Consider the following 123,115-nt stretch of genomic DNA (forward strand, 5'->3'; position numbering starts at 1 on the left):
TCCTGCCCACCTCCAGACTGTGTCCTCCTGCCCACCTCCAGACCGTGTCCTCCTGCCCACCTCCAGACCGTGTCCTCCTGCCCACCTCCCACATCCTCCAATACAGCAGTGGCCATACCCACAATGACAAAGGAGCACGATCCTTGAGCACGCACTGAGCTTGGCGTTAGGAGACAGTGAACCCCACTCAAGTTCTGCCACAGAAATGCGATGTGACGTGGGCAGCTCACTTAATCTTTAGTTCTTCCTCAGTAAAATGGAAGTGTTCATATTTGCCCTGACTTCCTTATATTGCTGATGAGAGGATTATATTTAAAAAACAAAACAAATTAAAAATCATGAGAACAAAGTAAAATATTTAAAGGTTGATTTTCAGGATAAAAATGAAGTAGTTAAAAGCAGGGACAGTGGCAGGGGATATAGGGGACCAAATATATATGATGACGAGAAGACAGTTGACTCTGGATGGTGGGCACACAATGCAATATATAGATCATGTGTCATGGAGATGTACACCTGAAATCTACATGATCCTATTAACAATGTCACCCCCTTAAATTTAATAATAAAAACTGTCAAAAAATAAAAGGCAATAGGCTAGATATACACATGGCAACGCCATTGAATTTTAAAAACACGGCCCTGAATAGAATGGGCTGTACAACATCATACTGTTCAAGTAAATCAAAAATATATGCTCACAAAACAATCATAGGTATTTTTCAAAGACTCAACATTAAACAAATCAGAAGAGTGACAGAACTAATGAATGGGGGTAAACTGACTGAATGAATGTTGTATAGACCCATGGTGATAATATGACATGAGCTGAGGAGTAGATTAATTTAACCCTGTGCACCTGAAATTCAAGAGGAAAAACGTTTGTTGTTACTCTCAGCTTTGTGGACTATGAACAATACACTTTCTTCTGCGATGTATGTGGCCTTTCATTTATTCCTTCATTCAATCAACATTTGTTAAACATCTATAACAGGCCAAACTGTGCCGGGTACTAGGATTACAGAGCTTTAAAAAACAGGTCCTGTCCTCACCCCACTTTGTTTACAGACAAGAAAACAAATGATTCCAGTGCTCCAGTGCAGTGTGATAGTGTCTGATAAAGGTGATGAAACAAGGGAACCCAGGGGAGAGGGCCCCACCCAGCCTGGGCCAAGGGAGGGGATAGGGCAGCAGAGGCTGGAGGAGGGGAGCGTGAGCTGTGCTGGAAGGGGCTGTCTGTCAACCTGGTGAGGAGGGCGGGGAGAGAGGTTTCAGGTGTAGGAGACAGTGAGTTCAGTGGCATTGAGACTTATAGAAGAGAGGAGCTCAGGGCCCTCTAGTGTAGACTGAACAAAGGCGGGGCCGTGGAGAGCTAAGATCAGAGATGCAGGCAGGACCCTGCTCTGAAGGGCCTTTGAGATCAGGATCAGGAGTCCGGATTTTCCCTAAACACGTGGGAGCAGATGTGGCTTTACACAGGAGAGCATCACACCCAGACCTGCAGTTTTAATAACTACCCTGGACAGGATGGAAAGACTGGCTATAGACGGAAGGCTGAGGGGAGGGAGACCAGTCAGGAGGCTGTAAGAGCACTGGGGCCTGAACTAAGGCAGTTGCCATGGGAATGTAGAGAAGAGCCCCAGGGCATGAGACAGTGGGAGGAAGAATCCAGGATTATGTTGATTGGTGGAGTACAGAAGGGATGAGAGATGCTCAGAAATCATGTTCCACATTTTTTGTCAGAAACCAAGGGAACTGACTATACCATTCTCCAGAGCAGAAAATCCAGGAGGAGGGACAGGCTTGGGCAAAACAATAGACTAGGTCTTGGATAGAGTTTAAGGTACAGAAGGTTATTGTGCACCTCAGTGCCTTACCACATGGGCCGCTCTCCATAGGGCTGCTTGAGTGTCCTCACATCATGGCAGCCAACTTTCCACAAGGTGGGCAGTATAAGAAAGAATATGGTAGAGCCCTGGCCGGTTGGCTCAGTGGTAGAGCGTTGGCCTGGCGTGCAGGAGTCCTGGGTTCAATTCCTGGCCAGGGCACACAGGAGAGGCACCCATCTGCTTCTCCACCCCTCCCCCTCTCCTTCCTCTCTGTCTCTCTCTTCCCCTCCCGCAGCCAGGGCTCCATTGGAGCGAAGTTGGCCCGGGTGCTGAGGATGGCTCTGTGGTCTCTGCTTCAGGCGCTAGAATGGCTCTGGTTGCAACAGAGCAACGCCCTAGATGGGCAGAGCATCGCTCCCTGGTGAGCATGCCGGGTGGATCCTGGTCAGGTGCATGCAGGAGTCTGTCTGACTGCCTCCCTGTTTCCAACTTCAGAAAAATACAAAAAAAAAAAAAAAAAGAAAGAAAGAATATGGTACAAGTCATATTATCTTTTATGACTGTTTAAAAACATAAATCAAGATGCTTTTTTTAATGTGCAGATAAATCACATAAATTAGAAATTAAAGAAAACGTTTTTGTTTTTACTGCAAGACAGAATTTTATCTCTATATCTTCACAGAATGTAAAATTAAAACAACAACAAAACAATCTTAAAGCTACATGACAGAGAAGAGGACAAACAGACCTCACTCAGAAGCTTCAGAAGTCACACTCCGTCATTTCAGGTAGATCCTATGGGTTACTCAGGTCAGCCCTATTCAATGTGGGAGGTGGCCACACAAAAGACAAATTACCAGGAGACAAGGCTCACTGGAGGCCATCTTAGGGGCTGCCATACAAGTATTCAAAAAGTAGAAACTTGACTAATAACGCAAAGCTCATCATTAACATTCTCATAAGTACACCATTAGGCCAGCAGCATAGCAGAAAAGCCCTGTTCAATAACGCTAGCCAACTAGAAGCCAAAATCATGTCTTCAGGAACCCCACTCTCTGAAGATCTCTGATGGTCTGACTTACCCATGGATAAGGCTTAGGGAATCTAGGGGAATAGTAGAGATGTTTGTCTTTTGCTTCTGTTAATGATATTTTCCTTTGCAACTGAGCATTTGGTAAATGTTGAGTTGCAGGGAGCTCAAGCGATGCTATGTGACAAGTACATAAAGTTCAGCTCCTCCCTGCTACCAATTAAGGGCAGATCCACATTCTTTAACGGGCTGAGCTCAGGATGGGCTCACATGTCACCTGTGTAAGTTTTGAAGCCTGGCTAGGACACATGCTTGGCTGGAAGGAGAGCCTGCTGCGTGTGATGCCTGTTCTGGATGCAGACAGCCCTGGCATTTAGGGCATTCTAAGTTTAAGTCACACTCCTCCTCCTTGACCGAGAGCAGAAAAATGATTCATTCCCTCTTTTAAAGTTCTGTTGGCCCTGGCTGGTTGGCTCAGTGGTAGAGCACCAACCCAGCGTGTGGAAGTCCCGGGTTCAATTCTCAGTCAGGGCACACAGGAGAAGCAGCCATCTGCTTCTCCACCCCTCCCCCTTCTCTCTTTCCCTCTCTTCCCCTCCCTCAGCCATTGCTAAAACAGTTTGAGCAAGTAGACCTGGGCACTGAGGATGGCTCCATAGCCTCGCCTCAGTTGCTGAGCAACGGAGCAGCGACCCCAGATGGGCAGAGCATCACCCAGCAAACGGTTTGCTGGGTGGTTCCCAAGTGGGGTGCATGCAGGAGAGTCTGTCTTTCTGCCTCCCCACCTCTCACTTAATAAAAATAAATAAATAGAAAGTTCTATTGATCCTCAAAGTTCAGCTCAAAACCTCCTTATCCATCAAGCATCCTTCTTCCCTCCACACCTGCCCTTCCACCTCTTCCGGACCCTGCCCTGCTCCCCTGGCCAACCTTCCAGACTCACATGGAATTAACCAAGGCTGAGGAGGGAGGGTGGGTGCAAGGTGGGGTTAACAGGGTGCACGGAAGTGGACGTGCTGCCCAACTCCACCATCTCTTTCACATACAGGACACGCCTCCTCCGGGTGCCGACCGGTCAGCGGTACCTTCCCAGACCTCAGGTCTGTTCACAAAAAGTCCTCGTCACTTACGTCTCCATGAACAGTATCCTCCTGGGGCACAGAGACTGCCACCAAGGATATCCACAACTTTTTGTGTTTATTCAGGCATTTTTCTTTTCCTGAGGAAAAGAAAGACCATCGTTTTCATCAGATTCTCAAGACCCAAAGAATCCTTGTCAGAGAACGTAAATTGCAGGCCAGATGTGGCCCTCTGAGGTTACTGGTTTGGACCACATAGCGGGGGTTTCTTGGGAGAGGGGGAATGGCAACATTTAAAAGTGAGAGGATTTTACACAAAAATAGATTTCTAGCTTAAAAAAAAAAAACACAACTGGAAGATGAGGCTACCAGAGCCCACATTCCCTGGTAGCAAGAACTGGCTAGATGGGAGCAGCAAATGGCCTTTAGATGGGGCACAGACTCCCCCCAGTCCCCACCAGTAATGTGACCAGTCGTCCTCCTTTAGGGAGGACAGTCCTTCTTTTGTAAGTTCTGTCCTCCCTCGAAAAGTGTCCTCCTGCATGTCCTCCTTTTTGATATTAGAAGACTAATCTGTAAATGTCCGTATTCAGTTGAGGCAGAGTCAATGCATTGTGTGTGACGTGACATATTTGTATCTAAATGAGTACTTTTTCTTACAATTATTATTAAAAATGAATAGGCATGTAAGCATAATTACAATATAAAATATTACAAATGTTTTTATTATGCATTTATCATATTATAGTGTATTATTGTTGTGATGAATAAAATGTTTCTTTTATTTATAATATTGTTTTCTTCCATTTATTTTTGTCCTCCTCTTCATTGTAAAAATGTTGGTCACCTTACCACCAGACCTATTTCTTTTTTTTATTTTTGCATTTTTCTGAAGCTGGAAACAGGGAGAGACAGTCAGACAGACTCCCGCATGCGCCCGACCAGGATCCACCCAGCACGCCCACCAGGGGCGAGGCTCTGCCCACCAGGAGGCAATGCTCTGCCCCTCCAGGGCGTCACCATGTTGCGACCAGAGCCACTCCAGCGCCTGAGGCAGAGGCCACAGAGCCATCCCCAGCGCCCGGGCCATCTTTGCTCCAATGGAGCCTTGGCTGCGGGAGGGGAAGAGAGAGACAGAGAGGAAGGCGCGGCAGAGGGGTGGAGAAGCAAATGGGCGCTTCTCCTGTGTGCCCTGGCCGGGAATTGCACCCGGGTCCTCCGCACGCTAGGCCGACGCTCTACCGCTGAGCCAACCGGCCAGGGCAGACCCATTTCTTTTTGATGGTTTTGACTACTTGACCCAGTTGAAGTCCTTTGTTTTAAATCTTGAAAAATGGGTAATGTTCCTCTCCCAGCAGTTGGTTTTGACTGGCTTCAGGTCACTGGCTCACCACTTCAGATAACTCCACTCTCTCGTACTGAGCGTATCCTCATGCAAACTCTGGTCTGCTGATAGCTCTTCTTCTCAAAGCTGGCGTTTCCTTTCCCAGGGAGGGACCTACCCAAGCAGAGGCCTTTGCCTCACTCTGCCCCCCACTTCTGATTGGCGGACGGTGGAATCCAGGCGGAGCCTACCCTCATTCCTTTTCCTCCCTTCCCTGTGCAAGTGTGGGTTTCCCTTGGTTTTTTCAGACTGGATGGGCCCCGTTCCCTGGTGGTCAGGATGTTAGCAACCCCATATGCTTAGATATAAGAATTTTCATCTACAACGAAGGGGATACTTTGTTCTCCATTGGTCTACACGTTGTATCGTTTCTCTTTAAACCGTGGATTCAGGAATCACACTGCTCTTCCTTACCAGCTGCGTGACTATGGGCAAGTCACTTACTCTTTCCTGCCTCAGTTTCCCAGTCTGTAGTAAGAGGGTGATAAGACCAGTGTCACCCTCATCGAGTTGTCATAAAGAATAAAACGAGATACTCCAGTTTTAAATGCCTACTTAGTCTAATGTCCAGGACATACTAGGAATTCAATAACTGTAATTTAGTATACTTTCTGAGCTCAGTAATTTAAAAATTAAACCACACATTGTAGGGGTCAATAAATATTGGCAAAATGAGTGAATTATTGAATTCACAGATAAAAGAAAAAACAAGGAAACCAGAAACAAAATAGAGATTTTCTCTGGTTGGGGTCTAATCTCTCTACTCTCCCCTACCTCCTTCTGATGGTCTATGACAGGGGTCCCCAAACTTTTTACACAGGGGGCCAGTTCACTGTCCCTCAGACCGTTGGAGGGCCAGACTATAAAAAAAAACTATGAACAAATCCCTATGCACACTGCACATATCTTATTTTAAAGTAAGAAAACAAAACGGGAACAAATACAATATTTAAAATGAAGAACAAGTAAATTTAAATCAACAAACTGACCAGTATTTCAATGGGAACTATGGGCCTGCTTTTGGCTAATGAGATGGTCAATGTGCTCCTCTCACTGACCACCAATGAAAGAGGTGCCTCTTACGGAAGTGTGGCGGGGGCCGGATAAATGGCCTCAGGGGGCCGCAGTTTGGGGACCCCTGGTCTATGAGGTGACTCCAGGAAACCCCAGGGCCCTACCCCCAGGGGTCCTCCAAGCATAGTTAAACTACAATCCCAGCCTCCACTGACCTATATGGGAGCCAGACACTGAGAGACGCTCTAGATTCCTCTCTCTCTCCCTCACACCCCACCCCAGCAGGCCCAGGTCCTGCTGGCTGTCCTTCCTAAATCTCTCCCCATCTCTCTCCTTTTCCCGACCTCATTGCTACTTCCCTTGCCTTCGTGAATTTTTTTTCTTTCATCCAGTAATTCACTCCTTTAGCCAATCTTTATTGATACCTACTATGTGCTGGGCACTGAGCTAGATAGTACGAATAGAGCAGTGAGCAAAACAGATACATTCTTGCCCTCGAGGAACTTCCATTCTACTGGAAGAAGACAGAAAATAGGTAAGTAACACACACTGTATGGTTTATAAAAATAAATAGAACGTGAAAGTGGGACAGGGAGTCACAGTGGGGAAATTGTTTTAAATAAAGTGACTAATAAGTCTTCATTGAAAAGGAGACTTTAAGCAAAGGCTTAAAGGAGATGCAGGAGTGAACCATGTTAACATCTGGAGGAAGACCATTCCAGAAAGAGGAAAGAGAAACTGCAAAGGTCCTGAGGTCAGTATAACACACATGTTCAAGAATCAGCCAGCAGGTCCATGTGGCCACACCAGGAAAGATGGGTGGGAGGTGAGTCACAGAGACAGCCATTCAGTCTGGGGGAGCCTGGTGGGTCATTGTAATGGTTTTGGTCTTTACTCTGAGTGCAATGGGGAGCCTTACCTGAGACCACCCCATTTTCACCTGCATTGCTGCAATTGCCTCCTATCTGGTTTCCCTGACCTCAGTCTGCACCCTGCCTGCCCCTACCCGTCAGTGCTGCAGGAGTCAGACTTCTAGGACATATCACTCCCATTCTCAACACCTTCAACAGGTCCCCACTGTTGCCAGAAAATGTCAATTTCCCTGTTGAGGCTTGAAAACTTTGTGGTTTGAGCTTAGAACCCCCTCTGATCTTTCTAGAGCCACTATCCTAGGCACACGCCTGGCCCTCAATAATTGGGAATAGATTCTAATTCCCTGTGTGGGCCCCCACCTCACCCTTCCTTTGTTCCAGCTGCTCCCTGTGCATGCAGTATTCCCTCCCCTTCTCTCCTGATCGCTCAGCACCTCCCCAAACATCCCTGAGGTGGGGAGAACAACCATGCTGGCCAGAGGCTCCCCTCTGTGTGTCGCTATTGCGAGTTTCCCTCTTTCCTCCGCCTTGTCCATTCATTCATCTGTCTGCCCTGAGTTTCCCTCTCTCCTCCTCCTTGTCCGTTCATTCATCTGTCTACCCTGAGTTTCCCTCTTTCCTCCGCCTTGTCCATTCATTCATCTGTCTGCCTTGAGTTTCCCTCTCTCCTCCTCCTGTCCGTTCATTCATCTGTCTGCCCTGAGTTTCCCTCTCTCCTCCTCCTTGTCCGTTCATTCATCCGTCTACCCTGAGTTTCCATCTCTCCTCCTCCTGTCCGTTCATTCATCCGTCTGCCCTGAGTTTCCCTCTCTCCTCCTCCTTGTCTGTTCATTCATCCGTCTACCTTGAGTTTCCCTCTCTCCTCCTCCTTGTCCGTTCATTCATCTGTCTACCCTGAGTTTCCATCTCTCCTCCTCCTTGTCTGTTCATTCATCCGTCTACCCTGAGTTTCCCTCTCTCCTCCTCCTTGTCCATTCATTCATCTGTCTGCCCTGAGTTTCCCTCTCTCCTCCTCCTGTCCGTTCATTCATCTGCCCTGAGTTTCCCTCTCTCCTCCTCCCGTCCGTTCATTCATCTGTCTGCCCTAGGGAGCCCTTTGAAGGCCTACAGCGCCTCTCTCATCTCAGTATCTCAAGTGCTCTGCATGATTCCTTGCATGTAACAGCAGCTCAATTAAATTTTAGTTTAAAAATAATGCTCTCTTTCTTACCCTCTTCGAATCCAGCCCATTAAGCTAGAATTAATCTTTCCTCTGCTCTTAAGCACTGCCTTGCGTTTGATTTTTAGCAGTTATCACAGCGTGACCTTTATTGGTTATGTGTGTACACGTGTTATAGCCCCTCCTGGTTATCAAGTAGCTGACTGGGAATGTTAGAATTAATTTTTATAACCACACTCCACCCTCCTCCCCACGGCACCAGGCATGCATGATGCCTCTCACAGGGACTCTAATAAAACCCAGGGTCCGGGCTTTGGGATGAGGCTGGCATTTGCATCTTGGCTTCCTGACTTGTGTGGCCTTGACTAGCCATTTTAGCTTTAAGCTTTTTTCTCATTTTTTTTGGAAAATGGGCATGGCAATGGTGATGCCTATTGATAGGCCTATCGAAGGAGTTAAATGAGCGGGGTTTTCCATTGATAAATGGCTCAGCGAAGGCCAGGCCGCTGTCAGCATCAGAGCCACGGTGGAGCATTTCTCAAAGGTGCAAAGTGCTGTCCCTCTGAAAGGAGAAACATGTTCAGAGGGTCACCAAACACACGCATGCAAAATCACTGACCTCAAATACATTTTATTTTTACAAAAGGGGCAAACACTTTTGTAAAACTTATCATAAAATGGAGTCAAAATTCGAGAAATTCTTGAAGAACCTGCAGAGGCTAAGACAGACAGACCCCAGTATGAGGACCCTCTGTTTGCTAAGCTGACTTGGGGTGAAGCAAAGGCAGAGGAAGGCGGGAGGCCGCAGCCACGGCCACCGTGGGCAGTGAGGGTTCCTTCCAGGGCACATTCTTTGTGGTGGAGCCTTTTGTTCTCCCGATGGAGGTGGGATTAGGGAGGAGAAGCCGCAAGGCCAGTGGTTTGTCCCTGGCGAAGCTCGCCTGGAGCTGGGCCAGCTTGTGGGTGTGAGCCACCTCCCACCAGGGCCCTGGACAAGGCTGAGAGTAGACAGACTGTGGGCAGCGGCGGAAAGGTCAGTGAAAACAATGTGACAGGAATTCTGTATCTCTAAAAACGGGAAAATTACCAAGGCAAGCAGAGAAGAATCTCAGCAACAAAATATTATATAAAGAGGGTCCCGATCCCCTTCCTTCCCTGTCCCTCTCCTCCCCAGCCCCAGACTCTCCCCAGCAGAAGCCAGTTCCTGGGAGTCACGCTGGCCACAGACCCAGAGTGGAAAGGTCTAGAGATTTTCCAACTTGCAGTTCAAAGAGATCTGTCCCCATCAGCATATGGCCGCTTCTCCCACATAGACAGGCGGAGGCCTCGGTAGTAAACAGACCAACCGCTCGCCATTCTCCCTCCTAGAAACAAGTCTGACCATGACAGCAAGGGGCAAACTCACTCGGCGACTGCAAACAGAGATCACTGACATTGGGAATGAACCTGCCCAGGGCGGCGCATCTCTGAAGCTCTGTTTCCTCACTGGAGACCCTCTGTTAAAGCCAGCAAGCCTGGAAGGTTCTTTTCCTCCCACTTGGAGACTCTGCATGAAGCCAAGCCTAAGCCAAGCATGAAGCCAAGCCTAGCGCCCTAAGATGGTCCCAGCGGCAACTTTGCAGGGACATAAGTTGCCCTTGACCTACAGCAACCAAGGGTGAAACAGCTCCTTGGGGCTCCCCCTTTCCCAGGCTATCAGGACACCTATAACAGCGCTGGTGGAGGCAGAAAACACTGGGACCAGTCACCCAGGAAAGAATTTTTGGAACAGTGGGAAAACTAATTCTGTCTAAATCGCTGTGCCACAATGGGAACTTAAAAGAAACTTGCTCACCCTGGCCAGTTGGCTCAGTGGTAGAGCGTTGGCCTGGCGTGCAGGAGTCCCAGGTTCTATTCCCAGCCAGGACACACAGGAGAGGCACCCATCTGCTTCTCTACCCATCCCCCTCTCCTTCCTCTCTGTCTCTCTCTTCCTCTCCCGCAGCCAAGGCTCCATTGGAGCAAAGTTGGCCCGGGCGCTGAGGATGGCTCTATGGTCTCTGCCTCTGGCGCTAGAATGGCTCTGGTTGCAACAGAGCGATGCCCCAGATGAGCAGAGCATCGCCCCCTGGTGGGCATGCCGGGTGGATCCCGGTCAGGCACATGCGGAAGTCTGTCGGACTGCCTCCCCGTTTCCAACTTCAGAAAAATACAACAACAACAACAAAAAAAAAAAGATAGAAAGAAAGAAAGGAAGAAAGAAACTTGCTCAATGACCCATGGAGCCCAAGGACCCTAGCAAGGCTCCCTTTTCTTCTACCTCTCCTTCAACCCTGCCTCATTCCTCTCTCCCTTCCCCCTATGAATTGGATCAGTTTTCCTGAGAGTGATGTGGTGATGGATGACAAAAGTCTGACTAAGCCTGACTTCCAGGAATCTATCCCCAGACAATAAGAGATTGAGTGAATAATGGTATTTATGTCCAGTGGAATATCAATATATGGGGGAAATACATAGTTCATGCGATACTGGGAATTTTTTAAAAGCATTTTCCAAAACATTATTTCAGCATATTTCCAATGATGTCAAGACAGAGCAAAACAAAAATATGCATGATGGTCGTGGCTGGATGGTTCAGTGGGTAAAGAAAGCATTGACCAGGCACACCAGACATTACGGGTTTAATCCCTGGTCAGAGCATGCATGAGAAGCGATCAATGAGTGCACTACTAAATGGAACTAAGGGAAACGAGTTGATGCTTCTCTCTCTCTCTCCCTTCCTCCCCACCTCTCTCTCTGTCTCTCTCAAAAAACAAGGAAAAAATTAAATGCACAAAGAAAGAACTTGAAAGATGTGTTGTGTGGTGAGTACATGAATAATTTTTTTCTTCCTCTTTGTACTTCTCAGATTTTCCACAATTAGCTTGCATTATTTTTTTATACAGGGCATAAAAAAGCAGTACATGCTTCATCGTTCTAAAAGACAGACACATAATTCTACCCGATGCACATACTCATGGAGCCAACCTACCACTTCGCTCCCTGAGCAAAGTCAGCCTTGAAAAGGGCAGAAGAACACAGGTGCCCTTTGGAGAGAGCCACTGGCGGGCGGGCTACAGCATCGGCAGGGCTGAGTGCAAAACGAAAATGGGGGGGCCTTTTTCAAAAATTAAAAATTTTATGACAGCAGCAGCAGAGCATTAAGCCCCTGACACTCGGTGCGCGGGCGAGGGTCTGCAGATAGGCACACGCCCGGGGCAGCTGACAGGAGGCCCCACTGCCTCCTCACCTGTTACTGTACCAATTTTCATTCTTTATGAGCTCAGCTTCTCAGCTGTCACCGTCTGGAACAGCAGCATACTTTAGCATATATATATGCAAGTCAGAAGCTGGCCAAGATTACTTAAACCCGGGGTCATCACCTCCTTCCTTTTTTAAGATAAAAAAATGCTTATTTATTCTATTTTAAGCATATCAGAAAGATGCCAAGCCATCTTTCCCCCTGAGATTAATAACAGTCCCTACTGGGAACAGACGTGAGTGTTTTTTAAAGCAATTTCCGATGATTTTTCTCTACAGAATCATCAAGAACCCTGACTTTATAGGGTATTGTGGCCTTTTCCTGGTCCAAGCCCCCCCCCCTTTTTTGCCAGTCACATCTTTTGGGGAGCAGAGAGGAAATGCACTAACAAATTCACTACAGAGCAGTATTCATTCCACATGTCTCACTCAGAGGTTTTAATACCGGAAGTCACAGTAAATCACCCTTGAGCTGAGATCACGTGAGTCTAACAAGGCACAGGGAACAGCATCGCGGCTAATGACCAAGCGAGGCGAGGTTGGACGAAGCACGTTGTTCCCCCTTGTCTAGGGAAGCAAGCTCATTAACTAACCCTTGGATCAAATTATGTGCAAAGCAAATCTCTCCCTTTGCAACCAGTTGCAGCAGCTGCCGCCACAGAAATGCAAACAAATCAGATTCAAACCGCAGCAGACACCTGCCTGCACCCAGGCAGCTGAAAAACGGAGGCCGAGTTGCTCTGGGAGAGATGTAAAAACTGAACTTCTTCCTCGAACTTCTCCAGGAGACTTCGCCTGAGGCCTGGGCAGGAGTGGGGCAGGGCAGGGCCCAGCTTTACCCCTCGCCCCAACACCCCTCTCATTCCTCAAATGCAGCTTGTGCAGCAAACCCTTTGAACCTCTTCCCTCTTGACTTTCTTTTCTATCTTGCTGAAAAAATAAAACAAAGTCTGAATGTTGCAAAATATAGTGAGGGGCGTCTAGTTCCACTCCTCTAACACTTGCATCCTCTGTAAAGCTCCACTCTACGTTCATGCAGCCTTTGCTTAACCACCTCCAGAAACAGGGAGCTCACTACCACCAAAGGTCTGCCATTCCTTTTTCTCAGCGCTCTCCCTCTTTGTGAAACTTACTCTACTGAGTCTCGTTCTACACCGGGGGGGCCAGGTCTAACAAGTATCATCCCTTCCCGTCATGCTGACCTTCCTGATACTTAAAGACAGTGCTACCACTTCGTAGAATGTCTTCAATCTCCCTCCTTGGAGAATGACCACTTCCTCCCTGGAATTCTCACTTGTCCTAGGAAACGCATGCCTGTTTTAGCATCCCCCACCCTCAACCACCTCCCAGCCACCCCGCCCCAGCTGAGTTGTCCACTCCTAAGACACAGAAGTCATCACTGTGTCCTCCTCAACCCCCCACGCAAAGCCTGGCTCTCATTAAATATCTGTTGGTGATCTCAGTAGGTTTGAGGCTTGAGACCATGCCATTCGTGTGGTGTTCAGCAGGTGGGGAGGGCTCCGCAGACGGCGCTGCTGTTTGTCATTTCTGTGCAGTGACAGGACCAGAGGTCGGTGCCCTGCAGAAGCCACAGCCCAAGGTGAAGGTGATTCACGGGTGTATCCGGTGAGTCTAGGCTCCAGGAGATGCAAGGTTGGCAACGAGGCCCTGTACCCAGGAGACTTAAAGACAAGCACCCTTCCTGGTTCCACACTCAGGAGAGTAGCAGCTGCTCCCGAGAGGACTTAGACTGTAAAACAGCATGGTGTCTGAGGCCCCCGCCTCCCAGACTCATGGAGAACATCCTCGGACGGAGAGGGCAAGCCTGGACCGTGAGGACTCTTCTTTTTCCCTTTGTTCCCCACTGAAAGGGGAATAGCGTTGCCTGTTCATTCATCTCTTTATCCTCCAAGTCCACAAGCTGTAAAGACAGGTCAATGTCTGTCTTAGTCACAGTTGTGAATAAGCTCATACCACATAGTAAATTTTACCTCATCAATACTCATTAAATCTTTAATGACTCAATTGTCTGTCCCAATTGGCCTGGACATTAAAGTGTTCCTGCAGATGCTGCCTCTCACAGGGCTCCATTCAGACTTCAGCGCCTCTCAGGGGCCTTCCCCAGCTCAGACCCGTGCATCACCCCTGATTTTCCTCCTGCCCCATGAACAAGGTGGTGGGACTGGCTCGACACTGTCGTGCTATTTTGACCTTGCAGCCCAAACACCGCCTTTGGCTTTATATTTCCTGCCTACTGTTAACCACTTAACAGTATTTGGATTCCAAAATGGGCCTGACCAGGCGGTAACACAGTGGATAGAGCGTCGGACTGGGATGCATAGGACCCAGGTTCGAGACCCTGAGATTGCCAGCTTGAGCACAGGCTCATCTGGCTTGAACAAAAAGCTCACTAGCTTGGACCCAAGGCCGCTGGCTTGAGCAAGGGGTTACTTGGTCAGCTGAAGGCCCGTGGTCAAGGCACATATGAGAAAGTAATCAATGAACAACTAAGGTGTCACAATGAAAAACTGATGATTGATGCTTCTCATCTCTCTCCGTTCCTGTCTGTCTGTCCCTATCTATCCCTCTGACTCTCTCTCTGTCCCTGTAAAAAAACAACAAAGACAAAAAAATGGGGCCCAGGTAGGACAGACTTCACATCCCCTGTTGAGTCTGGGATATCTACAAATTCCTTTTGGTTGCAATAATAGACCCTTCTGATTATGACTCATCTGTACAGCATCCTTTTGATCCTGCTTGCCAGACAGGCTCATGACCTGTCCCAGGCCTTAATGGCCCAAAACCCAGCGCAGACAAAGACACTCTATGCTAAGTAGTAAATGAGTCACGGGGGCAGCTGGCATTTGTGTGGCTTCACGATTTACAAAACACTTTCACATTCATTATCTCCTTTACTCATCACACCATCCCTGTGAGATGAGGAAACAGATCACATGGGCAGAAAAAGCCTAAATTCCAACTTGAACCTCAGCTCTCTGTTCCATGCCCTTCTGCTACACGGCCCTCGGCGAGCAGGTAAGCCAGGCTGGTCCTTTCCAGATCACTGATCAACACAGGACGGGGCAAAAGTAGGTTTATAACTGTTCACGTGGGAAAATAATACAATAATTAATAAATAATAATGCAAGAATAAACTTTTGTTTCCCATACTTACAACTGTAAACCTACTTTTGCCCCACTCTGTAAGAATGTTGAGCTGCTTCACTTGCCCTCATTAAAAACCCACAGAATCGGCCCTGGTTGGTTGGCTCAGCGGTAGAGCGTCGGCCTGGAGTGCAGGAGTCCCGGGTTTGATTCCCGGCCAGGGCACACAGGAGAAGCGCCCATCTGCTTCTCCACCCCTCCCCCTCTCCTTCCTCTCTGTCTCTCTCTTCCCCTCCCGCAGCCAAGGCTCCAATGGAGCAAAGTTTGCCCAGGCGCTGAGGATGGCTCTGTGGCCTCTGCCTCAGGCACTAGAATGGCTCTGATTGTGGCAGAGCGACCGACCCCCCAAGATGGCAGAGCACCGCCCCCTGGTGGGCATGCCGGGTGGATCCTGGTCGGGCACATGCGGGAGTCTGTCTGACTGCCTCCCCATTTCCAACTTCAGGAAAAAAAAACAACAACCCACAGAACCGCCTGGCCTCTAAAACGCTCGCATGACTTGAGTGGGCCAGACCGATGACAGTAAGTTCTCTTCCTGCTTAAACAGGCTGTGCTCCTGGTCTGTGACTACTCTGCCCCACTCCACACTCTTTGTGACACCAATAAAGGCACCTGGCAGATGTGCCAACTTGAAATCTTTCAAAACCCTTTCCGTCTTGTTCTGTCCAGCCTAGCATGGACAGTTGATTAGAAACAGTGATGTAGATGTCTCAGAGTGCAGCCGGTGGCTCCAGGGAGTACTGACGGGTGACAGTGTGAAAGGGGAGAGGAGACGGAGACACAGGAAGTAGAAGAGCATAATGACCACGCTCTTCACAGCATAATGGGCTCTGACGGTGTCACAGGGAGCAGCGCAGCACAGTGATTGATGCTGATAATTCTGAGTCCTCAAGAGAGCTTAAATCATAGCAGTGTCGCTACAAGCTGCTCACTCGACTCATCTGCAAAGTATCTGCTGGACACCCAGTATGCACCCGACTCTGTCTGGATCCAGGGACAGGAAGATTGAGGGCATGGTCCTGGCCCTCAAAAGGCTCTCTGGACTTCAGTTTTCTTCAACCGTAAAATGAGGAGCCAAATTGAATGGCTCCCAAAATTGCTTCCCAAAAGACACTAAAAGCTTTACACACTGGGACACGAACCTCGTCGATCCCGGGAGTAGCAATCCAGGTAACATAATCCTGTTTTACAAATGAGCAAACTGAGGCTCAGAGGGGTCAGCATCTGGCTCAAGGTCACACAGTTATGAGAAGCAGGGCCAGACACTCAGCCATGGAAACAGAAAGGTCTTCTTACCCCCACCTGGGGGCTCTTTCCACACTGTCTTCCCTCCTCCAAAAGGATGATCAGAGAAGATGCAGAAAGCTCAGGCGTTTGACAACTGCGAAGATTTACAGGTCTGGAACACAGCATTCGGCGGCCACAGAACAAAAGTCACGTGTGGTTGGACAGTGATAGATATCTCTAAGACCAGATGCAACCAAAATGGCATTGAAGGAAGGCTCTATCAAAATCAACAGCAAGGTAAGTCCAAAAAGTCAACAGTGAAGGCGCCTAGCGACACATGCTGAACAACTGAAATATCTCGGAGGGAAAATGAGGTTGAGGAAAAAGGCAGCTTGGGAGCAGTATGTTAAGAAAGAAAGAAAGGAAAGAAAGAAAGGAAAGAAAGAAGGGAGGGAAGGAGAGAGGGAAGAAGGAAGAGAGGAAGGGAGGGAGGGAGGGAGGGAGGGAGGGAGGGAGGGAGGGAAGAAGGAAGAGAGGAAGGGAGGGAGGGAGGGAGGGAGGGAGGGAGGGAGGGAGGGAGAAAGAAGGCCAAGAACCGAACACACACACATTGCTGGTGGAGTTGGTTCAGGCACAGAGAAAGGGCGGCTGCATGCACATACCTCTCTTCCCCCTGTGGCTGTAACTGACAATGGGGAGAGCCGTGGGAAAAACGGGCACCATATTTTCCTCCAGAACATGTACAAATCGATAGGAAAGGCAGCTGGAGAACCACTGGATGGAGACAGATGGGTTATAACTCCAGAGATGGCCACTGCCACAGTGTCCACGATGAGACATCGAGAGCCACAGGCCTGGGAATGAGCATTGATTGAACACCTAGACAGCTTATAAACCTGGCTCATCACTCACAGTGAGGACTCAGGAAACTGATCCACCCAGGATGGCACGGCTAGCAAGTGGTGGAGCAAGGATTTGAACTCGGCCTGAGGTCGGGGCTCCAGTCTTCCCACTCTTCCATACGACTGGCCCCTGTCCTTACGAGTTCTGTGGCCTGAGACAAATCCTTTTAATCTCTATAACCCTCAGGTGCCTGAGACCTGCCTCGCTCGTGGGCTTGTATATACCAAAGGAGATAAAGAGCGCCAGCACCTGGCTATCTGAAAAGACTTCTGCAAGCATGATGATGTTAATAAGAGTAACAATAGTATTTATGGAGCATCTACAGTGTGCCAGGCACTGAGCTGGCACTGACCTGACTGCTTTACAGAATCACTTAATTTAATTTGCATAAGTCAGTGAAACTGGTACTATTACCCACATTTTACAAATGAGGAAACTGAGGCTCACACAGGTGAAATAACTTGCTAGCAAGTGGCAGGATTGGGGCGAGGACGTGTTTAACTGCTCCGAAACTCTCGCTATGAACCGGGTGCTGAACAACAAAGGTCCTCCCACTACTTTCTGCAGTTTTATTGCTTTCCTCTCCTGCGGCCACAGGACTTAGAGATGCCTAGTCCTAGTTTGAGTCATTCCTGTAGATGGTGGGGCGAGAAATCATCACTGTGCGAATGCCAGTACATTCTGTCAATGAAAGGAGAATGCTTTCAGTTTTTATCTGTAGTTTTTCTTTGTCCAACTAAATGGAAAAATGCCACCAAGAGCACTTGCTGTTTGCTGGTGACATGCCACCCCTAAGAGAGGTCCTGAGTTAGAAGACAAATAACATCCAGAAGTCCCGGGGTTCACAGCCTACTTGGGGGCATGAATGCAAGTATTTATCAAGCCCCATGTATGAGGCAGGCTCTGTGCTAGGCCCTGGGAACAGAAAGATGAGCCAGATACAACACACTGAGATACAGGCTCCAACTGGGATGTGCCCAGGGTAAATCGGGCCACGGGAAAGACACCTGCCCCTGGTGGGTGGGCAGGGAGATGGTTAGAAAAGACTCCCAGAGGAAGTAGGCTCTCAAAGAGACATACTGTTGTCTCCACTGCTGAAGAGTTTGTATATATCATCTCTAATTCTCACAGCAACAGTCTTATTGGGCAGATATTATTTCCACTTTATATTCAGGAATAAGGGATCATAGCAGTGAGTGGCAGAGCCAGACTCTGATCCCAGGGCCTCTGACTCCAAACTTGCCAGACTCTAAAGTCTGTGCTCTTTCTAACATGTCAGGTTGCCTCTGAGAACAACATGCCACCAGCTCTGATAGAGGAAGGAACAACATACCAGGAAGAAACAGAACAGGAAAAGGGAAGGACCAGGCCATCTAGAGGGTGTCACTGAGGCAGTAAGACTTGAGTGAGCCGTGGTTGAATGATTCAGAACAGGCCTGCATGGGCTCTGTCATTATTCTAGTGAATCCTCTGAGTGATGAGCAGGAAGAAACACTCTTTAAGGGGTCAAGGTCATCTGCCCAGCATTTCAAGGGGTGGGTGACTTTTTGGTGAAAATGAGGAGTCGTCTTTGGGTTGCAGGAAACAGAAAGCCACTCAGACTAACATGAGCAAAAGAAAAAAGAAAAAGAAAAAAAAAGCATTGACCAGTGGTGGCGGTGGACAGAGCTTCGGCCCGGGAGGCTGAGGTTCCAGGTTTGAAACCCCAAGGTTGCTGGTTTGCATGCGGGCTCATCCAGCTTGAGCACAGGGTTGCTGGCTTGAGCGTGGGATCCTAGACTTGACCCCATGGTCACTGGCTTGCAGCCCAAGGTCACTGACTTGAGCAAGGGGTCACTGGCACAGCGGGAGCCCCCCAATCAAGGCACATATGAGAAAGCAATCAATGAACAACTAAAGTGATGCAACTATAAGTTGATGCTTCTCAACTCTCCCTTCCTGTGTGTGTGTCTCTCTCTTGCTTAAAAAAAAATCAAACAAGAGAGGAATAACAACAGAGGGTTGAACTGTGCAGGTCCACTTACATGCAGATTTTAAAAAAATTAATACCTGTACAGTAAGTCCCCAAGTTACAAACATCCAACTTGTGTACAACTTGTACTGACGAACGGAGCGCCATAAGGGCTATTGGTCATCAACTGCAGTTGGACATCAGAGAACATGATACCATAGAGTTACTCAACTCCCATGGCAAAGAACTAACCAATGAAGACCTTATGGAACTAGAACAGTAGATAATAGCATTCAGGAAAGGAAACAGGGACCTAAGGAACTCCAGATCTGAAAAAGTTTTCTACAGAAGAGTCAGCTGATGCTTTTCATCTCACTGAAGCAGGAATGGCAAAGTTAGACGAGCAAGGTTCTGACACAGAGAGGTTCACCAGAGTTTACCATACAGTTACTGAGGGTCTGAGATGCTACAAGACCATTTATAATGAGAGAAAAAAAACCTCTGTACTAACCTCCCCTGATGCTACTTCAGGAAACTGACTCCAGCAGCAGAACCAAAGCCTGGCTCTCTAACACCAGTCCCATCCTCTCCAGCAAGTCCATCATCTTCTGCAGCATCCAAGGTTGTTTAAGGTTGTATTTAAAAATGTTTAAGTATTTATATGCACAGAAAGGTAAAAATAAATACTGCATTAAGACAAATATCTGTCTAAGTTGCATTTAATAGGTAAATGTATCTATCTGTTCCAACTTACGTACAAATTCAACTTAAGAACAAACCTACAGAACCTATCTCGTTCATAACCCGGGGAATGCCTATTCTGTTTACGATCCATGGTTGAGAATCAGATTGTTGGCCTGACCTGTGGTGGCGCAGTGGATAAAGCGTTGACCTGGAAACGCTGAGATCACCGGTTCGAAACCCTGGGCTTGCCTGGTCAAGGCACATATGGGAATTGATGCTTCTAGCTCCTCCCCCTTCTCTCTCTCTGTCTCTCTCTCTCTACTTCTCTCTCTCTCTCCTCTCTAAAAATGGATAAAAAAAAAAAAAGAGAATCAGATTGTTGGAGGGCCAACTGTATGCATTGACATACACCATTTTATGTAGGCGACTTGAGCATCTGCAGATTTCGGTATGGATGGAGGTCCCGTGAGTACTGGGGAGCAATCTAAGTTTTGGAGAAATCAAAAGTTATACGCATATCTTTTGGGCTGGTCTGCACGAGGGTGGGGGTTGAGGGGTTCAGCACCCCTAACCCCCATGTTGTTCAAGGGTCAACTATATTTAAGCATTCAGGCATTTAGTAGAACACTAAGACTAGAAATGCCCTGTGACCACAGGAGGAATGGCTAGAGACAGGACATGTACACCAGCCAGGACGAGCTGCCCTGTCCTGCCCGCTTCTGCTTCTGCTTCTGTCGGATGTCCGCCCTTTCCCTGCCTTCTTTCTCTCACTGCCTCTCACGAGCAGGGCACTTCCCGCTTTCTCGGATCCAATAGTTCTGGTTTGCAGTTCTAAGTCTCAGGAGAGAGAATCCGATCTGTTCCCCTAGGGCCAGCCAGCTATGGCCTGGGAGTGAGGGTGGCCGTTCTCAGAGAAGGCGGAGACTGGGCTGCACAGACCCCCAGAGCCCAGGCCGGAGTGTTCTGGAGAGCTAGCCAACTCTAGATACTGTCAGAGCCCAGGCTCTGGAGGGAGGGTGCCGAGAGGTCTTCGTTTCTACTTTCTCACTCTGCCCTTTAATACGTTGGCTTTCACATTTATAATTCTTCTGTGGAGTTATTAAATCCATAAATAAAGATTTAATCTTTTAAGCTCTGCACTGTGAAAGCAGAAGTTAAAAGAGCAGGCAGAGGGGTGCTTACCAGCCCTGGTGGCTGGGGTCACAGAGGAGGAAGCTTCCAGGTGCTGGGGCGGAGCGGCCGGCAGAGGCTGCTGCTGCTGTTAGGGGCTCTGGGCAGAGGGCCAGCCCCTGCCCTCTGGCTGAGGAACCAGAAAACCCCTCCTGGGCCAGAGGCCACACTGCCGGGACAGCCACAGGCAGCCTGGACAGCGGGTCCTAAGGAGAACTGTCCTGCAGGCTGGGAGACAGCATACCAGGGGAGTCTCAACAGTTCTTAAACTGAGCACGTCCCGACTTAAACCGGGTAGAGAAATGAGGAACAGAGCAAGGGGGGCTCCCAGGAGCCTCGGGGAAGGTTCGCCTACTTAAGGAAAGGGATTACGAAGGGACTGAAATACCAGAGGCTGAGGGAGGAAGAGGGAGAGGGCTCAGAACCCGATCCCAGGGGAAGCACTGAGAGCTGAATCAACAACTTCATTCCTTACATCTCTGCCCACTTCCCCCTAGCCATCTGCGGCTCAGACGGCACTGGCTCCGGTTCCGCATTGAAAGTGACAAGACAGACACTTTGATGTCTCTGGCAGGAGACACTGAGACCAGCACCAGGGATCAGAGCATCTTGAGAATGAAGAGGAGAGCTTAGAAGTTGGGACAGGAAACTCTGGGGCCAGAGCAGGGGTCAGGGAGCCCTCTGAACCCTGCCTGCCTTGTGGTGAGGAGGCTACATCTGGACCGGAGATCTGGAGGAAGGCGGTCCCCACAGCAGCGGCCCCTCGGGCCTCCTGCTGCTGTCCCTGCGTCCCCATCCCTGGCTGTGACCACCTTGGGGCCAGGTGCTGGAGGCACATGTGGGACTTCTCTTTGGGCCTCTGCTTTCCATTGCCTTTTGTTCAACCCAGACCAGGGGCCATTGCCTGTTTCTGTCCAGTGACGGGGGAGGGAGCGTCTGAGGAGAGGCGGTGGCCAGTTTAGGGTGACTGGGTTCAGCTACCGAGGCTCTCTTCTCAAGCAGCAGATAATTTAATTTAATGAATTTGGACAGTTCACTGGATCTGCCCACACAGTTCCACTCACCTTCCAAAATGCTTCCAAAATAGCACCGGCTTTTGTACGGGAGCCAAAAAAGAAAAGAAGGGGAAACAAAAACAAAAAAAAGCAAAAGAAATAAATGACAAGGCCCCAGAGATCTCTGCCCTTTCAGAAAAGTCTGAGTGAACTTTTCCAAAGAAATTTTAATCCCAAGGTGGGGGGGAATCAGCCCTTCTCACTGAGGAATCAGGAAAGAGCCATGAGCCATGCCACAAGCCAGGTGCGCGGCAGAGGGGCCGGTTTTTATACTCACACTGATGACAGTGACAGAGTCCTGGAGCTCTTCTCTCCTCAGGGTCGTCAAAAAGCCACTCCTGATGCTTGGTGCTGTGTCAAGATAACTCTACCCTCTGGCGGCTTCCGACCGGAGACTGACGGGTGGAGTCACACCAGGAGGGAGGGACTCCCGCCAGGTGCGCGCACGCATGCGCACACGCACGCGCACGCACAGTCAGTGCTGCGTGGCCGCCCTGCTCACAGCCTGGATCCCTCTCTCCAGGCTCCATGGAGAACACCCTCCCCTCCTCACACCCCTCCCGGCCTCCACACTGGAGCCATATGTTCTATAGGCAGACCCCCTCTGGGCTGACGGGTGATGGTTACTGGTGCCAGCCCCACATTAGGAGAGAACTAAATGAGAGAGAGCCCCCACCCCCTGAGGTTCCTGCGGCCTTTTTGTCCCCCCTCCTCACCATTCTACGTGGGGAGCAGCTCTGTCTGAGGACAGGAGAGAAGGAAGACAAAGGGGGCTCACGGGGGCCCTGGCTGATCCACCCCATCCTGGGGGGAGGACAGGTACACTGTAGGGAGAAGACCATGATCCTTTTCCCTGCCCCCTTGGGATAAATCACTCCCAGGGCAGCCTGAAGTCAACTTCCCCATAAAACCAGGGGGTCTGGTCCATCAGTCAGTCTGGCTCCCCAGTGCTAGACACGTGACGGGGATATAGCTGAGCTGGGCCTTGTCCAGAGCTTAGCAGGTTCCTAGAGACTGGAGTCTAAAACCTAGGGTTTCCCCATCCTGTTCCCACCCTGCCCCAGATGGTCTCTGGCCATTGCAGACCAGAGGCCAGGGTACCAGGAAGAAAGGGTTAAGTTTCCAGGATTCCTGGACAGACTTCTGCCAGGTTCCAGACCCAGGGTGGGGAGGTGGGGGTGATGAGGGTGGAGACAGGGAATGTGTTGAGAAACTGGTAGGACTAACATCCGAGACATGGTCACTGCCCCTCCACCCAAACCGCAGACGCTGTGGCAGCAGGAAAATCAGAGGTTCAGACCAAGTCAAAATTGTGCAACCCTGGAGACCAGCTCAATGCTGGCGAGGCAGTGGGGCCGGGGGTCGGGGGCAGAGTCCACTCAAGAGGTAAGACTTCAAGTTCTTACTGAAAACACATGCGTTCAGGGCTCTGGCTCCCGCACCAGACTTCAGTGCAATGAAAATCCATTTTCTGGTTCAAAACCTCTAAGAATTGGAATTGGAAGCTCTGCTTTGGCAGTGTCGTGGCCAGAGGCATGGTGCCACCGGTGGTTCTGGGAGGGCTGCTGAGGGTGAGGTGGGTATGGAGGTCTTTGCCCAACCTCCGAAAGTAGAGGATTCTGCTACCTCCCCTCAGTCAAATCCGCAACTGGAGAAGTTCCTTCTCCTCAGCCAGGGAACCCAGCCAAGTCCTTAATGTAGCTGAAGGAGTGGAGATGGGGTGGAGGAGGAACAGAGAGGGTCATGGGGTGAAATATGATCTGAGGGCTGCCGCGAACAAACACAGGCGAGGAGGACCAGTGCTTTTCCTTTTAATGCAAAATGTTTCAGTACAAAATGAGGTGGAGAAAGTCCCATTCTTTGGGGCACTTGACAGTCTCCTCCTAGTCCTCTCTCCTCCAACTCACAGTGAGGCAAGAAATACTCTGTTGCCTCTCAGTGGGGTTGCCCCCTACGAGAGTCAGAGCTCGGAGTCTGGGTGGTGTTTGGCCTGAAATTTGTTGATGTGGGGCAGGAGAGCAGAGTGGACCCTTAGGGTTTTCGTTCTTTTAGCCCTGAGGATCCCTCAAGATCCAGTCCCATACGAAATGAACAGGCCATGAGAACTTGGCTTCCATTGGCCAAAAATATGAGATTTGAACTACAGCTTGCCCACATTTGGAGAATGAGGAACGGGAAATTTAGTGGGGATATAAGTGTATGGAGATGAGAGAGTCGTAACACAAGCGAGCTCCTCAAACTTCTTCCTCTTTGTTCCTCATCTCCAGCTTATAGACAACCTGGTAGCCATCATCCCAGGCATAAAGCTGGCGCTCTCGGGGATTATAGCGGAGGCTGGCGTGGGCACCATATCGGCGAGGGAAGTAAGGGAGGGCAGCCCTTTCGGGGGTCAGCGTGCCACTGGCATCAAAGGAGCACTGGATACGGGCCCGACTGGCAGGGCGAGTGTTATAGACGACGTATAGGGTCCCACAGATGACAAAGGCAGCCTCGGCATTCTCTCTGGGACATGGCGTGTCCCACTGCTGCTCTGTGTCCAGTGTCTGTGGGTCTAACTTGGCTAAACACAAGTGCCTGTCATCTTCCCGGGTGGCATAGACGGCCCAAAGACCCTCCTCATCAGCTGCCAGGTCAATGTATGTGTCTGACGTCAGCCCATATGGGGGGATCAGACCCTCTGCAGGGAATACTGAGCTGTCCACCACTGTTCGGTTCGCCAGGTGGAATTTGATGAGCTGCAAAGTGTTCTCCAACTCACCACCCCCTCCAGGTCCCCCAGGAGGCCTCCGGGCATAATAAAGAAAGCCACCATATACCAGCTGCCCTGTGCCTACCCAGGGGAAGGGGACCCGTATTCGGGAAGCTTTCCGGGCAGCCATGGCAAGGGTGAAGTCGCGCAGCCTTGGGAAGACAAAGGCTGTGTCATTCTGTGTCCCGTCTAACACGTAGATCTTCTCTGTTGGTCCCAGTGGATCCTTGGTCCACAGCCCAGCTGGGCCCCCGAACCGCTTCAGGATCTTCATGGATCTCACCTGTGAGATCGTGTAGCCGCAGTCTGGTGGGGAAGGAGAAAAGCAGAGGCCAAGGGAGTACAGGCAAGAGTTAGACGCCCAGTGCAGGCACCCCGACTCCCAGGTGGGCCATTTGGAGGACAGTAGGCATTTGCCTCCACTCATATGGAGGACTAGAAAAAAGGGCCCTCCAGAAACTCTCCTTAATGGAGCTATCATTACAGAGTTGCCCTAAAAAAGATTCCAGAAGACAGTGTCAAAGAGGACTGGGACAAGGAGAAGAAAGGGAACAGTGGGGACAGTTCCGTGTTCCCAGCAAGGCTCTGGTTCCTCCACGCGGCTGGCCGACGAGGAAGAACCCAGGTTCTCAGAGTTAGGGGCCCGCTCTCAGACCGCTTACCTGTTACCATATCGTACTTCTCGTTTCTTCTGCCCTTGCCTTTGGTCCCAGAGCCTCCGGTCACCTTGTCATCAACTTCCTCACAGGCTGGAGCTGGGTTCTGGGTCTCCAGGTAGTCAACCTCCCGCTCCAGACGGTCCACTCTCCCCGCGATGGTGTCAGCCTCGGTCCTGAGGGCTTCCCGCTCCTTCTCGGCCACCTCCAGCAGTGGCAGCATCTTGTTCTTGAAGTCCCGTAGCTCGACAGCATGCCGACTGCTCTGGTCCTGACACTGGGCCAGCCGTTCCTGAAGGGACGGGGTGGGGGCAGGGCTGTAAGGTTATAATTCCCAGGCTAGAGAGAGGCCCAACCAGGGAGTCAGGAATGGGGAAAACACACTCGGCCAGGCAGCAGACTCCCCTTCAACCCCATAGAAAGGAAACCAGATGTTCAGAGACACTAAATGTGCAGAGGGCCTGGCTCAGATCCCCCCAGGCCCCTGGCCGCTCTGCCTGGCCTCCAGCCTTCTTCTCTGTGGCAGGGCCACTGAGTCATTGAACCCCCAGGGGGTCTAAGTGTGTGGGGTGGGGAGGGGTCTCTGCTCCATTACACAGTTCTCCTGGATTAAGATGCTACAGTCTCCAAAGTGTTAGAAAGGCAGAGAGTTCTCTGGGAACTTCTAACTTGAGCAGAACCACTGGCCCGTCCTGAGACGTATCCCCACAATCCTAGCTCCTTGCCACGGTCCGTCTGTTCTGTCTCATCCCAGGGGTAAAACTCGGAGGTCTCAGCTGCTCTGTGTATGTGGGGGAAGAGGAAGCCTTAGAACTTTGAGAGTCTTCTCATTAAATGCTGGGGCTTTCTATAGGTTCTTACAGAGCCCCGTCTTGTCCTCACCTGATGCCTGACAAAAGGTGAGTGCGGGGGCCCTGCCAGGTGGGGCTGGAAGGAAAAGGAGTCGCTCACCTCTAAGGCAACCAGCCGGCGCTCCATGTACTCCACAAGGTGCTGCTGCTGTCCTTGAAGGGGTCCCGACCACGACCACAGGAGCAAGATGAGGAAAGGAGTCCGGGGTCCCATGGCAGCGGGAGAGCGGGCCGGAGCAGGGGCGTGCAGCCGGGTGCAGCGGCCTCTTCCCCGGGAGCCGCGAGTTAGCTTGAGAGGCGGGATGGGGGCGGGGCCTCTTCTTTCGGGATCCCTGGGTCTCTCTCACTACTCTGGAATGCTTTCAGGCCCTCCACAACCCCCACCCCCCTTTCTGCCAGGACTGATCAAACACAGATGGCCCCACTGCAGAGCAGCCAGAAGCCTTAACCACCTCCCGCCCAGGCTGCAGGCTCCCCAGGCGCGGGGCAGGAGATGGAAACCCTTGGGCAGAGCCTTCTTTCTGGGCAGTCACCCAGAAGGAGCTAGCTGGGGGAGGCTTCAGAGAGCATTCAGTAAACTCTATTCCCATATTATATAGAAGGCTTCCAGCGCTGATTTATGAAACAACGTTCATCAATCCTTCCCTTTCCCAGCAATAACAGCACGGGTTGTTCTCTGCCTTGTTCAGTGGAAGCTGGAAACAGGGGAGAGGAGGTTGGAGGGGAAGAGGGGGGGGGGAATGGCCACAGAGGTCACCGGTAATCCTTCTACTACAGCTCACTGGCGCCACCTAGTGCTACACAGCAGGTATCACCTCGGGATTAATAGGGAAACCAAGGTTTAGATTTGAACTTCATGTGGAATTTTCCACAAAGCAAGCGAAGCAGGCTGAATTTATAGGGGTTTCATCATTAAAATGCAGATTTTTCCACAGGCCACCCAACCACTTTACGGCGTTATCCTAATCTGTCTCTAATTTAGCCTGAAGAAGAGAATATAATTGAGATGAAAGCTATTTGCAAAACAAAACAAAAACAAGTCATTGAGAAGTCATTAATTTAACTGGAAGCATGATTGACAGCAGAGCCTTTCTTTTTTCCTTTTTTTTTTTTAAGATTTTATTTATTGATTTTACAGAAAGGAGAGATGGCAAGGATTCAACTCACAATTGCTTCACTTTTGTTCAACGGTTGCTTGTCATATGAGCCCTGACTGGGCAAGGCCATGGTTTTGAACCAGTAACCCCCGCGTTCCAGGTCAGTGTTTCACTCCCTGCGTCACCACAGGTCAGGCACAGCAGAGCCTTTCTATGTGGCTTTCCTTTGCTTGAAAGCTTCTGGGTATATTCTCTTAGCTGAGGATTATTCAGCAAGTTCATACTATTTTTACATTTATTTATTCAGGAGAAACATCTGAAAAATATGTACGTGCAGTCTAAATCAACACACACGTATTCTGACTTCCCTACTAATGGGAAAGGACTATTGATCATTTCTTTTGGTTATGGTCCAGGAGGGTGTTTTCTAAATATTTCCCATTTCTATATCCCAGCTATGACTGCAGGAGCCCCAAGTGAATTAATGGCCACTATAGGGTTAACTTGGCCTGAACAGCATGTGTCAAAGGCAGTTGAATAAATGTAAATAATGGTAGTGCTTCTTCGGAGACCTGTTGTGATTACTCTACACGGGTCTCTTCTTTATCCAGAGGAATTTTACTCACTTTAGAATCAGGAGAAAGCTGATCAGAAGTGCTCCTTCTCTAAAAAGGACTTTGCTTCTAACAGTGCTGCTTGAACAGAGGGAAAAATAGCATCTTCTTGTGGGGTTCTTAATTTTATTGCTACTTTAGATGGTAGGTGGAACATTCTAGGAAACAGTTTAATTAGGTTGTGTCAGAAGCTTCTGCCTCTTGGGAAGGGCCAGATCCAGATGACCTTAAGGCCCTGGACTCCATTCTTGAGAACTATTCCCAACCAATGCCTGTTCATTCCTGTTGTGGGGGTTTGTATGAAAGATGAGTTTGTCTTTAATATGTAATTTGTCTACTGATTTTCAAATGTATTTAGGTACTCCAAAGATGCCGTCTGGTGATCCCCTTTGTACCCCTTTAACAAAAGTCAAGAACAGCCACATGAATCAGAAAATTTACCCATTTTATTGACGCATCGCAGTTGCTCTACATTTTACCATATTATGTAGAAAATACTGAAAATACAAGCTACTTTGTAAAACCAAAGACAAACATTGAATCCAAAGATAAACTATGTTTTACACAATGGACCCTTTTCCCGTAGTTAGTATTAAATTTTAAATATCTATTTATTTTGTTAAAATGATTATTTTACATACTCCCTAAGTACATCTGCATTACAAACATAGCTCAGTAATTCTCGGAAACTGTTTCTAGAAGCTTGTTGTAAAAGGAAGCACACAACCAGAAAAAGGAGAAAGCAAAAAAAGTTTAAATCGCACACAATAACTAGCATATCAAATACATTTAATAAAGTTGGAATTCCATCGCAATATCAAGGATTCAAAGCAGAAATACTAACATTACATATAATGTACATACAATGTACTGCTACATGTAGTGAGATTATTTTTCAAGCTGAATCAAAACTACACGTTATATAAAGTTTAGCAACAAACAACCATGTAGACATGCTGCACCATCCATCAGTTAAAACAAAATCAAAACAGGAAGTAGGCTCGGGCCAGTCCTGTCACTGAGAGGCAATTTCATTTCCTAACTTAAAACCATCCTAACCAGTAGGGTTTTGCATAAACAACGCTGAGTAAAACACACTGGTGCTTGCCTGGCTCAGGGCAGTCAAGCTTAGCCCCTCTCGTGGGAGATGATGGTGGCTAGCTCTGCAGGAAATGGGAGTTTCTGTTCTTGGGGCTGGTATTGTAGCTGAACACTGACATGGGATCACCTCTTGGAAGCTCTTAAAAACTCTGGGGTGATCAAGTGTCCTGGGGAGCCTAGAGCCACTGTACTTAACCCTTACCCACTTTCTCTCTCGCCCTCAAGGGGAGACGCTAGAAATGCAACTCCCGAGGGGACTTAACGCCTTAGCCTGGTCTGAGGCCAGGTCACTATGACCCGGCCGGCCCGCTGCTAAGATCCAGGGCTTCCTCCCATCCTGTCAGGGCCAGAGAAGGCAAGCCCCAGGGACAGAATATCTAAAGCCACACTGAGCACATACACATTCAGCAGACGCAGGTGGGTTTTTATCTCAGTAAATCATATAGATTAAGACTGAAAATCGCTAAAAATCCTTAAAGCCACAAAATGCTAGTAAGGTGATTTAGGTGATAATATAAGATCTTGGCATCTAAATGGTATTTACCTACTGGACTGGGGGCAGGAGTGAAGTATTTTGTTTTGTTTTTTCCTTCATCTTGTTTTGTACAAAAACAATTCCTATTCCTTTGAGAGGAAGGAAAGCTGAGGAACAAAAAAGTGTTTCCGTTAGAAACTAGATCTGCAGATCTGCCTCTGAGCAAGAAAATCAGAATGTGCTTGGCAAAAAGGAGGCACAAAGACCACACACGCTGACCAGAACACTGCACCACACTAGTGACAGAAACTATACTAACTGCTAGGGTGTCCTGACCAATAGAGCGCTGACAACACAACTCAATTTAATTTAAAAGTACAAAGAAAATGCCAACACGTTCGGGCAGGCTGTCCTGACTATCTGCCCCATCCTGGAAGCCCTTCCTCCTTACAATGAAGAGACTCTGAACTCGCTGATGGCTTCGGCGTTGGGCCCCATGCAGAGCCTGCAGACCAGGCTCCATGAAATCTCCCATCTCCACCCTGCACCTCCCTGACACCATCTCTACAAAGCACCAGTCCTAGACTTATCGCTCAGATATGTCCTTTTCGATTCAGATGGCACACTTCTGTACACAGAGTGACCTTCTTCCCCAGAATCTGTTATGGGCAGAACATCCCCACCCCCAGTACCCTCTATCTGACCCAGATCCATGTCTGAGCTGAGAGTACAAGGACAATTCACAGTTTGAAGGGCTCCCAAAATACACAAGTTATTAAAAAGAAACCTCAAAGCCCAATGACTTAACAGGCTTTGGCTCCTTCTTAATATTCTTCACCAGCTAAGAAACCTTCCTGTGAGTTCCCTGCCACCAGCGGCATCACCAAAGCTTGTAGTATGGGGACATGGGAAGCAATACAACAGGCTCTTTGGTATAAACACATCTGTTATGTTATTTTCAACAAGCAAATATTTTACTAGGAATGTCAACTATTTGCTGGAAGGACTGCCACATGGGAAAACGGGGGGAAAATCTCATTCTCAAAGTGATTGCACATACTTTTTTAAAAAAAGAAAACAATGCATATTAAATACTGGCTTGACTCCTCTCTCCCGCTTCCCGGACACTCTCGGAAGCAGGGCAGCAATGCACAGTGAGAGAGCCACGTGGGGAACGCTCTGTGGGAACGCGGCCGAGATGCCCGAAGGGAAAGAAAGGGGCAGAGATGGCGGGAAGGGAGAAAAGCTGCTGTTTTTATTTTTCAGTGTTGGCAGGGAAACTGAGGACAATGCATTTACACAACACAGCTACTATCCTGTTCTGATAAATCCCAGTGAACAGCTTAGGGTCCACGGGGGCTTGCTGGTCCATCCTAAGGCAAGCTCACTGTAAACGCTATAACCACTACATTATCATATAAGGCACTACAATAAGGGGAGGAGGAGAGAGGGAAGGAAGAGACACACTGAACAACTCCTCACCAGACACACCTGTGCAAAACAAGTCCAAGGGTCTCCTCTCCTTGCAGGCAATGCCCCTGCTCATTCAGCACTACAGTAATATGCTCTAATATAATTGTAATTAGTTCACATACATTCCAACAAGTATCAGTTCATTTTGGTTTAAATACAATGGAGACACCAATTCCATCTCCGGGGTAACACTGGAGGATCAGATACGCACTAAATACACAATTCAAGTGTAATCACTACACATTTGATTACAAATAACATCTTGAGTTAGCAGGAAAAATTGCTTGTTATATTTTTCTAAACAATATGTACATATTTAATTATGCAAAATATTAAAACACCACCATTACAAAACTTCTAAAATATTTTTAAATTCAGTAATAAATTTTTAAAATATTTTCTGCAATTCCTACATGCACTTATTGTATAAGTCTTAATAAGAGAGCATTCAGTTTGCTGCTGGCATACAAAGGAAGCTACTTTAAAGTATAAAAGCTATACACAATGTTCTTATCTGGTTTCAGGTTCCTTAGCTTTCTCCCCAAATAAATCACAGAGAACAGAAGGGAGAGATGAGGCAAGGAGAAAGAGAGGTGTATTATTGAAAATTCATACTAATCTTTAGGCAAAGCTCATCAATGCCAGTATCACATAATACAAAGAGATTTTGCATATAATAAAACCACCACCACCATACAATAATAACCACCTTAATGGCTTTTCCATAATATAATTTAAGCTGAATCAGAGAAGAACTTTTTAAAAAATAATTTTAAAAGAATGCATGGTGCTTCATTTAAAAAGACTACCTGGGGTTTTGCATTTCCACGGCAGATACGGATTCTTGCTCTAAGTTACTAGCAAATGGTGAGCTGCCTTTTTAACGCTACTTTGTAATAAACACAGGAGCAACTGAGAGCATCCCAAAAGTATTACAGAGTAGTACGTAATCAGTTTGCAAAAATACAAATTGCCCATTAAGTATAATGTGACATGAAAACAAGACTACAACACATAAGTTTAAATATCTCACAAACAAAACTAAAATTTTAAGGAGAAATGCCTGATAGTAAAAGGACTTGTGAGACCTACTCTTAAAATAGGCAATTACATCTTGGTTTTTAAACAAGCAAAAAGTAGTGATTTTTCTTTTCCCACTTACTACTATATTTCTAGTCCTGGTATCAGAATTTTTCCTCTGACCAGCAATTACAACAAAACAAAATTAAATAAAGAGGGGTTTCATTTGTTTCTAAAAGCATTTATAGAAATAAAGTCAGAGAGAAAATATTTCAAAGGGTAACTTCAAAATGATAGTTCTTCCTTGGTAACTGCAGAAGATGGGCATCGGAACTCTTCCACATACCAACACTGCTCACAGAAATAAAGAATGAAAATAGGGTACACTTTGGGAGACTACGGCAGTGCAGTCAACACAGACCGGTCCCCAGGGAAGAGCCTCTGCTTCAGCGGCCCCTGCAGAGCAAGTTGCTGGCTAAGGAGTTGCAAGAGAGAGAAGGGCAGAGCTCATCACAGCGCATTATGAAGAACTCAGGGCCGCTGGGCGGCCACGAACCCTCTCTCATGCTCACCAACTACAAGTAGGAATACTGGCTGATCTTGGTGGGACTCAGTGGGTATCCAGTGTAAATTGCTGAGCCTCGGGACGACCCAATGTAGGACTGGGTGGCAAACTGGTGTTGGTACTGAGCAGGGGCCACATTGGCAGAGGTGAGGAGGCTGGGCCCGACACTGACAGGGACCTGGTGCACCAGAGTGCTCGGGTGGGTGGTGTAGGCTGCCGCGTGCCTCGAGGAGCCCTGGGGGGAGAAGAGGTGGGCGATGGAGCTGGTGGAGCCCAGTGCAGTAGCAGAGGTGGGGGCAGCGTACGTATACAGGTGAGGCTGGCTTGGCAAGTGGGCGGGGGCCGGGGCCAGGTGTGGGTGCCCCGTCGAGTGGAGCGGGCTGCCATGCTGGAAAGCGTAGGGGGCTTGGGAGAGCGGGGCCACGAATGCCTGCTGCCTGCGGGGGGCAGGGTTGCTGCTTCTCTCCTGCGAGGTTGGAGCTGACGATGACTGCTGGTTCTAGAAGGAGGAAGAAGGGAGTAAGGAATCTTGCAGTCCCTCTGGTTTAGGCACCAAAGGCCAAGCGGAGAGCTGAGGTTCTAACTTACACTACTTCTGGGCTGTTGCAGCAAGGGTCTCCCAGACGGGCAATGCGGCCACAAGTCAGCCGTCCCGCCCTCTGCCCCTCGGCGGAGCAGATCCTAACCCAGCCCAGACAGCAGCAATGGGCTCTCAGCCCACAGAGGAAAGGGGTGAACGCCGAGTTCAGCGGGTTACCCACTCGCGCAAGTTAGTAACTGGCGACTCAACTCACCCTATTCTGGCATCAGTGAATCTGAGTGTTTCCTAACCTTTCATTCTTGGCAATGTTTTCTTTTGTTCTCCTCTAATTTCTTCACAGCCCTCTTGACTGTGGAGCCTAAAACACATGCACTAACTCTGACTTACATTTGCACTCCTCAGACTCGCACATGCACGCACGCACACTTTCACCCTCCTGGTACACTTTCTCACTACTGGCAGACACCACACAACACCAGAATTTGAGCTGAGGGAAAGGTGAACACACGCAGAATAGTGACCCTCCCCACCTCATCACAGAATCAGACGGAAGGAAAAACCCTAAATCCCAGACTCACACAACATACAGGACTGGAGCTGGTTGACCAAGTGGCCAGAAAGTTTTTCCCTGTCCCTTGCTTCCTGTAAACAGTGTGAGGCTCAGGATATGATCTGGGAGGGAAAGGAAGAGAATCTAGTCTCAAAGCATGTGGTGGTGTAGACCCAGATGCAGACGCAGACGCAGACGCAGACTCAAGCATCTTAGGCTCTTTCTGCATTCCAGACAGTCCTCTCATCTTCCAGGACAGATTAGGTCTGATAGAAAACCTGGGTGTTCATCCTGAACACACGTGCACAGGGATGAAGAGACAGCACATGCGGACCTGACGTCGGCCACAGAACACCACACTGTCCGGCACACAGGGGCTTCACGTGGCTTTATTGAGCGGTCCAGCCAGAAGCAGGCTTCTCCAGAGAGGAGCAGTAGCGGAGCCCTGAACAGAAGCCAGCAGCTCCTGGCGCTTACCTGGCTGAGGTTGAGCGGCTGTGCGGCGCTGGTCCCCCCGCGCTGCGCTCGATACCCCGTCGGGGTGATACAGCATCCAGAGGACTGCCCGCTCACCGAGGCCACTGGCTTGGTCTTACTGCTCAGGAGACCTAAAAGGGCCAGGCCTTCGTTAGCTGTGAGCAGACATCTGCTCAGAAGCACTGGGCTAAACTTTAGATGGCGTCACACAGTATAATCAGTCCCCGTTTGCATGTGGTTTGCAGGAGTTAAGGTTTCAGGTGTAGCTTACTTCCTGAATCACATTTAAACCAAAACATGAACTATAGTCCTCATTTCTTTTCTGTCTTGCTACAAAGCCCGTAAAGCATCTTCAACATGTTCACTTCGGTAAATGTTATCTAATCTTCTACAATGTGCAAGGTACTGGAAATACACACACAAGTAAGGCAACAGTTCCTACCCCCAAGGAGCCTCAGTTTATGTAGGAAGGAATTAAACAAGTGTAGAGATGACAACTTGAAGCTGAGTACGAGACTGGTCATACCTAGGACATTAAGTATCAACAGGGCTTAAAGGAAGACAAAATTATATCTTGCTGGGCATTCACTGTCTTCAAATTCTAAGACACTATAGAGCAAGATCAGTTATCAAAATTTTGTGCCCTTCTGTGCTCCCGCTAGGAAAACTGGAGCATGTACTCCGTGACTTGGGGAACAGCCCCTATTGTGTGGAGCCAGCAGTGGACAAAGCTCCTAATCTTCCTGCTCAGCGGCCTGGCATCACCAAGTACTGCCTTGTCTGCAATGGCCAGCTGTCTACACTTAATACAACACCCTCAGGTGAGAACCCTGTTTGTGTCTCTGGCAGTGACATTATTCACAGGAAAACACTACTTCATACAAGTATGGCAGAGACAGCTATACTGACATTAAAATTCCTACTCCCCTTGTTTGGCATGTAAGTTCCCACTGGAAAGCAGCTGCCTAGGCAAGAACTAGTCTCCTGGGGCCCCTTGCCTCTGGGTGGGGCCACGCGATTAGTTTTTACTATTTCCAGGGTTAAAGAGGTTAAGAAATGTGTGTGCCTCCTCCAAACTTTCTTTCTTCTGACCAGATGCCGAGAAGGCCATCCCTAACTCACTGCAGGCCTCCCAACCAGCAACTCTTGTACTGAAGTCACGTGAGTAAGAAGTAAACTTCCGTCGTTCAAGTCAGGGAACTCTGGGGCTTCGTTCTGCAGTGAGCATCACCCAGTAACAGAACCAAAGAGCCCAAGCCCAGCACCCAATAGAGCAATAAAGGTGGAGGGAATTAGGTGGATAATAAAACCCATGAAGCATCACTGCTGTGACAGTGGCAGAGAAAGGGTCTAAAGTATGTATTGTTTCCAAAAATGTTTGCAGTCACTTTGAATGTTGGTTCCTGTCCACTCTGGATTGTCAAAATCAAATCACCTGTGGCAAAAAAAATTGCTTGCTAATTCTCCCTGCCATATAACATATGTCTTAACAACCTTCTCCCATCAACAGTGAGTGTTATTTCTGAGATTAAAATTTCATTTTTATACTAATCCATGCAAAATAAACATAGGAAGATAAACGGATGGTCAACGATAACTTCTCAACACAAGGAACTAATTTCTGAGTTAAGTAATCTTTAAGAAAATCTATGTCACTGTTCTCCACCATCAGCCTAAGGAAATGATAGCAATGCCTTCAGGATACACATATCAAGGGAGACTCCACCTCCAGCTGCACCCACACTCACCCGAGGCCTGGGTTGCCACAGTGCAGTCACCAAGCTGAGTCTTCAGTGGAGGCACAATGATGGTGCGGGTGCCAGTGCCGTCCCCCACGCCTCTGCCGGGCCCCTCCACAAGGGGCCCACTGTTGCCCCGGAGAGCACTCAGGGTGTCTGTGGAGTATGGGCTGCTCAAGGAGGAGTCTGAGTCGGGAGAGTCATTGACGGTGACGTAACTGATGACGTTAGACCTTGCCTTCAGGCCAGAGCTGAGGAGAATAAAACATAGGAGAACTCAACCCCCCATTTAGCAGTGTCACTTTGATAGTCTCTGGCCCTCCCATGGTAAGGATGATAATGACAACGACAGTGACAATCACAGTAGTAATAACAATTACAGCAGCAAACTTCTGCATGCTTATTATGCATCAGGTACTGTTCTTACACTCTACATACATCTCACTGAAGCCTTAGAACTCTCCTAGGAAGCAGGTACTCTCCCTAGTTTGCAGATGAGAAAACTGAGGCGTAGGAAGACCAAGAAATTTGACCAACGGCACACAGTGATAGGACAGAATTCAGACCCAAGACAGAATGACTTCATACCTCTAACAACTCTTCCATGCTGCCTCTTAGCCATTCCCATTCCCATTCCCAGTTATTTCAAGAGTAGTCCTCAAACACCACTTTTTTTCCACATTACTCTGATAGACTAAATGGTTCCTTATTATATGTAATCCAATTTCTCACCATACATTTTTTTAAGTCCCTTCACAAACTGATCCCACCTTACTAACTTCAGTCTTCCTGACTTTCTTAGCAGACTTGGCTCCAGTCAAAGTAATCCTGCTGGTTACATAACTTCTTGCCTCTACTAGGACATTTTTCCTCACTGGAAAGTTTACTTTTTCTCTTCTCCAAATCAGTTCAAGGACCACTTTCAAAACTTGGTTTTGAGTCTAATTACCATTTGTAAATACCACTCTGTAATTGCAAATACCACTTTGTAAATAGCCCTTTTGCAGTAAGTAGTTCATGCTAAAATTACTATTTCAAGTTCCCTTAAATTTCATTTAATATATGTGTGTGTGACTTTCATGTGTGAATCCTCAGGTAAAAGTAGGCTTATTCCCTCTTCTATGTCTAACACCCAAAGCCCAATGAAGGACACAACCCCAGACAGCAAAGGCAACCGACTATAGTATGTTCACAGAGAGACTGGTGTGTAGCACAGTCCTTAAATGTAGCCACTCTTAGTTAACTACCCGGTTAAGGACTTGGATTAAGCTGCTGGGTTAATAGAAAATAATCTAATTCTTAAATTCATGACCTTTCAGACCATACAGCAGAGGAGGAAAAGGAAGGTAGCCTTATTTAAATGTCTACCTCTTCCGCCTGACCAGGCATGGCGCAGTGGATGGAGCGTCGGACTGGGATGTGGAGGACCCAGGTTCGAGACCCTGAGGTCGCCAGCTTGAGTGCGGGCTCATATGGTTAGAGCAAAAGCTCACGAGCTTGGACCCAGGGTCACTGGCTCGAGCAGGGGGTTGCTAGGTCTGCTGAGGGCCCGCGGTCAAGGCACATATGAAAGAGCAGTCAATGAACAACTAAGGTGTCGCAATGCGCAACGAAAAACTAATGATTGATGCTTCTCATCTCTCTCTGTTCCTGTCTGTCTGTCCCTGTCTATCCCTCTCTCTGTCTCTGTAAAAAAAAAAAAAATGTCTACCTCTTCCAAAGAGGCCTTTTCAGAGTAAAAAATTACACACATTTTAAATAATCTTGTATCTACTGACTTGTTCCATGCAACTGCTGCTCATACGCCTCTGTCACAGAACTGCCTGCAGTACCACATGCACTCCAAACCAGCACAGCCTGACAGCTTAATACACACATTCTATCTGGTATGTCTGAAAGATGGATTTAACTCATGAACTTGGAAAATGTTACAAAAACATGACAAGGCTCAGTGGTGGAAACCTGAGGGTTTTGGTTCACTCACCCAAAGTCATGCCTCTGAAATGCTTCTTTTTAACCCTTCCTCTCACGCGCAAGCTAGGCCACTTGCCTGAAGCCAAGAGTCTAAGGCCAAAGGGAGCAGCCACCAAGCCAGTGACCATTCACCCATCTTACCTACTAGGCTTGTACTTGTTGTCCTCTTCCTCATCAGTGTCACTGCGGATAGTGATGACACTCACAGGAGGGCTGGGGGTATCTGGAATGATGATTGGCTGATGCTGATCTTGGACAGGGACCAGGGAATTATAGGAAGATGTGGTACGGAGGGGACTGCTCCCAACCAGAGAATAGACTTGAGAAGGAAGAACATCCAGAGACGACCTGTAGGAAAAGGTCATAGGAAAGACCATTCAGACTATACAGTGTGTCTGTCAAGTCATGGTGCACTTTTGACCGGTCACAGGAAAGCAACAAAAGACGAAAGAAATGTGAAATCTGCACCAAATAAAAGGAAAACCCTCCCAGTTTCTGTAGGATGATGTAGCAGCATGTGCGCATGCACAGATGATGACATAACACCATGTATACAGCGGAGCAGCCCACGGCCATGCCAGTCGAGATGTGGACGGTACAGAGGAAAGTTCAGTGTGTTCTATGATTCGCTAAATTCGAATCCGTGACCAAAGTGCAACGTGAATATCGGCACATTTATAACGAAGCGCCACCACATAGGAATAACATTACTCAGTGGGATAAGCAGTTGAAGGAAACCGGCAGTTTGGTGGAGAAACCCCGTTCTGATAGGCCATCAGTCAGTGACGAGTCTGTAGAGGCTATACGGGATAGCTACCTAAGGAGCCCTAAAAAATCTGTGCATGAGGCCCTGGCCGGTTGGCTCAGTGGTAGAGTGTCGGCCTGGCGTGCGGGGGACCCGGGTTCGATTCCCGGCCAGGGCACATAGGAGAAGCGCCCATTTGCTTCTCCACCTCCCCCCTCCTTCCTCTCTGTCTCTCTCTTCCCCTCCCGCAGCCAAGGCTCCATTGGAGCAAAGATGGCCCGGGCGCTGGGGATGGCTCCTTGGCCACTGCCCCAGGCGCTAGAGTGGCTCTGGTCGCGGCAGAGCGACACCCCAGAGGGGCAGAGCATCGCCCCCTGGTGGGCAGAGCGTGGCCCCTGGTGGGCGTGCCGGGTGGATCCCGGTTGGGCACATGTGGGAGTCTGTCTGTCTCTCCCCATTTCCAGCTTCAGAAAAATACAAAAAAAAAAAAAAAAAAAATCTGTGTATGAGCCCACATTGAACTGCACTGAATAGGTATGAAACTGAGAGAGTTTTCCTTTTATTTGGTGCAGATTTCACATTTCTATCGTCTTTTGTTGCTTTCCTGTGACCGGTCAAAAGTGTACCATGACTCTATGGACACACTGTACATCTTTTCCCCCAAACTCTCTCCACTTGGCTCTCTGATTTCTTTTTACCTCGTCATTAAGCCAATATACTTAATTATAAAAGTTCCAATAAAAAATTAACCACTCTAGCCATGGTTTCCAGGGATAAGAACACTAAAATACAACATAAATCTAATTTTTGTATGCCCTTCACCCTACTATTGACTTTCACTCTGTAAAGTGGGCAGAAAAATAAAAACTTTTGAGGATAAAGAGGGCCAGGAGTTCAAAGGGGCAGCAGAGAGAGAGGACCAGCACAGCCAGGACGCACCTGGAGTGCATGCCCAGATGAAGGGGTGGCTCCTCCTCAGCTTGGCGGCCACCTGCTGCCTCATACCAAAGTGTCCCTACCGCACTCTCAATGCCGGGCCGGGGACAGCGCTCTCGATCTGGCCTAGCTCTACCCCTCAGTTCTAACGAGACTTACTTAGAAGAGACTGCAGCAGACTGCTTATTCTTCTTTGAAGGCAGGGAACTGGACTGCTGTTGTCTGACAACGTGGGCAACACCAACATTCAGGGGCTGGGCAGTGGCCAGTGTCACGTGGCTGGTGAGCAGGGACGGCGGCTGCATGACTGTGCTGTACTGGCTGCCGTGCGAGTGGGCGTTCCTGTAGCCATGGGGAGAGGCGGGAGTGAGTGCCTAGAACGCTGGCAAAGCAGGGCCAAGTAGCTAATAACAGCAATTCAGACAACCCAAGAGAGCTGCATTTGATTTGTTACATAACATGTGGGTGACAAGGCTTTAGCTGTTCACTGTATGGTTTCTAACTGCGTAAGACTTTCTTATAATCCAAAGTAAAAATTCCTGAGCTTAGAACCTATTATTTTCCTGCATTCAAAGTCTGACTAGAACTCCACCTCCTAGCCCAGTATGGGTCCTTTTCTTTAAAGATTGCGGACAGAAATAAATCTCTCCTTTCCTTTAGTTTCTCCCCAGTCTCACCAAATCACCACGTGCCCCACCCCAAGGCAGCTGCCCTCGCAAATCTCCCAGAGAGGAGCCCTCAGCACTCGCCTCCAGTCTGTGAGCTGCTGGCCGCTGCCCATGGCCTCTGGAATCACCGCGGTGGGCTGGACAGAGTTGTGCAGAGCTACCCCCGGCAACTGTTGCCAAGTCGAAGGCAGGAGAATTTGCTGGGTCCCTCCAGGCCAAGCCTGCTGTAAGGAAACACACAGAGAAAGATCCAGACTTGACTCAACTCTTGGCTTTACTTCTGTTTTTGAGATGAAAGAAAAATTCACATCTTAAGAGAAGATGCTTGTAGATTGTTAACTTGCAGAGATTAAAAAAGAAAGGTCGGACGGGCTCAAGGTTACAAGTCTTACGATCAGGGAGACAGAACACCTGCTTTCTCTTGGCCCCTCCACACCTGACCGCAGGGGTGTTAAGCCACCTCCACAACTGACCACGAGGGTACTGAAGAAGAGGTCCCTGTGGCTAAGAGATCCTGTTATACTACAGAGCAGAGGAATCTGACTGTTCAGTGGTAAGCTCTGGTTAAATGCTGGAGTGTCATTTTTGCAAAGATTTAAAGAATTTTGCTAGAGCCTGACCAGGTGGTGGCACAGTGGACAGAGGGTCGGACTGGGATGCAGAGGACCCAGGTTCAAAACCCCAAGGTCGCCAGCTTGAGCACAAACTATTCTGGTTTGAGCAAGGCTCACCAGCTTGAGCCCAAGGTTGCTGGCTTGGGCAAGGGGTCACTCGGTCTGCTGTAGCTCCCCGGTCAAGGCACATATGAGAAAGCAATCAATGAACAACTAAGGTGCTGCAACAAAGGATTGATGCTTCTCACTTCTCTCCCTTCCTGACTGTCTCTCTCTGTCACCAAAAAAAAAAAAAAAAAAAAAAAATTCCCTAGAAAGAGTTAAGACAGCACCCTTGAGGTTAAAACTAGGAATTTAAATTTTGAGCATCAATCAGATAAGACATCAGGTCAATTCAGCTCCTAAGACAAAGGGGAGAATTGTTCCTTTTTAAAAGGGCAGTACTTGGAAAATAGAGCCAGATGTGGATGACTGAAGGCCAAAATCCTTTGGCAAACAAGCTTTGTGCCAGCAAGAGAAAGCTAACTTCATCCTTTATAGCCACTTAATAGTACTTTATAATAAGTCAAATATTTAAGAATATGGTACAGAGAGCACTGCACTTTGTTTTTAATAGTTACCTAAAACATATTGTTTTATGTATCGTTTGTAGAAATAGATTTTACGATAAAACTAATCACTATAAGAAAACACATCACATCACTTCTAGTTTTTCACAAGCCATGTCACTTGCAATGGACGGCAACAAATATATTTCTGTACTTCTTACAGAAATTCTGGCATTTTCTAAAAAAACATGAACAGATTTGAAAGTTTCCTTTTTAAACTTGAAGTCTACAGTACAATCACCTACAGTGCTTGGGTACATATGGTTCTGTTTCTTGAATTTCAAACTGCAAGGCCATCAGACACTGTTTTAAAAATATTTCTGCAAGTAACAGATCCACTTGTTACAAATACTGGGTCCAAACAAGAAGCCTTGAAGGCAGAGAAACGGCAAACATGTCTGCTACCAAATGCAGAGTTTAAAATAAAACAAAACAAAACAAAAAAGTAAAAGAAGTATATGTTAAGTCACACCATGCGTCTTTCCATAAGCCAACACCTGCACAAGACAAAGCATGTAGTTTAATACAGAGCAAAAAATAACATTCCAATGCGAAGCAGATATCTGGCGTTCCAAGCGACGAAACTGTTTTGACAGAGGAAAAACAAAAATATGCAAAGCTTAGCAAATGGCTAGTGCAAACTTAGGGGAAGCAGCACAGGAGGAGTGTTAACTAACATTCCCAACCTCAAACCATAGGTGAGCAATCAAGCCCAGCGGCTTGGATCAACTGAGTTGGAAATCTATTTGACTTCCTTGCACTCGGGTTTTATGCTTACAGTATCATTAATCTGGAGGTGATAAAGACTGAAACCAAACTGAAAACCAAACAAATTCCAACAACCAAAATATGTTTCTGGAAGTGTTTTCACTCACAAGTCCTTGAGAAACAACAAAGAAATGGAAAGCCTCTTTGAAGGACGTAGGACAGTCAAGACTCAATAGTCTGAGTTAAGTTTTTAAGTGCTTGCCTAATTTTAAATTTCAAATAATAAAATGCTGGATGTCCACTAAACAATTCTAACTCCCCCAACTAAACCAAACACATCCAAAAATCACTCTTCAAGTTAGAAACCCTGAAACACATCTCACAGTCCTGCTGCTTTGTTTTTCTATCTCTAAGCCCAGTACTACATTGCCTGCTGTATTTAATAACTTTGCCCCAGAATTTTTAGTAACAAATATTGTTTTTGCTTACAATTTTTCATGCATATTTTCACCTTTGGATAAATACCTATTTGTAAAACAATTTCTTCATAAACTGCTAAAAATGAGTTCACCTTTAATTTCAATCAACAAATACTATCTAAAGAGAACATCTTTAAATGGAAGATACAAGTGGCCACTTGATCATGAGTGGCAAATAGAGTTATCGTCAAGTATTCACAGATAAAAACGTTAAAATCAACTGATGGAGAAACAAGAGCATCTTAAATATTTCTACATCACAAAAGGTTTAAAGCTTAAAACAGGAAATAAAGAAGGCAGCTAACTTGCCAAGGAGTTGAAACTTGGGCCACTCAGTGTCTGCAGCAGAGCCAGACCAGAGGCCGTTTCTTTCATTCTCAAGGATCAGAGGGTAAAAGGGCAGAAAACAGATCCAGTGTTGAAACCATCTGAGACTACATCAAGGGCTTTTATCACAGTAGGCTGGCAACGAAGAGTCAAGGGACCCGGCTTGCACAGAGAGAGCCCCACTGAACATCAGTCAAATGTGCCGCCGCGGTGTTGGGGAGGAAACAGCGAGACACTGAAGATGTAGCAAGAACACAGCCACAACATGGCACATGCTTCCATGCCCTCTGCAAAAACTAAGTTGAAAATAGTTTTTTGAAACATGAGAAAACCAGAAGAAAACAGAACACAAACAAACAGGAAAAAACAAAAAAAGAAAGAAACCAAAAGAACTCTGTTAGTAACACAATCAAGTGAGGGAATTACCAGTACAGCAGCGGTCTGTTCAACCAGCGCCGGCCGGCCGGCTGCGCAGCTCAGGGTAAAGGGCACCGCGTACTGCGGCGTGATGGTGGCTACTTGAGGGTGGAGAGTTGCTACCATTAGTGGTGTACAGCTTCCCTGAAACGTAGATCAGGCAGGTGAGTGACACACACACGGAGGCAGGTTATCAGGACTCAGAGGGTTCTCATTCCCCCCAGGTCATAACCAACAATGCCCAGGAACTCCCAGCACCTCATATGCACGTACTAAACACAACCTTTCCCTTCAACTCCGCATGGCACTGGCCACTAGTTCCAATGTCAATGGCATGGCCTAAAGCTAAAAAGTATAGGAATCCTTCTTGGGCCAGATTCAGAGGGCCAGTTCTACAAAACTCAGTTCACAAAGGCATGTAGTAAGAATTCCAACTCAAAAATTAGAGGTCTGGGGTTTGAAATTTCCCATGTGTCATGGGCCATAAACATTTACACAAAGAATGGAAAGTGTAGTATTTGTTGCTTGTGTCAATATTTTATTATTTTCTTGACTTTCTTAGTCATATGTTCCATGGCAGGTATATTCAAAGCTTTTTACGGGCCAGTTAAATGCAAGGACTACAGAGGCACCTTGATATGACCCAGCCTCTCAAACATGATGAAATTCTGAAAGGGGACACTAAGGGACAAAAGGGGGAATCTTTTATTTTTAGAATCAAACTGTTGTTACATGTGTCCTATACCTCTAAAAGTGCCAATGGAGACCATTAACTTCATCTCACAAAATTAGAGTAAATTCACTTAAAAGACAACTTCCCAAAGTCTGGCTACTTGTCCCTACAATTTAAGACACTGGCAGAGCTGGAAAGAGTACATCATTCTATTACAGATGTTCTACTGTAAGTCCACTGAATCATGACCAAGAAAGCTCTTACACTCAAAGCAAATACCATTTTCTAAGACAAAATATCTGACTCCCAACAGCGCGTAAGCGACACTGAGGACCCCGGTGGCGCTGGTTTTACCTGCGTGAGAACCCCCGACTGGATCTGCAGTGGCTGGGCGGCGGGCGCCTGGGGCACGATGGGCACAGCGTTATCCATCCTCACAGGGAATCCAGAGTGCTTCGCTGTTGCTTGTAGTCCAGCTGCAGACAACGTCACAGTTAAGCTGCTTCGCTAGGTCTGGGAGTATCGTGCATTTGTTTGTTTGTTTGTTTGTGGGGGAGCATTTGTTATTAGCTTTTCTGTTCAAATAATCTATTGCTTAGGTTTTAGTTCTAGATACCTAAGACAAAGTAGCTTCACAGAAGTTTTGGGAGTTGAGAAAATGTGGTCCCTTTAGGTAGGATTAATGTAAAGATGTCTGATACAGGAGGGCTAATTTAAGGGAATTCTGAATTTTTTATCCTATAATACTTAAAAGGCGAAAGATTTATACGATATATGAAGAGAAACAAGAGTATATCCTTAAAATACAACACCCAACCCATTCCCATTAACCAACAGAATAGGCAAAAATAAACAAATATTCACTTAGTAAAATACATCCAACTTTTAATCCACTAGAAGGGAAGTAAGTGGGGTTTTTTAATGTAATCTATTTAAAAAAGACTTAAATATAACTATAACTTTGGGTTAAATTAGGTAAGAAAATATTATAAAAAGCTCAATAATTTATCAAGTAACTGACCCTTTTGTTTAGAATAGTTTATGGGGATGTTTTACCCGCTTCTAAAAAGTACCACCTAGTTCGCAAGTTAATCAAATGTGTTTTCTTTAACAAATATGTGAACTAAGTTTTCTTAGGATAAACATATTTTTTAAGTAAACAAGTTGGTTTACAAAAATACATTTTTCTACTTATTTTAGATATCTACTCTTGTCACTGATAGATTTCCAATAAGGCTCTCTTGCAGCCTGGACAGCTAGGAAAATCAGGAACTTCGTGCAGCCTTTAAAACAGTGGCCATGTCTCATTTATCTTTTATTCTTTTGCTCTGGGCACCATGCTGAATAAATGTTTCCTACAAATAGGAGTATCTCATTCTGGGGGAAAGAGGGGCTCATGATAGCTCTCCCTTTGCCAAGAATCAAGAGAACCTTCACAACTCTCTTTTATACCTACCCTCTGAAACCTGTCTACACAGAGAATTTAAGTTTCTATTAGGCCTCAAACTCATTAATGCCTTCAGTTTTGCATGGAATACCAGTATTTTAATAAGATACTCCATCGGTGATATTTTCTTCAAGTTCACCAACTAATTTCTCTCACTATTACTATGGAGGTATCAAATGGGCATAACTCATAGACACCAATACTATTGTTTATAGCAAGCTGTCTTTCAAGTTTTCCTTCCAGTGATCTACAAGTAATTTAGTAACAAACTGTCATAGAAGAAAACATAAACACAATGTACCAACTAAGAGAGATAAAATCATAATTAAATTTTTTTAAAGTGCTGCTTATATATAAAAATAAAAGGTAACAAATCCAGATATACAGAATTCAAAATTTACTAGTCATTCTTCCTAAGGCAATGCTATCTAGTAAAAAAGCTGAGCAACATTAAAATTCTTGCCTATATTCCCAAGACACACACGGCCAACTACAAAACAGCGCTATTGTAATAGCCTCCTACAAATTAGTGAAAGGAAGGAGGCAACACTCACGAGGACACATTCACTATAGAAGCTCATCAATGTGTCCCAGGATGATGAAGTACATCGGGACAAAACTGCAGAACAATAGTTTCCACTGAGCAAAACGTGTATTATTTTAGCCACCTAGAATAGTACCGAAAGTGGTATTTACAGAACTGACCTACAAATGTGACTGGAAGTATTACTGCAGTAATTTAGGCTAAGCCACAGCAGCCACGCTAGTTTCAGGCTGCTGCAAATGGAAACAGAAATTAACAAAAGGCAACACCACTTTTGGAAGGTTCTTCCCTGAACTAAGAAGGATTAAAATTTTATTTTTTGTTTTTGTCGAAGACAGTCTTTTAAATTAAAAAAAAAATGGAAACTTGACAAAAAAAGTAAAACTGTCTAATTTCTGGGGGTCTATTGCTCCTCCAAGTTTAGGCATTCTGTAAAAGAGCAGATGGGGAAAGACAAGCACGCCTGCTGGGCAGCAACCAGCATGTGGCTCTGCTGGCGAACCAACTGGCCACTCTTTACAGCTACAGGAGTTTGAATGCTGAGAGGTCACACAGAATAATACTCCAAAATACCTAAGCTATGAACCCTTCTACCAGGCTTCAAACTGTGGTTCTAGTACTAACTAGTGAGAAAGAATTGGGCAGATGAGGAGGTCTTGATTAATGTTCACATCTATAAACTGAGCATAATGACACTACCCACTTCCTAGGGTCGTCTGTGAGGATGAATTAGTAGCTGTAAAAGCATAGAACACTGCTGGCATGTAATAATACACATCAGCTTTCACCATTACCTTCATGTAAAAACTCCCTTTCATTTGGAGATTTTAAAATTTGTTCTACCTAGCTCCTCAGGTGATTTAAGACTTCCTAAACAGGCATTTTCCAAAGCTTATACTTATCTAATTACAGCAAAAGGGGTTATACTGCTTTAGCCCTGGTCCCCTTCAGCTTACATTTTGTTGTTAAAGGCTAAAAAGTTCTTACATCGCATCTCTGAAATACCTCTGAGAAGAAGCAAAGAACTTGGGAGTCCCAAACTGTTCCAATGAAACTTACTCTGGAAAAGGTGAGGGGGTGGGGAGGTGGCTACTTGCTAAGTTCAGTAGTAGAATCACCCAACATACAAGGACCCAAAGGACAGAGTCACTATCAAGAAGCAGACGCAGTAAAGCACTCGGTAAGTTAGACTAAGTTTGGATTTACGGGTTTGGCATCTGCTCCTCCGCTTTCTCTGCGGGCTCTCCCCGGTTTACATCACTACTGCTCTCCTGCACTCCCGGGGGTCTCTCAGTCTCCCCTAGCCCCTCCTTTCCTTCTGCTTGCTCCAACTCTGTCAGAAACCAAACAAACAAAAGGCACAGTCAATATGTAACTGAAGTAAAAAGGTAAAAATGCTATCTACTTCTATGGAAAGTGCTATGAGAAGCCTGAACCCTGATTTATTCCCACCAGGGAACCGACACTGACTTTCTAACAGGAAAGTCACAAGTGTGTGTCGTCACAAAATATCCTTAAAAAAACTCAATCTTTTTTTTAAATGGCTCACCAGATCAATAAGCAAACATTTCCCATATTTCAGGGGAAAAGAAAAGGGAACTGAACACACTAAATTATAGAATAATGGGAAATGAGAAAGGATGGGAATTTTATGATTGTGAAAATTATAATTCGTATTGTAACACGTGGGGTCAGAGCCACCTTCAGCTGCTCTGTTCCTCTGCAGATAGCAGTTTGTAGGGACAAAGATTCGTAAGCGGAAGCAATAAATCCATATGCCTTCCCCACAAAAGTGCCTCAGCTTGTAGAAGTAGAGTTTTTCAGTGCAATAAATAATAATCTTTATTTCTAAATGTAACTTAAGAGGTTTCCACATTTTGTACATGGTTTTTATACTTTATAATGAAATTACCTTTTATTTGGAACACTATAATTTCATTTCATAATGGGATGATATAGGAAATAAGACTCAATATACAGCAACTCTGTTTATAACAAATTTCTTCTAGATTATACATTCTGCATATTGAGATACAGGGTTATACAAGATATATGACATTGATAAATGGTATCCATGGGCAAGAAAACCGAAATCAGGCAGTTCAAATAAGGAAACTTTCACTGAACTGCTACAATGTGTCAAGTTAAAAATAAGGTGCTGTAAATCTACTTTGTTAATTTCAGTTATCTTCATAATCAGAGACAGAGTTTAAACTTGTCAAAGAGCAAAACTAATAAGGATCTGCTTAGGCAGGCAGGTCTGACATAATACCATGCGGTACAGGAGTTTCCCCACTTACTTTGAAAAGCGGGTGGACACACTATAAATGTTTGTTGGAACGGATCTGTCTGAGTGCAAATCTGGGTGGTTCCAGGCTGCAAGGACACGCCCTGCTGGGCCACTCCAGGCACTGGTGCAGCAGATGACGGGTACAAAGCCGACTGGTAGTTCAGCAGGGAGACATCTGAGTTTGCCAGAGAAAGGGTAGCAGCTGCGGCAGTAGAACTGGAAGCTAAAACACTGGCCTACAAACAAAAGGGTTATGGTTGTATACTGGTCTAGAGATAACAAACATCTTCATATACACAGAACCTATCCAGAAACACTTAGAACAAAGTTTTAAAATGCAATGCTGTATTTGAAATAAATCTCTGCTTAAGACATTTTCCCAGTCTCTAAATTTAAGGTGTATTATAAGGTTGAACAAGAAAACAATAAAAAATTATCCTGTATTGGTGTGGCTGTACAAACCCCTATTTCTTCCTTCTGTGTAAAAAGTGGCTAGATGTGAGATCCCACCAAATCTCACTTACAAAGCAGACCTAGGTAAGAACTCAGGAAGTTTACAGCTTCAGAAACAATAACATAGTGGTTTAGCAAACAAATGTAAAACCACTCTTAAAATTAATTATTGTAAATACCCAATCAAACTCCCAGAAACAGAAAGTAGACTGGTGGGTGCTCGGGGGAGGGAAAGGAGAAGAGGTGAGGGTGGCTGAAGCGCACAAACTTCCACTCATTACATGAGTAAGTTCTGGGAATCTAATGTACAGCATATAAAAAAAAGTATTCGAAACACCCTTCAATACACGTAAATCCTTTGACCGGAGTCACTTGGCAAAGGTCAGCAGAACTACCAGCAGTAAGTAGTGTAATTGCCAGGCTCCATGTATTTGACAATGCTTAGGCTGCTGGCCTGGACTAGGCCACTGTATTTAATTCTGGTCAGCACATGACAGGTAGGTATTATCAGTCTGCCCTGTCTAGCATCACTTTTGCCAAGTAGAAAATTCTTAAGCAACAAGACCACCAAAACCAAGACTGCTTTCTTTACCTCACCCTGTATTCTTACTAGTTTCTATCCCACTTAAGTCTGAGTTTCCAAAATCATTTACGGAATACCTGATTGTGCACTGTATTAAGCTGGTTGCTGAAGCTCATGGTTAGATTTGTGCTTGTATTTGGGGCAACATGCGTAGTGAAGGGGCTCTTGATCTGGCTCACTGTATCATACATGTGAACCCTCCGCTTGCAGATCTCCATGTTCTGAAAACAAGACTTCACACTGAAAAAAGAGATTGAAAGACTCACTGAAATGAACTGAGATTTAAACAGATAGAAAATACTTAATATGAGTACAAATCAACATATCCCCCCACTCTGAATATTCTCAGATCAAATAAATTGAGTTTTTATAACCATAGAGAAAAAAATACATATCTGATTTTTAATTTTCTAACTTTTCAATGCCAAATACGTAAGCACCAAAGCTGCTGCTCATGTGCTAGCCATCTGTCCGTGAGATGATGATGCAGCAGAGGGCAGCATCATGACAAAATGCCCCACACCGGGCCATACTCACTGATTGCTGTGTGGGAAATCCAGAAGGTGAGTCATTGTCACAAACTGATGGTTAAGAGTTTTCAGAGGAGTAATTCTCTTATCTGCATCAATTGTTAGCATTTTTTTTAACAGATCAATGTATTCTCTTCGATCCGCTTTCTCTGCCAACATGTCTGTTCCTTCTAAGTCTGTGGACATATTCACCTTCCAAGGAAAATGTAGAAATTGTACACTTCATTACTTAACTGTTAACACTGTCACTAAATATCTGCTTTCTCTCCAAACTGTATATATAGTGCTCTAGGGAAAAACCTGAGGAAATTACACTGCTCACAAAAATTAGGGGATATTTTAAAATGAGTATGAAGGGATTAAAAAAAAGGCATTTGATTTTTTTTATTAAACAGGAACATCAGAAAAGCAAACGACAAGTCAAAGAAAGTTGTTTTATTATGCAAATGAGATGCAAAACCAACTTTTATTTCATTGGTGAAAATGCACTGTACAAAAGGCTTGTTTTAAGTATCTGCACGTTCCCTGGTCCCCTAAATTTTGTGAGCAGTGTATTTTTATTACAGTCTAACCATTTCCACAGGTGGCATATGCTAATTAAAATCTTCAATTTGGTGGAATATGTTGGTAGAATAAAGTTAAATAAAAATTTCTGTTCATTCAAATTCTCAAACAAGTTAAGCAAAAATGACTATTATTACCTAAAGATGTTTCTATTGTTAAAAAGATTGAATGATATAAGTATAAAGTGTTTAAACAGAGTTTGTGACATAATAAGTACTCAATAAATGTTAGCTCCTATATCAGTATTTAGTAGAGCAAATGGACAAGAAAACTTTCATAAATAATATATCAAAATACTGACATGCAACAAACCATTTTAACAAATGCAAGGAAGAAATACATAAAAATATCCTTTGTTGGGATTCAAATGTTCTTTTAATACATGGCAGGATATCAATGCATTTTTTTCTGTAAGAAATGAAAGCTTATACCAGAAGATAACAGATCAACTCTGCCTTGAACGTAAGCAACAGAAGTGTACCTCTGAATAAACAGCTACAGAAGTGTCTGGCTTTCTGGAAGTTGCTATACGCACCTGAGCCATGTCATCTAAACAATTAAAAATGTACTTTCGAGCTTCTTTTGATTTGATTCCAGTCTCCAATTCATGTTCTTCAGGTGTCTGTAAAAAATGTAGATTTTTTTAAAAATTCCATTTTTACATTATTTTCACATTTTATTCTATTAAAAGCCAGAATACAAAGGAAAAAGTGTTGTCACCTTGCCAACCAGAGATGGCAAGCATGAAGGTAATTTACAACTAGAAAATCTTGCAGTGGAGAGCTGTGACCTTGATATGCAGCCCCTTCAACAGGGACAAAATAAATGTGCAAACGATGATGTGGCACAGTCCTGAAGAGATCAGACAAGAGGGGACAATACCATTCTTCCCTTAAAGCAGGGGTCCCCAAACTACGGCCCGCGGGCCGCATGCGGCCCCCTGAGGCCATTTATCCGGCCCCCACTGCACTTTTGGAAGGGGCACCTCTTTCATTGGTGGTCAGTGAGAGGAGCATAGTTCCCATTGAAATACTGGTCAGTTTGTTGATTTAAATTTACTTGTTCTTTATTTTAAATATTGTATTTGTTCCCGTTTTGTTTTTTTACTTTAAAATAAGATATGTGCAGTGTGCTTAGGGATTTGTTCATAGTTTTTTTTTATAGTATGGCCCTCCAACAGTCTGAGGGACAGTGAACTGGCCCCCTGTGTAAAAAGTTTGGGGACCCCTGCCTTAAAGCAACATAGCTGTTCTACATACATTTCCCCAGCAGAGAAAGGCTGCTTTTTTATTTTTTTAGATTTTATTTACTCATTTTTGGAGAAAGAGGAGAGAGAAAGGAGGGAGAGGGAGGAGCAGAGAGCATCAACTCCCATATGTGCCTTGACCAGGCAAGCCCAGATTTCGAACTTGTGACTTAAATGTTCTAGTTCCAGGTTGACACTTTATCCACTGCGCCAGCACAGGCCAAGCCAAAAAAGATTTCTAATTCCTTCATATCTTTGAAATTGATGGGTACTGCCATTTTATGAAACATTTTAGCCTTTTCGCTGAGTATCTCATTGATTTTAATTAGTATTTCCTAGATGTCTAATAATATTTAGTGCAGTCTCGTGTATCCATTAGCCATTTTTAAAGGGTCTATTTAAAGAGTTTTGCAGTTTCTGTAAAAAGCTGTCTGATTCCTGATTCCTTCCCATTGATTTGTAGTTATTTTCTTTAGGATAATCCTCCATGATCAATATATTGGGGAATATCTAGATGTGGCTTGCATTTTTAAAAATTTCTTAATGTTGTTTTAATAAACAGAAGTTCTTAATTTAAAAAAGAAAATTATGCTGTTTTGTCATATTTATTGACTTCCCCCCAAAAAAGTCATTAAATTAATTTAGTTTTTTATATGACTGAATGGTGAGCACTCCTCTCCAAATTCCTTTCTTAGCTGCTGATTCAAATATTCAAACTAAGCTCGGCCAAATGAACTGGCATTTAAAGTTTTGTTTTTTAATTAAGATCAAATGGGTATACCAAAATAATTACCTCCTGCAAACACTTCCCCCAGCCCTTTTCCCTCTTCTACCTCAAGAATAAACTTTGATAACCAATCAGAAGAAAAAAGAAATGATGGAATCTTTAAAAGAAAAAAGGGAAGAATACACTCTGAGTGTGAAGCTGGCGGTGAGAAGCGCAGGCACAGGCGGTACAGCAGGGAGACTGACCTTGAGCCTCCACAGCGGGTACCCCAAGTTCGGGTCTCTATTGAAAAACCTGGTGGTTTTTGTCCCAGCACTAAGAAGATATTCAGCCGGCAGACCTTGTGTTTGTGAAATGTAACGAATCTGAAACATAAAAACATTGATTTGGAATGAAAAGGAAAATTATTTAAAACTCTTACACTAAAATATTAGCTCTAAGCAAAAAAGAAAGCTACTGCAAAGAAATGAACACGTTGATAAATACAAATAAAATTTATCTATAAAGACATATATAAGCTAACCCACTCAAGATCATTCCCAAACATCTGTTCAGTAGCTTCCTTATCGCTGTATTAGTAATTTATAAGGAAGCTTCAGTTTTGAAAATGTGTGTAATCAATCTCTACTGCTTTTTTGGTAGATTTCTAATACAAAGTTCAGAAAACTTTAGGACATTTCTAGGACAGAACAGAATGGTTTTCAACCAACTCTATGTCATGAATTACCAAGGATTTTTTGGTTTGTTTTTTTTGATACATTATCAAATTAAAACGATTAGGAAAATTTTCTACAAATCTCTTTCTTCCTTGGCTACTCCCCCTCTTGGTCAATTGCCCCTATTCTAAATTGTCACAGAGCTTCTCTCTCATACCATAAATCAAGCACTGAATTTAGCTTCTCTATCAGCAGAGGACAGGTACTGTGTGCATCCATTCCACATTTATTGAATGCCTACGATGAACTAGGCCAGCAGCAGTTCGCAATTGTGGTCTTGGGACCTCTTGGAGTCCAACCCCAAAACCTTTCCAAGGGGTCTGTGAAATAAAAACTATTTTCATAAAAATACTAAGAATTTATTTGCCTCTTCATTCTCTTCTCATAAGTGTACATTAAAAACTTCCAGGGTGACATGTGACATCACTGCTCTAATGGCTAATGAAATGTATACTTGTATATGTCTGTTTTATGGATTTCCTAATTTAATACTTCTGGTTGTTTCCACAATTCTCCCAAACCAGGAAAGCAAAAAAAGAGGCAATTTGCTTCTCTTCCTACTACTAAGAGCAATACAGGAGGCAATTTTTTTTTACCACCCCACCTTCATATATGAATGGCTATACTTAAAAGATAAAATTAGAAACTTAAAAGGAAATAAATGTTACTTTAGACCTAGCCCCGCTCAAAATCATTATATATAATGAACAAATACTAATTCATTATATATTTTTATAGATAAGCTATATAAATAGACCTTTTTAGGATCCTCAGCAATTTTTTGAGTATAAAGCGCAGGTCTGCCAGTTATGACCTCCAGGCCAAATCTATTTTTAAAATCACCACTGCCTGGCATTGTAAGTACTTCCTGAAAGAATGAATGAATATAGGCTATATATAGTTATGTTTCAAATATAAATACTGGATAGAGGACTAGATACTGTATTTCATTCATCAAATGTACGATACCACTGACTGAAAGATGCACCACTTTTCTGTATCTATTCTATCTACCATGAGACAATTTTAGACAACAGCAGGAATTACTCCAAACCGTAAGAGCTACATAACTGAAAACAAACACAGCATTAACAAAACAGAAAACTTTTTTTTTTTTTTTACAGAGACAGTGAATCAGAAAGAGGGATAGACAGGGACAGACAGATAGGAACAGAGAGAGATGAGAAGCATCAATCATTAGTTTTTCATTGCGCGTTGCAACACCTTAGTTGTTCATTGCTTTCTCATATGTGCCTTGACCGCGGGCCTTCAGCAGACCGAGTAACCCCTTGCTGGAACCAGTGACCTAGGGTTCAAGCTGGTGGGCTTTTGCTCAAACCAGATGAGCCCGCACTCAAGCTGGCAAGCTCGGGGTCTCAAACCTGGGTCCTCTGCATCCCAGTCCTACGCTCTATCCACTGCGCCACCGCCTGGTCAGGCAAAAACTATTTTTTAATGTGGATAAAAACAGTTTAAATGTGAACTTCTTTTGCATAAAAAAGGTAAAATATTTTAAGAATCTAGAATAAAATCTGTAAAATAAAATGCATTTAAAATGATAGTATATTGGCCCTGACCGGTTGGCTCAGTGGTAGAACGTTGGCCTGGCGTGCGGAAGTCCCGGGTTCGATTCCTGGCCAGGGCACACAGGAGAAGCGCCCATCTGCTTCTCTACCACTCCCCCTCTCCTTCCTCTCTGTCTCTCTCTTCCCCTCCAGCAGCCAAGGCTCCATTGGAGCAAAGATGGCCTGGGCGCTGGGGATGGCTCCATGGCCTCTGCCTCAGGCGCTAGACTGGCTCTGGTCGCAACAGAGCGACACCCCGGATGGGCAGAGCATCGCCCCCTGGTGGGCGTACCGGGTGGATCCCGGTCGGGCGCATGCGGGAGTCTGTCTGACTGCCTCCCCGTTCCAGCTTCAGAAAAATACAAAAAAATATAAAATGATAGTATATTTATTAACATAGAAAGATATATCTTACAATATAATAAATAGAAAAGTATTATAAATTAAATATAATTTTACTTATTTTTTTAAATTACTATATTTTACTGGTTCTAAGAGACATGGTTTTTCACATTTATATCTTTGAAACCAGGATTTGTGTAACAACTGATAGCTATCATTGTTTAATTTGCAGCATTTTTTTCTTAGAGGTACAGAAAAATGGTACATACATATTTCAATCAGTGGTGTGTAGATTTGATGAGTGAAATACAGTATCTAGGCTCCTCTATATCCAGTATTTATATTTGGAGCATAACTATATATAAACTATATTCATTCATTCTCTCAGTATTTATTGCGCCAGGCAGTGGTGATTTTAAATATGGATACAGTTCCTGCTCTCATAGACCTTGCAGTATAGTGAGGGAGATGAACACTGAATGCATAATTTAAATCAGAATGGATAGGATTCCATAAAAATATATAGAAAAGGAATCTGACCCAGACTGGGACCAGTGAGGAAAAGCTCCTTGAGGAAGTGACAGCTGAGCTGATAAATGAGTGGACGTTGATTAGATGAAATGAATGGCTGGTGGAGAGGCTCCAGACTATGAGAACAAAACGTGCAAGGGCGCCTGCTGGACAGAAGCAGTGCTGACATGATGCCAACAGGGCTAAAGTAGGAAAAGAAGAAATGGTGTAAGATCAATCAAGACAGAAAGGCAGGAAGGGGCGGGACAACCCAGGTAGGGGCTTAGAGGTCATACCAAGGATTCAGCCCAAAAGTGATGGAAGACCAGTGAAGAACAAGGCAGTGACATGATCAAATTTGTGTTTTGATAAAAAGCATTCTGAAAAAAAGACTGGAAGAAGACTAGAGTAGATAAAGGGAGATCTAGCCCAGGTTCAGGAAGAAGAAAGCCTAGACTAGAAAGTGACAATGGAAAAAAATAAGTATAAGGTCTACCGGTAAGTTCTGTCCGTTTCTATCACAAGTTTCGACCCATAAGCACATGTTTATTTGGCAAATGTGTGCCTCTCTATTTTTATCACTTAATGTATACATACTGACGTAGCAAATTAAAACAAAGTTGATTCACGTTAGTTTTATGTGTGAAGCGATAGCGTACCCATGGCTACTGATAAAGTTCATTTATGCCACTGTAATTTTTACGAATTTCAACAAGGAAGAAGTGCTACAGAAGCATGTCTGTTGTACCCACGATATTCCCCGGACTTAGCACCCTCCCACTATCACTTGTTTTTGTCCTTACAAAATTTTTTGAAGGGCAAAAAATTCAAAAATGAAGAAGATATCAAACAAGCACTGGTTCAATTTTTCGCATCAAAAGATAAAACATTTTTCAAAAATGGGATATACAAATTACCCTCACGCTGGCAAGAAATCATTAATAATAATGGCAATTATATTATTTAATAAAGTTTATTGACGGTAAGAAAAATTTGTATTTTGTTTTATTCCAAAAATGAACAGAACTTTCTGGTAGACCTTATATATTCAAGAGACATTAGGACATAAAAACGGCCAGGAGATATGCACACACAGAAAACTATGGGTTTTTTTCCTAGAATTCATCTTAATTGCAGTATATAATTATTTATTGAATATATGATTATTTATTTAATGACTGTTTCACATACCAAACTATAGATAGTCTCCAGGCAAGGACAATATTTTATTCAGCACTATATACCCTCAGTGCACCCGACATAAAGTTGGTACTTGATAAACACATGACGAAAATTAACAAATTATATACATTTATAAATAAATGCTAAATATAACCAAAACATAACAGGTTACAAATTGTTGTCTCCTGGCTTACTGCATCTTTTTAAATTTTTTTAAAATGATACACTTATGGAATTAAAACATTGAAAAATTTTTAATATTATAGAATGAAAAAGTTTCATTGTGAAAGCAGAATGGGAAGCTACTATCCAGACACTCTTCAACAGCTTAAAATAAAGCCACAACAACAGCTCCACTTCTATGCAAACATTAAGTATTATTTGTCATTTGTTATTTTAAACCTAATGTTTTCAACAAATTTGACGCCACTAATATCTAGAGAGGGTATACATTTGACTTTAAGACTCACAAACACCTGCTACGAAATCTCAGCTATAGCATCAATGAAACATCTACAGGTGACAGCTTACTTAATAGATAAAGACTGCATGCTTCCCCCTAAAATCAGGAACAGCCTGACCTGTGGTGGCGCAGTGGATAAAGCGTCAACCTGGAAATGCTGAGGTTGCCGGTTCAAAACCCTGGGCTTGCCCGGTCAAGGCACATATGGGAATTGATACTTCCAGCTCCTCCCCCTTCTCTCTCTCTCTCTGTCTCTCCTGTCTCTCTATCTGTCTCTCCCTCTCCTCTCTAAAATGAATAAATAAATAAATAATTTAAAAAAAAAAAGCTAAAATCAGGAACAAGACAAGGACATCTATTCTTTCTACTGATATTCAACACTGTAGTAGTGGTTTAATGCAAAGCAATTAGGCAAGTAAAAAAGGAAATCCAGAAGGGAAAGGAAGATGTAAAACTATCTCTATTTGCAGATGACATGCTCTTGTCGTTAGAAAATCAAGGAAGCCATACACACACCAAGAAAACTATTAGAACTACAGATCTATTAGAAAACTATTAGAAAAAGAGTTCAACAAGGTCAGATTACAAGATCAATTACAAAACTCACTGTATTTCCATACACTAGCAATGAACAACTTGAAAATAAATTAAGAAAATAGTTCCATTCACTAAGGCATCAAAAAAATAGAATACTTAGAAACAAATTTAACAAAAGTATAAAACTAGCACTCTCAAAATTAGAAAGCACTGTTAAATAAAGCCTAAATAAAAGTTTACAGGTCAGAAAACAACATTGTTGAGATGGGGATACTTCCCGAAGCAATCTACAGATTCAATGCAATCCCTACATAAAAAATAAAGATTTTTTTTTTTTTTGGCAAAAACAAAATTCCACTCTAAAATTTTTATGAAACCTCAAAGAACTCTGAAGAGCCAAATAAACTTGGAAAAAGAACAAAGTAAAAGGATTCACACTTCTTAATTTCAAAATTGACTACAAAGCTACAAGACAGTGAGTGTGGTGCCAGTATATGGATATAGGGTATGTATGAATCAATGGAACAGAACTGACAGTCCAGAAATAAAGCATTATACATATTTACGGTCAATTGATTTTTTGACAAAGATGCCAAGACAATTCAATAGGAAAAAAATAGTCTTAGCAAATGGTGTTGGGAATACTGAAAATTCACACACAAAAGAATGAGACTGGACCCTTACCTTAGACCACAATCAAAACGGCTCAAAGACCTAAAGAGCTAAAACTGGAAAACTGGAAACCTCTTAGAAGAAAACATAGGAGAAAAGCTTCATGACATTGGATATGGTGACAATTTCTCGGATATGACACCAAAGTATAAACAACCAAAGAAAAAACAGACAACTAGACTTCATCAAAGTAAAAAACTTTTATGTATCAAAGGATATGATTGACAGAGTAAAAAGGCAACCCCACAGAATGGGATAAAATATTTGCAAAGCATGTAACTTGAAAAGGGATTAATACCCAGAATATATAAAGAATTCCTACAACTCAACAACAACAAAAACCCAATTCAAAAATGGACAGTGGATTTAAATAGACTTCTCTAAAGAAGATGTACAGATGTCCAATAAGCACATGGAAAGATGTTCAACATAACTAATTATTAGGAAAATGCAAATCAAAACCACAATGAGATACCACTTCACATTTGTAAGGATGATTATTAAAAAACAAAATTGTGAAGCATTCCATATTTTTCATGCATTACTTTTTTTTTTTAATTGAGAGGCAAGGAGGCAGAGACAGACTCCCACATGCACCCCAACCGGGATCCTCCTGCCAAGCCCCTTACCAGGTGATGCTCTGCCCATCTGGGGCTGCTGCTCTGTTGCTCTGCAACTGACCTATTTTAGCACCACAACTGAGCTATTTTAGCACCTAAGGTGAGGCCATGGAGCCCTCCTTAGTGCCCAGGGTCCGACTTGCTCAAACCAATCGAGCCAAGGCTGCGGGAGGGGAAGAGAGAGAGGGTGAGAGACAAAAGGGGAGGGTAGAGAAGCAGATGGTCACTACTCCTGTGTGCCATGACCAGGAATCAAACCCAGGGCTTCCACACACTGAGCCAACGCTCTACCCGAGCCAACCAGGCAGGGCCACTTATTTAAGTTAAAAACTAAAAAGACTAAATGTTGCTCTTCTAACTAAAAAGAAATGAGAACGCTTGTGCATTTCTGGCAGGAATTAAAAATAGTGTAACCACTGTGGAAAACAGTTTTCTGGTTCTTCAGAAAGTTAAACATAGAATATCATATATGCCCTGGCTGTTTGGCTAAATGGGTAGAGAGTCAGCCTGGCATATGGATATCCTGGGTTTGATTCCCCAGGCAGGGCACAAAGAGAAGTGATCATCTGCTTCTCTTCCCCTCCCTCTACCCCTTCTTTTTCTCTTCCCCTCTAACAGCCTGTGGCTGGATTGATTCTAGCATTGGCCCCAGGCGAAGGTTGCCAGGTAGATCCTGGTCAGGGAACATGCTAACTATCTCCCCTTCTTTCACTTAAAAAAAAAAGAAAAAGCAAAAAGAATTATCATATGACTCAGCAATTCTATATCTAGATATATATACTACTCACAAAAATTAGGGGTTATTTTATAGCTTTATATTCATTTTTTAAATATCTCCTACACACACACACACACACACACACACTGGAATATTATTCAGCCACAAAAAGGAGTGAAGTTCTGATAGATGCTATAGCATGGATGAAAAACAGCATGCTAAGTAAAAGAAGCCCATCACAGAAGACCACATTTTGTGATCAATATAATATACTAGAATAGTGAAATCTAGAGACAGAGATTATAATCATTAGCGCTTGCCCAGGGCAGGGAGTGGGGGAGAATGAGGACTGACTGCTAATCGTGATGAAAATGTTCTAAAACTGTTATGATGGTTTACAACACTGAAAGCATACTAAGACACTGAATTATACACTTTAAATGGATGAATTATATGGTATATGAGTTATATTCAAATAAAGTTGTTTTTTAAAAAACTCAGTCGATTTAGAGCATTTTCCCAAAACACCAAGTTTGCAGGTTCAATGCCCACTCAGGGCACATACAGGAAGTGACCCAATGAATGCAGAACTAAGTGCAAGAATGAATGCTTCTCTCTCTCTAAAAATCAACGAACAAAATAAATCAATAAAAGTACAACTAAGCTCAGCTGTAAGAATAAGGATGCTGCCATAGGACTCCTATGTACAGCCGGAGATGCAGGATAAACTGCCCCCCACCCTGCTCTCCAACAGCAGCATCCTACCTACTCAGCAAGGGGAAGCGACTTCCTCCTACGACCCAGTTTCAAATTTATGCACCTCTCAAAACTACCAAGATCACTTCTTTATAAAGAAAGCCCCAGCTGTACCTTAGCTTCTAAATCTAATTTTATTTGGTTCCACTTCCTAGGAAATTTTACCCTACCAATCTGTTTAGTAAGGTTGAAGAGATGCCACAAAACAGTTGGGCTAGGAATGGCACTTTGATTGCTCTAATTGCTTAGAGCAAGGTTTCTTCATCGCAGAGTCCAGGAATCCCCTAAATTGTACACAAAACATTGTGTGTGTATTTTTCTGGGCAGACCCATAGGTTTATCAGATTCTCAAAAGTGCATAAGATCCAAAAAAGAGATTCAATAGCTTGGCTTGACCACCTGTGTTTTGCATCATTTAATCTCCCTCATGCTTCTTTGTTGTTGTAAAACAAGGAAGCTGACCTGCTTCTCACAAGGTAGAAGGTGAAATTACAAAGCACAATGTAACTCCTGACTTGTGACATGAGCAACTAAGTTTTTATGTTTCACTCAAAGACATGCCCAGAGAGTCAAATTTTTAGAAGCTGGTAAATGTTACATTTACTCTAAAATAGACTGAGGAGTCCAAACTCTAGGCTGACTAGGGAAAAAGATTATTTTGCTCTTTTTTCCTTTTAGTAATTCCAGATAACCATTTATTTCTCTAAAAAAATTAAAAATAGAAAAATAAAAACCCCAAACCTCGTATATCTATGTGTCAGACACAGTGTCAACAGCTGATGATAAACCAGCTGATAGAATAAAACAATTAGTGCCCTCAAAGAGCTTCAAACATAAATCCTCAGACCACTCTTTTAAAGAACAAAAAATGAGAATTCGCAATTTATTTCGATGGCAAAACTTTTTCCCTCAGGACCAGCTCCATAGGAAAGGTAGCCTATCTTCTAAAGCTTATCTGTTTGCGACAGGTAGGTCATTTATTGCAGTACTTTTCAAGTCCTGTGATTCCCCTCCTAAATCCAATGTTACAGAGATCCACTGTCCACCTCAGCCTCTGGGGCCCAGTGGGTTTCAGGGTGCAGAGAGCACTGACTTCAATGTTGTCAGGTATGAAAGGAAGTAACAGGTGAGAATGATCCAAAGTTTACTCTTAAAATCCCAATTGCTCTTCCTTACTTTACTTTCATACCTTACCTCATTAGATGCCTCAGTTAACCAAAGTTAATATCGGTTATAAATCATTACAGAGCTGAAAAAGTACCAATCTAAAATAATATAAAATAAAATCCCTTTTTAATTGTAGAGTTGCAAACTTAACTGCAGACTAAGAAGCAAGTAGAGAAAATTCTGTTCTTTAAAAAATTCTTTCTAAATGGACTACTCTTTCCCTACTATCCAAATATTTTACTAGTCCTCTCTTCCTCTAGACTCTATTTCACTTTAATACTCACTCTTATTTTCATTTTCAACTGGCTTACTTTCTATTTCCATTCAATAACACTCTTACCTGATCATATTCTGAAGCACCAGGATAAAGAGGCCATCCCAGGAACAGCTCAGCTATCACACAGCCCAGTGACCACATATCAATAGCTTCACAAAATGGTAATCCAAGAATAATTTCAGGGGCTCTAGCAAAAACAAAATAGCAGATAAAAATAAATATATGTTATTTAGGAAAATGAATGGTGTTGACTAAGTCCTGTTTTAGCATCAACTAAAGATATACTGATTTAATAAAACTGAAAATGATCTTTGGTATAAAATCTGTCATTGGAAACTCTTGGGGCCAGATGTGTTTTGGAATTCAGAATTTTTGCACTTCAGAAAGATACTACCACACATATACTATATATTGCATAATAATCTTGAAGGAGTTTAGGGAAGCACTCATAATCAAACACATCAACAAAATATATGAGCAGTCCTATAAGTCAGCTAATAAAGACTTTCAACAGCCATACACTGGTTCCCATTAGGTCTTGACAATAAGTGCATTTATACCAAACTTAGAAAAAGATTTTTAGTTTTTACAGCTTTCTGATTTTTGAAACCATGAATAAGGAATTATAGAGTTATTTTTTCCCCTTAACACCTTTTTAATGGAAAACCAATTAAATGGCTTGGCCAATATCTCTTTGTGACAGAAATGCCTTCAGTAGAGACACAGTGGTTGACAGCAGGACTCTAGAACTAGCCGTTCAGGGTTCAGATCTTCGGTTCCATTGTTTAATAGCTGTAGGCAATTAGTTAATCTCTCTGTGGCTCAGGCTCCTCATTCATAAAAGAAAGGCAAGAGTACCTACTACATACTGTGTTATAAGATTTAAATAAGCAATTAATAATAATAAATATTAAAGCTCTTATGAAGTAAGATCTTACACCTGGCACATGGAAAGTACTATGTAAGTGTTAGATATAGCAACGATTTTTATTATATTATCATTATTTTAAAACTTTGAGTTCTTTGCATACTTTCAGAAATATTCATTTCCATTAATGCTCCAAATGAAAAAACTTAACTCTAGGGAATCTTAAAGGAAAGACCAAGGTAATCTCATAAACTGAGAGCTCTATATATGTGGACACATCCAAGACAAAACTGTTATCCTCATTTACAGAGAAGGAAACCATAGCAAATATTATGTAATACGGGGCACATTACTTAATATAAGTAGCAGAGCTAGAATTTGAATCCTGGTAGTCTAGCTCTAGAGTTGAATATATTATACTGTCTCTAAATAAGTAAAAGTTAAGTGCATACCAACCTATAAAAATCTACTTGGCATGGTGGTATACATGGCATTTTTCAAAGTGTGACTAATCTTAAGAGATAAATGGGTTCAGAAATGAAACTATAATAATAGGTAACACTATTATCAATAATACTAATAGATGACACTTACATAGGACTTACTATGTGCCATGCGCTGTTCCAAGTCCTTTATAAATAAATATAGTCATTTAAATGACTTACAACAATCCTATAAAAGTAGGTATTATTACTGTTAAGTAATTCTTTTTAAGGTGCACACTGTTTTACATTTTAACATCTCTGAATCTTTCTCGATTCTTGCAAATGATGGTATATTTTAGTTTAATAACAGTGCTTTTATTTTCTCATTGGTACCTAAATAATGATTCACCTTATAATCAACAGTATCTTCGATTCTATAAAGATCCCTTGCCTTTTACAGATAAAGACACCGGGCACTGAGAGCTTAAGTAAGTTGCCCAAGGCCACACAGGTACTACATGAAGGAGTCCAGGCAGTCCTGACCTGAGGTCTGAGCTCTGAAACACTTCAGCACCTTGTCCAAATAACTTCCTCTCCTCTTACAAGTCATCCATCTGAATCAGTAAGGATACCAGATCAAGACCCCTCACTTCACAGGAGAGAAATGGAAAAGCAGAGCTCTCCATTAGGGACCATCCACCACAGTGGTCCCCAACCCCCGGGCCACAGACCGCAGAGAAAGAATAAATAACTTACATTATTTCCGTTTTATTTATATTTAAGTCTGAACAATGTTTTATTTTTTTTAAATGACCAGATTCCCTCTGTTACATCCGTGTAAGGCTCACTCTTGACGCTTGTCTCGGTCACGTGATACATTTATCCATCCCACGCTAAAGGCTGGTCCGTGAAAATATTTTCTGACATTAAACCAGTCCATGGCCCAAAAAAGGTTGGGGGCCCTGGCTGGTTGGCTCAGCGGTAGAGCGTCGGCCTAGCGTGCGGAGGACCCGGGTTCGATTCCCGGCCAGGGCACACAGGAGAAGCGCCCATTTGCTTCTCCACCCCTCCGCCGCGCTTTCCCTCTCTGTCTCTCTCTTCCCTCCCGCAGCCAAGGCTCCATTGGAGCAAGGATGGCCCGGGCGCTGGGGATGGCTCTGTGGCCTCTGCCCCAGGCGCTAGAGTGGCTCTGGTCGCAACATGGCGACGCCCAGGATGGGCAGAGCATCGCCCCCTGGCGGGCAGAGCATCGCCCCTGGTGGGCGTGCCGGGTGGATCCCGGTCGGGCGCATGCGGGAGTCTGTCTTACTGTCTCTCCCTGTTTCCAGCTTCAGAAAAATGAAAAAAAAAAAAAAAAAGGTTGGGGACCACTGATCTACCAGACCATGTCTCCTCATGCACTGCCTCGGTTTCCCAAACTTTCCTTTCAAATAACATATGCTTTTCATGTGAGTGTGGAGGGTGGTGAGGGACAGCGATTGAGTGGGAGAAAATACAAAGATATGTCCCTAAATAAGAATATCCTCCCCAAGTAATTTTCTGAGCAAACAGGGTAAGTTAAAGGCCTCTATAGGGTCTAGAAGCTTTCCTGATCTCGTAGAAACACAGCAAACGATCCAGGCCTGTTGAGACTTATTATTACTATGTAACATTTTTGCATTATTTGATGTGAACTGTGGTTTGTTAGCCAAAGAACCAACCATCAGAAGTGATATTCCTGTTGCAGGTGGCTAGAGCCACAATACTGATGGAATTTCAGAGTCAGTTAAATCCCAACCACTCTGGCATGTCTTGAGGACAGAACAACTTTGATAGCATTAATAAACTAGAGGGTAAGAAACATAAAAGCTTTTCTAAAATTGAAAAGAAACAAAATTTTTACTTTCAGTGAACACAATCATTAATTTCCAAGTTCATGACAGTGCCAAAAATAGCTGGCAGGGAAAATGCAAGTGGCTTTGTGCCCAAGTAAAAACTGGGCTTAGGAATTTCCTAAGCATCAAGTGAAGAGAACGGCTTGATCCTGCCATCCCCACTATACCAGGAAGACATGCTAAAATCCAAAAGGTTGGTCACAGGAAGGGACCAGGCACCTAATAACTTACTTCTTTAAAAAAGTGGCAACAGTATGTGATAAAACTTAAAAGTTTCAGAGAAATTAAGAAAAACACTAATTCCAGCCCTCAAGCCCTATTTAAAAAAAAAAACTCTGAAGATTGGCTGGAATCAGTTTTTCCATTTGGTCTCACCCTGCTTCTGCAGCAATACATGCAGCTAAGGCCTTCCCGTGAAAACTCACTCAAAACAGTCACTCTACCACATCTACCATACACAAAAGTACCTAAGGAAAACTATGAAAGCAGTAAAAATAAAATAAAATAAAATCAAGGCTGTTCAGTCTATTAAGGCATTTTCACTATCATGATACCCTGTAACTGTTAGATTTACCTATGCCCTAAAGCGAAAAGATCAAGCTATTTTCTTTTACTGAACAGAAAGGAATCATTTAGAGCAGCGGTCTCAAACTCGCGGCCGCCGAACAATTTTGTGCAGCCCGCAGACTAATCCATGAAGTTCAAAATATTTTGGATAAAATTAAGTAAGCCTAGGGGCCTACTTGTATTTTTCATTCTCTAGCATCTTGCTCTGCGGCCCACATGCTGAGTTGAGTTTGAGACCCCTGATTTAGAGCATGCTCATCTCTAAAGAATGAATGTTTTATAGTCTGAATTCAGATTTATAATTCTTGGGAATATTTTTAGTTCTATATCTTCCTTCCCCTTGGCCTCCATTATTTCTCAATCCCTTAATATAAACTCTAGACCCTGAAATTCTGGTTCTACTTCATCTGTAAAATAAGGAGGCTGAGTTAAATAATTATTATCCTAGGTTCCTTTCCAGCCCTGATGTTCTAACAGCTGGGCAGTAAAAAAAAGATTACCTATCAAAGCATAGGAAAGAGGGGGGAAAATCACAACTGGTAGTATTCACTTTAGTAGAAAAATGGGGTTAACTGTACTTTGGACATGGTGTTCTGCTCTTTGAAGATACACCCCATCTTTAAAGAACAAATACTGAACAGGCTCTAATTACATAACCAGGTGGTTGACCTCGCAATCCCTGCCTTTTGATTTCCCAACTTTAAACTTCTTTTAGTTGAAGAATTCCTCCAAGGTCGTAAAACTTTATTTCATTGGAATCCAGAGCAAGTGAGGTCAAGATCACTTAACATCACTTGTTTCTTCCTGCCTATCGCAGAGGCATCAAACTTACTCGATCAGAGATATTACATAAAGTCAAACTTCCTGCATCTGTGGATTAGATGAAACTGTAGTTTCACTGTCAGATGAAACTGGGTTGTCTGTTTGTCTGGGATAAACTGAAAACATGCTTTCTTCCTCCTGACCTTGTCCTTCCATACAGAACAAATACCGTGACCTCAGCTTTCATGAGGCCAGCCAGTCTGTTCAGAACGTTAAAGCATTGCACTTCAAAGCATGGAAACCTCTGTGTCTCAAACCCCGAAGACAGCAACTTTTCTCGGAATTAGTCTACATCTACATTTATGGTAGGCCAGGAAATAAAATCTATTATTTCTGTTGCTTGACTCGTTTAGCCATGCCCATAGCCAACTGAGACAACACGGTGGCAAAAATTTATGTCAACTGATAATATTTTGGCAGATTCTCAGCACAATGAGGCAATGTCAACTGAAAAGCAGGGGAAGAGGAAGGCAGCCTTGGAACCAGAATGCTTCACTGGCCAAAGGAATTTCAGAGGTTTTAGAAAAGAGGGTGAGGACATACTGGACTCTAACAAGGCAACAAAGCACATGAAGACCCTGTGGGTAAAACTAGTGATGGGGAAGGGAGGCCTGAGCTGCTATGCCACTTGCCTTGGGCTCAATATCAAGCATTACAGTGATACAACAGAATACTCATGTTAAATCCTAACAGTCAAGCCCTGGATGTTGAACCTCAACATGCACAGTCATTCCTCGGTAAAACACAGATGATCTCCTGTTTTTAAGGGGTACACTTAGCTCCATTTAAAACTATTCATATAGGCCATGGCCGGTTGGCTCAGCGGTAGAGCGTAGGCCCGGCATGTGGAAGTCCTGGGTTCGATTCCCAGTCAGGGCACAAAGGAGAAGCGCCCATCTGCTTCTCCACCCTTCCCCCTTTCCTTTCTCTCTCTCTCTTCCCCTCCCACACCCAAGGCTCCATTGGAGCAAAGTTGGCCCGAGTGCTGAGGACAGCTCCATGGCCTCCACCTCAGGCGCTAGAATGGCTCTGGCTGCAACAGAGCAATGCCCCATATGGGCAGAGCATCGCCCCCTGGTGGGCATGCTGGGGGGGGGACCCTGGGGGTGCATGCGGGAGTCTGACTGCCTCCCCACTTCTAACTTCAGAAAAATACAAAAAAAAAATACAAAGAAAAAAAACTACTCATATAGTCAACTAAATGCAATGAATTTACAGGACTTTGAAGAGTAATTATCAGTGGATTTAAAATTTTGAAAATCATACTTACTATTAAAACAAAAAACAGAACCTAATTACTCAAATGAGTTTAAGTTAAATTAAAAGGATAAGGAAAGAGACAAAGACCAGCAACCTAAGACTGAAAATTACTCAAATTTCATACTAGAGTAAGCTAAGTAGCCAGAACTGTTTAATCCATCAAATCTCCTTTACCTTTTAAGAGAAAATGCCATCAAAAATTATTTCATGAATAACTCTTATCTCTACGACTCTGTCTAGTTCAATCTTAAAATTGCTTCAGTTACCACAACAGAACGCACTTTGTCTTTGACAGGGCAAACGTTAAAGGCCACCTGCAGACAGTGACGAGATAAAAGACCAAGACAGCAAGAGCTGTTGGCCCTCCGTGCTCAGCAGTGCCTCGTCTAACCACCCCAGCACTCACCTGCGTGCAGAACTGAACTCTTCAGGGCACCTATCAGTGTGTTGTCTCTGTATGTGTGTGTGGGTGGTAGCGGATTGCTCAAAGAATATTAGAAGCAAAAATAATTGGAACCTAACTCTTTCAAGTCATGAATAAATAAATGGGAGGTGAGATTCTCAAAATTAGCCAAGTTGCCCAGAGCCACCTGAAACCCGAAACCAAAAGCTCTAGGAATTTCTTTACTCTATCTCACTCAAGTAAGAAATACCATAGTTTCATAACACTATTAAAGGAAAAATAAAAATAGAGTGGACTGGAAGACAATGTTGTTAAAATGTCAATAACAAACAAAGTGATTTACAGATTCAGTGTAATCCCTATCAAAAAGCAATGAAGTTTTTGGCAGAAGTAGAGAAATCCATCCTAAAATTCATATGGATCTTGAGGGGCTCCTTGAGATAGCCAAACAATCTTTAAAAAGAGTAAAGCAGGAAGTCTCCTACTTCCTGATGTCAAAACCTACTACAAAACTACAAGACATCAAACCAGCGTGGTACTGCCTGACTAGTGGTTGTGCAGCAGATAGAGCATCGACCTGGGATGCTAAGGACCCAGGTTCAAAACCCCAAGGCAGCCATGAGCGGGCTCATCCAGCTTGAGCGCAGGGTTGCCAGCTTGAACACGAGATCATCAACATGACCCCAAGGTTGCTGACTTGAGCCCAAAGGTTGCTGGCTTGAACAAGGGGTCCCTGGCTCACCTGAGCCCTCTTCTCCAAGCCTCCATCCATCAAGGCACATATTGGAAGCAATCAACAAACAGCTAAAGTGCCACAAATATGAGTAGATGCTTCTCATCTCTCTCCTTTCCTGTCTCTTTCTCTCTAAAGAAAAAAAGTGTAGTACTAGCATAAAGACATATAGACCGATGGAATAATCCTTGTATATACGATCAAAGGATTTTGACAGGAGTGTCAAGACAATTTAACGAAGAAAGGATAGTCTTTTCAGTAAATGATACGGGAAAACTAACTATCCACATGCAAAAGAATGAAACTGGACCCTTACCTTATACCATATGCAAAAATTAACTCAAAATGGATCAAAGACCTAAATATAAGAGCTAAAATTATAAACCTCTTAGAAGAAAACAAGGGAAAAGCTTCATAACATTGGTTTGGCAATGATTTCTTGGCTGTGATACTAAAAAGTACAAGCAATAAAAGAAAAAAGTGGACTTCATCACAGTTTAAAAATTTTGTGCAAAAAACTGAAAAGTCAACCCCATGGATGGGGGGAAAAAATCTGCAAAATATCTGATAAGGGACTAGTACCCAGACTTATATGAAGAACTCCAACAACTAAGTAACAAACAAAAGAACTAATTCAAAAATGGACAAAGGACTTGAACAGACTTTTCTCTTAAGATTTATAGATAGCCAATAAGCACATGAAAAGATGTCCAACATCATTAATTATTTGGGAAATGCAAATCAAAACCACAATGAGGTATCATTAAATACACATAAAGATGACTATTATTAAATTACAAAGCAGAAAATAACAAGTGTTGGTGAGGATGTAGAGAAATTAGAATCCTCATGCACACTGATGGGTATGTAAAATAGTACAGCAGCTGTGGAAAAGTTTGGTTGTTCCTCAAAAAATTGAACACAGAATAACCATATGATCCAGCCATTCTACTTCCAGCAATATACCCAAAAGAACTGAAAACAGATACTACAGCAATTGAATACCAATGGTCATCACAGCACTATTCACAACAGCCAAAAATGTGAAAACGGCCCAAGTGTCCATCAACAAGTGAATGGATAAACAAAGTATGGTATGTACCTGAAATGGAATATTATTCAGTCATAAAGAAGAATGAAGTTCTAATACATGTTACTATATAAATTAACCCTGAAAACATTGCACCAAGTGAAATAAGCCAGACACAAAGGGACAAATATTGTATGACTCCACTTACATGCAATGTCTAGAATAGGCAAATCCATACACAGAGTCATATAGAGAGGTTAACAAGAGTGGGGGAAAAGTTGCAGTTACTGCATAATGGTTACAGAATTTCTATTTTGGGTGCTGAATACAATTTTAGAACTAGATAGTGGTGATGATTACACAGCACTGTGCATGTATTTAATGGTAATGAAATGGTACATTTAAAATTAAAATGGTAAACTTTACATTAGGTAACTCTTACCACAATTAATAACTAGATAAATAAATGAGGTACTGAGAAATAAAAACTTTTTTTTTTCCTGAAGTTGGAAACGGGGAGGCAGTCAGACAGACTCCTGCATGCGCCCGACCAGGATCCACCCGGCATGCCCACCAGGGGGCGATGCTCTGCCCATCTGGGGCATCGCTCTATTGCAACCAGAGCCATTCTAGCGCCTGAGGCAGAGGCCACAGAACCATCCTCAGCGCCCGGGCCAACATTGCTCCAATGGAGCCTTGGCAGAGGGAGGGGAAGAGAGAGACAGAGAGGAAGGAGGGGGGGGTGGAGAAGCAGATGGGCGCTTCTCCTGTGTGCCCTGGCCGGGAATTGAACCCGGGACTCCTGCATGCCAGGCCGACGTTCTACCACTGAGCCAACCGGCCAGAGTCTAAAAGCACATTTTAAAAGATTCTCTCCTTTTCTTTCAATAATGCTCCTTGATTATAATACAAACAGAATTGCATAGAGGTGGGCAAAAGTAGGTCTACAGTTGTATTATTTTCTGTACAAATAACTATAAACCTACTTTTGCCCACCCTAGTAAATACTGGCTTTTCCCATGGATGAAGACCATCATAGGATAACCAAATAAGTTATCAAAGTATTATAGAGAATGTTAAAACAGGAAGAGATCTTAACAATCATCTAATCCAATTCCCTCTATTATTACATGACCAAAAATATAAAATAATAAAATATTCCTCAAATTAAACATGGAATTATTCCCAAGGCATCTTACCTGACCAGATGTAAACTTAGAAATACCAGCATATGCCCAAATTTATTACAAATAAGTAAACATCTTTATATACTCAAAGACTCTTTTAAGTGGGAAAATTAAATACAACGGTACTAAAGAAAAACCAGGTGCTAGTACAGTTCACCCCTGAACAAGGGTTTGAACTGCAAGGGCCCACTTATATGCAGACTTTTTTTCGATAAATACCTGTATTATTTTCAATCTGAGACTGGGAGTCCACAGGTGCAGTGGGCCAACTGTATGTACTGATCTATATTAGGTTATAAAGGGCAGTGGTCCCCAACCTTTTTTGAGCCATGGACCGGTTTAATGTCAGAAAATATTTTCACAGACTGGTCTTTAGGGTGGAACGGATAAATGTATCACATGACCGAGACAAGCGTCAAGAGTGAGTCTTAGATGAATGTAACAGAGGGAATCTGGTCATTTTTAAAAAATAAAACATCGTTTAGACAAATATAAATAAAACGGAAATAATATAAGTTATTCTTTCTCTGCGGACCGGTACCGGTCGCAGCCTGGGGGTTGGGGACCACTGATATAGGGGACTTAAGCACTGTGAATTTTGGTTTCTGCAGGGGTCCTGGAACCAATCCACCAGGGATTACTAAAGAACAACTTAAGTTTTGGGAAGTCAAGTTACATGCAGGTCCCTCCTAATTGCCATGTTGTTTAAGGATCAACTACACAATTCAACTAGGAACAACATTGAAGAATCAGACTGAAGTAATTTTTCCAGTGTTAAATAAGATTTCAGATATAGAATAATGTTACTTATAGAAATGCCACACACTTGAAATGAACTAAAACATCACCCTGTTTCTATCTTGGAATCTGTAAACGAATTCATTGTTATATGTAGCCCTATATAATATATATATTAAATACAAAGACAGCGCTCGTGTCTGAGATAAGCTTCTCAGCATCTACACTTGCCTGTAGTAACGTGACTGTAGGTAGGTTGAGCACACAGCCTTGGAAACGTGACTGGCAGAACCAAAGTCAATGACCTTCACTCGGTAAGGCTGGCGCACTGGATCGACCAGCATTATGTTTTCTGGCTTGAGGTCGGCGTGAATCAGACCAAGGCTCTTGAGCTTCATCAGGGCTGTGGCCACCTGCTGCAGGATTGGTCTGATGTACTTGAGTGGCAGTGGGCTAAACTTGTTCTGCTTTAGAAAATCATATAAGTTCTGCTCCAGCATCTCAAACACAAGGCAGGTGTGGTTCTTATGCTGAAAGCACTCGTAAGAACGGACAAAGTTATACTCATCGGCGTTTTCACTGCTCAGGCGGGAAAGGATGCTCACTTCAATCTGTCCCTGTCTGGCATAGGAGGGGTGGTTCTTCAAGATTTTAATAGCCACAATTTCCTTGGTGCTCCGCTTCCAGCACTTAGCCACCTGGCCAAATGTTCCCCGGCCTAGGAACTCCAAGACTTCATAGCTGTTGGTCATAGAGCAAAGGATCTCATGCTGGACCAGCTGGTAATCCCCTTCTCCGCTGGAACTGCTACTCTTCGTGGTCACAGTGGTGGTCGTGGCAGCAGCACCCACCACAGTCCTGTTTTGCAGCATGAGAGGGGGATGTTCTTCTATGATTTGCACGCTACCGTTGCTGTCAACTTCCTCACTTTTTCTTTTCAATCCACATTTTTGATACGGCTCAAGCAAAGAAACGTTGCTCCGGTGCGTCAGGGTCTGGCTACTCTGGAAGGTGGACGGAGCAGCGCTGGCTGAGCTGTCGGCAGCTGTGACAACAATATGCTCCACGGCAGGGGCTGGGAGAAGGAGGCCCTGGTCATAAGCCGGGATGTTGAAATTTGCTACCTGGTGAGAGGAGCTGGCTTGCCCTTGTGTGGCTGGGAGCGTTTTGCTGTGGGTGTAATATTTGTCGTTGCTGCTCTGTCCAGAAACATCCCAGCCAGAGGGCTCTATTTTCAGCTTCTTCGCACTGCAGAAGGCACTCGACGACACTGATGGGGGGGAAAACACCTGCAGCTGTGATGCCATACCTGTACCGACAGAGAGGAAGAATGAGACCCTCCGTTTATACAACCCCTCAGTTAGCATGTGAGAAACTTCTCATTGAAAAACACCACAAGTAAACTTAGCTGGCTGGGGTCTTATTTATACCTTTTCCCAAATATGTTTCCTATTATAGAAGGATAAAATTTGGGGTCTAACTACACATCCTTAATCACTCTCTGAAATCAGCGATAACAACACACATTGTCAAAGGAGTATAAACATCTATGACAGTTCATAAAATAATAACCTAATAATAGATGATTGATCACTTCCTACGTGCCAAGTAGTAGTCTAAGCACTTCACATGCATTACTCACTTAACTCTCACCACAACCCTTTGAACTGGATACTATCATTACTTCCATTTTACAGGCGAAGAAACTAAGGCACAGAGTGGTTCACGTCATTTGCCCAAAGTAGCACAGAGGTGGAGCGGCAGGCAGCACCCTAACTCAAACCCACGCTCTGGCCACAGACCTCAGGTCACAGCTCTGTCTTCACTTCTGCCCTGACTGGCCTTTTAATCAATTACTTAAATTTAGACACAGACGGCATATTTATAAAACTCACAGATGAACCAAGTTTGGGCAGGATTCGCAGTATTACTAAATAACAGGTCCATAAGGCAGATCCAGCAGATTAAATTTAACACAACATAGACTCCTACTTAGGTCCATGACTAGCACAAAGCACGAGGATGAGTGACACAAGGTTTAGCAGTGAAATACAAGAAAAGCACCTTCAGTTGGTAAGAGCAATATTATCTATAATGTTCCCCTCATGTCAAAGGCTAATTCAACCTTACACTATATTCATAGAAATAATGGCCAAAATGTGGCAGATAGTGTGAAGACTATCTATTCTGCTCAGGTCATGCATAAAATAGTGTCCACTCTGTAAGATGTCCACTGATAAACTGACCAGAAGAAGGTAACTGGGATGATGTAAAGCTGGAGAGGATCTTCTGAAGAACCATGGATGTCACTCTTAGAAAAATAAGGTGAAAGGGAGGAAAAACAGCCCACCTTTGTGTCCCTGAATGTCCCATAGACACCTTAGGCTCAATAAACCCAAAGACTATCCCCAAAGCTAATACTTTCAGAGTAAAGTCCAAACATTCGACACGCAAGAGATTTCATTTTTATCTTCTCCCTTCTCAACAACACAGCCTTCAGGTGCCTTGGGGCTCTAAACTAATTCCTCTTCTCTTGCTCCATACTTTCCCCAGACTTCTCTCTCTTGAGTCCCAAATCCTAATTTCCAAGTAACTATTCTACACTGCAACTTGCGTATCTTACAGACACCTCAAATTCAACATGTCCACAGTTAAACTTATGAGCCTTCACCTCACCACATTTTTCTATTTCAATCATGAGACACCACCATACACCCCACACTGCAAGGCAAAATTCAGGGATGCAGTGAGTCTGTTTCCTCATCTATAAAATATTGATCGCAACACCCACCTTCTGGGTTATTATGAGAATTTAATGATTTAGTACATGCAATAGTGCCTGGAACTCAGTCACTATTACGTATTATCCTGACTCATTCCTCTCCCTTGTCCCCCTATAGCTAACCTATAACCCAACCTTCAATTCCACCTCCTAACCTCCTAAGTGTATTTCAAATCAGCCCTTTTTCTCTACCCCTATTGGAATCATTCTAGTTCATTCAAACTTCCAGTAGCCTCCAAACTAATCTTGAATGGGGGGGTGTCCTTTTTTAAAAACTACTCAATTTGGACGACTGCTCTTTCTTTTTTAAGAAAGAAAGTCACCAGGATGATGCAAAGCCTTCTCCCTCATCCTGCCTCTCAGGTTTCCACTGCTTTGGGGATAAAATCCAAAATCCTCCTCTGCCTTAAAAAGCTCTCCAAAACTCGGCTGTCTTCCAGAATCCCCCTATTCCAGCCATACTGCCCTTCTTTCAGTTTTTGGAAGGTCCTCAAATTCAACATAGATCTTCTGCTGGAAAACTGTTCACACACACAGTCTTCCCCAAAGTCACACACACACACACACCCCCATGCACTCCCACTGTACCCTGCTCCTCCCTGATAACTTGAAATGGTTTACTAGATGCCCGGCTACAGTAGAAGTTCCAGGAAGGCAGGTACCATATTTGTCTTGTTCTTTGCTCATAACACGAGAATCTACCACAGGCTCTGGCACCATACAGACACTCAGTGTTTGTTGGGTAATGTGACCCCCTGCCTACAAAAGGCATAGATAGCTACTCCCTACCATTCGTCTTAAACTGCAGGATTTTCAAATGCTCATTTTGTTTTTAACAGCCCTTCGTTGTAGCTGTGCAGTCCCAGAGAAATGGGGAAAGTCTCCACTCCAATACACATAATATAATTTTACTAGTCATAAGAGAATAAACACACACAACTCAAGAGGAAGGAAGCGTGACAAAGGATGTTACAGAACATGAAAAAGCAATGTGTACATTTCTTTGTGCCTGAATTCAACTAAAAACCATCTGTACTAGACTAGACAGCTGGAATGAACAAATCCTCAGCCTTCAATTTCAAAAAATGTGGTCTGGATTTACTTCAAACAATAGTTCCTTAATTTATATAAACCCTGAAGAGAAAAAAAGTGTAAATTAAAGGCTGAAGTCAGTGCAATTTAACTCCAAGGCTATGAATTTACAAATCAACTTGTTCTACCTGTATCACTAACTATACCAAACCATAATAAAAGAAAAATCTGAAAACATGTCGTATGTGCCTTTACAAAATTTACCTATTAAAATATATGCAAAAATATTTGTCACCATAAAACTGAGCCAGTTTTGAACAAGAAAGTAAATTTGCAAAATTTGTTCTCCACTGTATATCTGTTAAGCTACTAATTTTAACAATCTATCAAAAAACATGAGCACAACCCTTATGTACCTAAAAGTACTTATTAAAAGAACTAGAATGTGAAATTTTCTATTTGTAGCTATGTCTAGGAATATGGGCACTTTAAATAATGCTGAAAATAATTCATAAGATAAAAATAGCAAATTTTTAAAAGTATGTTCATAAGTAGATAGTTTCTAAAAATAATGCATTTAAAAGAGTAATGTTACTGATAACTTTTCATCCAATAAACAAAATAACAGAATCTGATGGTTTCAAATCTTCACATTCAGCACTGTAATAAAGCACAGTTCTAGAACATTTTCCTGAAAGTTTAAGTATATAAATGAATATAGTTCTTTTTTTTTTTTTTTTTTTTGTATTTTTCTGAAGCTGGAAACGGGGAGATACAGTCAGACAGACTCCCACATGCGCCCGGCACACCCACCAGGGGGCGATGCTCTGCTCACCAGGGGGCAATGCTCTGCCCCTCCAGGGCGTCGCTCCATTGCGACCAGAGCCACTCCAGCGCCTGGGGCAGAGGCCAAGGAGCCATCCCCAGCGCCCAGGCCATCCCTGCTCCAATGAAGCCTCAGCTGCGGGAGGGGAAGAGAGAGACAGAGAGGAAGGAGAGGGGGAGGGGTGGAGAAGTAGATGGGCGCTTCTCCTGTGTGCCCTGGCCGGAAATCGAACCCGGGACTTCTGCACACCAGGCCGACGCTCTACCACTGAGCCAACCAGCCAGGGCCAATGAATATAGTTCTTATTCAGTAAGACAAACTTAAGTCCAGTCACAGGAAAAGGACAACCCAGAATTGCACAGGTTATAGGGTGCACTTAAGTGTCAGCTCAGGCCACTAGGGCTCTTGTAGAGTGGTTGAGACTCATGCTGACCTTAACAAGCCCCTGGACAGAAGAAGATACAGACTCAAAGCTGCCTACAAAAACCCTCTTATTTATGTAACGCTCTGCATTTCGGCTAAAAACAGCCATTTCTAGACATAGGATAAAGATTCAATGTTCCCCAAAATATGCCTTTGCAAATGAGGAGGCAATTTTCTTCCTAGGCTGAGAACTCCCAAATAAAAATATGGAACAGAATTAACATCTGTGGGAAACTTACTACTGTCAGACAGTTCTGTCAAGGAAATTACAGTTGACCCTTGAACAATGTGGGGGGGGGGGTAGAGGCAGCGACAACTCCCTACACAGCTGAAAATCCCCCCAAACTTTATAGTACAAATATTTTCAATTCAGTTAAGAATAGTTCCCAATAAACTAAGAGTTATTTCTGACTTCCTGAAAATTTTGCAACCGACTCCAGCAATAAGTTAGTCTTTTCATTTCAAACCTGACTTTCTAAGGATTCACTATCTAAATATAATGACAAATCTGCCCACTGCATTAATCCCAAACTAGAATTAAAAGGCAAAAGACTACTGGAACTTGTACTTACTACTAAGAAGAGAGTTATGTTTTGCTAGAATCCAAGCCTTTCAAAAACAGTCAAATTAACAGCTTCTCCACTCCCTGCAATGAATGGTCACATCTATTTAACAACATTTATTGGGTGCCCCACACTAAGGTCATTACAAATTATAATCTTACTATAAAGAATTCAAATATTGTAACTAGGAATAGAACAAGTGGTTATGACAACCAAGTTAATTATGTCAGTGGTTTCCTTTAGTCTTCAATAACTTCCATTTTTTCCCTAACACACCAATAATACATTCCTGCTGCTTCTGCTTAGTGTCATCTTTGCCTCTTTGATATAATTTAACACTTGGTGACCTAAATAACCTAAAATCAGTACTGTATATTGATTTCTTCCTCTAGCACTTGTCCTCAGCTGACAGATGTACATATCCTCCAGCAAATGATATAAAAAGAATATTCACATCATTAAGGTAAATAAACAAGAATACACAGGCTATAAAAATAAAGCAAGACAAGTTTGGCAAAAACACTCTTTCACCAGAACACCAAATATCTCTCTATTCCACCCATTTTTCTCTACCCTGACTGCAAAATTCTGGACTACTTACTTCAATAGTCTAACCTGTCTCCCCCAAACTGAACTCTCAAGCCCCCGTTTTTTATATGCCCTTCTCCTAATTCACTCTTCACCTTACAACTGAAGCTTTTAAAAATGCTGATCTGCCTCGCACTTAAACCAGCAGATCAAGCCCACCCCTGCCGTTTGGATCTCCAGGCGGTGGAAGCTCCCCTCTCCCCAGCACTCTTCCCAAGGACTACACTTCTCCGCGTTCCTCACTCAGTACGCCCTGAGTAGGCTTTGCCTTCTCTGCCCCAGTTCCTACACTTCATGTTTCCCTCTGCACTTCACCTCCTCCTTAGCCTCCTCAGTTTCTAATTTCTACTTATCCTTTCAGTCTCCACTTACAGAGCCCGTTTCCAGTGTGGCACAGGCTGGGTGGGTGGGATGAAAACCTACTTTCTCCTTCATCCCAGGCTAGACTATAGTTTGCCAGGCCCTCTGTCCAATAGGAAGTGATGTGTGGGTGAGGCTTTCGTGTTTCCTTCCCTTTCTACCAGCAGGAACCCATGGAGACCCAGCTTCCACCGTGAAACCACACCCAAGGGACGGCAGAGCAACAAGATGGAAAGAACATGGGTCCCTGAATGGTCATGCAGAGTGAGGCCGCCTGCCCACCAGGAATGTTCACTTCAACTTGGAGCATTTGGCTGTTACGAAAGAGGAAGACAATTTTCCTTCAGCCAAAATGTTGTTTAGTCAGCCTTAGGATGACACACATACGGAGAAAAGCCTTCCCCATACCACTTCAAACTGGGTTAGGTTTGCTGGTAAGGCTCCCATAACATCCTTTACTATCACATACTACACTCGTACTTACTAATTTCATTTATTCATTTAACAAACATGGCTAGCTGCCTGGCACTGGTCTAGGCACTAGAAGTGACAGAGGTGTTCTAGGTGGATAAAACCTTTATCTGCTGGAGTTTACTTTCTGTGAGGGATACAAATACACACACACACTCTACATACAGTAGCTAGTGAGAAATGCTATAATGAAAATCAAACGCAAAGGATATGACAGAGATGTTGCAAGAAGGAGACACCCTAGATTTGGTGGTCAGGGGAGGCCTTGAAATATGGTGGCACCTGAGCTTAGACCAAGTTGACAGGAAGGTGCCATTGAAAGTGAAAGAATAATTAGTGCCAAGACACACTCTTGGCCTATTTACGAAGAAACCTGCATGCATGGAAAGGAACAAGGGAGAAAACAGGAGAAACAGGACCCAAAGAGGCAGACAGGAGTGACTTATGGACCACTCGGGATTTTATTCTCTGTACAACTATTTGTAATTATTTATTTAAAAGTTGACATCTAAAATCAAGTCTCATAAGGCAAACAAATCTCAACAGCAGAGTAGGTGCCCCCCCTTAATCACCAGCATATATTCAGAGTGGGCGGCACGGTTTGGCACAGTATATGTCAAATGTAGCATGAGCCCTGGCTGGATAGCTTGGTTGGTTAGAGCTGTGGTCCCCAACCTCCGGGCCGCGGACCGGTACCGGTCCATGGGCCATTTGGTACCGGTCCACAGAGAAAGAATAAATAACTTACATTATTTCTGTTTTATTTAATTTAAGTCTGAACAATGTTTTATTTTTTAAAAATGACCAGATTCCCTCTGTTACATCCATCTAGGACTCACTCTTTTTTTTTTTTTTTAAGATTATTTATTTTTATTTATTTTTTTACAGAGACAGAGCCAGTGAGAGGGATCGACAGGACAGACAGACAGGAACGGAGAGATGAGAAGCATCAATCATTAGTTTTTCGTTGCGCATTGCGACATTTTAGTTGTTCATTGATTGCTTTCTCATATGTGCCTTGACCGTGGGGCTACAGCAGACTGAGTAACCCTTTGCTCGAGCCATCGACCTTGGGTCCAAGGTGGTGAGTTTTTTTGCTCTAACCAGATGAGCCTGTGCACAGGTTGGCAACCTCGGGTCTCAAACCTGGATCCTCCACATCCCAGTCTGATGCTCTATCCACTGCGCCACCGCCTGGTCAGGCCTAAGACTCACTCTTGCCGTTTGTCTCGGTCACGTGCTACATTTATCAGTCCCACCCTAAAGGCCGGTCTGTGAAAATATTTTCTGACATTAAACTGTTCCGTGGCCCAAAAAAGGTTGGGGACCACTGGGTTAGAGAATCCTCCCGAAGCAGAGGTTGCCGACTGGATCCACGGTCAGGGCACATATACAGGAGCAGATCGATGTTCCCGTCTCTCTTTCTCTCTCTCCCTTCCCCCCTCCCTTAAATAAATAAATAAAAATTTTAAAAAAGAAAAATGTTTGTCAGAATGAACAACTATACATAGATCACACTACTTCTCCATATGTAGATAAACATAAGGGGATCTCAGAAGTCATTCTGACTAAATTAGAGAAATACTCACATGATGAAACAGAAATTACAGTCTCTTGTCTACAAGAAAAAATAGGTATAGTGACACAGAAGGAGAAAATGAGCTTGAAACCCTACGGACACCGTCTGAATCAAAGCTCCCCACCCACTTCCCTGTAGCACTTCCTTCATATGGAACCATGTGAAACAAGCCAGTTCCCCAACCAGTATACAAAAATAGGGGGTGAAGTAGGTGGTGTTCCCTGACAAAGGAGTAACTACAATTCTACGTAATTTCCAGCCATTAAAATCAATTTTGCGGCCCTGGCCGGTTGGCTCAGCGGTAGAGCGTCGGCCTGGTGTGAGGGGGACCCGGGTTCGATTCCCGGCCAGGGCGCATAGGAGAAGCGCCCATTTGCTTCTCCAACCCCACCCCCTCCTTCCTCTCTGTCTCTCTTCCCCTCCCGCAGCCAAGGCTCCATTGGAGCAAAGATGGCCCGGGCGCTGGGGATGGCTCCTTGGCCTCTGCCCCAGGTGCTAGAGTGGCTCTGGTCGTGGCAAAGCGACGCCCCAGAGGGGCAGAGCATCGCCCCCTAGTGGGCAGAGCTTCGCCCCTGGTGGGCGTGCCGGGTGGATCCCGGTCAGGCGCATGCAGGAGTCTGTCTGACTGTCTCTCCCCGTTTCCAGCTTCAGGAAAAAAAAAAAAAATCAATTTTGCAATATTTTAATAAACTGGCTGAGGGCTGCTTTCCTTCTAGGCAGGATATTGTTACCTATATTTCAATGGCTCTCTTATATTTGGAATGACGAATCTATAGCAACCACACAAAAAGGAAAGTAGGTATCCTTGGTGTTTACTAAAAAGGTTCTATTTTAGTATGTGCATGGGACAGTCTACAGGTCTGTACAGTTTAAAATGAAGAAAGCTGTATCTCCAGCTTCTAGCATAAGGTGAATGTCAAATTAAGACACGGTTCAATCTGAAACAGAAAGTAAGTAAGACCCTGTTTAAACCAGCCAGCAAAGGCCTAATGAAAACAGGACCTAAGCAAGGTAACAACAGTTTGGCAGGTGGGAGGTGGAAAGAGCTCTTACAGATGAGTGAGAAGACTTCTGCCAGTATGCCAGGGGAGAGAGGAAAATGAAAAACTGTTTAAAGGAGAAAATCAGAATCAAATATGTATTTGATTAGAGAAGACACTGGCAAAAAAGTACTGGGATTCTTACAGCAAAAACGAACCTTACGGTACTCTTGCTAAAACTCCTTAATGCCAAGAAGAGAAAAAGACCCACAAAAGCCAACCAGTTTTACAGTTAATGGGTAGCGATGCTGGCAGAGAACTCAGGCCTTCAGAGTCTTCTTCGTTCGGCTCTCTGAGAAAGCACGGCACCAGGCCCTAAAGAACCCAAAAGAAACACGAAAGTTTCCCTATCTTCCATGAGCTCAGAATGTTGCTTCGGTGATACGACACACAAATAAGGAAGAGAAAAAAATGTAAAAGCAGAACATAAATTTCTTTTAAGTGCCAAATTATGTCCTACAAAAATACATAAAGGTATTTAGGGAGCTGGGAGATTTGGAACAAAAAACAGAAGAGGAATCAAAAAGCAAACCAGTGATTGTTGAAGTGATACTTGAAGGAAAAATCATTTTAATGACTTGTGTTCAGAATGGCATGAAATATGAGGGAAGAAACTGGAGAGGAATTCATAACTGTAACTTTTAAAATAAACTGGGGAAAAAATGATGCTTTCTTTATCTAGTTGTGAAAATGAAAATAAAAGGGAAGATTGGGAAGTTCATGTTTACAAATTACTTCAAATTACAAAAAGACCAGTTAAAATATGTAACTAACAACAAGTTGCCCAAGTTCAAAGTGTCAGAAGTTTACAGGGCAGGTTCGGCTCACTGATCTCTACCAACACAACTATTGAGCTGTGCTTATGAAAACAAAACCACAGGATGAAAGAATTCTATTTTCCTGAGAATTGTTAACTTTGAGACTATCTTTTTTTTTTTTTTTCTTTTAGAAGGGAGTTAGTTCTACTTTGGTTTTCGATCTCAAGTTACCAATCTACTTGCACTGCAATCCATAAAACTACAATGTCTAAAGTTAGGGTAAACTATTCATGAAAATGTCACCAGCAAAAGTCCTACTTATCAACCAGAGCCAGTATATTTACAAGATCTCATTCACCATTTTAATCATCAGATGCTTTACTGGCTTGGCTGACTGCAGTTCTTACCACAAGTACTTTACCAAAATATCTTTCAAGCCAGCAACAGTATCCTACAGTTAATGATATCCTTCATCATACCATCATACCAGTATTACAACACAGAATCCTTAGATAATTACACGTAAAGACCCAAAATCACCAGATGAATAACAACTATTAAGTAAAACGACTCACTGGTTGATTTTTTGTTTTACAGAAAGCTTTAGAGCTATATGGGGGGGGGGGGGGGGCTGGTAATGATTTGCATCCTCTGTAATCTTTAAAACAAAACAAAACAGAAAACACAAAACTGCAGACCAAGAATCAAAAATAGCTTTACATAAACAAGAGCAAAATTGTAGGTTTTGCTGAGGGCATCAGCCACTTAATTTAACCCCACTTCATTAGGCGCAGGAAGCCACACTGCTGTTTTCATCAGAGTTACTAGGAAACAAACAAGATAAAGGACAGACTGAGCAGAAGAGCCTACAGCTGAATATTTTGATGCAATTACCGAAAAATTCCCAAAGCAAGCATCGAGGGCTGCCTCAAAATGAGTCCATCTACCACTGAGTCGGTGGTTTGGAGGCAACACAAACTGGAGCCCGGGATTGTTTTTCCCCTTTTCTAGCCGCCCGCCCTCCCCCCACCTAAACAGGAAAGAAAGCGCGCCCAGCATAAACACAGACCACTGCTCCCGGATTGTCACAACAAACTGGAGGGCAGACCAGCGCTCCCGGTGACCGAACTCCGGGTCTTGGTTGCTAGGCACAAAAAGGGCCTCTTTCCCAGACCTGTGAGCAGTGTGGGCCTTACCCAAGAGTTTCGGTTGTTTCCTCGCCTTTTATTTTTTCCTTAAAGGAAAGCTTTGGGAAAGAAACAGCAAAAGTTTCCCTCTGAGCCAGACCCCTAGCTCTGCCTCGCGCAGACACACACGTTCGGTGGGCTGGTCCCCCGCCGTCTCCCCATCCTTACCAATGACAAACCTAACGCTCAAACACCTTCCGCCGAGAGGACAGGGAGGCTTCCACACCCACCCTCCGCCGCCGGGCTCTCCAGACACCGCGCCCGGGTCCCAAGCCGCACAAACGACCCGCCACCGCGGGGATCGGCAAAGCTGCGAAACACACACGCACCAGCCACCCCTGGGAACCGGCCACGCCAGCCGGGCACCCAGCGGCCGGGCGAGGAGACTCCAGGCGGCCCCCTGTCATCTGAGGACAACAACACGCCCAGGAAAGAAGTGGCAGGAGGCATGGGGAGTTGCCCCGAACACAAGCCGGGAGCCTCCCCGCTTTCTGCGGACGCAATCCCCTGCGCGGCCGACAGCGGCCGGGCCGCACGACTCGGCGCCCGGTCCCGGGCGGGGGCCCCGACAGAGGCGCCCCGGAGAGCCCGCGGCCCGCCCGGTCCTCCTCGGGGAGCCGATCCGACGTCGCTCCCGGCCCAGGACCCCTCCCGCCGGGGCCGACTCACCGCCGGTGTGTCTGGTTCTCAGCCGCGAGCTGGGGCTGCCGTGAGGAGGCGGCGGAGGAGACGAGATCCGGGGCCCCGCCGCCGGGTCATCATACCCCCCGCGCGAGCCGGCCCGGGCCCCGGCCCCCGCCCCCCGGAGCCGTCCCCGCGCCCGTCCCGCGGGAGGAGCCCCCTGCGCCCCCCGCCCGCTCCGCCGCCCGGCCCCTGGCCGCCGCCGCCGCAGCCCCGCGCGCTCCCGCCTCGGCCTCCCGCTGCCGTTCGGGGCCGCCGCCGGGCCCCTCGCTCCGCGGCCGCTGTTGTCGCCAGACCCGACGAGACGAGCGCCGAGCGGCCGCCCCATCCGGCCGGCCCCGCCCCGCGGGAACTATTCACCCGCCCCGCGCCATGACACCTACTGAGGCGGAAGTGTCGAGCTGCCGGCGGATGGCGGCCGCCCTGCGGTCCTGACGCGGGTGGGAGCCGGCGGGCCGTGGTGGGGGCCTCCGCGGGGAGCCAGCGTGGGTCGCGGGCCGGGCCGAGTTGCCCGCCCCGTCCCCGCCGACCCCGCGGTGATCTCAAGGTGCTTGGCGGCGGTAAGGGTCCAGCTGTAAAATGTCAGCCCAGCCAGTGTGACATCACCACGGCCCCGTGTGACACCCCCAGAAATTAGGCAGCGCGCGGGGAGGCAGTGCCTACCTGGGGAGCCCCCCTCTGGTGAGCAAGTTCCTCAGTTTGGGCTTTCACGTTTCGTTGCATCTACAGACGTTCTAACAGAGCGACATCCGTGTGTGGGTGCAGAGCCCCTTACGGGGCTCCCCCATGGCCGCCTGGGGAACCCGTTTTTGCGATCTGGGAGGAAGAATCGCTGTGCTCTGCACCAATCCCTCAAAACATGCAGTGAGCGAAAGCTACCATACTTGTCTTGTCTCACTGGGAGTCAGTAAGGCTGGATATTCAAGGAGCGGAATGCGTTGGGCACCCAACATTCTGGAAAAAAATGGACACTGCTTGCAAACTGGAAAGACAGGTGCCATCTCCCACGGTCAAGAGTTTCTAGAGGACTGCACATAAACCTCCCGCTGTGTAAAATGTTCTGATTCCTAAAGTGAGGCACATTTTTAGGGAGACAGTAGTATAATCTTTTCTTTCTTTTTTTTTTTTTTTTCCGTCCCAGGAGTACTGGAGGCTGCAATTATAAGCCCTGGAAAGGGACAGTCCAGCATTCTGGACACCTGCATATGCTCTGAGAAGGGGGGCAGATGTGGCTATGACAAGATTCTGCTATCTACCTTCAGATCTCACTCATACATCCTTGACCCCTTGGAATCCCCATTTAACCACACACAAAAAAGATAATTTTTGGGACCGTGTGCTCAAGTGGTTAATACTACCTTTGGGTTTCTCTCCTGGCTTGATACCACTGGGAGCAGTTCTGTTTTATTGGGAACAGGGAAGTTATTTCCCTAGAGGACTTGGGTTAGCAAAACAGGACAGTTCTGTTTGCTTATTTTCAGAGAAACTTAGAGAACATAAAGTCCTACATTGGGGCTGAGCAGGGAAACATCAAGACAGAGAGTGGGTGAGCCTGCCTGGGAGCCAGGAAAAAGGTAGAACACATCCTGCTCAGAAAACAGGCTGCCAGGACACTCGCTGCTTACCGGGCCTCGGTTCAACCCAGGCCAAGGGCATGCTCCTAAGCTTCTACTTCCCAAATTATGTTCCTTTCCTTTTTTCAAACACATCTCAAAATTCACCCCTAGGGAGCCTTTCCTGATTGACCCCCCTCCCCACTTTATTTGAATTGTTCAGTTCTGCATTACCATCTGACTACTTAAGTATTTATCCTTGTTGATCTCTTTTTTCACTGTGCTTAGGTCATTTCCTCCATCTGTCTCCCTACATGGAGACCTTCTTAACATCTGGTATTTTCCCCTTTCTATCATAATATCATTCATTCATCTAGCCAGCAAACTGCTTGTATGCCTGCTTTACCCCAGGCAGTCATCTCAACACTGGATCAGGTGCTAGATGAATAAGACATGATCTTTTCCTTAAAGAGTTTACAGTCTGATGAGAAAAAAAATTCATGGAGACATGTATGAGATTTGAATGACAGCATTGGGGAACACCTTCAGAGAAGGCAGGATTTGAGCATGGCATGGTCAAAGAAGTTTCAAAGTGCGTATAACATAGCTAGAGTTCTATTTGCCTATTCAGCAAATATCTGTTGAGTATTCTCTGTGTGCCAGGCACTATATTAGAAATCAAGACACAAAGAAAAAGTGTGGTCCATATTTAGAAGGGGCTTACAGTTTAGCAGAAAAGTGACAGAATATGGAATTAGTAAAGTAGACTGAGTCAGATGTTGCAAGGCAATGAAGAGCGAGTAGAGATTTAAACAGACAGGTAATATGAAAGCACCTGCCCTGGCCGGTTGGCTCAGCGGTAGAGCGTCGGCCTGGCGTGCGGGGGACCCGGGTTCGATTCCCAGCCAGGGCACATAGGAGAAGCGCCCATTTGCTTCTCCACCCCCCCCCCTCCTCTCTGTCTCTCTCTTCCCCTCCTGCAGCCAAGGCTCCATTGGAGCAAAGATGGCCCAGGCGGTGGGGATGGCTTCTTGGCCTCTGCCCCAGGCGCTAGAGTGGCTCTGGTCACAGCAGAGCGATGCCCCAGAGGGGCAGAGCATCGCCCCCTGGTGGACAGAGCGTCGCCCCCTGGTGGGCGTGCCGGGTGGTTCCCGGTCCGGCACAATGCGGGAGTCTGTCTGACTGTCTCTCCCCGTTTCCAGCTTCAGAAAAATACAAAAAAAAAAAAGAAAGCACCTGTGTGTTGAAGAGGGCGGTGAGAAGGATGGCAAGCTCGAGTGGGTGAAGAGTAGAGAAAGAGAACATGATTAGTAAACTATCATGAGAGTTTGGTCAAGCAAGGAACATGGAGAGAAACAGGCAGATGTGGGAACTGCTCCCTCCCAGACAAAGGGCAGCTGGAGAGGGAGATGGAGCAGCTGCCAGCTGGAAGCTTCCAAGGCTCTTGTAGGGTATAACAGCCCCCGAGGGCCCAGGACCTAGATCAATGTTGCAGGCAAGAAGTCACTTGCTCAGGAGCAGCAGTGCTTACAGCCAAGTAGAAGCTGGCCAAAGGCTGTGTCTTAAGAGAAACTGATTCAAAAACGAGGAAAACGATCCAAACAAGGCATCCAGTGGGGCCAGGACAAAAAAGAATTCAGGGAGAAGCCAATAGCTGTACAACTGGGAAAACAAGATGAGAGTAATGGTCAGAAGTAAAGGCTAGAGCCTGACCAGGCAGTGGCGCAATGGATAGAGCATCGTACTGGGATGCAAGAGGACCCAGGTTCAAGACCCCAAGCTCACTAGCTTGAGTGCAGGCTCATCTGGTTTGAGCAAAGCTCATCAGCTTGGACCCAAGGTCGCTGGCTTGAGCAAGGGGTTGAGCAAGGGGTTCCTCGGTCTGTTGAAGGCCCGCGGTCAAGGCACATATGAGAAAGCAATCAATGAACAACTAAGGTGTCGCAACGAAAAACTAATGATTGATGCTTCTCATCTCTCTCCATTCCTGTCTGTCTGTCCCTGTCTATCCCTCTCTCTGACTCTCTCTTTCTGTCTCTGTTAAAAAAAAAAAAAAAAAGTAAAGGCTAGAAGAAAGAACATGGATAAATCCACTGAGCCGGCAGAGGAATGAAGACACGAGGTCTGGAGCTACCATAGCTATCTTGTGAGCATAAATGTGACAGCAAACAAAGACGAAGACAACATGCTGGGGACGGCAAAGGAGACAGAGTGTGCCCTTGGGGACATAGTGGAACTTCTGAGTGTACCTGGAATGGCCCACTTCTGGACTCCTTTTTAAGTAATAAACATTCTACATTCTTGCATTTTAAGGACACTATCAGACAAGTTTTCTATTATTTGCAACCTAAACCAGTCTTAACTGATACAGGAGAGATTTTTCTAGAAGAAAGAGATAAGCTGTGGTGTCCAAATGTTCTGAGACATAAAGGAGACTAGGGACCGAAGAGTGGCCAGTGGATTTAGCAATTAGAAGGTCACTCATCTCAGTAAGAACAATTTTAGAAATGTGGTGGGGACAGAAGAAATTTGGCTCCTATGTGGGATTTTTTATAGTATGAGTGATGACTCACAAACCCAGAAGCATGGTTTGGTCCATCAGTGTGATAGACTCTATTCTGGTCAATTCCTGTGTTCAGCTCTCAGTCTCCAAAGAAGCTGCTTGGGTCTGTGCCGTCCACTCAACTACATCCCGGACATTAGAGCTGAGTCATTCTGACTGCTCTGTTTCAATTCTCAAGAAGAAGCCAGGAAAAGTTGTTCTGGCCCTTTAACTGGCTTCATGGACAATAAATCCAGCATGTGTGATGGAGGTTAGAATGAAACTTTTTCTTCTTCCAAGGCTTATTGACTATATAATAAGTACCAGGCACTGAGTTAGAATAAAAAGATGAATTAAGCATAGTCCTTGCCCTCAAGGGTCTCACAATATAGTTAAGGCAACCAATTAGCAACAATTAGCACAAGTCTGAGATATTGGTCCTCAAGGTGGTATTAAAAATGTCTGGGGGTAGGCCCTGGCCGGTTGGCTCAGCGGTAGAGCGTTGGCCTGGCGTGTGGGGGACCCGGGTTCGATTCCCGGCCAGGGCACATAGGAGAAGCACCCATTTGCTTCTCCACCCCCCCCCCTCCTTCCTCTCTGTCTCTCTCTTCCCCTCCCGCAGCCAAGGCTCCATTGGAGCAAAGATGGCCCGGGCGCTGGGGATGGCTCCTTGGCCGCTGCCCCAGGCGCTAGAGTGGCTCTAGTTGCGGCAGAGCGATGCCCCAGAGGGGCAGAGCATCGCCCCCTGGTGGGCAGAGCGTCGCCCCTGTGGACGTGCCGGGTGGATCCCGGTTGGGCGCATGCGGGAGTCTGTATGACTGTCTCTCCCCGTTTCCAGCTTCAGAAAAATACAAAAAAATAAATAAATAAATAAATAAATAAATAAAAATGTCTGGGGGTCACTGTAGAAGCTTCTAAAAGTATTGTTGTTGAGTGAGCAGGGACTTAGAGAAGATGGCACTACTTCTGCTATGCCATCAGGAGATGTTTTGTTTTCAGTAACTGAGGTACACGTTTAATGCAAATTATAAACGGAAAAGTAGGCCGTTATATTGTATTTGATACTATTATAAGGAGCATGAGGTCTGAGGTGTGACAAGTACTGTCTGGGGAAGAAGAAGTTAACCGTCTGCTGCCTTCGGCTGCCGGAGAGCAGAGGAGTTAGGAACTGAAGCCAGGGCAGAGATGACTGTGGTATATACACAGCTGAGAAGTGAAGCCCCACCTGTATTGGGGACGTGCCCAGGGCAATCAGGTGAGTGAGGACTCTGCATTTCGTCACCAAGGTCCCTCCTCCATATTGGGAAAGGCTTTGTCTCCTCACCACCTCCACACCTCCCTCCTTCGCCAGCGTCAAACTGCTAATGCTGGCTTGGTTGCTGGGCTCAAGAGTGTGATTGCAGGCGGGAGTCTAATCTGACTTGCATGCTCTCAAGTGTTTGCTAGTGTTGTTTTCTTTTTGCATCAGAATAGGACATTTTGGGGACTGGGTCCCCGCAGAAATGATGGTTTTGGTGGAATAGGAGTTTGGATAAAAGGACACGAGTCAAATACCAGTAATTAAAAGAAAGGGAGTGGGGAACTAGAGAGGTGGTGGTTGCCAACACTGTGAAAGCACCAAGTGCCACTGAGTTGTACACTTTAAAACGGTTAATTGCCTGGCCAGCTAGCTCAGTTGGTTAGAGCGTCGGCCCGATACACCAAGGTTGCTGGTTCGATCTCTGGTCAGGACACATCCAAGGATCAATCAATAAATGCCAAATGATTTTGTAAAATAAACTTTTTTTTTTTTTTTTTACAGAGACTGAGAGAGAGTCAGAGGGATAGAAAGGGACAGACAGACAGGAACAGAGAGATGAGAAGCATCAATCATTAGTTTTTCTTTTTTTCTTTTTTTTTTTTTTTCATTTTTCTGAAGCTGGAAACAGGGAGAGACAGTCAGACAGACTCCCGCATGCGCCCGACCGGGATCCACCCGGCACGCCCACCAGGGGCGATGCTCTGCCCACCAGGGGGCGATGCTCTGCCCATCCTGGGCGTCGCCATGTTGCGACCAGAGCCACTCTAGCGCCTGAGGCAGAGGCCACAGAGCCATCCCCAGCGCCCGGGCCATCCTTGCTCCAATGGAGCCTCGGCTGCGGGAGGGGAAGAGAGAGACAGAGAGGAAAGCGCGGTGGAGGGGTGGAGAAGCAAATGGGCGCTTCTCCTGTGTGCCCTGGCCGGGAATCGAACCCGGGTCCTCCGCACGCTAGGCCGACGCTCTACCGCTGAGCCAACCGGCCAGGGCTATCATTAGTTTTTCATTGAGCATTGCAACACCTTAGTTGTTCATTGATTGCTTTCTCATATGTGCCTTGACCATGGGCCTTCAGCGGACCAAGTAACCCCTTGCTTGAGCCAGCGACCTTGGGTCCAAGCTGGTGAATTTTTGCTCAAACCAGATGAGACCACGCTCAAGCTGGCGACTTCGGGATCTCAAACCTGGGTCTTCCACATCCCAGTCTGACGCTCTATCCACTGCACCACCGCCTGGTCAGGCAAAATAAACTTTTAAAAAGGTTAATTGTATGTTATGTGAATTTCACCCCAATTTTAAAAAGAAAAAAAAAGAAGATGGAAGATTTGTAGGAATTAGAGATAATGGGCAAGAGACTTTACCCCTAATTTTCCTGATTTTCAAAGATGAACGCAGAGATTATTCTGGGGGAAGAGCAAATGCCTTGAAGACTCATACAAGCCGTGTTTACTCCTCCTCAGACCCTCCTCCCCCCACAATCGTGTCTATTTCTTCCCTCTTCTGCACATACCATCTTACTCTTGTTCACGTTCTTCATATACCAGCCCTTTATTATTGTTTTTAAATTGATTTTAATGAGAGAGAGAGAGACAGGAACATAGAGCGGTTCCTGTATGTGCCCTGACCGGGGATGGAACTGGCAACTTCTGTGCTTCCGGATGATGCTCTAACCAACTGAGCTATCTGGCCAGGGCTTATACACCAATCCTTTATTCAACAAAACTAGGGGATGGTGCTTTTCTCTCCCATCCCCTGGACCAGCATTATTTCTTATCATCCCTCTGCCATTCCATAACTTCTCACCTTTTCTCTGACCAACTGTTATACAGGCTTTTGGCACCTGCATTCCGAGTGTCTTTCCCTCTTATCAATTCTAAGCAAAACTCAAAGGCAAGATAAATACTCTGGGAAAGCACACAGAGACCCACAAGGTGAAGGGCAATGAATCAGGGCAGAAACGTGAAGGTTCCTAATTGAGTATTAGTTGTGCTAAGTCATTTTGCACTTCCTACAAACTCAGAAATCAAAAAGGCCCCAAAGCACAAGTGTCTGACACAATTCCTGATGTGGTTGGTACTAATGACTATTTTGCTGAGTAAATTACTGAGTGTTTATTCATACTCAAAGGATCAGAATTCAGTTAACCATCGAATATAGAATTTAAGAAATCTTGATCTTTGACTTTAACATTGTTTTATTACTTTTGGAAACACTTTAATAAAATTGGTAAGCTGCCACGTGGTTAGCAAGTGGTTCTTTCCACTGGGGGTGGGGTAGGAGGGGCCCTATCAAAACCCTAGAGGCAAAATTCTCCAGTGTGAAACAGGCTGCTGCCTGACCAACCTGTGCTCCCAGGATGTCCAGTACGTTAGAACAACATGGGCTTTGGAGCCCGATGTCAGCAGGAATCCTGACTCTTCTAGTTACTAGGAGTGAATGGGCATGCCTAATTTCCTTATCCTTAAAATGGAGATGATACCTTTTCCTTACCTTCCTCATTCCACCTATCAGAAAATTTCTTTAATGCTACTTCCAAAGTAATTCTGAATCCATTCCTGTTCATCTCACCTGGTGCCGCCTGTGAAACCAGAAAGTACGAGAAGTGAAATACAGAGTAATAACAGGTATGGATTTTCACTCCTATCATAATGAAAAGGGACTGCACCTTTTAATTATGTCTACATTGACTCCGAGCCTTGCAGAGAGAGGATGCATTCTCATCAGCTAAAACTTACCTTGTTCATTCCGTGCTCTTCTGTAAGGATATAAGATATTACAACTTGGTGAATTAGAAAGGCTCAATTCAGACTACATTCAACTATACTCTATTCTCTATTGTATCTTAGCGAACTCTCCTCACAGACACAGATATTCAAAGATCAGGACAACTGTTATTTTCTACAAACGTTTATGGTTAAAAAAATAAATAATTTTAAAAGTAAGTCTTCTCAGATAAGTGAAATTTTTTGTTGGTGAGTCTTTGTCTCTCAGGAAATGCGACCTCTAACCCCAAGGCTTGTGCTGACCCCAAAGTAAGTAAACCGTTTCTGGTTGTTGTTGTTGTTGTTTTTAATTAATTTATTTATTTTTATTTATTCATTTTAGAGAGGAGAGGGAGAGACAGACAGACAGAGAGAGAGAGAGACAGAGAGAGAGAAGGGGGGGAGGAGCTGGAAGCATCAACTCCCATATGTGCCTTGACCAGGCAAGCCCAGGGTTTTGAACTGGCGACCTCAGCATTTCCAGGTCGACACTTTATCCACTGCGCCACCACAGGTCAGGCCTGGTTTTTTTTTAAATATCTAAGTACATAGTTACAAAGCATTCTATTATAGGAAATAATATTAATTCATAAAATATACCAGATATTTATTTACATTGTAAATAAACTCATTTTCCTTTCTTGATTCCCTCTAGATATGTGCATCTATCTATATACTGTGAGTACACATGTGGTTATAGATACACTTCTCCTTCATGAAGGCTTTGGTGGAGGAAAAGATTTTTCTTTGTCCTTGTATGTGCTTGTGTTAGGAGGGAATGTTAATAGCTTCTAATAGATCTGAATACAATGCAAAACCCCTTCTAAAAACCCCAGTCCAGCTCAACAATATCTCTTACTGCTGCCAGACCTTCCCAGCTGGCATTCCTGCTTTCATCCAGGCTGGTGCTTGTCCATTTGTTGTTTTTAAAAATATGTATCAGATCATATCACTCCCGTACGGTGAAGCACTCCAATAGCCTCCCATTACTCTGAGATGAAAACCCAAATTTCTTACTTTAACCCGGAAGTCCCTCTGATCCAACCTCTGTCTCCCTCTCTGAGCACATCTCTTCTCCCCCTTGGCCACGTGCTCTTGATGTTCCTGGGGCAGAGTCCATGCCCTCACATGATCTCCGTGCTGATACCTCCAGGACTTCCCGACCTGCTCCTTTTATCACTCGGGTCTCAGTTTATGTGTCAATCCCAGACACCTTCCCCGACCCGTATCTGACTTCTCCCTAACCCTATTAGCTGGCTTTATTTTCTTCTTAGCACTTACCCCTACCTGGTATTCATCTAGACTGTGGGTAGGACAGTTTCTGTCTTGTTTACTGTTTTATAATTAGAAAGATTCCGTGCTGATGCCAGGAGGCTGTCCCAGGAAACAGGAGGGAAGCACCATGAACCCAAGACAAAATAGCTTGTTGTGATGGTTAGGGAGGGTGAGGGGTGGGAGGCAGACAGCTACTCACTAGTGGTAGCATCAAATATGTGCACATGGGCCCCCAGACAAAATTTCTCCTGCCAGGAGCCACTTCATGAATGCAGAGTGAAGTCCCTTGCGAATGGACTTGAGAATAGAGGACCCAGGTTTGAATCCCTTTCCTTCAACAAGCGGACTCACTAACCTCCTGCTCCCTTCCACAAAGGGAAGTCTGAGTCAGGAGTGAGAGATGGTCCTCCAAGGCCAGCGAGGCAGATTTTCTTCTCTAAAGGGACTTAAGTCACTATCAGTCTCCTTGTGGAAAAGTACAAGTTTCCCCACAGGTCCTGAAACAAATGACTAATTGATCTCCAGGGAACTTCCTTTCTCCCAGTACCTTTAAGACTAAAGCAAATTCTTCATAGATCTGAGGGGGTCATCCTTAGTCTAAAAATAAATGGGCTACTCTGATATATGCCATGCAGCATTTTTATGAGACAATATAGAGAAACCAAAACAAATAAGGCAATTGCCAACCTCTGTTAAAAGACAAATTTACTTCAGAATAGTACGGAATCCCAATACTAAAACACAAACTTAACAGCAAAAGGGAAATTTCTCAAGGCCCTTTGCTTCCACTTCCCCAGCTGAATTCACGTACATCCCACTTCAAGCACGGGTGACACAGCATGTGGGAAGAGTGGGCATGTTCCCTTGTTGCTAGGAGATAAGCCAAGCTGGGGCCCCTCCTACTGCAGACTACCCTATCTCCCCCGAACACCTTCGGGTCGCACAGACACGAGACAGCTCCAGGCTCCGAGGGGAAGCCAGGCTGGGCCTTGCCCACGCAAGCTTAGTGAATCTTAACACATGAGATGACTTTCTAAGTGTTTACACGTCCCGTCTAACAACATCATTGAACTTAAGAGCCCTCAAGGTATTTTCATGCTCTCCTCTTCTGCAGAAAGGATGGTAAGAAAATCTTTCTGGAGGGTAATTGGGCAAAATTTTGATCAAGAATTTAAAACTGGAATCCCACATCCAGTAATTTAATAAACTACCATGATATATGCACAAGGATGTTCATTGTAATATGTTTAATCATGAAAAAGGGCACACAAAATATTGGGTAATATGGAAATGATTTAAGATATACCCATATGATAGGGCATATACTATTAAAATATTTGATATACTATTAAAAATGACATTTAAAAAATTTAATGATACAAGGAAATTATTAAGATATTAAGTAATCCACAGGATATAACTATATACAGTATTACCCAATTTGGAAAAAAATATATATGCATATATGTATGTGTGTGTGTATATATATATATATTTATATGCACAGAAAAGACTAAAACTATTGTTCTACATGGCGGAATTATAATTTATTAATAGTTTTAAAAAATATTTTCATGACTCCCAGTTTTTTATTTTATATATAAAATTTTTCAAGGAACAGTGGCTAAGAGAACCAATATTCCCAACACCCGTCTAGTGGCAGGCACTGAGCTAGGAATTTCCCCATTATCTAGTCTGCATGGCAACCGAGAGGTAGGTATCTCAGTTGGCTTTACAGATGAGGGAGAGGCTTGGCTGTTTAAGCATGTCTACTGGCCCAGGGTGCCCTGGATGCAAGCCCAGGACAAGGCCCGCTTCCCCATGGGCCTCACCTGCTGCGGCTCCCAGTGGGCCCACGGGAGCCTTACAGCAAAGGTCACTGACAAAACACAGCTGTGGACAGCTTGCCCAAGAGCAAGGCCCTATTTCGGTTTCTAAACTCTTCATATCTTCCTCCCAAAGTATAAAACTGTTTTTCCTGGACAAGAAACACAGGCCTGGTCCTGACAAAGGCTTGAGGAGCCATCCTAAAGCAGTTTTTTACCCACGTGCCCAGCTCTGCATGCCTGTGCCCTCTCTGAGTCTGTGCGACCTGCCATCCTGCTTGCTGGGCTGGCATCCCGTCAGGCCATGAGCAGGACAGGGTAGAACTGCACACTCCCACCCCTTTCACCAGCTGGCTCCTTGGTCTCTGCCCTGGATACTAAAACAAACAGGCTGTGTGCTCTGACCGGACTCAACCCAAGGGCGGGGGGTGGGGGTGGGGGGTGGAATATCCCAGCTATGTGAACAATCAGGAATATCTGGCAGCACATTGAATCTTTTGTAATTTTATTTCAAAGTTGGGGCCTCCAGGCAGCTGGGAGGCCCATCCTACCCTCAGCCTGGTCCTAGGTACCGCCTTGGTGAGGGTTGCCCAATCCCCCGGCTGGCTCTGTTCCAAGTAGGTCCCCAGTGACACCAACTGCAAACTCTCATGGAACAAAGATGGAAATTTTCTCCACTGTCCCAAGGCTCTTCATCACTTCCTGTTCCCTCCCAGAGGCAGAGACAGGAAGTGGCTTGGAAAGGGTCATGCAAGCCAGTGATATTTAGGACTGGAACGTGCTGCCTGGACCACTTTATCCTCCAGCACCACAGTTCCTAATTTACAAAACAGAACTATCTAGGGACTTTTGTCCAGGAAAAAGGAGGGGAGACAGGGAGAGTGGCACATGACACACAAAATAACAATGGTAATAACGTAGGTATTTTTGACTCACTCTTGAACTCTTCCAGCAGCCCTTTGGTGTTCAAAAAAGTTGAATACTTTAAAAAAAATGTAAACATTGTTACGGCAGACCTCCTTGGAACCTTACACAGGCTCAAATACTGTGAAGAGGTTTTTATGAAAATGGTTTTCCAAATAGCTATAAACTAAGGTTTCCACAGGCATTAGGCTCCAGTGAGCCCTGAAGGATCCTGTGAAGACAGAAAAAGCCCAAAGTAGAGTCCCCCCACCAGCCATCCCCCACCATCTCCAACGCTGCAGCGCGGGGTCTAACATGGCTGTCCTCTCTGGCAGGACTTCAGCAAGAATCGATGGTGTTTTTCCACTTGCTGGTCGAAGACCCTGGAAGAGAACCTTGCCCGGAAGAAGGACACTGGAGTCAGGAGGTACTTTAGCGCCAGGCCACTGATCTCAGGAGCCAGCAGAGGGACAGCCTTGCTGCGGGGAGCCCGGGGTGAAGCCTGGCCACTCCGCACATGCTGGTTCTCGGAGGCCGCTGACCCACCCCTGTCGCCCCTGGGGACTAAGTGGGGCCCTCCACCAATTTCCTCCCCAGTTTCCGGAGTGATAAATTCCTCATCTGAAGACCTTAAACGAACTGAAAAACCCAAGGGAGCAGTTAGTACAGTCACCATCTTCCGGGACGCAGCGAGAGGGGCTGCCTCATCCCACTCTTTGTTGCAGAGGTCTGGGAACAACTGCTTCTGGATCCGCAAAGGATGGTGGGAGGGCTGCCTCCCAGGGTTCCCAAAAGGGTTCTCCTTCTTAGCCTTCTTTGAGTCCCTGTCTGCTTGAAATTGACCAGCCTTTTGCTCAGGAGATTCAAACACGACACCCCGGGTCCTTGGCCTCTTAAGCCCCCTTTCTAACAGCACGTGGACACTTGGTTTTCTGGAGGAGGCACGCATGTATTGCTGTACAGAGTCGGGAACCAGGGGCACGAAGAGCCTGGGGCTCAGGCTGTCCTGAAAGTAGTCCTTACAGGGCTGTCGACTGACAATGGGCACCACCTGGCCAGGCCTCAGTGCTGCGACAAAGGCACGAAGCTCCGAATAGGAGGAGTGGTCGGAGTAAGGGATGACGTGGATATTGGGGTGGGAGCGGTGGACCTTCCGGCTCGTGGGAAGGATAGCAATGGTGGGGTGGGCCTGGTTCCAACGCAACATGGCAGAGTGGCAGATCTCCATGTGGTCCACGGCGTGGATGCGGCCAGCGCTCTCCTCCACGGTGAACACATCGGCCAGGCCCAGCAGCTGCACCACCTCCAGGCGCCGAGGGCTCAGCACCACCCAGGTCCGAAACTCCAGGGCCAGCTGCTCCAGCAGGGACTCTTTCCCCAGGCTGTAGAGCCCTGAATGAAGATACGGGGACGGGGAAAGTACATGAAGGAAGGGAATGAAGCTATTGGGGAATCCTAATAAATCAACCAAATGTTCAGCAAAAATACATAAAATTAACGGGAGGGTTGCAGTACATCAGGGATGGGATGGCACTTGAGCTAAGGTACATTCTCCAATTCAGCAAGGGGAAGCACCTGCCCCATGTCAGACACTGCAAACAGAACATCTCCGTCCTCCAGGAGTGTGGGCTACACGGGACCCCAGAAACCACGCGGTTAAGGGCAATGCTAGAGGCATGCACACAGCATTAGAAGGGCACAAAAAAGTATCTACAAATTGATGGACTTAGAAAAACTTTCCTGAACATGACAACTGAGCTAAGTCTTAAAGGGTGGATCCAAGTTAACCTGGCAAGGGAAGGGAATGGTGGAGAATATTTTAAGAGGGGTCTGTTTGGTGTCACTAAAGTACAAAGAAGGAACCGGCAAGAAAGGACACTAGACCTTCAATGGATGATTCGATAAAGTAGGTGTTATACCTACATACAGTGGAATACCTCTCAGCCATAAGAAATGATGAAATACTGCCATTTGTGACCACATAGATGGATCTTGAGAATATCAGGCTAAGCAAAGTAAGTGGGATTATAAAGGCTTAGAACCATGTGATTACACTCATTTGTGGGATATAAAACAGAAAGCAACAAACAAAACAAAGGCAAAGATGCAGACAACAGAATGGCAGTAACCAGAGGGGTAGGGGGCGTGGAAGGAGAATCCAGAGGGTAAAAAGGGGTCAAATCTATGGTTGACTAGATTTTGGGTGGTGAGCATACAGTGCAATATCCAGATGACGTATTACAGAACTGTACATGTGAAACTTACATATCATGAACCAACATTACCCCAATAAACTTTGTTTAAGAAAATGACATTAGAGAGGTAAACTGGGTCATAGAATAGAGGGCACTGTATGTGCTGCTCAGGAACTTGAACTTCATTCTGTAAGTGAAGAGGAGCCATTGAAGAGTCTGAAGAGGGGGAAATGGCTCATTCTAACCATAGGAATAACATGATCAAAGCAGGCAGGGCTTTCAAAAACATGTAGCAGCAGCGTGATTCACAGCCTGGAGGAGGAGACACTAAAAGCAGAAGTATCAGTGAGAAGTTCAAATGGTACATACACAAAAATCACGAAGGCCTGAATTTGAATAATGCTCAGAGTAAGAGATGGGAAATGTGTTGAACAGTTGTTCTCAGACCTTCGCTCAAGGTGTACTTCAAATCCACAATCAGACCGTGAACTCCTTTAAAGAGCTCTTATCTTTATATCCACATTATTCCTATGGTTCAAATTCTCACCCTTTAGGCACAAGTGTAGCTGATTTTCTTTTTTTCTCTCCCTATCCCCCCACATTCATTCATTTATTCTTTCTTTCTCTCCTTCCTTCCTTCCTTCCTTCCTTCCTTCCTTCCTTCCTTCCTTCCTTCCTTCCTTCCTTCCTTCCTCCCTCCCTCCCTCCCTTCTTCTTATTCTTCCTTCCTCCTTCCCTCCTTCCCCCCTCCCTCTTTCCCCCTCTTTCTTTCTTTCTACCTCTTCTAGGTCCTTTAATAGTAAACTGTAAGCCCTAATATTATTCACCTTTCTATTCCACAGCCTATCAGAATGGTTAGCACAGAGTAGGGGCTTATTCTATATTTTCAAAATTAACCAAGCCCTACTACAGCACCCTCCTAACTAGCTGTGCTCCTCTGGGAAACTCTGAATTAAAAACTCCAAGAAAAAATAGGACAGACAATTCTCCATGAGCAGTTAAGCAATCCTGAGAGTAAGGGGTACTTTTTTTCTTTTTTTTTTTTATTGGCTCTGGCCAGTTGGCTCAGTGGTAGAGCATCAGCCCAGCCTGTGGAAGTCCTGAATTCGATTCCTGGTCAGGGCACACAGGAGAAGTGACTATCTGCTTCTCCACCCCTTCCCTTCTCTCTCTCTTCCCCTTCCACAGCCATGGCTTGATTAGAGCAAGTTGGCCCTGGGCTCCATAGTCTCGCCTCAGGCACCGAGAAGAGCTCAGTTAGTTGCTAAGGGAGCAGCAGCCCAGACAGGCAGAGCACCGCCTGGTAGGGGGCTTGCCAGATGGATCCTGGAAGCATCAACTCCCATATGTGCCTTGACCAGGCAAGCCCAGGGTTTCGAACCAGCAACCTCAGCATTTCCAGGTCGACGCTTTATCCTGGAAGCGTCGGGAGTCTGTCTCTCTGCCTCCCTGCCTCTCACTTAATAAAAAATATATATATAGATATTATTAATTTATTTATTATTTAGAGAGAGGAAGGAAAAGAGAGAGAGAAACACTGATTTGTTGCCCCACTTATTTATGCATTCATTGGTTAATTCTTGTATGTGCCCTGACTTGGGATCAAACTTGCAATCTTGGTGTATCAGGACTATGTTCTGACCAAATGAGCTTCCCAGACAGCAACAACCTATTACATTTTTAAAAACAAAAATTGAGCCTCACTTGTGGTGGCGCAGTGGATAAAGCGTCGACCTGGAAATGCTGAGGTCACTGGTTCGAAACCCTGGGCTTGCCTGGTCAAGGCACATATGGGAGTTGATGCTTCCAGCTCCTCCCCCCTTCTCTCTCTCTGTCTCTCCTCTCTCTCTCTCTCCCTCTCCTCTCCAAAAATGAATAATAAAAAAAAAAATTAAAAACAAAAATTGACTTTCATAAACTATCTCAAAAGGCAATTCCAAAAGAAGAGCCCCCAAAATAAATAATGTATACTCTTATGGAATCTCTAGACCAGGGGTAGTCAACCTTTTTATACCTCCCGCCCACTTTTGTATCTCTGTTAGTAGTAACATTTTCTAACTGCCCACCGGTTCCACAGTAATGGTGATTTATAAAGTAGGGAAGTAACTTTACTTTATAAAATTTATAAAGCAGAGTTACAGCAAGTTAAGCCTATAATAATAATTACTTACCATGTACTTTATGTTGGGTTTTCGCTAAGTTTGGCAGAATAAATCTTTATAAAACAACTTACTATAGTTAAATCTATCCTTTTATTTATACTTTGGTTGCTCTGCTACCACCCACCATGAAAGCTGGAACTCCCACTAGTGGGTGGTAGGGACCAGGTTGACTACCACAGCTCTAGACCAAATATACAGGTGGCTTTTCAATGTATTTAATTTTAAGCACAACACTCACTTGAGAGTATCTACATACTGATAAATTTCATTCCCTTATATAATAAATATTTATGAAATGCCCCATCAGGTATTAAAGTAGGCACTTGAGATATATCCATAATTAGAACAGTATAGCAGGGGAGACATAATAAAAACTAAATACAATAAATGTGTAAATTATGGAACCCCTGTTAAGGTAGTAAGTACCCTTCTACTGAAAACAAAATTCTTTGTCCTAAGAGCCATGGTTACATTTAGGATCAAGTTCAAAATGTCTTTTTTTTTAAATTTATTCATTTTAGAGAGGAGGGACGGGGAGGGGGGGGGGAGAGAGAGAGAGAGAAAGGGGGGAGGAGTAGAAAGCATCAACTCTCATATATGCCTTGACCAGACTTAGTGCAGGGTTTGAACCGGCAACCTCAGTGTTCCCAGGTCAACGCTTTATCCACTGCACCACCAGAGGTCAGGACAAGATGTCTTTTTTTTTTTTTGTATTTTTCTGAAGCTGGAAACGGGGAGAGACAGTCAGACAGACTCCCGCATGCGCCCGACCAGGATCCACCCGGCACGCCCACCAGGGGCAGATGCTCTGCCCACCAGGGGGTGATGCTCTGCCCCTCCAGAGCGTAGCTCTGTTGCGACCAGAGCCACTGTAGCGCCTGGGGCAGTGGCCAAGGAGCCATCCCCAGCGCCTGGCCATCTTTGCTCCAACGGAGCCTCGGCTGCGGGAGGGGAAGAGAGAGACAGAGAGGAAGGAGAGGGGGAGGGGTGGAGAAGCAGATGGGCGCTTCTCCTGTGTGCCCTGGCCGGGAATCAAACCCAGGATCTCTGCACGCCAGGCCGACGCTCTACCACTGAGCCAACTGGCCAGGGCCCCAAAATGACTTTTACAAGCACTTCAGTCCCTTCTGCCTTTGCAAATTCCTCACCTACTGTGAACCTGTTATAGTGGCTGCTGCTTCTCTGTTCCACACTCAAGACTTCTTCCCACTTTCATCTGCTCTCAAGGAGTTTATTTGAGGGGAGAGGGGACAGCGGAAGTTAGTGGGTGCAACGAAAGATAGAAAAAGTTGAATGACAGGGGATCGGGAGTAGGAATGGGGGGCAGGGGGCAATTTTAAATCAGATGGCCAGGGTAGGTTTCACAGAGAAGGAGAGGTCTGCACAAAGACTTGAAAGATGTAGACACCCACAGAGAACCTAGTGGCACCACCTACGGGTGAGAGAAAAAGGAAAGGAAACAACTCACCAATCTTGATGTCATGTTGTGGGTGCTTTCGGATGAGCTCAACAATCTGCCAGGTGGCTTCTTGTTGGGAAGGAAGAATCAGCGCTGGGTTGCAGTTGGTGTTGTCTAGGTATAAGGTGTGGATCTGCTTACCCCCTCTCAGGGCTGGCTCCTTCAGCATGGATGGTGTATACCGAAAATCACCTGCGAGCAGAGGGCCGGAGACAAAAGTATGAAAGACAAGTCTCCCTCCTCCAAAAACAGATGGGCATTTACTTTCTGGCCTGGAGTCTGGCACTGAACTGAGCTGTATAGTATAGCTTCCTTGTGGAAATGTTTCTCTCCTGCTCCTGGACAAGGTTGGGACCCTTAAGGAGTGAGAAATCAGTTAAGAAAGGGTCGGTGCTCCTGTGAGATAATGCTAGGATGCCTCCAGACTTCTGTTATGAGCTAAGGCTGCCAGAGGCGGATTAAGGTCAGTTGAGGCCCCAGGAGCGTTAGAAAATATTGGGCCCCTTTAAAAAAAAAGAGAGAAAGACAGGGAAAATAAAAATACATGTTAACCATATTTTAAAAAAAAGTATTATGTACTATTAATGTTAAAATTGCACATATGAAACCAAACTTGGTGTCATTAGAAAAAAGTGTCAAGTTGGGGTTTTGCGGGGCCCTTGAGAAGTCGGGGCCCAGGGTGCACCCGCCTTTAAATCTGCTTCTGAAGGCTGCTCAAGAAAGTAGTGAGCAGGCTGAGAAGGAGGGTGGGCCCCCTCCGGAGACCCACCTGTGTAGAGGATGGTTCCAAAGTACCCTTCAAAGAGAAACATGACAGAGCCAGGGCAGTGATTGGCATCCATCAGGGTTACAGTCATGGTCTCTCTCCCAATCTCATCCAGAGGCAGGACATGGCTCTCACCAACCTCCAGGGCTCGGATCCACTGCTTAGATACCTGAGGAAACAGTTGGTCATACCAGTGAACAGACTCCCGGTGACAATTTTATTTTAATTATATATATCCCCCTGAAGTGAGAAGTGACAGACTCCTACATGTGCCGGACGGGGATCCACCCAGCATGCCCACCAGGGGGTGATGCTCTGCCCATCTGGGGCATTGCTCCACTGCAACACCAGAGCCATTCTAGCACCTGAGGCAGAGGCCATGGAGCCATCTTCAGTGCCTGGACCAACTTTGCTCCAGTGGAGCCTTGGCTTCGGGAGGGGAAGAGAGAGACAGAGAGGAAGGAGAGGGGGAGGGGTGGAGAAGCAGATGGATGCCTCTCCTGTGTGCTCTGGCCGGGAATCGAACCCGAAACTTCCACATGCTGGGCCAACGCTCTACCACTGAGCCAACCAGCCACCTAACCTCTGTACAATTTTAAATTAAGAGTCCATAAAACAGTATAGTCAGCAATGCTCAAATTTTCCTGATCATAATAATCCCTTGGGGGCACCTGTTTAAAGTTTTCCACCAGATTTCCAGGGCCTGCACCAGCTATACTTTCTGAATCAGATGAGGGAGAGGGGAGGCGGTGGAGAATCTGTGTATCAGGTGGATACTCATGATGAGTCAAGTTGGGGAAATACTAGCCTAGTTTATGTGAAAAGGTAGGAAAAGTTTCTTCGGTTGGACTGAAAGCTCTGTCCAACTTGTAACTGAAGCATCCTAAGTCCCCCAGTTGGAAACCTCACTCCTGTTTTGGTTTAAGATGCATTTCTGGGTTCAGACAACTCCCACATTTGTCACAACCAGTCCTCCTGGCCCAACTCTCTGACTCCGACTCCAAGGGGAGATGGACCGAAGTCCCAGCCCGGCGCCGGACCCGCGCTAGAGGCCAACTGTAGCTCCCGGTACCTGTAGGTGACGGTGCAGGAGGAAGGCCGTGATGGGGGAGCAGTAGAGGGGCCGCGCCCAGGTGCTCGACAGCCCCACGGTGTGGTCCGAGTGCATGTGGGACAGGAAGAAGAGCCGCGCGGAGCCAGCCCGGCGCAGACTCCAGAAGTCCACCGCGATGGGCGTGTGGGGAATCAGCGCCCCGTTCATGGTGGCGGTGGCAGAATCACCGATGGGATCCTCATGGGGACAGAGCTCTGCCCCGAGCCTCCCGCAGCGGCCCCAGAAATAGTCACGCCGGGGCAAGCATAGGGCCAGAGACCCGGAGGGGAAAAGCCAGCCCAGGATCGGAACAAATGACTAGAGTGGGCAGAAAAAGAAGGAAGTGACCGTGCTCAGGGTGTCGGGGGAGGATTCGCACACTGCGGAAGCCGCTCTGCGGCGCGCCATTCCCGCCGGCGCGCGGGAGCCGGCAAGGACGGCGCGGGAGCCCTACACTCAAAGCGCGCGCGGCCGGGCGCAGACAGGCCGAAGCAGCCGATTTCCGATTGCCCGCTGCAGCCCCACCCGACCGAGCTGCGCTCGGAGGTGAGAGGTTGGGGGAAGGGCAGCCTAAGGTCAGGGCCCAGGCTCGGCTCGGCGCTCGCTAGGAGAGGGTGAGTGGCAGCTGCTCTGCGTGGTCTTTGGAGTAGGCGGGACTTCCGCAGAAAGCGTGATAGGACGTATCCGTGCCGGCGACCGCGTGGAGGCGCCAGAAAGGCTGGAACTGAGAGGGTGGGGTCTGCGGACTGGTGCCCGCGGGACTGGAAAGCCCGCCAAGAGCTTAAAGGTAGTGGGAGAGGTCCGCGGGCGGGGCGAACAGGCCGGCAGGTCCCGGGGAAGGAACCGTAGGGCCTGCGGAGATGGAGGGCTCGCGGGGGAGCGGAGCGGGTCGAAGCTCGAGGGTGTCAGGCCCAGGGGGGCCGGGGCCGCGGCGAGATCCCGCTTCCAGCCCGCTCACTGACACCTCCTTTACCCAGGTTCCCGCGTCGGGGCTGCGGGGCCGCCCCAGGACTGCCCGGGGGGATGCCGTACTTCGGCTCCGAGGACGTGGTGAAGGAGCTGCGGAAGGCTCTGTGTAACCCCCACGTTCAGGCTGACAGGCTGCGCTACCGGAATGTCATCCAGCGGGTGATTAGGTATCCGCCGACCCCTCGCCCCGCCCCCACCGCGGGCCCCGCGGCGCCGCGCCCTCCGAAACAGTAAATGCACTTGTCCACGTGGCTGTGCTGTGATCTGGCTTCCTGCTTCTCGGGGGTGCCATCCCAGTCTTCCTCGTGAGCCTTTTTTTTTTAAACTCTTTCATTCAGCTGGGTGGTTTCATGCGTATCTAAATATCTAATGTAAACTGCTGACTCCAAGACCTGTAACATACCTAGTACAGACCTTTTTTATCTTCAGACCCACACATCCTACTGCCTGCTTGGCATTTCCACCTGGATGTTTCTTCAAACACATGCAAAACAGCACCTGCATGCATCCTTCCCCCCCAAACCTGCTGTTCCACTTGTGTGTGTTGATGAGTATCGCTACCCAAGCTACCCAGCTGACCAAGCGTGGGAATCGGTCTTGATGACACCTGATCTTCACTTTCAAGTCAGATGGATGAATAGTTCTAAATGCCTACCCTGTAAAAAAAAAAAAAAAAAAGGCACAGCTGTTGTTCTGGTTTCATTACCAAAGCAGTTGCAGTAGCATACTAGGAGAATCACCTTGCCCCCTCATTTCAGGCAGAACGATTTTCCAACATGAGTTTGAACATTTAAGTCTTGCCTACAAATTTGGATCACAAACTGTAGTATGTAAGTTTTTCATCCAATCCAGTAATGCTGATTTCAGTAGGATGGGATGGAACCAAGGAATCTGTATTTTAAACAAATATCCCATCTGATTCCTGTAGGAAACCATAGTTTGAGAAATGGAGATTTACAGAATAAAGTCCAAACATTTTATCATAGCACCCAAGGGACACTGGGCTAACTTGACTACCTGTGAATTCTCAAAAGAATGTACCATTCTTGCTCATGTCTGTATGCCACATGGCATGTAATTACTGCCTATCTACCACACCTATCTGGTGAGTCCTGCTCATTCAGCTGAAGTATTACTTCCTCTTTGGAAACATTTTATGACTCCTTGGCAGTAGCAGACCCGTGGATTCCCACTGCCCCTTGTCTTCTGTTGAATGCTTATCTGTTGTACTGTAATTAGTCGTCTTGTCTGGCCTTCGTAGACTTTGAGTTCCTAGAGGTCTGAGACCATACTTTCTTCAAGATTATGGTCTTAGGCCTGACCAGGCAGTGGCGCAGTGGATAACGCGTCGGACTGGGATGCAGAGGACCCAGGTTCGAGACCCCGAGGTCGCCAGCTTGAGTGTGGGCTCATCTGGTTTGAGCAAGACTCACCAGCTTGAGCCCAAGGTCACTGGCTTGAGCAAGAGGTCGCTCAGTCTGCTGTAGCCCCTGGTCAAGGCATATATGAGAAATCAATCAATGAACAACTAAGGAACCGCAACGAAGAATTGATGTTTCTCATCTCTCTCCCTTCCTGTTTATCTGCCCCTATCTGTCCTTCTCTCTCTCTCTGTCTCTGCCACACACACACACAAAAATAATAAAATAAATGCTGTTAGTTTAAAAAAAAAAAAGATTATGTTCTTAGGACATCTCCCTAGAATGTAAAAGGTGAATTTCATTGGAATGTACTGAGAATCCATAAGTATTTGTTGAATGAATAGAAGAGTATTTATTGCAGGCCCCTGACGTGACTTAATAGACAGGGTGGACCTGTTACTTCCCTCTCAGCGATCATAATCTAGTTGGATAACCAGGACATGTAAAATAAAACACCCTCCATAGTCGGTTGGGAATTATGTATTTTATTCCTTTTTTTTAAAGGTATTATTTATTGATTTTGTAGAAAGAGAGAGAGAGAAAGGGGTTAAGGAGGAACTGGAAGCATCAACTCATAGTAGTTGCTTCCCATATGTGCCTTGCTGGGTAAGCGTGGGGTTTCAAACTGGTGATCTCCACGTTCTAGGTCAGTGCTTTATCCACCGTTGTCTTCACAGGTCGGGCACATTTTACTTCTTGCTATGTGTATTGGTTTCAGGCACATGACTCAGGGTGCGGACATGTCTGGTGTTTTCATGGAAATGGTGAAGGCCAGTGCCACTGTCGATATTGTTCAGAAGAAGTTGGTTTATCTCTACATGTGCACATACGCGCCCCTGAAGCCAGACCTGGCTCTCCTGGCCATCAACACACTGTGCAAAGACTGTTCGGACCCCAACCCGATGGTGCGAGGGCTGGCGCTCCGGAGCATGTGTGGCCTCAGGTGAGCACCCTCTGCCCTGCCTGTTCCTTAGTGGCTGATGAATTGAAGAGGTCAAAGGGCAGGTTTTTAATGATGACTGTTTATTTGAGCTTTTCTATCCTGGGGAAAAACACTGTTGTGTATAACCTGAGAAAACAAGATGTTCAGCCATTGCTTTGGCTTAAAAACTATATCACATGGGTTCTTTAGAGGGAGTTTTCCATCCTCTAAGTGAAATAGTTCTTGGTGTTGGTTAAAGATTTCTAAACAATTTGTGTGTGTGTGTGTGTGTCTGTGCGCATATATATATGCGCACAGACACATTGTTTTTTGCTGTCTATGCAGCATTATTCCTCATGAAAAGTCAAGTATGGTTTTTCAAGTTTGGCGGCAGCTCTCCAATCCATGGTTTGATAGATGCACATTCACTGAACCCTCTGTTAAATTAATAGGGCCTGAACTGTGTCAAAACTAGGAATTCAGATCTGACTGATTTCATGATGTGTTTGTTGCTTAGGATGCCTGGTGTGCAGGAGTATATCCAACAGCCTATTCTCAACGGCCTGCGGGATAAGGCTTCCTATGTCAGGAGGGTGGCAGTCCTTGGTTGTGCCAAGATGCATAGTCTTCATGAAGACTCTGAAGTGGGTAAGTTTCAGGGTAATCCATCCTAACCAATATTTACCTGTGCCTGCATTATACGTATGGCTTTCTTTGGTAGAAAATCATAACGTGCCCCGTTTCTGGGCATGTCTCTGTGCACGTGATGCAGAGCTTACTATTTTCTGAGATTAGAGGAGTCCTATCTTTGGGGCCCAGGTGAGATCCTTTGCTTTAGCTGCTTAGAACAGCCAGGAGATGGTAGTTTTTTGGCCTTGACTTTGTATTGCCTTTGTGATTTTTGTAGCAGAGAAGTTCAGCTTTATCTGCTTGGAGCTATTATTACTCTGGCTTTATTCCTGTGGCTTCGCTTCTTAATCTGAGGTCTCTGTTCTCTTTTATAGATGGTGCCCTGGTAAATGAATTATACAGTCTGCTACGTGACCAGGACCCAATTGTGGTGGTGAATTGCTTGAGGTCTCTAGAGGAAATTCTGAAACAGGAAGGAGGTGTTGTCATCAATAAGCCCATTGCCCACCATCTCTTAAATCGGTTTGGACATGCACCTTGGTGCTCTTTTTTTGTTTGTTTTTTTAAATTCATTTTAGAGAGGCTGGGGGTTTGGGAGAGAAGAGGGGGGGAGCTGGAAGCATCAACTCCCATATGTGCCTTGACCAGGCAAGCCCAGTGTTTCGAGCTGGCGACCTCAGTGTTCCAGGTCTCTGCTTTATCCACTGCGCCACCACAGGTCAGGCACTCGGTGCTCTTTTTTATGATGATGAGATCGGGCTTTTACTGGGATCTTATTGACATGTTGGCTCTTAGACAACTTCTATAGAGTAGTAAAGAATTTAATCATAACTATTAACTTCTATTTCACTGAGAATTCCTTTTATTTGTCTTAGTTCTTTCATTGATATAGAGAGATGGCGGAAACATCCTATGGTACTAAGTTCTGTCATCCTCTGTCATTTTGTCTCCTGAACTAAGCCATTTATGTTGTCTTACAATGTAGAGGATCTGGATCTAGGGTGAAGTTGTTATGTCTTTGGCTTTAGATGAGTGTGCATTTGTACTGTAAATGTGTCTTAGAACTTAAAGTCTATTTTGTGTAAACTTTAAATAGGATAAAAAGAATAATTTGATTATGGCACAGCCTATGTTTAAGAAATCTCCCTTTGTTTTGATGAACAGATGACTGGTGGCATGGAAATGGTCCTAATTTTGTTGCTAAAGTAGCATTTTGTTCTCTTTTTTCGATAGAATGTCCAAACTGGACCAATGGGGCCAGGCTGAAGTATTGAACTTCCTGCTACGCTACCAACCCCACAGTGAGGAGGAACTGTTTGACATTCTCAATCTGTTGGACAGCTTTCTCAAGAGCAGTAGCCCAGGTGTGGTGATGGGAGCCACCAAACTCTTTCTGATCTTGGCAAAAAAATTCCCCCATGTACAAACGGATGTACTTGTGCGAGTCAAGGGACCCTTGCTGGCCGCCTGTTCTTCCGAGAGCCGCGAGCTCTGTTTTGCTGCTCTCTGTCACGTGCGCCAGATCTTGCACAGCTTGCCAGGTCACTTCAGCAGCCACTACAAAAAGTTCTTTTGCTCGTACTCGGAGCCCCACTACATCAAGCTGCGGAAGGTGGAGGTGCTGTGTGAGCTCGTGAACGACGAGAACGTGCAGCACGTGCTGGAGGAGCTTCGAGGGTACTGCACTGATGTGTCCGCTGACTTTGCCCAGGCTGCCATCTTTGCCATAGGTAGGTGTCTGCTGCTGCTGCTTTTTCAGAGCCTGTACCACCCAGCCAGAAAGCTGCAGAACCATCGAGAGCAAAAGGGAAGGAATCTTTTTTTTTTTAGATTTTGTTCATTCATTTTTAGAGAGAGAGAGAGAGGAAAGAGATAGAATGGGGGGTGGGGAGAGGAGCAGGAAGCATCAACTCCCATATGTGCCTTGACCAGGCAAGCCCGGAGTTTTGAACTGGTGATCTCAGCGTTCCAGGCCGACACTTTATCCACTGCACCACCACAGGTCAGGCAGAAGGAATCTTTTTTCAGAGGCAGAGTGCCATGCACCGAGAATTGGGTCAGTGAGGACAAACGAGGAGAGAAAGGTTTTTTCCATCAACCCTGGTGTTGCCGTATCTTCCAGAATAGAGAATACTATGGGTAACTCAAACTATAATAATTAATAATTATATTGCCTTTTGTTATCCAAAATGCTTTCCCATTCTTCATTTTACCACTGTCTTGAGAGGAAAAGTAAACAAGTGTTACTAGCTTTATTTTAAAGATGAAACTTAGGCACCAATGGTTAATAAATTGCCAAAGATCTTATGGTTCCTGAACTGGGACTGGAACCCAGGTGTCCTGACTCCAAGTCCTGTGTCAGTTGGCCACCAGTCGTTTATTGAGCTTCTGCAGTGGGCTATGTATTCTGCGGACTGTTGACCAACGCAGAAGAAATCCTCAGTCTTACAGACTTCTGCATACCACTCTGGAATTGACAAGGTTAGGGAAACTCACGAAATGAAAGCAGGTGGGGAACCACCTTTTGGAGGACTTCAAGTGGAGGAGACAGAACCCTCCTCTGTAGAATCAAGTGTGCCTGTTGTTAGGGACAGAGCAGAGGGAGCAAGGAGCCAAGTGGGGAGCTGCAGTCCGGAGACTGCGGTCATGGTCCCCGCAGTCACATCACATGCCGCCGCCTTAGATCTGGCTGCCAGATTAAATACCTTGTTACAGAAGGTCTCCAACCCTGGTGGATGGGAAAGTCTTTTCCCGTGATCTTGCCGTTTTCTGCTGGTCTGTGAAAAACAAACAGAAAACGGACTCACTTTTACCAGATTTCCCTTTCTAGCAAACTTAGGTTCGTATCTCATCAAGCAAGGGGTGATGTTTTTAGGTATCTTTGGTTGTCTTTGTCCTTGGCTGGTGGGAACTTATTTTAGAACAAGATGCTGCATTTACCTTCACAGTTTTCTCTGTTTGCGCTCTGTAGGCGGCATCGCCAGGACCTACACGGACCAGTGTGTGCAGATTCTGACAGAGCTGCTGGGGCTTCGACAAGAGCACATCACCACAGGTAATGGCTGCCTTCGGCACTTCTCTGTCACTTGCCTGGCCTGGAGTCGGTACTCAAAAACTATTGATTATTAAATAACATAGATGTCTAACTGTCTTGTTTTCGCATCTGTTGCCATCAGAGAAGCATAGTATCTATGGATTGAACAAGGTAGAGCGCTCAGGGGCCCTGAGTCTGCAGGCTGTGCTGTACATAGGGATGTGTATTAGGATAAGCTCGCCTGTTATTTCCCCACCTTTACTTCTGTTCTTGGAACGGCAGCCTACTGTAAGCAGTGGCTTCCAGGGCTGGACGAGGGCGAGGCAAGCAAAGTGCCTAGGATGAGAAGATGGAGAGGCCTTGCCCTCAGGCTCACGCAAGTGCTAACCCTGTGTGTCTTCCTCAACTACACACTGCCACCCCTTGCTTAGCTCACCGTAGTCCCAGCCCTGGTGGCCCCGTTTATACTGTTTTCAGGGTGTCAACAGCACGACCCCACATCTGCATACAGCTCTGCATCTTACCAAGTGCTCTCACGTCCATTAGCTCATTTATCCCCACGGCACTCTGGTAAGAGCCACATTCATTTAAGGAGTTATTGCCCATATTAGATATTTCTCAGATAATCATTGACTGCCCCTCCAACATCCATTTAAAGAAATGCATCTAGAATCTGATCTGAACATCGGACTTTTCTTAAGGTCCTGTCCTGTGCGGCGGCCCTAACCCTGTGCTCTTGTGCAGTGGTGGTGCAGACGTTCCGAGACCTGGTGTGGCTGTGTCCCCAGTGTGCGGAAGCCGTGTGTCAGGCCCTGCCTGGCTGCGAGGAGAGCATCCAGGACAGTGAGGTAGGTCATCATTCTCCTTTGCTCTGAGAGGGCGTCACATGGGACCCTCTAAAGTGCAGTCTGTTTATTCTTTCTGTCCAGTCTCTGAAGTGGAAACCTTAGACTTGACCACCACCTCACATTCTCTTTTAGGGGTAGATGAGATCTAAGTTATAAAAACATTAGGATTTATCTCTTGAACAGTTTCGAGTTAAATTTAGACCATGGAGTTTTCAGCCGGAATGAAAGAATCCTTTGTGGCATCTTTACAAATATTTGGGCTTCACTCCAGGTCTATTGATTTAATTTTGCAGGAGTAAGGGACCAAGACAAGATATATCTAGATAGATAGATAGATAGATAGATAGATAGATAAATTTATTATTTTTTTCTTAAGTGAGAGGAGAGGAGGTATTTAGACTCTTGCATGCATCCCAACTGGGATCTGTTGGAATCCATGGGAGTCTGAAAGACCACAGTAACAGGCTTTATTGAAAGGAAGAAAGGAACCCTGCCGGGAACTTCTCCCAGGGAGAAGAGCACCAAAAACAGACTGAGGTAAAACTTTATAGGGTTGGGGATAGCCTCGAGCAAGGGTGTGCTGGTCTGTTAGGCTTTCTGGAATACTAGTCATTGGGGTGATAGACCAGCTTCCTGGAGTTCCTTTGTCCCATGGGCGATTGTCCGGTAATTAAGGGTGGGGTCAGGCAGCCAAGCGGAACAGCAAAAGGGCAGTTTGGAATTCATGTATCTATCAGGATCCATCCGGCAACCCCTGTCTGGGGCCAATGCTTAGACCAACTAAGCCACTGGCTGCGAGAGGGGACAAGAGAGAGAAGGGAGAAAGGGAAGGGAAGGGAAGCAGATGGTCGCTTCTCCTGTGTGCTGTGACCAGGAATTGAACCCAGGATGTCCACACAGCAGGCCAACGTTCTATCTACTGAGCAAACTGGCCATAGCCTGACATTTTTAAGAAGCCTCAGAGATGAGTCTGCTTTGTACTCTAGGTAAATCACTATGATCACTTCATAATTACTTCATGAAGTAATTAAGTGAAATTCATGAAGTAATTTAGAGAGATTTTTCAGTAGCTTTCACTGAAACATTAAACCCCGAATTGGGGCAGAGGCCCCAAAGCTGAGGAAGCCTTGCTGCTTAGTATAGGCCATGAATCTTTTCACTTCCTTTTGTGCAGAAGAATGGCATTCCTATTTGTTGTAGAGATTGTAGGAGGTGGGATCGATACAGCACAAGTTGAAATAAAAGATTACACCTTTTGTGCTGACACTGGGGGAAAAGGAAAGCCTGTGACTGGGTGCAACTGCAGGTTGAGCATCTGTTCTTTTTTCTTTCCCTTTTTTTTTTTTTTTTTTTTTTTGGTGGCAGTGACAGAGAGAGGGACAGATAGAAACAGACAGACAGGAAGGGAGAGAGATGAGAAACATCAATTCTTCGTTGCGGCACCTTAGTTGTTCATTGATTGCTTTCTCATATGTGCCTTGACTGGGGGGCCTTCAGCAGACCGAGTAACCCCTTGCTCAAGTCAGCGACCTTGGGTCCAAGCTGGTGAGCTTTTGCTCAAACCAGATGAGCCCGCGCTCAAGCTGGAGACATCGAGGTTTCAAACTCTGCGTCCCTAGTCCGACACTCTATCCACTGAGCCACCACCACCTGTTCTTATTCCTTCATTCCCCAGGGGAAGCAGGCACTCATTTGGCTACTTGGTGTCCACGGAGAAAGAATTTCCAATGCTCCCTACGTGTTGGAAGACTTTGTAGAGAATGTGAAGTCCGAGACATTTCCAGCTGTGAAGATGGAGCTGCTCACGGCACTGCTGCGCCTCTTCCTCTCGCGGCCTGCTGAGTGCCAGGATGTGCTAGGGCGGTTGTTGCACTACTGCATAGGTGGGTTCTCCAGGTGGAGAGGGTACATGCCATGACCGATGGTAATTCCCACACCTTTCCTTGTTTGATGAAACGTGTCTGGGACCCAAGACATGATTTCCTCCTGTTTTGGTTGGCACAGGGGTAGGAGGAGAATGTTCCTGTTTTTAATTAACTCATCTGTTGTCTTGCTTCAGAAGAAGAAAAGGACATGGCAGTACGGGACCGAGGTCTCTTCTATTACCGCCTCCTCCAAGCTGGCATTGAGGAAGTTAAGCGGGTCCTGTGTAGCCCTAAATCTGACCCTTCCCTTGGACTTCTGGAGGATCCAGCAGAAAGACCTGTGAATAGCTGGGCCTCAGACTTCAACACGCTGGTGCCAGTGTATGGCAAAGCCCGCTGGGCAGCCATCTCTAAATGCCAGGGTGCAGAGCGTCGCGGCCCAGAGCTCCCCAACATGGCATCCTTTGCCGCATCAGGTAATACAGTCTTTACTTTCTATCTTGTCACAAGAAATGGTTCTTTTGTAGTAACCAGTAAGAAGTAGAATACCCTAGCTAAATCTCAGACTGTTGCCTGAACTTGTGAGCAAGAAAGAAGTTCATTGTTGGCTAACTAAGCCATTTATCCAAAGATGAAAGTCACATGTGTGCTTTTGGAAATCTAGATTGAAATTGTAGTTTCTATTGGTTAAGAATATCTCTTACACAAGCTTTATGACTCTTTTAGGACCCCTGATTCCTGAAGAGAACAAAGAGGGGGTACAAGAACTCCCGGATTCTGGAGCCCTCATGCTAGTTCCCAATCACCAGCTCACTGCTGAGTGTTTTGAGAAAACTTGGCTTAGCCTCAAAGTTGCTCATCAGCAAGTGTTCCCTTGGCAGGGAGCAGTCCATCCTGATACCCTGCAGATGGCCCTGCAGGTCGTGAACGTCCAGACCATCGCAGTGAGCAGGGTTGGGGCTCAGCCATGGAAAGCCTACCTCAGTGCTCAGGATGACACCGGCTGTCTGTTCTTAACAGAGCTGCTGCTGGAGCCCGAGAACTTAGAAATGCAGGTCTCCGTGAAGCAGAGTGAGGCGAGGACCGAGACGCTGAGCAGCTTTGTTTCTGTATTAGAAACTGTCATCAGAACAATTGGAGACATGAAATCATAACAGTCTGCTGCCTGTCCTGAGTGAGATGAACAGCTTCTCAGAGTTTTTCTTATTAAAGCTGCTTGTAAGTCCAGAGAAGATTAACTGCAAAGGAGATTGGGAAATCTAGGAATCAGAATTCTAATGTTTTTTGTCCAAACACCATTGACTTATTCCTCTCAGACCTACTGGTGAATGACCTCATTTTTTCCAGGTGATGTTGTCAAGGTTAATGGTGGTAAGGGGGTGGGAATGGGGTCAGGATAGGGTGTGGGTTCTTTTCTAATCAGGTTAAGGGTGTTTTACTAAGTAAAGGTGCCCGATGTGTGTAGAAACTGATGGAGTCATCATTCGTGGGCGTCATAGTTTTCTCCCAGGATTATTGTAATAAATTCCTGACTGTTCTCATATTTCTAATCATGCTTCTTAAGCCAGAGTTCAAGGTCTTCAGTGACAGGTTTCACCGCTCCCCAAACACCCTATCTTCTGGCAAAAGCAAACCACATGCAGTTCCCTGAATGCACCAGCTCCCTCTCACCTCTGTGCTTTGACACCTGCTCTTATTTCTTGCCCAGAACATTTCCTCACCCTCAGCTCTTTATTTAAGTAACACCTAGTCTATCTTTTAGTGTCCAGCTCAGTCATGAACTCTTTCAGGCAGCTTTCTGTGTCCCTCACTCTCTTCATTAAGGCTCTCCTTCAAACTGTGAAAGCAGTTGGCACATATGTCTGGCAGAACTATTGTTATTGTTTTGTCACTGTGCCTCACTGTTTTTCCAATAGTATAATATAAATATATTCTGGAAGCTGCCTGTGCATTCTCCAGTTAAGAGCCAGCACGCAGGGCCCCCATCACCTCCCTCCTCCCCTTCCTCCACTGAGCCACCGCACCCCTTCCGTCTCTTCCTAGGCTGCAGCACAGGGTCAAGAGGAGTCTCCAGGGATCGGAGGGGGAGTGTCAGAGGTCTGGGTGGCAGCTGTAGGAGTGGCAGTGTCATAGCTCAGGGCAAAGGGGCAGGAGACTTGTCTCCAGCCTGGCACCTTGGGGCCATGGGAACACGGGCTGTGGGGGCGGGCTCTGGTAGACGGTGGATACAGAGGCTGGAATCGGGGATCTGGAGAGGTGCAGGAAACCCACACCCCCAACTCCGCTCTTCCCCATCCACCCCAGACCTACTGAACTCATAGCCCCTAAAGAAGTAGGGTGGTATGAGGTCTGTGCACCAGCGGCAGGTGAGAGGTGGCGCGTGTGGGAGGTGAGGCAAGACGGACAGAGGGAGGGAGAGGTGACTGAAATCCCCCTGCCCAGGTCACTATTATCAGGAGGGCGGTAGGTGGAGTAGGCAGCAGGCTCACAGAAGTCAGGGGGCCTCCGGAAGGCACAGGTGCCCCATGACTTGATCCCGTTAGCGGGGCCTACTAATAGTCCAGCAGCGCTGTAGCGTGTACGCTCTGCGTGTACACAGAGTAATTCAGTTGTGCGAGGCTGTAGGGGCAGATGTACATAAAGCAAGCCAAAAAGGGTATCTCAAACATGTTCTTTTTTTTTTTTTTTTTTGTAGTTTTCTGAAGTTGGAAACGGGGAGGCAGTCAGACAGAGTCCCGCATGTGACCAGGATCTACCCGGCATGCCCACCAGGGGGTGATGCTCTGCCCATCTGGGGCATTGCTCTGTTGCAACCAGAGCCATTCTAGTGCCTGAGGCAGAGGCCATAGAGCAGTGGTTCTCAACCTGTGGGTCGCGACCCTGGTGGGGTCGCCTAAAGCCATCGGAAAATACATAATGCATATCAGGTATTTACATTCCGAATCATAACTGTAGCAAAATTACAGTTATGAAGTAGCCACCAAAATTATTTTTTGGTTTGGGGTCACCACAACATGAGGAACTGTATTGTGGGGTCATGGCATTAGAAAGGTTGAGAACCACTGCCATAGAGCCATCCTCAGCACCCGGGCCAACTTTTCTCCAATGGAGCCTTGGCTGCGGGAGGGGAAGAGAGACAGAGAGGAAGGAGAGGGGGAGGGGTGGAGAAGCAAATGGGTGCTTCTCCTATGTGCCCTGGCCGGGAATCGAACCCGGGACTCCTGCACGCCAGGCTGACGCTCTACCACTGAGCCAACCGGCCAGGGCCTCAAACATGTTCTTGGGGGAATTACTGTCCAAGTTGCCTGGGAAGACCTTGCTGCCCATGGTCCCTGTCCCTGTACCTGGTCCAGTTCACGCCATTATCACTGTGGGCCACTTTGGAGGCTGCCACAAACGATATGGACATAGCCCCAGGCCCCTTGCATGACAATGCTGGTCACTTGCTTCTGGGAGCCCAAGTCCTTCTGCAGCCTCTCAGAGGTAGTGTCAGCAGTCCAGGTGTTGAATTTGCCCTGCTTATCCAGCCCCAAATAGAAGAGATGCCAGCTGCAGGAGCTCAGGCTGCAGGCCCCGTAGATGCTGGAGGCCGAGATCTGCATGCTGGGGAATGGTGTTCTTCAGGCCCAGGGGTTCAGCGCATCCATTCTACTCACAGCCAAGGAGCTCAGAATGCAGGTGCAGCCACAGTGGCAGATAACAGGCACCATCCACACATACTCATTCCCTAGGGGGGAGTCAAACATGACTTCAGACCATTGTTGTCCAGAGACGCAGAGCGTAGATGTGTCCTGAGTGCCCTGCCCTCCCTGGATGAACTAGAACATTGTCCCACTGAGGCTGTGAGCCACCTTGAAAGCCTGCAGGTACCCTGAACTGCCTGCTCGGCTGGCACCCTTCGTCTGCGTCGCCGCACCCCTCACCCACACCTGCCCATCAGGTTCCTGGACCCAGGTGTTCTTAATGAAGTTGTGAGCTGTCGGGGCATCAACAGTGTCCATGACGTGCAGGTGGCCAGCTCCAGGGTCCAGCGCTGCAAACCCATGAAGCCCAAGGGCACGGATGAGGCAGAGATCTGCCAGTGCTGGCTGAGGGTCTCAGTGGATGTCGCTGTGGCCTTGAGGGCACTCAGAAGATAGACTGAGTGAAGACATCCCGAGGTGCGAGTCCTCAATCACCTGGCAGTTGGCATCACTGTGGCAAGGGCGTGGGAAACGGGGGACCTGCAAAGGAGGCCTGCGAAGCCTTCGGAGGCAGAGGCTGTAGAAGTAGAGTGGTCCTGGCCCAATAAGCAGGTCCCCCTGTTCAGGCACTCACTGGAGTCACAGAAGTCTCCCGGCGGTGAAGAGGCCGGAGACGCAGCGCTGCGGGACCCGCGCACTCAGGGCTATGGGATGGGGGACCCTGCTGTGCAAACCATGGGACTCCGGCTCCCGCCTGGTGACCTCTGCCAAGCTGTAGTCGGGCACCTTCACTTTCTTCGTTCAAAGTTGGTCTCCTTCCTTTCCAAGAGGCTGTTAATAGGATGGAGAGGCGCTGCTTCCCCGACCCAGAACAGTTCTAGAAGCCTGCATCTGCTCTGTGGTGGGTACGGGGTAGTTCATAGTGAACATTTACAGCACGTGGAGGTGGTGTGCAGGGAACACGGTAACAGCGAGGCGTTCTGTGGTCGGTGCTGTGGAGCGCGGCTGTGCCCTAGGGTCCCACGTCCACATGTCTCGCCGTGTTCCTTCCTACGGCAGCTCGTGCATTCAGTGCCGGGGTCTCGGCAGAACTGCACCAGGACCTTGGAACTCTCGGCTTCCTCTCACTTTTAATTTTATTCATGCCTGACCACATTTTATACAAACATTGAAACAACTTAAGGCAAGAACAGATTTTATAAAATGACGGCAAAGTATAAACCGGAGAGTCCAGAACAGGGAAAATGAAACTACCCGTTCAGACCAGCCGGGTTAGGGGTGGGGAGACGCGGATATTAAGCGCCTGCGCAATCGGTGTAGCGGAGCCTCAGACTTAACTCTGGCAGTGAGAGTGAGCACAAGCATTGTCACGGGAGAGGAAGACACACTACAATTCTAGCTTCTAAAAGAAGTGTACATGTAGTTTCACATAGGTGACACCAAGTGACATGTATGAGATTCCTGTGGGGAAGTTAGTATGGGTTTCACACGACTGTTCCACATGGTGCTCTTCAGTGAACACGGAGAGTATAACTTGAACATGGAGCTTGGTGAGGGCATTTCTCCAAGGATTTTAGATAACATGATCCAAATACCCAGCTTAATTGAAGGACATTTACGTAGATACCTAGATGGGACCACATATCCTTCAAATAATTTCTCACCTGTCGCTTCTCTCAACCGGGCTCTAAATGGGAGTAGGTAACAGGCAGTGTTGAATTTTTTGGTAAGGACCTGGGTTTTGCAAGTTGTTTGTCCCCACTGGACATTTTCTAAGGACAGCAGTTGTCTTTGTTACCATCTGTCTTCACAATGTCTTCACAATGTCTGCCACCTAGTGATTATTGAATGTAGTATGTTTTGAATGACTGGCTTTAAGTAATAATCAGATTCGGATGATGTTTTGGGATTGGTATTTGAAGTTTGTTTTGTTACATTGTATCAACAATGAAGAAAATAATGGAATTCCATCTAGACTAGGGTTTTTCAAAGGCAGCACTACTGACATTGGGGCCAGATAATTCTTTGTTGTGGGGGATTTTCCTGTGTGTTGTAGGATTGTTGGCAGTATCTCTGGCCTCTACCCACCAGATGCCAATAGAATCCCCAGTTGTGACAACTAAAAATATCTCCAGACATGGCCAGAGGTCCTCTGGAGATAAAATTGCCCCAAACTGAAAACAGCTGATTGAGACTCTGGATTCCCCAGGGACAGGAACTAGAGGGATCAGAGCAGCTTCCAAATTAGTTTTTCATGTTTTGACTTGTTCAGCTAAACCAGGGGTCGGGAACCTTTTTGGCTGAGAGAGCCATGAACGCCACATATTTTAAAATGTAATTTTGTGAGAGCCATACAACAACCCGTGTACATTACCCATTATCCAATAAAAATTTGGTGTTGTCCCCGGAGGACAGCTGTGATTGGCTCCAGCCACCTGCAACCATGAACATGAGCGGTAGGAAATGAATGGATTGTAATACATGAGAAAGTTTTAGATTTTTAACATTATTATTTTATTAAAGATTTGTCTGTGAGCCAGATGCAGCCATCAAAAGAGCCACATCTGGCTCGCAAGCCATAGGTCCCTGACCCCTGAGCTAAGCCATGAGTGTTGAGTTACGTACTAAAAGAAATAAAATTGAAGCGTAAAGTGCTGCCCATTTGAACTGTTACAAGGGAGCAGGATGTCGGTGGTAAAAGTTAAGTAGTTAAATTGATTGACTTTTTGTAAATTAAAGACTATGATTGGCCTGACCAGGCAGTGGCACAGTGGATAGAGCGTGAGACTGGGATGTGGAGGACCCAGGTTCGAGACCCCGAGGTCGCTAGCTTGAGCACGAGCTCATCTGGTTTGAGCAACGTTCACCAGCTTGAGCCCAAGGTCGCTGGCTCGAGCAAGGGGTCACTTGGTCTGCTGTAGCCCCACCGTCAATGCACATATGAGAAATCAATCAATGGACAACTAAGAAACCACAATGAAAAATTGATGTTTCTCATCTCTCTCCCTTCCTGTCTGTCTGTCCCTATCTGTCCCTCTCTCTGACTTTCTGTCTCACAAGAAAAAAAAAAAAAGACTATAATTGAAAGGTTGAGCTAAAGAAAATTAGGTATGGTTCAGGCATTGAATAAATGTTACTGAAGCAATCTGAACTATTGGAGTTTTTAGATTAATTTCTACTTGGTTGCTTTTCTGTCCTGTAAGGAGTATAGCAGAATATGAAACTGTTGCTTTTGAAAAGTATAATTTTAAGATGATCTCAATGAAGAACTGATTTAACTGTAGCCTCTTTTTACTAACTTATAAGTAAAATGACTAAACCATGTATACCATACAGTTATTTAATATCCCTTCCCCCAGGAGCTCTTTTTAGCCTCTGCAGACATAGTTGTGATGATACAATATGTTATATGTTTATTTTTTAAAATCTATGAGGGTAATTGACACTGCACTTTTTAGAAAAATGGCCTTCAAGTGTCTGTCTTAGTTGGTAAATAGAATATAACACACATCATGATGGTACAACCATTTGCATAGTTTCTGACCATAATTTTATTGCTATGGGTCAAGGATTGTTAATGCTTCCATTCCCACCCACCACCCCAGCCTTCCTTGCTGAATGGTAGTTCTCTATACTCCTTCTATCCCTTTCTCATATAGTGGGTGTTTGGGGAGACAAATAACTTATTTTCTTAGTTGTAGGTCTCCACATCGAGAGGAATTTTACCCAAGTATTCTCATCCACATGCAGACCTGGTGCACATTAACAAGATCCTGGGCCTTTAAGCCAATGGTATAATGAGATGAGGCTTTTGGCAGAGGGATGTGAATTGTGGCCACAGTGGCAACAGAAGTAAGTGATGGTGAAAAAATTCTGGCCTCGTTTTTCAGTAATAATTAGGAGTATATTAGAAATGGAGCCATTTCTAATATACTCCTAATATAGTCTGGATCCTACTTAGCCGTAACTGACATTTCAACCCTAGAGATAGATAATGACAAATAAAAATGGCTCTTTGGCTACCTAATTCCTGTTCTTAGTCTATATATTAGAAATGCAAGAGTGAAGGTTATGTGCGTTGTGGGGAGGGGATGGTTTGGGAGGCCCAAAAAGAAATAAATGAAGGAAGAAAATGGACTTCTCGCCTGACCATGCGGTGGCACAGTGGATAGAGTGTCGGACGGGGATGCAGAGGACCCAGGTTCGAGACCCTCAGCTTGCCAGCTTGAGCACGGGCTCATCTGGCTTAAGCAAAAAGCTCACCAGCTTGGACCCAAGGTCGCTGGCTCGAGCAAGGGGTTACTCGGTCTGCTGTAGCCCCACGGTCAAGGCACATATGAGAAAGCAATCAATGAACAACTAAGGTGTTGCAACGGAAAACTGATGATTGATGCTTCTCATCTCTCTCTGTTCCTGTCTGTCTATATCTCTCTCTCTCTCTGACTCTCATTCTGTAAAGAAAAAAAAAAAAAAAAACCAGATAAGAAAATGGACTTCTCATTGCCCAGGAGCATGTATACTCTGCTTCTAGAGCCTTACAACATTGATTATAGGAGATTAGAGACCACAGATTTACCATAAGCGTATCAGTAGTGAAATGAGGAAGGTGGTTTATTACTGTGGGAAAAGATTTACTATTTGAAGTAAGCCAGACTTGGTTTTAAATTTCTATCCTGCCACTGATCTTGGGAAAGCTATTTTATACCAGTTGGTGGTTTCTTATACACGGTTTTTGTTTTTATATGTTATTTTGGGAGTATGTAGTGAATGTATGTGTTGAAATCTTTAGATTGTTTATGATTAGCTCTGGCTTGAAAGGCGGTTGGCCTAGAATGATCTCTGAGGGACCTTCTTCATCTTTTTTTTTTATGAGCGTTTATTTGAGCCAAACTGATGACATATGCCAGGAGCAAGATAAATGCTCGGTGACAGATCCTCTGACCTTAGAGGTCTGGAGCCTACTTAGCCGTAACTGACATTTCAACCCTAGAGATAGATAATGACAAATAAAAATGGCTCTTTGGCTACCTAATTCCTGTTCTTAGTCTAAAGCAGTTTATAATCATTTGTTTTTATAGAATGAAATAGAGAACAGAAGATTGGCGCTGATTCTTTTGCAAGATAGAATGCCGTTCTGAGCAATCAACTTACTGTTCATGCTTGACTCTCTTATTAGTTTACAAGGTCAGAATGCCCCAGAAGACCTAATAGGTTTGTCTGCTGCTTCTGGGACCCAAAGTCTAGGTGTAGCTGCATTAAGAAGGAAGCCTCTGTGGTAAGTTTCCAATCCTAAGATCTTATAAAACAGTGGAGTCTAAGCCTTTTAAGAAAATTAGTTCATTAGTCCTGTTAGAGAATAAATCCTGGATCCCTTTCAACCTGCTCATTAGGCCTTAGGCTGAAAGGAGGGCATTACTGCTTGTCAGACACTGCTGGGTCATTCCAGCACTGTCTTATTGAATCCCTGAGAAACACTTTGTGTCATTTCCATGTACAATTCCTCAAATGCCCGAGTTATTTTTTCCCCCTTTCTCAGCTTTTCTATATCCTCTTCCCTCCACCTGGAATGATTTTATTCTTCCTTTTTGCCTAATGAATCTTCACTTGTCCTCAGAGCTCATCTCTGGTGTTACTTCCTAACTCCCTAGGTGTGTTTCCTTTTACACACTAATCACACACTGTCTCAATAAGCACAGCATTACATCTATCATTCATGCATAAGTATACTTTAGCTCCCTGAAGATGGGGACTGTGTCTATGTCATTTTTCTGTGATATTTGTAATGCCAAATACCATACTTCCCCATGTATAAGATGCACTTTTTTTCCAAAAAATTTGGGGTCTAACAATGAGTTGCATCTTATATAGTGGTTGTAGATTTTTTTTTACTTGCATTTCCCACTTTTTCTGCGCTTGTTTTTGCGCTCATTTTTTTTTCTTTCATAA

General features: G+C 45.3%; 4 protein-coding genes and 1 pseudogene across 8 annotated transcripts; 1 reads left to right on the forward strand and 4 right to left on the reverse strand.

Moving 5' to 3' along the window:
- Positions 1-23,596: 23,596 nt before the first annotated feature.
- On the reverse strand, positions 23,597-26,721 carry OLFML3 (olfactomedin like 3). Its single transcript, XM_066247242.1, has 3 exons — positions 26,158-26,721; positions 25,213-25,498; positions 23,597-24,856 (listed from the first exon to the last, which is right to left on the reverse strand). The coding sequence occupies exons 1-3, from the start codon at positions 26,269-26,271 to the stop codon at positions 24,036-24,038; spliced, it is 1,221 nt and encodes a 406-aa protein (XP_066103339.1). The 5' UTR covers positions 26,272-26,721; the 3' UTR covers positions 23,597-24,035.
- A 1,475-nt stretch (positions 26,722-28,196) lies between these two features.
- On the reverse strand, positions 28,197-84,139 carry HIPK1 (homeodomain interacting protein kinase 1). Of its 2 annotated transcripts, none has more exons than XM_066247362.1 (16): positions 83,953-84,139; positions 71,906-72,983; positions 61,831-61,954; positions 52,488-52,607; positions 50,805-50,891; positions 49,713-49,897; positions 49,253-49,415; positions 48,150-48,375; positions 44,213-44,334; positions 43,195-43,329; positions 40,114-40,253; positions 39,524-39,706; positions 37,825-38,031; positions 35,719-35,960; positions 33,971-34,101; positions 28,197-32,901 (listed from the first exon to the last, which is right to left on the reverse strand). In XM_066247362.1, the coding sequence occupies exons 2-16, from the start codon at positions 72,979-72,981 to the stop codon at positions 32,413-32,415; spliced, it is 3,630 nt and encodes a 1,209-aa protein (XP_066103459.1). In that variant the 5' UTR covers positions 72,982-72,983; positions 83,953-84,139; the 3' UTR covers positions 28,197-32,412. The 2 variants fall into 2 exon arrangements, with proteins under 2 accessions (XP_066103459.1, XP_066103458.1); XM_066247361.1 differs by having other exon boundaries at positions 40,114-40,256; positions 83,953-84,138.
- Positions 84,140-96,262: 12,123 nt separating this feature from the next.
- DCLRE1B (DNA cross-link repair 1B) lies at positions 96,263-103,973 on the reverse strand. Its single transcript, XM_066246622.1, has 4 exons — positions 103,777-103,973; positions 102,708-102,873; positions 101,948-102,130; positions 96,263-97,514 (listed from the first exon to the last, which is right to left on the reverse strand). Exons 1-4 carry the CDS (start codon positions 103,963-103,965, stop codon positions 96,433-96,435), a joined length of 1,620 nt encoding a protein of 539 aa, XP_066102719.1. The 5' UTR covers positions 103,966-103,973; the 3' UTR covers positions 96,263-96,432.
- A 259-nt stretch (positions 103,974-104,232) lies between these two features.
- Positions 104,233-115,050, forward strand: AP4B1 (adaptor related protein complex 4 subunit beta 1). Of its 4 annotated transcripts, none has more exons than XM_066246620.1 (11): positions 104,233-104,343; positions 104,775-104,933; positions 106,906-107,130; positions 107,627-107,757; positions 108,114-108,261; positions 108,973-109,469; positions 110,711-110,794; positions 111,518-111,621; positions 113,297-113,504; positions 113,681-113,962; positions 114,213-115,050. In XM_066246620.1, the coding sequence occupies exons 2-11, from the start codon at positions 104,821-104,823 to the stop codon at positions 114,638-114,640; spliced, it is 2,220 nt and encodes a 739-aa protein (XP_066102717.1). In that variant the 5' UTR covers positions 104,233-104,343; positions 104,775-104,820; the 3' UTR covers positions 114,641-115,050. The 4 variants fall into 4 exon arrangements, with proteins under 4 accessions (XP_066102717.1, XP_066102716.1, XP_066102715.1 ...); XM_066246619.1 differs by having other exon boundaries at positions 104,311-104,411; XM_066246618.1 differs by lacking the exon at positions 104,233-104,343 and adding an exon at positions 104,448-104,584.
- A 988-nt stretch (positions 115,051-116,038) lies between these two features.
- Positions 116,039-118,201, reverse strand: LOC136315074 (lactadherin-like; annotated as a pseudogene).
- Positions 118,202-123,115: the final 4,914 nt, after the last annotated feature.

The sequence above is a fragment of the Saccopteryx bilineata genome, chromosome 11 (assembly GCF_036850765.1).
Source record: "Saccopteryx bilineata isolate mSacBil1 chromosome 11, mSacBil1_pri_phased_curated, whole genome shotgun sequence".
Classification (NCBI taxonomy): Eukaryota; Metazoa; Chordata; class Mammalia; order Chiroptera; family Emballonuridae; genus Saccopteryx; species Saccopteryx bilineata.

Bases quoted from the DNA above. Each gene is read 5' to 3' on its own strand.
- AP4B1 (XM_066246620.1), top strand. From the start codon at position 104,821: ATGCCGTACTTCGGCTCCGAGGACGTGGTGAAGGAGCTGCGGAAGGCT. The intron at 113,505-113,680 runs GTGGGTTCTCCA...GTCTTGCTTCAG, and splicing joins GTTGTTGCACTACTGCATAG to AAGAAGAAAAGGACATGGCA. The intron at 113,963-114,212 runs GTAATACAGTCT...TGACTCTTTTAG, and splicing joins GGCATCCTTTGCCGCATCAG to GACCCCTGATTCCTGAAGAG.
- HIPK1 (XM_066247361.1), bottom strand. From the start codon at position 72,981: ATGGCATCACAGCTGCAGGTGTTTTCCCCCCCATCAGTGTCGTCGAGT. The intron at 38,032-39,523 runs GTAAGTCTCGTT...CTTTTCCTACAG, and splicing joins TCTGCTGCAGTCTCTTCTAA to GTCGTCTCTGGATGTTCTTC. The intron at 34,102-35,718 runs GTGAGTGTGGGT...TGGCCCTTTTAG, and splicing joins TGTGGCAACCCAGGCCTCGG to GTCTCCTGAGCAGTAAGACC.
- DCLRE1B (XM_066246622.1), bottom strand. From the start codon at position 103,965: ATGAACGGGGCGCTGATTCCCCACACGCCCATCGCGGTGGACTTCTGG. The intron at 102,874-103,776 runs GTACCGGGAGCT...CTGTTTCCTCAG, and splicing joins TCCTGCACCGTCACCTACAG to GTATCTAAGCAGTGGATCCG. The intron at 102,131-102,707 runs GTGGGTCTCCGG...CTCTGCTCGCAG, and splicing joins TGGAACCATCCTCTACACAG to GTGATTTTCGGTATACACCA.
- OLFML3 (XM_066247242.1), bottom strand. From the start codon at position 26,271: ATGGGACCCCGGACTCCTTTCCTCATCTTGCTCCTGTGGTCGTGGTCG. The intron at 25,499-26,157 runs GTGAGCGACTCC...CCGTCCCTTCAG, and splicing joins GCCGGCTGGTTGCCTTAGAG to GAACGGCTGGCCCAGTGTCA. The intron at 24,857-25,212 runs GTAAGCGGTCTG...CTTCCCCACCAG, and splicing joins GAAGTACGATATGGTAACAG to ACTGCGGCTACACGATCTCA.